The 142,910-nt window shown below is 41.9% G+C and overlaps 9 protein-coding genes across 18 annotated transcripts; 5 read left to right on the top strand and 4 right to left on the bottom strand.

Moving 5' to 3' along the window:
• Nucleotides 1-241: 241 nt before the first annotated feature.
• On the bottom strand, nt 242-12,463 carry wdr35 (WD repeat domain 35). 2 transcript variants are annotated; one of them, XM_076748713.1, is made up of 28 exons: nt 12,034-12,463; nt 11,804-11,921; nt 11,396-11,467; nt 11,147-11,239; nt 10,934-11,062; nt 10,620-10,753; nt 10,262-10,427; nt 10,036-10,181; nt 9,728-9,853; nt 8,483-8,668; nt 8,170-8,205; nt 8,003-8,063; nt 6,975-7,119; nt 6,429-6,498; nt 5,882-5,935; nt 5,668-5,777; nt 5,322-5,541; nt 5,139-5,219; nt 4,868-5,004; nt 4,209-4,412; nt 3,911-4,057; nt 3,422-3,554; nt 2,757-2,867; nt 2,319-2,483; nt 1,877-2,017; nt 1,529-1,685; nt 1,087-1,327; nt 242-781 (listed from the first exon to the last, which is right to left on the bottom strand). In XM_076748713.1, the coding sequence occupies exons 1-28, from the start codon at nt 12,055-12,057 to the stop codon at nt 631-633; spliced, it is 3,558 nt and encodes a 1,185-aa protein (XP_076604828.1). In that variant the 5' UTR covers nt 12,058-12,463; the 3' UTR covers nt 242-630. The 2 variants fall into 2 exon arrangements, with proteins under 2 accessions (XP_076604828.1, XP_076604829.1); XM_076748714.1 differs by lacking the exon at nt 8,170-8,205 and having other exon boundaries at nt 12,034-12,452.
• Nucleotides 12,464-12,883: 420 nt separating this feature from the next.
• LOC143332062 (uncharacterized) lies at nt 12,884-29,913 on the bottom strand. 8 transcript variants are annotated; one of them, XM_076749308.1, is made up of 10 exons: nt 29,522-29,868; nt 28,259-28,423; nt 27,473-28,048; nt 24,724-24,843; nt 21,455-21,595; nt 17,839-17,958; nt 17,622-17,747; nt 17,378-17,497; nt 14,981-15,082; nt 12,884-14,153 (listed from the first exon to the last, which is right to left on the bottom strand). In XM_076749308.1, exons 1-10 carry the CDS (start codon nt 29,850-29,852, stop codon nt 14,101-14,103), a joined length of 1,854 nt encoding a protein of 617 aa, XP_076605423.1. In that variant the 5' UTR covers nt 29,853-29,868; the 3' UTR covers nt 12,884-14,100. The 8 variants fall into 8 exon arrangements, with proteins under 8 accessions (XP_076605423.1, XP_076605421.1, XP_076605425.1 ...); XM_076749306.1 differs by having other exon boundaries at nt 27,350-28,048; XM_076749310.1 differs by lacking the exon at nt 28,259-28,423 and having other exon boundaries at nt 27,350-28,048; nt 29,522-29,899.
• Nucleotides 29,914-31,368: 1,455 nt separating this feature from the next.
• On the top strand, nt 31,369-36,167 carry LOC143332061 (G-protein coupled receptor family C group 6 member A-like). The gene is made up of 6 exons (XM_076749305.1): nt 31,369-31,538; nt 31,630-31,942; nt 32,180-32,992; nt 33,401-33,613; nt 33,699-33,816; nt 34,632-36,167. The coding sequence occupies exons 1-6, from the start codon at nt 31,369-31,371 to the stop codon at nt 35,555-35,557; spliced, it is 2,553 nt and encodes an 850-aa protein (XP_076605420.1). The 3' UTR covers nt 35,558-36,167.
• Nucleotides 36,168-36,539: 372 nt separating this feature from the next.
• odc1 (ornithine decarboxylase 1) lies at nt 36,540-41,841 on the bottom strand. The gene is made up of 11 exons (XM_076749435.1): nt 41,717-41,841; nt 40,586-40,734; nt 40,232-40,369; nt 39,800-39,973; nt 39,481-39,653; nt 39,155-39,371; nt 38,982-39,065; nt 38,691-38,853; nt 38,470-38,585; nt 38,137-38,351; nt 36,540-37,996 (listed from the first exon to the last, which is right to left on the bottom strand). The coding sequence occupies exons 3-11, from the start codon at nt 40,331-40,333 to the stop codon at nt 37,858-37,860; spliced, it is 1,383 nt and encodes a 460-aa protein (XP_076605550.1). The 5' UTR covers nt 40,334-40,369; nt 40,586-40,734; nt 41,717-41,841; the 3' UTR covers nt 36,540-37,857.
• Nucleotides 41,842-50,188: 8,347 nt separating this feature from the next.
• On the bottom strand, nt 50,189-61,668 carry nol10 (nucleolar protein 10). The gene is made up of 21 exons (XM_076749635.1): nt 61,498-61,668; nt 61,138-61,183; nt 60,943-61,041; nt 60,740-60,817; nt 60,615-60,652; nt 59,404-59,540; nt 59,238-59,303; nt 59,036-59,096; nt 58,830-58,915; nt 58,557-58,635; nt 57,963-58,112; nt 57,799-57,865; nt 57,274-57,326; nt 54,554-54,680; nt 53,284-53,363; nt 53,076-53,174; nt 52,589-52,681; nt 52,224-52,400; nt 51,544-51,848; nt 51,062-51,164; nt 50,189-50,760 (listed from the first exon to the last, which is right to left on the bottom strand). The coding sequence occupies exons 1-21, from the start codon at nt 61,561-61,563 to the stop codon at nt 50,611-50,613; spliced, it is 2,160 nt and encodes a 719-aa protein (XP_076605750.1). The 5' UTR covers nt 61,564-61,668; the 3' UTR covers nt 50,189-50,610.
• A 1,432-nt stretch (nt 61,669-63,100) lies between these two features.
• Nucleotides 63,101-74,540, top strand: atp6v1c2 (ATPase H+ transporting V1 subunit C2). The gene is made up of 12 exons (XM_076749149.1): nt 63,101-63,229; nt 63,776-63,843; nt 64,407-64,492; nt 65,104-65,198; nt 65,866-65,957; nt 66,043-66,138; nt 66,256-66,324; nt 71,264-71,356; nt 71,448-71,535; nt 71,627-71,724; nt 71,853-71,982; nt 74,375-74,540. The coding sequence occupies exons 1-12, from the start codon at nt 63,101-63,103 to the stop codon at nt 74,462-74,464; spliced, it is 1,134 nt and encodes a 377-aa protein (XP_076605264.1). The 3' UTR covers nt 74,465-74,540.
• A 1,809-nt stretch (nt 74,541-76,349) lies between these two features.
• Nucleotides 76,350-79,392, top strand: kcnf1b (potassium voltage-gated channel, subfamily F, member 1b). The gene has a single exon (XM_076747978.1). It carries the CDS (start codon nt 76,450-76,452, stop codon nt 77,797-77,799), a length of 1,350 nt encoding a protein of 449 aa, XP_076604093.1. The 5' UTR covers nt 76,350-76,449; the 3' UTR covers nt 77,800-79,392.
• Nucleotides 79,393-102,591: 23,199 nt separating this feature from the next.
• Nucleotides 102,592-111,971, top strand: mocs1 (molybdenum cofactor synthesis 1). 2 transcript variants are annotated; one of them, XM_076749509.1, is made up of 11 exons: nt 102,592-102,908; nt 103,729-103,840; nt 104,631-104,798; nt 106,158-106,322; nt 107,450-107,511; nt 107,700-107,811; nt 108,349-108,461; nt 108,654-108,764; nt 108,913-109,033; nt 109,126-109,188; nt 109,393-111,971. In XM_076749509.1, exons 1-10 carry the CDS (start codon nt 102,705-102,707, stop codon nt 109,179-109,181), a joined length of 1,224 nt encoding a protein of 407 aa, XP_076605624.1. In that variant the 5' UTR covers nt 102,592-102,704; the 3' UTR covers nt 109,182-109,188; nt 109,393-111,971. The 2 variants fall into 2 exon arrangements, with proteins under 2 accessions (XP_076605624.1, XP_076605623.1); XM_076749508.1 differs by having other exon boundaries at nt 102,612-102,908; nt 109,126-109,173; nt 109,393-111,953.
• A 1,561-nt stretch (nt 111,972-113,532) lies between these two features.
• Nucleotides 113,533-117,090, top strand: LOC143332267 (glucosamine-6-phosphate deaminase 2). Its single transcript, XM_076749608.1, has 7 exons — nt 113,533-113,606; nt 114,120-114,251; nt 114,361-114,462; nt 114,866-115,048; nt 115,152-115,336; nt 115,553-115,727; nt 115,947-117,090. Exons 2-7 carry the CDS (start codon nt 114,128-114,130, stop codon nt 116,006-116,008), a joined length of 831 nt encoding a protein of 276 aa, XP_076605723.1. The 5' UTR covers nt 113,533-113,606; nt 114,120-114,127; the 3' UTR covers nt 116,009-117,090.
• The last annotated feature ends 25,820 nt before the right edge of the window (nt 117,091-142,910 follow it).

Here is a 142,910-nt window from a genome sequence, read left to right on the forward strand (position 1 = left end):
CCAAAGAGAAAATGTTTCCCTTCTTCTTGCACAGACACTTATTTGTTCAGCATTATTCCAAAGTGCAGTGATACTGTCAGTAAACACGGTGGTATCGACTGCCAGTTTCAAACTGGACTTGTAGGTGGTAATTGTTTGGAAGCCATCTGTCCCTTGTGGAATAGTATTTTCCACATCATGTACAGTGACCAAGACTGCACCATAACTTTAAAAGGTCAGCAAAATGAAATCCAATCAAAATACATTTGAAAATCTATATGACGGTTTATTCACTGTTTACTTTCATATAAAAATAGTTAACAAAGCAGTTATATTCACTCATGTATTTTACAACATTTAAGGCAAAATAAACACATGTAACTGAATTATTAAAGACATATCAACTGAAACTGACTCATCATATATTTTGCTGTGTTTCAACTGCTGACGCCACATATGACAGTTTCAGTGCAGGTGCTTCGTCTGTTAGCATCTCCACAGCTGCCTATTCGACTATTAACCACAACAAGCAGAGCTGGTTCTGAACCATTAGCATTAAGTTGAAACCAACTCCTAAAACTCCTAAAAAAAACACATGTATGAAGGCTAAAGTACATCATAACGATTGAAGTTTTCTTCTGGGACTGAGCTTCATGCCACAGGGCTGTGACACAGCGGGCAGCAGTTATATTTACGGATCTCCTGCTCCAGAGCGCAGTGTTTACACACACTACACATCCAGAACTGGTACTCCTGGATTGGAAGGCCCGTCACAATGCATGTGGGTAATTTTCCCTCTGGCCTGAAAAGGGAAAAATAGAATTAGTTGACGTCAGGGAATACTGTAATGAACTGTTGTGTCGCTGCATACAAATCACCTAAATATCCGTTTTAGGGTGAACTGGAGGAATGAGCATTTTTCTTCTTCTTCACTTTTAAACTATTTGCAGAAGAAGAATGCCTTATAGAGCATATTTCACAGACCATGCACAGTATAACAGTGCTGATAAAGCAGGCTGCTGTTTACTTCCTGTCTTGCTCTGGCTGCACATACTAATGATTTAAAAACACTCCCCTCATGGTGTTTGGAGTCTTATCTGAACTCACCCCTCTGGTGATCTGTCCAGCTCCACCGTGCGGCTGTCTCTTGGGGTGTGTTTGGTGAAGATCTCTAGAGCCAGATCCTCGTAAAGCTGACGCTGTTCTGGGTCCAGACTCTCTAAGGACTCCAGCTTGATGAAGGCCTGTGAGCACGTGCCAAAGGCCCTGTTGGCTGCAGAGCAAATGGCGAGCAGAGAATAGATCTCCACCACTGGGATGATGTCCTCATACTCACGCAGGTGAAGGGCTTTAAAAATGGAGAGAAATAATGAAGTGCTAGACTTCCACTTTATTACAGGAAACTAACTTAACTTAATGCAGCTTAAATGACAGCATATGAATGTTTTATGGGGCAGTTCCCCTCCATGCATTCAGCTCAGCTAACTGTAAAAAGAAGGAAGGGACTGTGTGAAATGCTATCTACGGGGACGTGCATGTGCTCTGGCACCTGTGCGCATGGCGTTCTCCATGTAGCCTTCATAAAGCTGCCTCTGAGCGAGCAGGAAGAAGTGATATGCCTCCGCTCCACGCCAGGCGTTGTCCACAATACGGTTGTCAGAAGAGGTTGCATCTTCCTCAAGCAGCCCAGCAAGTGCGAATGTTGCCTAATTACACAAAGCGTATACTGTAAAGTACTATAGACAAGTAAATAATACACAGATGATGATGATCTATACATTTAAAATCCTTGTCCAGCACTAGAGTAGGCCATAAGCAATGTCTAAAAGCTTTTATTTACAAAGAAAAATATATTCATGGTATAAATGTATGTACAAAGCATACTGTAGTAAGTTACCTCAGACTTCTTCCCTTTGGCTTTGTTCTGCTGTGACGTCTTAACCTGCTCGTGATAGTTTTCAATGAGAAGTGCCGCCAACACGTAGAGCTTCTTCACCCGCAGTGGTCTTGTCCTTTTCTCCGCCTCCTTGTCTGCTACCTGCAGCAGTAAACACAAATTCCATGATATGTGCCCCAAACATATATGAACACATATGTATATATATTTACAATTTATTAGTATCTTTTTTTAATTAGCTGTTCCATAACTTAACATAAAAATGACTTGCAATGAGGTTTCAGCTGTGATTCACCTTTATTCAAATGATTAATCCTGTTAATAATAAACTTCATTTTAGCTCAGTTTAAATGACAGTTTTGTCATTTTGAAGCAGAAGAAACCACATATAAGTTTTTTTTTGAGCTACTCAAAAGTAACGAGCATGAAAACATAAGCTCACCTTAAACATGAGTTTGGCTGCATCAAGAAAATGGTGGGCTTTCCGATAAAGTTCCACCGCCTCTAAAGTTTTGTTCTTCTCAAGCAGATGTGAAGCATATTTGGACAGAAGAGATTTAATCTCCTTCATGTTGTGGGTCCTGGTGAGTTCCACTGCTTTGTTCCACTGTAAGAAAATGACAAAAACAAAAAAGCATTTTTATTTCAGATGAATTCAGAAAAGAGCCATATTTAAAAATAGAGGCTTAAGTAGTGATCATAAAAGTCAGTGCTATAAATAGTTAGTATGTAAAGAGCGCTGGCATTGGAAGAGCATGGTCTGAGAGCAGCGTTCACACACTGGAGCTAAATATCACTCAGGAAGAGGAGTCAAAGTTTGGATGTCTTCTGCGTGTCACTAAGAAAGCCTGGCGCCACAGCTTTCCAGTCTGTCTCTCACCTGGTTCAGATGGACACACGTGTCAACGGCAGCTTTGGGCTGGTTGCACTTAAGGTAGGCGTTCACAGCCTGTTCACACATGCCCACAGTGGCAAACATCTGTCCAATCTCCTGCAGCAGAGACAGAGACAGAGAAAGGCAAGACAGGAGATGCAGAGCAGTAGGTTTTACTTAAAGGCACAGACACAGAGTCACTGATGTTTGTCCCAAGGAAGTGAACTGCTGAGTCTGAAGTAGTTTGGATGACTGATGAATTATTGAAAATTATTCAATTTTGGCATAGCATTTCTATATTAACCTGTGCAGCTTTTATAGCTTGAGGCACTGCTTCAGGAGACTTACATATCAATTGCTGTTAGTCCAGTGATGAAGTAAATCCATGTCATAACATTTTAAGCTCAAAGTCAAGTACTTCAGTAAAAAATCTTATTACACAAACTATCAGTGCGAGGTTAGGAGTAAAGCTGCAGTCTGATGAATTTTGGGGGCCGCACAGAGGATGGATCAGAGGACAACACAATAACCAAGCAGGAGGTTGCTTACATTGCGTCTGTGTCCAACAGCAGACTGTTAAGCTTGGACTGTCTTGGATTGGGAGGTGCATCTTTATCATCTACCATGCAGGAAGCAGAAGCGAACAACAGCGAGGAAGACATTTGGCTCACCGGTAAAAGTTTATGATTCTCTGGCAGCACAGTGGTCAGCTTTTCAAGGCCTTCATAGTCCTCTAACATGTAGTAGCATTCTGCAAGCCTCTCCTGGTTACGACCTTGAAGGTAGTACTGCACTGCATTGACCCTTGAAACAGAACAGAGGATTTATATTCAACAGCCAGTGGGGCAGTGTTACCTTTTATCTTAAAGAGCAGGCCCATAAATACACTTTAAAGAGCTACTGGTCGCTGTATTAAATCCCACTGTCCGCACTGGCTGTGAGGAGGTGCCATCCTAAACCTATTCCAATGTAAGTGATTGAGGACAAAACCCACAGTCCTCATTCTGTGTATTAGCAGTTAGTAAAATCAAGTGGGTACGCATTATAGCACTTTTTTTTTATGTATAGCATGTTACGAATAAACTTCTAACACAGGTATACATTGGTTCTACACTAAATGCACTGGCCGGAGAAAGAAAGGGTAAACAAAGTTTCAGTACCACTTCTGCCTGTCAGCAAAGTAGTCTCCAACTGCATTGTAGGCCTGTTCCAGCAGAGCATCATCACAGTCCCCAGAGCCAGTTTTGAGCAGCTGGAGCACCCTGAACCAGTCTCCCAGCTTGATCCTAAGGCTGATGGCAAGGTCCCTACAAGAAAGGAAACATCCACTGGTCATCATGCTTAATGAACTGCAGGCAGGGGAAACACTGACACTAAAAACGACAGAGTGAGCACAAGCAAACAAGAACTGAATCAATTAGTGGAAAATCTGATACCATCAAATAAGGCCAAATGTACCTGCGATCCATATCCAGGTACATCCGCTCAGCTTCCTCGAAGCTGCCGAAGTAAGCTGCCACCTCTGCCTGTTTCATGGGCTCGCTCTGCAGGTTGCCCAAGCGCTTGACAAACTCAATGCCTTGGTAGTCTTTGCAGCGGACGAAGGCCTGTTCAGCTGTCTTCAGATCCAGTTTCTGGAGGGCTGCCTCAGCCAGCAGACGCCTGACAGGTTCATAACAGAGAGAGGGGTTGGTTAGCGACTATTACCAGAAGAGCTGCATGGCACGATGTGGCTGCATAAATCCTTAGACCCACTCTAATATGACGAATTCAGGTTCAGAGTTATTAAGCTGTATGAAGTTACTCATCAATCCATGACAAAGACTGCTACCTCTAATGGTAAATCAATCTGTAAGGACTGACTGATACTTTTCACTGACTCCTACAATAGGAGAGGATCATTCCTTGATGTTGCCAGCTTTTGAGGGATGCTGCAAAAACTGACACATCAGCCAGAGAACACACAAAAGCTACAGTGATCACGGTGCAGCTTCAAAAGACCTGCCATAAATCTCTCACACTCTGCTCTCCTCTTCCCACAGCAGCAGAAACTTTGTCTTTCTCTAGCCATGATGGCCATCTCTGCTCATTCAAACTGTTGGTGTTTTTCCATTTACCAGAGTCTTGGGTGTGGATTGTCTTCAATGAACTGTGAGGCATCTTCAATCCCCACTTTTTCAATCAAGGCACGACTGTCTCTCAGGGAGCGGATTTCAAAGTTGATGAGGTTGTCTTTGTTAGGCCTCTCTGGATCCTGTCAAGCAAGATCCCATTGCTGAGTGCTCAATGAAATCAACCAACAAACTGCAGCTTTGAGTTTCATGATATTAGCACAAGTGTTTATGTTTCAGACTGATTGTGATGGGACTTCTTTGGCCAAAGGTTTACCTTCATGATTTCATCAAGCAGGACAGATTTGATTTCCAGGTCTTCAAAGTTGCAAATGTATCCAGATGTTTGGATTGGTTCCTGTTTTGAAGATAGAAGACGTTACTGCAACGGTTGCTAAATGTTTGTTGAGTAACAGTAAGAGATTGAAGATGAGCATCATTCAAACACCTGAGCACTCACCTCTGGGTCTAGGTTCCTAAAGACGTACATCCGGGTCTTCTCCATCATGGCAAACAGATCAGGGTTGTCATTCGCCCACTTCATGTCCCAAACATCCTTGCGCTCAAACTTGGATGGATCTCCTGCAGACGCCTGGTTCCCTGTGCTGTCATCAGTGGAGGAACGAACTTCCAGGTCCAACAAAGTCAGCACACCCGCGATGTCGATTATGGCCAGACGACTACAGAAGACAATCATTACGCTTAATGTGACAGCACTGAAAATGTGAACAGCTTGAAATTGTGTCAAACTGTGATTAAGCTGGTAAACAATATACATCTGTACATCAACATCAGTCAGTGCTTGCCTGGAGTTGCAGTTCAATGACAGATAGTAGGCTCGGTTGTTCAAAGTGTATTTCTGGATGAGAACGACATTTGGGAGGCTGTATCTGTGGATGGTACCAGACTCACGGCCCTGTCAGCACACAGTCACCCAAACATTCAGTGTTTTGCTTTCAGTTCGCTTTTCATTTTATTGCATGGCTCACAACAGTGTACAACTGAAGCAGAGATACATACCACAATCATGGTCCTATCTGTTGCTGTAATACAACAAATGGCATCTCGAGTTGCCTGAAATACAACAGAAACATACATATGAACCATTAGAATTCATACAATGTACTTGTAGTTGAAGACTGCTTTCCTCTCGTTGAATTGAATTCCTTGGAGTGCTGACAATGTACTTGAAACTAAAATACCATTAGCAGTTTCTATATTTGTTTAGTTAAAGTAGCTACAAGGAACAGCCTTTCCTCAGGCTGTGATCTCTACATCCTCAACCCTCAGCTGTGGCAAGCAGTTTTAATTTGCAGCATTAAGAATAACTATATAGAAGCAGCCAATCTTCTCAATGATGGTCTCATTTGCTTAAAGGTCATATAGAGGCATCAGTATTAAGATGAGACGTTTTCATGAACAGCTAAACCAGTTACAAGTTTCAACTAGTTTGTTTCTTTGAGGCTTCACATAGAGTGGATGGAGAGATGAAATTCAAATGTAACATCCTCGTTTTACAGTTAGTAAAATGGCTCAGGAGTGATTTTTGTTTAAAAATGTCTCTTACTGGGAAGGCTTTTGCGAAATCTGCACCACTGTCACTGGGTCCAGATGGATTGCTGTCAATGTGATAGACCCTAGAAAGGCAGAAAGTCAGAAGAAATTTAAAAAAAAAAAAAAAAAAAAAAAAAGCCAGAGAGACAGCCAGACAGACAAACGGGTGTCCTTTCCACCGAGGTGAACTGTGGTCCAGGTGCTAGGATAGCCCTGGCAGAACATTAGGTCATGCCCGGCCTCTCTGAAACCTCAATGGCATTTGATTCAGATGAATGAATCCTTTTCATGACACTGGCAGTACCAACACCCTACAATGAAACAGTGAGCTAGTAAACCCGAGGTTTCATCTGCCGACTCACAGAATCCAGCCTTGTGGTTATCTGGCCTCCCTGTAATTTTCCATGATCTGCTTGATGTGTACTGCAAGTTCTGACATGGGTGTTCTAGTTTGTCCCCATCGACTACCTGGCTTCGTTTAACACAATCTTAATGACATCCCGTGAAGATGCAGCTCCATCATACTGGAAATGTTATTCCAATGCTGGAAAAAACTCACCTCTCTCTTCCCTCCTTCTTAGTTCTCGTGACTTGGTTGATCTCCAGAGCAGTTAATTTTTTCGCAACTCTGTACTGCCACAAGTAGAAAGCCTCTTTGGATGCCGCGATCACATGTGTCTTGGTCATGGTGACAAACAGCGGTTCTGATCAAGTAGACGAGTGGCAGATTTTATTACAAAGAGGAAAATCAGAGTGTAGAGGGTTAATAGTTTTTGTCATTCTGGAGTAATTTCATCAATACTATCCACTGCTTACGGTGTTTATGTCATTGAATGGATCAAACATTTTAACCAGTGTCACCAAATCATAATGATTTTTCATTTTTTTGTTCGTCCTTGTTGATCTCACACCATACAGTTTCAATACATAAACATACATAGCAATGGGGTGTTCACTTACAGTTCATCTCTTACAGGGAACTATAATAAACTACATTGAAAAACCTGGCAAATGAATGTTTGTAAATCACTGGAAACATTGTCTGGAACTTTGAACTAGGAAAACTTCTGTGCCTATTTCCTGTGTGGATATACACAAGAAGACAAAAGAAGAGGCCACAAGAGGAGACACCTCCACTTGAACTCAATCTCTTGTTATTTACCAAAGTGGGCTATCTGCAACCCATTCAGACCACTGAGGCTTTGAAATCTGCAGCCCTTGAAGTTTCCCGGCTTGAGCTTCTCAGCAAACATTCAGCCATGTCAAGCAGAGACAGAATGCTGAATACTTGTGAGATATGAGGATGCCCAGTGCTCACTGTCTATTTGCTATAGGATGATGTGGGCCCATGAAAAATGAATGGCAGGTGGCAGAACGCCAGTCGCTGTTTCTCTATACACACGGTGTGATCTCTCACACTGGCTTGAAGAAATACATCAATCTTAAGGTAAATTAGGATTCGGATCAACTCACTACATCAGAAGATTATTACCAGGTTCTCTATGCCCACTGTATGCCAGCATGCAGGGCGGAAGAAAATTCACTATTCAAGATTCTACTATTTCTCTATATACTGTACGAACTCACCAATGTCAATGTATTTGGAGTCCAGAGGAGTCCCAATGGAGTTGCACAGAATCAGCACATACTGAAAAACACACAGTAGTGCAACATTATTCTATAGATCAACTTAGGATTCTTTATCCAAGCAGAGAGTCGTCATTTTGAGTGTGTGGTTTCAATTTGTACGTTACCCTCGCATGACACCCAGACTCTAACTCAGCATCCTCCTGTGTGGCAATGAATTAGAAAAACGGGAGGCAAGACAGCAGAGAAATATTTGTGATCCTTGCTCTTATAGCTCACTCTGTATCTGTATATACTGCATCTCCCCCATTGTATGTCAGAGGTAGAATACATCTATCAAAAGCAATGGATGTGTTTGTCTATGAGTCATACAGCAACAACTAACATCAAGTCAACCTGCAGTGTTTTATAGACCATTACAAGTCCTGGTCCTTTTTCACGGTTGCCATGTTAGGACATATAACCCCGAGGTGTTTGTACCTGCGGCTGGGTGTCATCGGCCTTGCTGGCTAGGATGCAGAAGTCCCCTGAGGTAGTGATAGACATCAAGCTCTTGACATATTTGACAAACTTCTCGTTGTTTTTGGTGTCCCAGAACACCACGCAGTACTCCTGCCGCTCTGGCTTTGTGTAGGCGTACACCACTGTGCTGCAACAGTAGCCCCACTGTTAAGAGACAGAGAAGAGCTGCTGAGGTTCACCTTTTGTGTAGACTACAATAAAGAAATACGACCAAATAAAAGACAAACAACCCCTTTGTCAGAATAAGAACTCTGAGATGTAGTGCAGTAGCTTCGCCACCAAGTACTGGAGATATGTAATACTGTAAATTTGACTATATATAGAGTGGTGGATAATAGCCTTTGTACTACTATATGAGCCAGCTGACCATGTCTTATTACTGTACTATAACTATTTTAATGCTCTTGTTCAAAAAAGAAATACACTATGTGGTCAGTACAAACAAGGTGTTTTTGTTGCAGTAGGCCAGTTCCACAGGGCTTAAACAGCTGTTTCATTAAAGTGAGAAAATACCAAAAAGATGTTTAAAGTGTACTTTATGACGACACAAAACCTCCGGTCAAAAAAATCTATACAGGCTAACAGATGAATCTAAACACTGTCCCTAATACAATCTAAACATTCTATTGATTTATAGACATGTAGTCATTAATGTAATTAAATGGAACACGATTTGACTAAATCTGTTATTCTGTCTTTTGCCCTGATGAATACCCTGAGGCTGCAACTGACCAGTGTTTAAAACATACTCGTGCCAGATTAAACATAGGTTTTAGATAGTCAGTGCATGTTTTCAAGAACTGTTTCTTCCTTTAAAGGTCCAGTTTGAAGGGTTTAGTGACATCTAGCAGTGAGGTTGCAGATTGCAATTAACTGAATACCCCTCTCCTCACCCTCCCTCTCAAAGTGTGTAGGAACCTACAGCGGCCACAAAACTGATAAAAAACGCAAAACGTGCTCTCAAATGCCTGTTTCCTATGTCCATTCTGGGCTACTGTAGAAACATGGCAGTGCAACACGGTGGACTCCCAGTGGAAGGCCTGCTCCCTCTGTAGATATAAACAGCTCATACTAAGGTGACAAAAACACAATTCCTATTTTCAGGTGATTAAACACTAATGAAAACATAACTCTGAGTAGTCCTACCAAATTCTGCCAACAGATCCTTCTAAATCTTACACAGCCACAACCGTTAGCATTTACCTTATAGTCTGGTCTTATGTTGGCAAAGTAGATGTAGGAGTCCACAGCCAGGCCTATACGCAGCCCTCCTCCCTCCCAGGCAACTCCTGTCATCTGCTTCCCAGGAACTTTTAAAGTTCTCAGATGCTGTTTAAACACCAAAAAGCATTTTGAGTGCACATTTTCAAATTGTTTCTGTTTTACAAAACAAAACACATAAAACTTTGTGTTCTCTTAATCAATTCTCTGTAAATTCTTCTCTTTAGTCCCATATATGATAGCAACAGGAACACTCAATGTGAGTTAGGGCACAAAATCTTCATCCTCACCTCTCCAAATGGTGTGTAGAACTGCACAACATTGAATTCTTTGTCCAGGTTTGAGGCTCTGAGTGAACCCGCCACCGCCAGTACACTGCCACAATGATTCCACTGGATGCTGACCACATTCATCAGGGTGTCAATACACACTGGGTCTGAAGAACAGGGCAGCAGCAGTGTAAGTGCTGAAGTGTGACCTGGAGAATACACTCTTTACAGGTTTTTTTCTACTTACTTTCATCATTCTCATAGCGCATGATCTGGCATCTTCCATTGTCAAAGCAGATAGCAAGGCATGGACAGTCTGGTTCAATGTAGCCTCCATTTCCTGCATACCAGTGGATACCTGCTATGCTGATAGCTCCAGTTGCATTGGTGAGACAGCTGATGGTCATTTTTATCTGAAACATTAACATAGATCATAGAAAGTCAACATATGCTAATGTGTAACCAGTAATTGAGAGCATATGACAGATGACCGCCATGTTTATTCTTTCAATTAGCATCCTATGAGTCAAGAAGCCATCTAGCTCTAGATGGATACACACTGAGATGTACTGACATTTCTGTTTTACTTAAGCTTATGCACTCACTATGAAGTTTCCTTGATTGTCGTAGATTTGTACTTCCCCATTGGCCATGCCGAAGAGGAGAATCTTGCTGTCTGGCGACCATGCCACATGAGCAAGCTGATTTCCCTTTAGCTCCTTTCCCCAAATCCGGTTTCCTGCAAAAAATAAGGCGTTTATTCCACTGTACATGTTTATACTCATTCCCTCAGTCTGTGAACAAAGCAATCCTTGTCCAGGGAGCCTTAGTGGTTTTATGCTAAATGCTGGTTGGAAGCATATTGTGATTTTTTTTTTTTTTTTTTTGTTTAGCAATGACACTATGAATCTGTTTTTACCATCTACAGATCCAACAATGACTGCTCCATCTTCATACACAATGCAGATCTTCTGACCGTCAGCGTTCCAACTCATGCTTCTCACCACCGATTTGTTGCGGTTGTTGATCATCTCCTCGTACCACGCACCTTTGGGAGGGGCAAACACAAAAACTATAAAAGCCAAATCTATTACAAGACACTTTGTATTTCTAAATGGACGGCAGTAGTCACCTTTGTACAGCATCCATACAATGATGAGTCCATTCTGGTCACTGGTTGTCAGCTTTTCATACTGTTCATTCCACGTGACCACTTGCACCGCGCCTGCAAGTGTTGTAATCATGACGAGATCATTTTCCTATGGCTGGCTCTACATCCTTGCAACACTGGACTATGTGGACTATGTTTCATTTTGTGGTGTTGCCTGTTACTCACATAGCATAAAAACAACAGATTTTTCAAGTACTGAATATAACTTACCACTGTGTCCCTCAAGAGTCTGGTTCATTGACAGATTACTGGGTGCAGCAAGACCTTTAAGTTTGGCATCATCTGTTGCAAAGCAGCAAAGAGTTAAACATAACTGTGGGTCTGTCCAACAGATGGATTAGACCAGGTGGGACCATTTCTGCTTACAGCGACTGGACACTGAGGCACCAGAACGGAGCCAAAAAGCTTGTGAAAGTTTCCACACAATATACTGTAAGAGGCATCGTTTCAAAAATCCTCAAATCTCAATCACATGGGTATTACATAAGACTGTTACAGACAAACTTCCACACAACGCTGAATGTATGCAACATTATTTATCAGAGGTAGCTCGAAGTAGCCCGAAAATCGTGAAGGTGTACCAGAGCTGTACAGGCTGTATCCATCCCCTCGACTCACCTGTCTGAGTTTCAAGCTTGAGCACTCTGAGAAGACCATCGTCTCCTCCACAAGCAATGAAGCCTTGATCTTTGTTCCAGGAGACACATTTTAGATGTATATTGTTGGGGATAGCAATCTATAAAACACAGGGAATTGCAGCCACAGTTCACCAGTATTCTGTGTCTTCACAGGCGTATTGATGGGTGGTTTGGTAGGTAACAGAGCACAAGACGCTGTTAGGCACTCACCTTCTTGCTGAGGTAGATAAACATGGTGGTGGTGACGTTGCAGACCTCTATCAATTCGAAATCAATTTCTTACACCATAAACATACTAGTTAACAAAACAAGACCCTAACCTAACGTGAACTGGCAAACTAGATAGCTTAAGTGAGCTAACTTTTTCAACCTAACTAGCTACATCATGCGGCCTCGACACGTTAACGTTAGCCTGTACCGTTAGCTTTGCTAGTTAAGCTACTAAACTAAAGCGACGCAGTGACGTAGTTTATGTTTAATGTAGCTTCAGAAATTATGAAGCCGACCACGATTATAGTGAATAACGTTAGCAAATATATCGGAAGAACCGTTCAAATTCGACGTTTGCTTGTATTGGAGGACTCCAGTTCTCAGGGCTGTAGCTTCCCTCGGTCTCCCGTGGTAACCGTAAACCGGAAGAGTCGTGTTTGTGGTCTTTGTGGTAATTGTAGTTTTTCTTGTGCGCGACCTAGCGGCTGCTGTCCTTTTTGAGGAATCGTCCTGTGCCATTTGGGAGTCTTTGAGGAAAAGCTACCTTTCTTTATTAAGCTTTCCATAAATGTCTATTTGTTGTGGAAACCCATGAGGGACTTACTTCAGCCTAATGTAAAAATGTGGTAGGTCCACAACAGTTACTTACTATGAAAAAGCCCAATAAACCAGACCTACCATACATAAAATGTATTTTTATACAATTTTGCATTTAATTATGCTTGATCCAAAACAATAAAGAGTCCAAGCACTACCAAGTGTTTTGAGATACCAAAATTCCAGACCATACCTTTGTTAATGCTGACAGTGGCTCAGTAACTAAGAGTAAAAACACACAATACAAGATATATATATATATATATATGTATGATCCATTGTTTCAGAATATTTATTTTTCATGTGCAACTCTGCTCCAAATAGAAAATATACAGGCAAGTTATTATTATTATTATTTTTTTTTTATCACAAAAGCACCAAAATATGTCAAGCACAGAAGTGTCAGTTTACACAAAGAGCCCTGCACCACAAATACTCCTTTCAGTTTGTTTCACAAGTGTTCCATGGCAATGAAAAACCATAGTACATATGCGTATTGTATGACAAAAATTCTGTACAGTGAAATACTTCTTTAACCGGTTGCAGGTCTGAAATCAAAATCTAATGATTTCAAAACTTAGTGCATTGAAAATAGTCTTTAATGGCCAGGACTTTGGTCCAAGATTTGCCAAGTGTGCAAAGTACTGAAGCGGTCGAATCACTCCAAGAGTTTTCCCTCGCCCCCTAAAACAGTTGCACCTGTCACAAACAAAACAATAATTACCAATAAATGCTGTGCGATCCAGTTGTTGAAATATTTCAGGTATCAAAGGAAAGGATTATAGTAATTCACTGTGATGTAACACTGCCATGGGCCAGTTGGATCAGGCTTCATTTTGGTCTTTTCTCTGTCTAACAGTGCTGCAATCAGAGGGGCAACAACAATGATCTTATTGTATAAGAGATTAGTTGGTGTGTTATGGTTGTGGATGGAGGCTTTGTGTTCTACCAATAACACAACAGTGGCCAAGAAACGCTTTCACAGCAGTAAATACACAACAAGGATGTGGTACAACACTGTCTCCACCAGAAACATTCATTATGAAAGTAAACTTTTAACATGTTTAACAATTTTTCATATATATTTTTGAAACATTTTCACCTCTGTCTAGTCCATAACTTCCCTAATTATCTTACATAGTTTGAGTCTTAACTCAATGGCTTAACTGTTAGGAGGAAATCTGACATTTCTAACAAATAAAAAGGAATATGTAAACATTTACACCAGTCATACCTGACTTTACTGTAAGAAGTAATAACAGACAGTGTGGTGAATGCAAAATGCAGGTTTACAATGCAAAACAGTCATGCTAATAGTACATTGCATGAGAAGGCAATACCATGCAGACATCTACCAAATCATTTCACACATTAAGAACTTTGACAGGAGTACAGACGACTTCGGCTGGTCAAAAAAATTGATTACACTGCTATTCCTGAACATGTCTTCTGACCTGGTCATCGATGTTGTTAATACTGCTGTTGGCCCTCAATCAGGCTCACTTTGTCTGAAAGTTCATCAAGTGAACACACAGTCAAGGAAATAGAATTTCAAAAGTGTAGTTGCAATGTTCACAAATGCATCGGGGCAAATCGACAAACATTAGATTCAGATTCAACTTTTGGTAATTAAAAGTACAAATAGGACAAAAAAAAATTATAGCAGCCATCCAAGCTATTGAAAAAAACCTTTTTAGAGCCACAAATGTAAAGCAGACATTTCTTGCCAGTATTGTTCCCCTCGTGTTTCACTGCGTTTTCCCTCTCCTGCCATGTCCCCTGTTGGTCTCTTTGTGCTGTTTGTTTGTGTGTGTGTGTGTGTGTGTGTGTGTGTGTGTGTGTGTGTGTGTGTGTGTGTGTGTGTGTTGTTCCTATCCTGACTCCTGGATCCCTGTCTTGGCTCTTCTCCCACTCGTCACCAGATCATTTTCTCTACTACTGTGTCACATGCTTCAGGCTTCTCTTAGGTAGCTTTGTTGAGTACTATTCCTTGTATTAATTCTTAGTTGTTTATTTACAGTCTTTTCTCCATGTGCCTCAGGATCTCTTCATGCTTGCCTGCTAACATGCCTGATTGTTTTCCACCTCGTTCCTGCCCGGCCACGCTCTGCTACCTCCCATCACACTTCTGTTCTCGGCCCCTGTCAGACATAATCTCCTCTCCACCTCTCCTTCGTTCCCCAGTACCTTACAATAAATCTTCAAAACTTCACCTCACCTGAGTGTCTGTGTCCTGCGCTTAGAGTCCACCTTACAACAACATCATAACACTCACACAATAATCACAATTTTTAAGTTTTACATTAAATTCAAACTGGATCCTTCTGAGCCTTCTAAGCAAAAAGGATATGTTTTCTGCTTAGCTCCTGAATGGTTGACTGCACTTTTTTCTGGAACACAATCTGCGCTTCACACATGCAGGCATCTTGAATTATTTCACTTCTCATTTCCTCTGAAAGAATGAGAAAAACATATGAAGAAAGTCAAAGCATGTGAGTGGTGTTTCACCATGTTCAGGATAGCCTCTTTGTAACATTTGTTTGTAATACTACTACATATACGTTTGGCTGCTTTGTAGAAAAAAACAGCACAGCCCATCTCATGTTCCTCTTTTTGAATCAACGGATAAAACATTTTGAAGCACCCAGTCAATGTCAGTGTTCAATGTGAGACATTTTGGCGCTCAAAAAATCAAATACAAGTGACGTGTTTTTAAATCACAACATTAGCACAATGGATATTGATTTGACCAATATAGCAAAGATCAGGTATAATCATGATTTTTCTTTTGTGAGTAAGATTAGCAAATATGTTAAATATATCACTTATCAACTAGTTAATCACAAACTGTAAGTGCTTTGTTACTGAGGTCAGGTGTGCATAGCTTTAAAGAGGACACATCGTTTGAGCAACATACCCACATATACATACAATACCAATTCACTGAAAAAGAAAAAGCAAAAACAGACAGATAACAAGCAAACTATTATCAGTTACAACCATTATTTTGGGTCCTTTAGTTGGACCAAACTTGTTGGTGGGCTCACACCACACTTCCACTGCTTTAGCAGCACAGCACATGTTTATGTCCTATGAACAGTGCTGTAAATGGATGGATCAGTGGAAGTATTATCACTGGACACAGTAGCTTTGGTTGCAGTCAACTGCAGACTTCTCCACAACTAAAGAATGCAAAAAGACAGACGTGAAAGGTATGATAACTGAAGTTAATACATTGTAACCCTAAATCCATAGCCACAGGACAAGCAAAACATCGTATCAGTGCCACAGGCGTGAACAAATTCTCGGGGTGACAATCCTCAAACTTCATTCTGTTTCACATAAGCTATACCCTTAAGGTGAATTTGTGGTTGTCCATTGAAGATGTACCTTAACATGGATGCACAGTTTCTACATAAAAGGTCTGGCTGAAGACCATATGAACATCTTTAAAAAGGAGAAATGAAATGGCTTCACAACATGAGAAATGTTCTGCTTTTGCTGTCTGTGAAGATTCTCAGTCATCCCGGCGGGTTTGAATCAAGGGAAACTGGACTCAACAATAAATCAATTCATTCTTGCAAGTGCCACTGATTGTTTTGGGAGCACAGCCCAACATATGAATGATTTAGCACAACGTGGACTCTTCTTCTAGTTAATGGCAAACCCTAACCCGAACCTGATAAGGTATAGAATCAACTGAACTGTGTGAACACTCAGGGGGCCGGGCCATCACTCTGACATTGTCCATGTAGAATGTTGGCACCCTTCAAAGGAAGAAGCGGTTTCTCTACTGGTGCACGGTTATGTTGTAGCAAGCCTGGCACAGCCATGCCGCAACCTAAGGCTGTAACAAAAACTCAGGCAAGTAGATTATCCACTGACCTGGTAAGACACAAGGTAAATTCCTGGTGTTGCCTTTTGATCCAGAATATCAACATTGTCTTCCATTGTCTAGTTTGATCTCTTCAGCATGAAGACGTACAACCATTGTAATAAAAACATGCACTCGGCCTATCCGGACCGTCCATGTTGTCAGGAATAGCAAGATGGATTCTGGAACATGTGGCAGAAATGGTGCTACCATATGACCAGGGTAAGCGAGGTACCATCATCGGGAGACAGTGAATGGAGATGACATTGTCATTAACTAGCATTCTTCCTCAGTAGGTCTAGATTTGTGTTTTCAGATTCAAACAGTCAAACCAGCTTTCACACAAAAGATAAGGCTCATCCGGATTTGCAGACCACACAAATTCAAATTTCAGTACTGCTCTGCATAGGAAAATGGCCTATGGACCCTTTAAGGGGCAAAGTCTGGGTGATATATGAGATGATATAGAGGAAATCTAAATTGGACTGTGGATTAATAGTAAGATGAAACAGAGAACATTTAGAAAACTGGCATCTCACCTTAAATCATGTTAGTTTAGGATGGTTTGAGAATGGCTCTTGTCAAGTCAAGCACATGGTCCAACCTGTCTTTGAAAAAGCCTCTTCAAATATCATAGGGAAAGAGTATTCAAGGAGCCTGGGCCAGCTTTTGAAACTTCAACCCCTGACCAGCTAGACTCAATAAAACCATGTACATGTAGAGTATGCCGTACCTTGCAGAGTCCTCCAATACAAGCTCAACAGTTCTTGTACAAAACAGCTGAGAAGGAAACTGACAAACACTGAGGCTTGAACTGATTCAAAATATGGACAATGTGGTGATACACAGACACAAAAAAATCCAGATCCTTACGTGAGCATGTTTTCTGGTCTGCATTCAACACATATCCCACTCGACACTGGCAGTTGTATGAATCACCACTGTTGATACAAATATGCTGGCAGTCATTTCCCTGAGCACATGCATCTGAACCTGGAAAGAGAAGATACAAATGCCAAAGCAGCTTCTGGTGTACAAGTCTTTGGAGCTACTATAGAAAAACACAATACATTCAGATACTGCACCAATGTCAACTTCAAAGGAAGAACTTTCTTACGTGAGCACGTTTTCTGATCCATGTTCAGCATGTATCCCACTCGACACTTGCAGATGTAAGAGTTCCCATTGTTGGCACAGATGTGCTGGCAGTCATGTCCCTGGGCACATGCATCCAAACCTGACCCTGAAAAGAAAAGTTCACACTAGTGTGCATAAGCACCTAAAAAAAGGACAGTCACAAAAATCTGAGACACTAAGCACTTCCAGGTTCTTACGTGAGCATGTTTTCTTGTCTGGATTCAAAATGTATCCCACTTGACACCTGCAGATGTATGAGTCATCACTGTTTATACAAATGTGCTGGCAATCGTGTCCAAGAGCACATGGATCAACACCTGAAAAGAGACATGTCCACATGTGATATGACATCTCATCACATCATTCAAGCAGGGATTGGACTACTGGAGTCTCTGCCATTGCTGCTTTTACATTGATGCAACTATCTGTAACCCAAGTGGCTGACACAGATATCCCTGCCACAGGTATCCAATTTTGAAAAAAGAGATACAGGTAAGTGACTTCTAATTACCTCTGTCAAGGAACACTTGTGGAGAGTTTAATGGCCGCCAATGTCTGTACAATTTATCTAAATGATGACCATGTCAACCATACCAGATGTATCAGCCGCAGTGTCCCAATTTGCTGCCTGTTTAAACTACAGAACTACTGACAATCCTCAACTATTAAAAACAACCCACAAAAGCTGGTATGTCTTTCATCAGTTCTTGCTGTCCAAGTGAACTTTAGGGCCATATTGAGAAAGACCAAGACCATGCACCTACTTAGAAAGACTTAATTTGGAGGGAACACGTTGTACCATGGCATGTGCTTGAAACTCAGACTTTCAGTCTTACGTGAGCATGTCCTCTGGTCTGCATTCAACACATATCCCTCATGACACACACAAAGGTGAGAATCACCATGTTTGACACAAATATGCTGGCACTGATGTCCCAGGGCACATGTATCCAAACCTAGTGAAAAGAGACACTTCCACAGTTAACATCCATACTGAACATTTGTTTTCTGATGACATATTTCATTTGTTTTCCCAAAAAATAATGCACTATCCACTCATAGCGACTATAGCGTTATTAATTTTTTATGACTATGTTCAGGCATTGACAGCACTTGTAATGTTAGGGAAAGATCATGGTCTGTATTAATACAGAAAAGTCAGCAGCAACCATGAACTTTCTCTAACCTTAACCAAAGTGCTTTGGTGTCACAGTTCTGCACTTGATATGCTCTCCATCCACCTGTCCACAATCCAGTACTGTGCATAAAATATACTGCTTGATTCGTGCAAACATTGATTAAAAACATAATCCAGGCAGTAATAACGTTTGTCAGCCCAAAGTAATTATGAATGTAAATTAGCTGAATATAAATGGAATTTTGAGAGGACAAGGTTGGATGAGTAGGTACTCCCTACCTCTATGTGGATATCAGCCCCAGTTTCCCAACTTACTGCACATTTGAAATACATTAACTATTAACTGTGCATTACAGTGCCTCCTGATGCACTTGCTGCATTGACTTCAGTTGGTAATACTGCATTATTTTCACGTTTACTTTTGTTGCATCTCATCAAGTATATTACAGTATTATTAGACTTTGGTGGAACACTTGACTGTTTGAACAAGAGCATGCATACAAGTGTGTTAAAATCAAAGCTAAAAAGATTTAAATTAAGGTTCTTACGTGAACATGTTTTCTGGTCTGCATTCAACACATATCCCTCATGACACACGCAAAGGTAAGAATCACCATTATTGGTACAAATATGTTGGCAGTCATGTCTCTGGGCACATGCATCTGAACCTGAAAAGAGACACTTCCACAGCTAAAATCCACAGCTAACATCCTTGGTGAAGATTATGATTGGCCAAAATGTATTAAAAATGTATAAAGGTCCCTCTTTCTGCATTCAGTCAAGTAGATACAATAATAACAATAAAGATTGTACAACTAGTTAACTACAGACAGTGTACTCGGACATGCATATCAAATCAAATGATAATGCCCAAATTCTTACGTGAGCATGTTTTCTGGTCTGCATTCAACACGTATCCCTCTTGACATTTGCAGATGTACGAGTCATCACTGCTGACACAAATATGTTGGCAGTCATGTCCCTGAGCACATGTATCTGAACCTGAAGAGACATTCACACTGGTAATTGACTGCACCAATCGAGTTACAGTTGAAGTCATGACCATGTGCTTCGTACCCCAGGATGCATCAGTCCCAGTCTCCCAACTTCCAGCTCATTCAAAACGAATTCAAATCTAACTTTCTCATAATTTAGAGCAACCAACAAGAGCTGATGTATGTATGTCCATGACACAATACTTGTCCAAATTAAGCATTTGGAGCAGCAAACACCAATACCAAGCATGTTCAATGCTCCAGAGTAAAGGTTCTCTGATATTTACTCAAGTGAATAACAGACTTTGAGGGAGACACAAGACACTGCACCCTAACATGCATATAAGATACTCTATATCGGTAAAATTTAAGTTCTTACGTGTGCATGTTCTCTGGTCTGCATTCAAGATATATCCCTCATGGCACTTACAAAGGTAAGAATCAGCATTTGTGACACAAATATGCTGGCAGTCATGTCCTTGGTCACATGTATCCAAACCTGAAAAGAGACACTTCCACAGCTGCACCATCAGGATAGCCCAGCACTAACTGAAATAAATATATGATGGCCTCGCCATTAAACCTTTTTCCTGCCTTTATCCAAGCACATGCATTTTAATTTTTTTAATCCACAATGAGCCTGCACTAGGATATGTACATTGTAAGGCCCAAGTTCTTACGTGAGCATGTTTTTAGGTCTGCCCCTAACTTATATCCCACTCGACACTTGCAGATGTACGAGTCATTACTGCTTTCACAAAAGTGCTGGCAATCATGTCCAAGGGTACATGGATCAGAACCTGAAAAGAGACATGTCCACATGTAACTGACATCTCATCACATCAATCAAGGACATCCTGGATTGTTGGAGTCTCTGACTGGCCATTGTTCCTTTTACTACTGTTAACTGTGGTCACATGGTCCATTCCTCTTTCTGTATCAATCAGTCTCCAAAGCTTCTGAGTTGCTCAGGCTGAGTTCAACAACTGACTGTGTGAAAATGCTAGAAGGAAGGTGCAAAATTTGTCACAAGAGGCATGAAGACAGTCGGTCTGATCAAAGCACCTCAACAATTCTTGGTCATTCACAATTACAGCATGTCTTTATGCAGAAAAACCCACAAATCCAAATTACAGTGTGCCTGTCCACCAGCAAAGGCTTGGTGGTTTTTTGTATTTAATCAAACACTAAATTGTTGTAAACCACATCAAATCTCATAAGGCAATGTATGCAGATGCACTCATGACAAAATCAAACTATCAAAATGTACTAAAATGATAATGTGTACTATGTTCTCTGGTCGGCATTCAACATGTATCTCAAATATCACTTGCAGATCTAAGTGGTAAAACACAATACGCTGGCTGTCATGTCCCTGGACAGATGTCCAAATCTGCATAACACTGACTATAGCTGAGTTCAACACCCATTTGTGGTACACTACTCAGGACAACCCAAAAGCAATAGTAACAAGAGCTGATCTGTGTCTGACCCTGTACGAATTCACGCTGGACTGAGCATTCACTTCCCACTTTTCAGAATAACCCAAATCCAAGTAGCAACCACTAAGCCAGTGTGGAAGTGCATTATTCACTTCAACCGTTCCAAAAGACTATTTCTGCAGATTTTGTTTCATCAAAAAAAGAAAAAAATACGCCGGGATACAAGCATTAAGTCTACCTGAAAATTCCATGTTCGTAGACGAGCATGTTTTCTGGTCTGCATTCAACACATATCCCATTCGACATTTGCAGATGTAAGAATCATCAGTGCTGACACAAAAATGCTGGCAGTCATGCCCCTGGGAACATGAATCCAAACCTGAAAAGAAAAAAATCCCTTATCGAACATGAAGCCCTTATTGTGGAACTTATGGTAGTGTCTCACCAGCTCCTGCTTTGGACAGTAAATGGAGGATAAATGTCAGTCATTCAAAACACAGGAACCAATCAAAAGACATACAATAAACCTATGAAAAATATGCTGGTTCTTACATAAGCATGTTTTTTTGGTCTGCATTCGACAGATATCCCTCTTGACATTTGCAGATGTATAAGTTTTCATTGCTGACACAAATATGTTGGCAGTCACGTCCATGTTTGTGATCCTGAAAAGAAAGATCTGACCAACTAAGTCTAACCGCATAAGTCAAGAAGTCATTTCTATTTCAAACATGAGCACATCACCCTTTAAATGGGCTTGAACACATATGGGGCTTGTCGCAGTGTCCTCCATAACACCCTAATAAGTCTTCACTGACAACTCGAGATGTTGGACCAAGCAGTTGTGGTACAGAACTGGAGTTGTTGCCTTCGCAGGTGTGTGCTTTAGACAACAGCGTACATGGCTTAGTTTGGCTCTAAAGTACACAACTGGAACTTGGCAGCGAGCAATAAACCCAGATCCAGACAAACACCCAAGGGCCATTGGGATGCAGCAATAACTCTAGCTGACTTACTCTACAATCATAGTTAAGCCTGTGACTTAGAGAGAGGTTCTATAGCACTGTACTTGTCCTTTTTCCATATATATATGAAAGGTGACAGCTTGGTCCAGGGCCAGTTTAGAAACTTTTGAATGGGGGGCCAAAGCTAGGGGACAGACTCAGACAAGTGGGGCACATTTGGGAAAATGTTGTCAGATTCATATTTAAAGAACTAGTTCTTTGCAATAATTAACTGTACTAACAGTTATCAAATGTACTTGTATTCAGTGTTAAAAATAAATGCCAAATAGACTCCTTTAAAGGTTCAATGTTTGGATTTTAGGGAGGTCAATTGGCAGAAATGGAACAGAATAGTCATTGTAATGTTTTCATTAGTGTATAATGACCTGAAAATAAGAACCTGTGTGTTTTTGTTACCTCAGGGTGAACTCTTTATATCTACAGAGGGAGCAGGTCCTCTTGCAAGGAGTCTGCCATGTTGCAACACCACAGGAGGGATTAACCAAAACTGGCTCCACAGAGAGCCTGTTGCATTTTTCGCATTAGAGGCCACCGTAGGTTTTCCTACACATTTGGTAATGGGGGAATGAGGGCAGGGGTATTCAGTTGGTTGGAATCCACAACCAGCCGCTAGATGGCACTAGATTATACAGACTGGAGCTTTAAATATTCTAACGTAAAATAATAATAAATAGCTGCAATTAGTAACTCCAAAATAGCCTAGACTTTGTCACAAATAGACACAGATCTACTTGCATGTCTTTGTGGTCATTTTGGTCTATTTGTAAAGTTTTTCATCTCTTTATGATCATTTTTTTGTATCATTACGTGGCCATTCAGTGTCTCTTTGTAGTTGTTAAGCATTGTTTTGTGTTCATTTTGTGTGCCTCTGTGGTTGTAATCTTTGTGTTTAGCATACACTTTGGGTTGCTTTGTTTCTTTTTGTGGTTATTTTGCATCTCTTTCTCATATTTTTGAGTCTCTTTTTGGTTGTTATGCATCTCTTTGTGCTTCTTACCCTATTTTTGTCACTGCTTTACATCATGTTGGAGTCATTTTGCATCTCTGGTCATATTGCATCTCTTTGTAGTCATATGCATTTGCTTTGTGGTTCTTCTGTGTCTCTATTAGATGTTTTGCATCATTTTGCTGTCTTTTTGTGATTGTTTGGCATCTCTTTGTGGTTGTTTGATTGACTTTCTTGCAGCCAATATTAACAGACACTTCATACAGAGGTTATGATGCTAACAAGCCAACTACCTGCCACCCTCTTACTCTGGAATCTGGAATCTGATTGGCCAGCCCTAGACAACTAGGATTGGTCCCAATCTGTCCCAGATGGGCATCCATCCCAGTTTTTCAAGTCTTGCCCTGTTCTAATGTATTCATGACAACCAGCCTATTTATCTCAAAAGCTAGAAATAAAATCTGTTGAGAAATGATCTTACGTGAACATGTTTTCTGGTCTGCATTCAACACATATCCGACTCAACACTTGCAGGTGTATGAGTCAGTGTATTTGTTAATACAAATACACTGGCAGTCATGTCCCTGGGCACATGCATTGAACTTGAAAAGTGACACTCCCACATCTGACTGACAGTTTTGGGTTCAGCTGAGAGTCAGGGCTTTCAGAAACTGACTCCAAGTCACATTCTGGAGTTCTAAGTATATCCTTTTTGCCAATATTTAAATATTTATACTCTGTTTATAATGTACATCGCCTACTATAGAATTTCACTGCTGTAGGATCAGTAAAGTCTTATTTTATCATATTTCAAACGTATCTTTTCTGTGATATTGAAAATAAGGATATCTTTGGGAAGTGTGTGCCACACTGAATCTAGTTGAATTATTACTCCAACAAAAAGTAGAATGTTTGATGTGACCATCTGTCCCTTTCACCGAACACAATATCTTCCATGACCCCCCCCCGCCCCCCCGCCCCCAAACTCCTCACAGCCCTCTGAGGAGGCTTGCCTCACAGCTTGAAAACATCAGAGGGTCCACAAAATCCTCCTTAACTGAGGATTTTTGTGGACCCACTGAGTCATTACTTTTAGAATGTGTGCCCCTCAGCACTCCAGGCGTTCATCATGTCCTGCTCATTTAATTTGTGCTAAATAGTCTCTGCCCTAATCTATTTATGGCAACCCAAAACATTAATAACAAGAGATGGCATGCAGTGTGCCCACAGCACAAAATGCCTAGTTAACTGATGTCCAAAGGGGCCTTCAAAAGCTTATGAACTTGGAATTCCAAGGCTCTGTCAAAGTTCTTACATTAAATATTTCAAAAGTTAACATTCTTTCACTCCAGTAAAGCTTTTCCCATCCAATCCCAAACCAGTGTCTAAGCAAGATTCAATCAAAATATAACTTTGCGCCAAGTTCCGCCTTCTTCAGCAGCAGTTTTCAGATAGAGATTCATGCAGAAACACGTGGGATTTTTGTGACACTAACACACTGAACAAAAATATTAAGACAAAGATAAAGATTCTCACGTGAGCATGTTTTCTTGTCCGGGTTCAGGACATAGCCTGCGCGACAGTCGCAGTTGTATGAGTTGCCACTGTTGACACAAATGTGCTGGCAATTGTGTCCCTGAGCACATGCATCCAAACCTGAAAAGAAACACTATGTCTGATTGGCACATGCCTTGTGAAATCAATCACTTTGTGTTAATGTTCTGTTAGTAAGATGTAAGTATGTCTTCATTAATTGTGTAATTTTGTAATTCTACAGAGCCATAAGCAGATTGGTTAACTTGATCTCTGTGCTTCAACTGTGATGTTATGGTGAATTCATTGTGTTGTTTCAAATCCTGTGTTATCTGTGAAGGAAGAGACGTAGTCATTTGAAGACACCTGAATAAGTATCCATCCTAATTTTCCAACAGAATAGTCCATGCAGTTCAGACCATGTAAACACAAAATTTACACTCTGTCACAATCGTTGCATGTCTTTGGTCGTGACGTCATTGTGGTGGGTGGAGGTAGCTCTCTGTGAAACACAGAGGTTGGTTGAACTCATTCCTCAGGTTCAAGCTGTCACTCAAAAACAAGATTTTGAATTTGTGTGACTGGAAGTGAGTCAGAATTTTAAGCACAGTGTACAATAAGTTCAACACCAGAGAGAAAATTGCATGAATAGCATGGTTAACCTTAGCAGTTACCTTGCTAGTTTGGGTGATACCAAAAGTTGAAAAGAGAAATGAGGTGACATTTTTAAATCCATTTCTACTTGTGGACACATACTCAAAGGCACTGAGCCGTTGAGAGGTCAGGGTTAGAGATGTTTTTTTTGAATGAAATACTTCTGTGTTATCTGGCTATTAGTTTTGTATTACCTTACAATAACTTTGCATTCCTCTTGAAGATCATAGCTGTAGCTGCATGCATGGCAGTGGGTTGAGCTACAGTTGCAGCTGTGGCTGGGGCTGCCTTGCCAGGGCTGTGGCAGGAGAATTAACCTAACAAACATGTTGTTGGATGGCAGGGAAAACCGGAGCACCTGGGGGAACATGCAAACTTCACAAAGAACGGCCCGGCACTGGCACCTTCTTGCTGTGCTAACCACAGAGCCACTGTGCTGCCAGATGCTGCTGCTCTGCTAACTTGCTGCTCATGCTATGCCTCCTCAGCTCAGTAAACACAGTGTTACTGATACGGTTATGGTCTCAGCTGCACTGTTGCCAGACTTTACAGCGCCTAATTTGTTAACATTAGCAGAGAAATCATTGTAAAGCAGACGCTTAAGATGTGAACCCTGTGTTTCATCAGATATGACAGATGCGTTACCAAATCTACCACAGAAGTTCAGCTTGACCGCAATGCTCAGCCAGCCTTGTTCTTCAGATCAGAGGGAATACAAAATACATTGTGATATAGCGCATCACATTGCAAAGCAATGCAAAACAACTGGGAATGAACGTAAAGCTTTTTCCAAGAAAAACGCATAACTTATTGTGAGGAAATGCAAACACAATTCAGAAAAAAATGCCACTGTTTGAGAGTTACACAGCTCTCCTAGTTCTTAGTTTCCAAGTTCTGATATCACCCAAATGTATCATGGCAATGAGCAGTTGCATTCCTGTAGCCTACAAGCATTATGTAAACATGTAAAAATGTGAAGGTTCTTACTCTTTAAGCGAATTGTTATTGTTGAACAGTTTGACATTTTTTTGTTCCTGGAATCATGTCATCACTGTGAGATTGCAGAGGCACCAGAAAGTCACTGCACTCATCCAAGAAATAGTCTCCAAATAGACGTAGCCCCCTGTGAGACCACAACTTGCTTTTGCGAGTTAGTTTTTTGTACAGCTTTTTAAAATTACATACAGCAAATGATAATTAAGCTATAGAGGTGCTACAAGGCACCATTTTCACCTGACAGAGCTAGGCTAACTGTTTCCCTCTGTTTCCATTACTTATGCAAAGCTAAGTTAAGCAGTGCGTATGTAAACAGAAAGATATGAGAGTGGTTTAAATCTTCTCATCTATCTGAAAGCAAGTATATTTCCCAAAATGTCAACCTATTAATTTAAAAGGGCCTGTTGTCTTTTTATTAGAATTAGAATGTTTATGTGAAATTCATGCGTTCACAGACCAATTTAAGCAATTGTAAAATATCAGTGGCAAAATGAGTGGCTGTTAATGTTCTGTCAATGATTGCAAAAGCCCAAATTGTGGACCTGGGCATCTTAGCGCGTCTTCAGCTAACTGAGCAGGGCACGCGGCATAAAGCACAAGATGCAGCACAGGGTGCAAAGAGCAGTGTGCTCCCTGTGAAGAGTAAAGGCAGCATCATATTAGGATTCAACCATTTTAAAGTGTTCAAGGTTGTAGAATTTGCTCTGGATTGGCAAATCAACCAGTGAGGTTTGTCCTCTTAGAGTTGGTTAGTGCATTATTGGATATTTACCCTTTAACTTACTGTCACCATCTGCATGGCAACAGTTAGTAAAGACCTTTCTGAGGGGAATCCAAACACAAGTGCGGTAAATCACTGGTTACCTTGCCCTTGTTCTTCAGATGGAAAGAAGAGGACTGATGACTTTAGAATGGAGATTCCCTCTATGGTGCTGCCCATATGATCACAGGTGAAATTAAAAGGATGGACCTGACATACCGTTGTTTCCTTTATCATCACTTTCATTATTTATTCCGTCTTTTCTGCCATCTAGGCCTAGTCCATAATCATCAATTCCACCACCTAATGGAGTAGCCGCACTCCCGTTATCATCATCCTTACCACACAAGGTTTCCCTAAATTTGGAAGTCAGCTTCTCTATGACACCATAGGTCTCCACATAGAAGACATGGTCATCATGTGGGTGGCTGGCCATGAGGCGGAGGGACATCATATCAGCTCTGTCCACTCCCACTGCGTAGATCTCGATCCCAGATGCCCGAGCTGCTGCTGATACATCCTCTACCTTATCCTGGGGCCTCCCGTCTGTCACTATGATGGCAACTTTGGCAATATTCACAGAGCTAGCTCGGGCCCCTGCCTCCGCGGTGAAAGCTTTCTCCATGGCAGTCTTGATGGCCATGCCTGTCATGGTGCCTGAAGCAAGGGGCTCAACACGAGCCAGTGCCTGCTTCAGGGACGACTTGTCAAAATACGTCTTCAGCAGAAACTCAATCTGCACTGTGCTGGCGTAATTGACGAGGCCGACTCGTGTGGCGTCTGAGCCGATCTCCAAGCTGTCCACCATGTCTTGCAGGAACTCCTTGGCCTTCTCAAACTCAGCAGGGCGCACACTGCGGGAGCTGTCTATGATGAAGACCAAATCTATGGGACGATTTCTGCAGTTGGACCTTGTTGCTGTAAAAAAAAGAGTATGTTTTGTCCTTAGAGATATTTTTAAATCAAGCGAAAAAGCAAAAAAGCTACCAGATGCTAATAGTGCTCATAACATTTGAGTTAGGAGTTATGACCCCTTTAAATTTGCACACACAAAAGACTGTCCACAACTCCACATCAGTCTTTTGGGAGCTACATGAAAACATGTTAGTTATGGCTGAAGTGAAGTACCTGTGACAGCTCTGATGGATGCAGGAGAGCCACTCAAATCTTGAGCAGGCTGCCAAGACACAAATGGTGCACCTTTGTTTTGCAACTGTGAGAGCGGCTGGCTCTTCCTTGGCAGCTGGTGATGGGAGGGCTGATAGCGATGAAACCTGGAATTAGTGCCACCAGCTTTGCCAAGGGAGATGGAAAAGGCAGAGGGGAAAGCATTAGAGCGATGGTTATTTTGGTTTAACTCAAGCAAAATGAGAAGCAACGTGAGGGACATGCATGCATGATTATTAGCTTAGCAACACATTTTCAATGTGAGGATCACAGAGGGGAAAGGAGTATGTGTTACTGAAGATATATACAGTGTACCTAATGTATGCTGGAAAGCCTGGTCAAACTAATAGCATCGAGATAAATAGAATGTAATATAGGCATGAGTATAGCACAAAATTGCTAGTAATATTTCAATTATGACGGGAGAATAATGAAGCAAATTTGAACTAAGCATCAGTTTGCGCCTCTCATTCACATTGAAAGTTAAGCATCTGATTTTCTGAAGAAAGAAATACCCAGCCATCTTTGAAAAACCCAGAAGGTCGTTTAACAACTCTTCCTGCTGCTCTGAAAGTATTTCCACAATCCTGAAAGAGTCTTATAACTGTCTGCATGAGGAAATAGTCAATATTGCACCTTGTTTTCTTATTCAGAACAAAGCCAGAAAGGTCATATCTCCTCACTCAATTTGTACATGAACCAAATCTAACATTTTCCTACCACTTATGTTGGTGTATATAGACGTTTCTTTCCAAAATTTTACATTTTCACACAAAAATGATAACAAAACATTCATATTTCTCTTGTTCTCTTCTGTGACAAACAGGACAAAGACATGATATCATGTCCAGCTATATAGATGGGGAAAATAGTGGCAATTTGGGAAATGGGACAGTCATCTATTCATCTTATTTTTTAAATCCATATTATCAGAATAGCCTTTGAGGGTTCTGCAAACACCTCCAGAACAACAGAAAGTGACACGAGGGCCAAAACCATAAGGATGCCTGGTATTATGATCTTAAATAGAATTAATGTAAAGATGCTTCAGATCACAATGATAATAGCTGCAGTCAGACATGTTGCGCCATAATCCACTAATGTGTGCAAACTATGACTAACGCATGGAAAACAAAATGACGTTAGAGGGTTAGTGCGCGCATCCAGAGTATCAGCAACAGGTGAAGGGCTGCTGTCAGCGAGCTTACAGGAGAATAAACCAACCTCCACTGACAGCTCTCCGTCTCTCCTGCGTCAGGTGGTTGTTGGCCCCTTGTTGGACACCCTGTCTCTGCGGTGCGCCTCGGGGTGTGTAATCACCTTGCTGGACTTCTTGGAAGGTATCAGCCCTTGGTACATCGTCAGAGGTTTGTTCAATTGGTGTGACATCTTCAAAGCGCTGATAGACCCTTGGAGGGATTTGCGGGGACACTCGTGGGACAAAAGGACTTGAGTGAATCTTCCGGCTGTATGACCCAGACTGTGAGGAAGTTCCCAGAGCTCCCGGTGCCAGGATGCCAATGAAACAGAGCAGTGCCCTCACTGGTGAAGTCATGTTGCCTGCGCACACTTGTTTTCCGCCCGCCCTTCGGTCCTCCACCACTGACTATTTATATGATGCCGTCCACGGCCCACAAGGCGTGGGGAACCAGAGGTCCAATCCAGAGACACGTGGAGGAGGTGAGGGAAGGAGCGCACAAGTGAGGGTGGTGTCAGAGCAGCAGCACGGGCTGCTCCTTCTCTACAGGTCTGGAGTATAATTGACTTCATTTGTCCTGCATTTCAAGGACTTCATTACATTCAGTCATTTTTATTTTACAGCATGTATGTGGTTTATTTTCTATTTAACAAACAACATAGTCAGCATTTCTATATGGCTGTTAGTAGACTGCAGAAGAAGTAAAAGTAATAGACTATTCTTACATCAGGAAACAGTGGGACTCTTTGATCAGTGGTGAAATGTAACTATTTAGTCAAGTACTGTACTTAAATACAGCTTTACGGTAGGCCTGCTTGTGTTTTACTTGAGTATTTCCATTTTGTACTGCACAACATATTTTGCAGCTATAGTTATCGGTCAGTTGCAAGATCAAGATCTTTAATTTAAAAACATATAATCATCTGATAAGCATTGGTCTGAATCAAACTACCAAGATAGAATCAAGTTAAGTAAGTAAAACTAGATCCACCTCAGCCTGGTAAAACGTTTCAATGCTGCTTACACCTTAATGGATTAGTCATAATAATCCAATAATGTAACACAACTATTAAGAGAGAGAGAATTAAGAGTTAATGAATGCAACTTTTACTTTATACTTTTTTTCTTTTTCTTTTATTTTATAGTGTGGCATTGCTTTTTAAAAGGTCTCAGTAATGTCTCAAATGTCCACACACACACTGTTATAATTTGTAATAAGTTTTACAATTGTGACCCCTGCTGACATAAGCTATAACATTGCAAGAAATGGCCAGATGACCAGAATTCCTTCTATTCTAAGGTCTTTTAGGACTTGCCGTCCAATAAAGACCTGTTTATGAGGGCCTGAATTGATTTGCAAAATACAGTATATCTATAATATTAACTGCATATTACTCTAACTGAATATATATGCAGTAAAACATAAGCCCTCTATTTCAAGGTACAAGGTGGCCGGTGAACATCACACATGTGTCATGCTGCCCTCTCATGGACAATAGTGCAAACCATGCCACAGTGTTTCTTTTTGGGGTCACTGACATAAATAGCAGAGCCATTGCTCGATTCAAAAGCAAATCTCTGCCTTGTCTGAAGATAGGAAATCATAAAGACTGATAATAAATAACATACAACTGTGAATGAATCCTCGTATATGAGCAACACAAATTGTCTTGGAGTTCTAGTGCCAAACGAATATTTGGAAAATAGCAACAGCAAGTGTTTTGCATCAAAATGCAGGTTCTGTCTGACAATGCAAATCATACCTGACATCCACAAAGGGAAGTTATATGAGGTCTGTTTTCCTGGAGCCAGTTCAGACTCTAGAGAGAGGATCGATTGCATACATACATGTGTTTAGACCTGCGTATCCACAATGTTCTTGTTATGGTTCTTTGTCAGCATCGTGAGCGTACTCTGTCCTTGTTCAGGAGAGAATGGTCTTCTGCATGCTTACTCTCCTGGGGACATCATCATTGGAGGACTTTTCCCTCTTCATATGAAAACCAATAGGAGCACAATACATGGACCGCTCTCCTGTCATGCGTAAGTATGGCCTCATTGAAATGAATTAATCAAATTTCTGAAATATATAAGCATCTCAGAAATTTCATCTGCCCTCTGTCAATTTTTGAAGGTATGATTTGCAAATGTTCCTTCACATTCAAATGATGATATACGCCATCAGAGAAATAAACCAACGCAAGCCAAGTGATCTACACAACCTCACCATCGGATATGACATCTATGACACTTGTGGTGATGTCAGTTTTGCTATCAGAGCAGCACTCCAGCTGCTGAAGAACCAGTCAGACCCTCAGAGGTGTTTAATACCTGACAACTCTCAAGCTGTGTTACCTGAACCCAAAACAAAGGCAGTGATTGGTGAAAGGTATTCTGAAGTATCAATAGCTGTTGCACAAGTTTTTGCTCTGTCATCAGTTGCCCAGGTTTGTCTTCTCTGTACTTGATATTGTCCCATTAGCTACAGTTCAAGATGCAAAAGATATTGAATGCCTTTGTATAGTTTGATGAAACTGATGAGATTATGACAGATTTCAAATCTAAATCTAAGATGCTGTAACATATTCAAGAATGATGATAGATATACGTCTTTGTCTCTAGATTTAAATACATCACTGTTGCATACAGAATAATTTCATCATGATTATTCCTGTTTGTTACAGATTAGCTATGCTTCAACTAGTGAGCTGCTCAGCAGGAAGTTTAAGTTCCCCACTTTTCTGAGAACAATATCTAGTGACGAACATCAGACAAAGGCCATTGCTCAGCTGGTGGTGCGGTTTAACTGGAAAACAGTGGCCATTGTAGGAAGTGATGATGAATATGGGAAGTACGGCAGTGACAAACTTGCACACATCTTCAATGATATGAATGACCTGTGCATTGAATTCATTGACATTCTGCCTGGTAACTTTTCTAAGAACAATTCCCAAACCCATGTGAGGCTGGCTGAGCTGGTGAACAATATCAATGAATCCTCCGCCGAGGCCGTCATCATGTTCACCAAAAACACCAACGTTGATATAATCATGGAAGCAGCAATTAAACACAACCTCAACAGAACTTGGATTGCAAGCGATTCATGGTCCACCTCAACAAAGGTCTCTGCACTGCCAGGCATGGAGAGGGCCGGGGAGGTTTACGGATTCATCTCGAAGAGGAATGAAGTGCCTAGTTTTAAAGACTACGTCCTCTCGGTGTTCAACGGAACCACTGACGCCATTCTCGAACATTACCTGAGTCATCATCCACTTTGTTCTAATCGGTCTGATGAGAAGAGAGAAAGTAACTGCTCACTACTGAGCAGCCAAGAGGGGTCCAAGCAATGTCTGGACATAAGCTGCTTGGCTGAGTGCATTGACCAGCATGGATCATACAATGTCTACTTGGCTGTTCAAGTCATTGTTGAGGGTCTCAGGCGCTTACTTAAGCGTGACGATCAGCGTAAACACAGCAGCAAGTTCACAGCCTCAGAGGTACAGTAAAGTTATCATACTGACATATGTTTCATTGCTAATGTATGTCTTTAAAGCAATAGTTTGATGTTTTAGAAATATGCTTATTTGCTGTCTTGCAGAGTTTGGTGAGAAAATGGTTACCTCTCTTGATATCTGTCTGATAATATAAGGCTGCAGTCAGCAGCTTGTTAGCTTAGCCTAGCGTAAAGACTGGAAATGGGAGCAAGCTTGGATCTCTTAAACATGTGAGGTATCATGTGTTAATAAGTGAGCTTGAGAGGTGCTGGTAGCCTCAAAGTTTGTGGACAGTTGTGTGAGTGGTATCAATCTTCCCATCAGAAACTCTGCAAGAATGCGAATAAGCATATTTCCCCCAAATAATCAAGCTCTTCTTTTGATATAGTTTCATGCAATTTGTCTCCACAGCTTCTTGTGGAAATCAAGAAAATCAACTTCACCGTGGACACCACACAGATATTCTTTAACCCTGATGGAGACCCCAATTTTGGATATGATATTGTGTATTGGAACATGACTGAATCCAGACAGCGCGTACACATCAAAACCATTGGAGAGTATTGGCCAGAGGGAAAAATCAAAATCCCAGATGATCTTGTTAGAGAAAAGCGCAGCGTGGTGGTGAGGTCAAGTTTTCATTGCATATTTCTTTCTTGAAGTAATTCATGAAGATCGAGTCATACCGATTCCATTTTGTCTTTCAAAGGTGACTGTTTACAACTGCTCAAAAACATGTACATCAGGACAGGAGTTGAAAAAGCAAAACAAACAGTGCTGCACCGGTTGTGTCCCATGTGCAGATGGAGAGTTTTCTGCTGAAAATGGTAAGTGTTTGATTATTCATCTCAAGCAAGAAGACCATGTGCAGGCAGCCCAACAGTTTCCTTCTCCTATGAAATATTCACCACCTCAAATAGTAAAAATCCAAACATCTAAGAGGAGCTCTACCATGGTTGCATAAGTGAGAATATCATCACAGTTATAGGACTGATGATTCAAATGGTGATTCACTGGAATCATACATGTCAATATAGTGAGAACTTCCTTTTCACCAAAAAGACGCTTAACACATTTTAGACAATTCCTTCAAGGTCTTCACCACATTTGTTATATGAGTCTGGACACACATGGATGTTAACTGCAACTTGATTGGTTAGAAGAGACATACAACCATGAAGCAGTAATTATAGTTTCTGTAATGCACGTTGTAAGTGTGTTAAGAAAAATGCTGTATAAAAAAGTTTCTTCTTCTCCTTCCTCTTATTGTTATTATTGTTACATAATGAATTCAAAAAAGTTTACATTGTAAAAGTTTAAAAATGAACTCTTTCATGAGTAGTATGCCAAATGTGATGTTTTGATGATTTATGTTCAGTTTCAAATTAATTTGCAAACATTACATAACTACCTGTACTGTACTGCACTGCACTGTACTGTACTGTACTGTACTGTACTGTACTGTACTGTACTGTAAGGGTGATCCGATGCTGTGGCTTGGTACTTCCCCATTTATGCAAAACAAAATATTCCACATGTGTAAGGAAAGAAAAAGAACGTATTCTTCCTGATGTTTATGCAAAAATATTCTTACTTTCAATGTACAGTTAAATTTGCATTGCTTTTGCATTTACTTCCACAGGTGAGACGTGTCAGCGCTGCAGTGTAGAGATGTATTCCTCTCCACAGAGGGATAAGTGTCTGAACAAAACTATTCAGTTCCTTCGCTGGTCAGATCCCTTCGTTATCATTTTGAGTTGCTTGGATGTCTTTGGGATAATTGTCACCATTGTGTTTGCCATTTTGTTTGCAATCCATCGTAGCACTCCCATTGTGAAGGCCGTTGGGGGTTACTTGTGCTTCCTGGAGCTTTTTTCCTTGCTGGTCTGCTTCTGCCTAACGTTTAGCTTCACAGGGTTACCCACTGCAGGTTCCTGCATGGCAGGCCTGCCCGTCTTCGGCTTGGCTTTCTCCCTCTGCATCTCCTGCATTCTGGCCAACCTGCTCCAAATCCTAGTGGGCTTTGACTTTGACACTAGGTTAGGGTCCTGGATGAAGAAGCTCAATCAGCCGGTGGCTGTGGTGATCATCGTCTTTGGGATCCAGCTGGCCTTGTGTGTGCCATGGCTGTATTTTTACCCCCCATTTCCTGATCGAAAGATATTTGACATGGCCATCCTGCTGCGGTGTGACAAAGGCTCGAAAAAGTTCTTTATAGCCACGTTGGCCTACAATGCTTTCTTGGCCCTGAGTTGTTTCCTGTTTGCATTCAAAGGTAAACAGTTGCCAGATTTGTATAAAAATGCAAGTTTAATCACCACCAGTATGTTGCTGTTTTTAATCATTTGGATCCTCTTCATCCCCATTTATATCAATTTGTTCGGGGTGTACAAACGAGCTATTGAAAGTGCAGCAGTTACCATTTCAAGCTACAGCATCCTCGGATGTCACTTGGCCCCAAAGTGTTATATTATGGTGTTCAGGAAAGAGATTAATAACCAGCAGGCCATTACAGAGTACATCAGGAAGCATTATGAGCGGAACAACATGGCTGTGGTGAGATCATAACCTCACATGCACATCCACAAGTTTTTTTGTTGCTGGGTCACAATCATCCGCACCAAAACACACTTCCCTTTGGTGAATCACTGTGTGTCGCTCAGGCTACAATGTACTACACTGGTTATCTTTACTGCCACTGCTTCATTGTCATTGTATCATTATTATATTTTTGACCATACTGTCTGTCAGATATGATTCAGATCCACTGTTTGACACATGAAATTAGATTGTTTTGCTCTTTTTGCTGCTGTAAACTTTGCTTCATTTTGCATTGTGATTGTAAAGAGGCAGATGAAGGCTTGTATACTGTGAATAAATCAGCTTCCATTTTCTTTGTGAATACTGCAGTACAGCACCCCCTGTTGGTCAATTGTAGACAATTCATCTGCTCCAAAATAGGACGCAAGGGGGTGTGAAGATACAGCTCAAACTTTTCACTGAATATTACCAGATATAACATCTACATAAAGCACATACCAAAATGCCGGTTGGATCTAAGTCTCCATTTGTCATATTGTAGTATTAGTCTAAACTTAATGTGTTGATTAAATTAACCCTGAACTGTAAAGTAGTAGAAAGAAATGTCAAATGATAGAAAAAGTGCATTTATATACAAAAAAAGAAAGTCAATTTCATGGCAAAGAACTGTTATATTACAGTTGTGGATGAATGAGTGCTATTTTCAGCTGATTTTAAACTGACATGCAAAATCAATTAACTTGTGTGTCTGAAACTCAGTTGTGAGTGGAAAAGCAGAGAACCGTGAAAGGAAGAAAAAAAGCATCTGTAACACAGATGCTTTTTTTCCTTTTCAGCTGTTATACAACTGTATGTGAAATTGAGAATGTCACACTGTGGCAACATCTGGCTTCAACCATTTCCTTCTGTAAACACTAGATGGGACTCTGGAAACGTCCTGTGAATGGCTCTCTGAGGGTTACTGCTACACATGCCCTATGGAACAACATTAAAAACACAACATCCATAATTCGGCTCTGCACCTAATGTTTTATTTATTAAAAAAATACAAAACTTCAAAGTTTCCATAGGAAAGCATTACGAATTTGCAATCCCGTCTCTTTCGTATCCATTTCAAATGTATGGTTAAGCACGGCTTCTTATTAATATCATGAATACACTTCTTGCCTTCTACAAGTTACAAAAACTAAAAGATAAAATAAGGAGGAGAAGAGGAGAGGTGCAATCTGCTTCTTGAGTCCCTGTGTTTTACGTGTTAATCTTGAAGGTCGATTTTTGGTGGCACCTGCAGCAACTGTGACCCGGACAAGCACAAGGCTCACACGCTACAGGGGTACCTGAAATGTCTGTTTCGTGCATGTATCTATATTACTGTCTGAGCAGTTGTTTCAAATGGCGCTGCCATAACCAGCACAGAGGCAAATGATGTAGAGTTCTGACATGCACAATGTGGTGCATGCCTTTTCTGTTTCTGTGCACCTATACATATTCAGATTTTGTATGGGGAAGACTGGCTGTGGCCAGAATCAGTCATGAAGCTACATTATGAATGCAAGTTTAAGAAAAACATTTTGAGGCGTAACACTCAACAGGTTCTGTACAGAAGTGGAGATCATGGAAAATATAAACATAGCAGCCATTTTTTGAGAATTAAATCACCCTTCCAACCACCTCTTTGCGAGTTTCTAGCTAGGGATGTGACTTCAGCTGTTACCAGGGCTTTGAATGGACAGTTTAATAGCAAACTAACCCCCTTTACCTTTTGCAGGTCAGTTAGCGCTGGTGATTGCCTGAGCTAGAAGCAATCTGCTAGTGGGCTTTTGGATATTAAGTTAATAGCACTCGTAACCCTTCACCTCTTGGACTACTGCTACAGTGCTGTGAATCATATGGTGATGGGAAACCAATGAAGTAGTTTTGTGATTTATTTTGCAAAGCAACAGTTTATCTCCCTACACTATTCCAGTTCAGTAAATAGGTTCTTCATGTACTACAGTAAACCTTACAGTCATCCCCCAAAATTAGTGCAGGAAGACTGCAGCAACAAGTTCATGTACAGAGTTGCCCTGTCACACTTCCTGGAACACACAAAGACACTCAGAGTGTGATTCAGCCTCATTTCATTGAGGGTTGATCCCCAGCTTCCATACAGAACGCAGAAATTTGTGCAACATGTCCCTCTCATTCTCCTGTCAAGTAACTGGCCTTGAAATTTCATGTACATTTGGGGAAGAGGGAGGGGAAAAAAACAAGACAAATAGCACCTTCTCAAATAATTAATAAACAAAAAAGGATGCTAGAACATCGCTGTGATGTATCGCATGTGTTTAAACCACATGGGCATGGCAGGGCTTAGTGGACACCTCCAAGCTGCTCTCTCGACCACAGCAGGCTGGCACTTCAAACAGGCTAGATCCCTCTGCTGGAGAGGGAATGCCCTGCGAACAGATCTGCTGCACATGTTGCCTGAAGAAGACAATGCAGACAGAAGTTAGATTGTCAAAGAACGCAAGATGCACTTAAACTGAAAAATTTCCTCATTGTCAGACTTTGAGAAAGTGATCCATTGCAAACTACCACTTTGGGCTTCTGTGACGCTTACTCACCAGGCGAGGCGGGACATGACATAGTGTATGTCAGGTCTTTGGAAGCCGTTAAAGGTGGAGGAGGCAGCCACGGTGTAGGCACCCATGTTCTCAAAGACCAGCCAGTCACCCACCTGCAGGTCAGGCAGGTTACACTGCTCAACAATGCGATCGAGGCCATCACATGTGGGACCCCAGATACTGCAGGGGTAAAAGACCTCGTCTGGCTTTGGCTTCTATTAGTGTTAAGAGCGGACACACACAGACACACAGGTTAACATTGCCATTTACTTCACCTTCCACTGACTCATTTGATGAGAAACTTTGTTATTTCAATCCTTGAATTTCACTTACCTTATGTAGTGTTGGCAAACAGTGAGCATGGTCATAGAGTATACAGTTGAAGGATCCATACACTCCATCGTTGACATAGTACATCAGAGTCCTATCATTGGTCCCTTCGTCTTCCTCTGAAGGAAGCATAATTATCTTGTTACTGAGAAATGTTTCAAATCTGCTTTCAGAATAAACTATTTTTCTAAATCATAACATTTTTTCTAAATTAAGGCTGTTACCGTCAGAGGCAGACTCGTCGTCCATGATGACCTTCTTGGCAATGATGTTGACAACCAGTGTGTAAGCAGAGGCCACATAAAAGCGCCCTGGCTCAGCAATGATCTTAATACCAGTGTCAACAGGGAAATACTTGTCCAGTGCTGGATTAATTACTGCTGTGATCTAGCAAAGAATGAGAGGAAGAGTCCACAGGTAAGTATCAGTCAAAAATATATACGTTAAAAAGTCCAAAAGATATAATGTTTAGTCTACAAAACATCACATAAAGTCGACATAGAGTTGCATTATACCTCTTCAAACTGGAGTTCAGCATCGTCTGAACCAGGGAAACCACCTCCAATGTCCAAAAGGTCCATGTTGAAGCCCAGCTCATCCTAGAGGTCACAAAATTAAGAGTCTAAGTTTACTTTGCTGGGTGAAAACCTGCATGTCACAGTTGCATATGCCGTTTATCTCAACTCACCCCCATATCAAAGACACAGCGTGCATCAGCGATAGCCTGGGTGTAGGTCTCAGCATCAGTGCAGCCACTGCCAACATGGAAGCTCACACCGATCACATCCAGTCCCAGCTCTTTAGCCCGCTCCAGGAGGCCTCGACAAGCTTTGAGTGGGGCCCCAAATTTCACACTCAGGCGACACACTGCCTTTGAGTCATCTGTGGCAATACGCAGCACCAGCCTGGGCACAAAGCAGAAACAGAGTTAGTGAAAAGAGCAAAAATGGAGAAAAGGCAGATAAATCAAAATACCACTAAAGCCTTCATATTATGGATGGAAAAGCATCTCACTTGGCATTGTCATGACAGCGGGCCACTTTCATGAGCTCCACCTCGCTATCAAAGGTCATCATCTGGACCCCATGGGCAGAGGCATACTTGATCTGAGAAACTTGCTTGCAGGGGTTGGCATAGATGATTCTACTTGGATCCACTCCCAGAGACTGAACCAGCTGAATCTCAGTCTAGAGAGGGACAATGCAACAGTCAGCAAAAAAAAGTGCTAATTTAAAAACACGAGCTGCCAATGCAATTTCAGCTAGCCATCAAGGGAGCTTTGTATTGTGCTATTCTGAGAACATCCAGGGCTAGGGAAATTTCCAACATGCACCTTGCTTGCACAGTCAAAGCCAGTTCCCAGGGATGCTAACGTCGTCACGACAGCCCGGCTGTCGTTGCATTTGACAGCATAGAAAGGAGTGATGCGAGGCAGGGCCCTGACCCAGCGCAGATGCTTCTTTAGCACATCTCCCAAGTCACAGACATAGAAGGCATCCCTGTCATCCTGTGATAGAGTGGATGGGAAAAGAGACATACGAGTTGAATAAAAGCAGTCCTGTAACAAAAACATTTCCCAATATAGAATAGTACATGATACCCTGCAAATAATAAACAACACTGTGTGTAATAATAAAACTGACAAAGACATAGTGTAGGATTACAGTTGAGCAGCTTGCATTCAGTTGCACCCTGGTGACATTAAGTACATAACAAATGGGCTCATCTGTGTATTCACTAAACAATGTCTCAACAGGTCACTTACTGTCATGGATGACTCATTGATCTTCTGCTCAACAGTATCTCGGGCAGAGAAACCCTCCTCCAGGAAAGAGAATTCAAACTCAGCGGGAGTGGCAGTGTTCATGGTCAATAGAAGTCCTTTTGATTGGTCACTAGTAAACTGTAAGAGGGAGGGAAGGACATATTGAGACTGCATTCAGCCTTGAGAACAGTATCTTTTGTGTCCTTGACTACTGAAGTGCATTTTATTCTCCATTCAAGGGAAAGAATTCCACAGTGCAAGTGACTGAATGACAATTGTGATACAGTATTATCTGTATAAAACGACAATGTGGTATTGAATCAAGTTAGAAACAAGAGACAATGAGACACTTACTTGAATATGAAAGAGATGGAATTTAGTGTTGCTGTAACTCAGGTGCAGAGAAGCCAAGGTGGCTCACCAGTGAAGTTGAATCCTTTCAAATAAGACTCAAGGCCAGGGCCTGCTGAGTAGCCAGTGTGCGTTTTCCTAGAGCGAGGATTCTACAAACAAGAGCAGTTGACAGTATTTTAACATGAAAAACGGAATTTCCTCAGGAGTAAAGGCTGAGTCAGCAAATAAGTAACAGAATTATCTACAGACTCGTTTTTAATGTACTTGAAGCTCAAGAACAAACTAAATATATAAATTAAACTTACAACATAAATTTCGGAACTATTATGCATTCGGAAATATATATGTTTTCATTTATTTAAACACAAAGTTAAGGATTATTCTATGAAAACCATTGTAATCAACTTAAAACTCCATGACTTGAGGCATGCGCAAGACATACACATCCAGTTTCTGATAGCGTTCAGTTTTATAATGACATGACAACTTGACACCATCTGCACAGAAACCGTCATAGAAAGGCCGAAGCGTTGAAGGCCCGCCCAGTGCACATTTAATCCAATTAAAAAGAAGACCCGCCTTTAACTTACGGCAATGGTATTAAAATGGACCAATCAGTGACTAAGACATGACGCACACGTCAATATGCCGGTTCCGTTTAGAGCTCTTCATGCCATGAGGCGATTCAATTTTTAAGTTACCATTACAGTGGTTTGTCCCCGTTTATACAGCCAGCTCTACAACTTCTTCAGCAAAACGTCAACTCACCAAAGTCTGTGGCCCAGAAAAGTTGTCAACACAAGCAAACGTTATGGCGGTTTGTAGGCAAGTTTTAACACGAGAATAGCTAATCGCTAGCTAACGTTAACTAGCCGTCTCACACACCGGTCACGTAACGTGCTAACTTTAAAGTAAGATACGCTCTGGAGCGATTGAATTTAGAATTAAATTGATGTTCCGGTGAAATAGCAGGAATTTCCTACCTGGTGACTCCCCTTTTCATTGTCATTTTAAAGCCGGCATAGCAGAATCAGCCTGCTAGCTAACGTTTGCTAACCTTAGTTTATAAGAATTTAGCAAAGTTTAAGTGTGACGTTCTTAGTAAAACGAGTTCGAAAAGTCCTTCCTTACCTTAAAAAGCATTTACAAAGAGTTTGTCCATTAGACCAGGATCCTGGGATTAAAAAAAAGCAGTTCGCTTCACAATGAAGTCCGCTGCTGGAGGTTACGCCTCTCTCACAAGACTGAAACAGAGTGGAAGCCGTAAAGGAGCCCGACAGTATTTATAGAGAGCTCGTTACTGTGGCAACGCAGCCAGCTGAAACCGGCCTCCCATCCACGTATGAACCGGTTTGGCCTTGTCATTTCATCCACGTGGTGGGAAAGGGACCGCTAGACAAGTACCGCACACACAAAATCACAAAAGATGGCACAAACAAAGCAAACCAAACAGGCCTTTTTAGGTATTTAAAAAAAAAAAAAAAAAAACTGGTCTTGCCAGGTAGCTGGTTTGGTAGCCCTCACAGGAATGTGGAGCCTCCATGAAAGAAGTTTGCCCTCAGGTATCTCAGCTGGGACTGTGTGCTCAGGCAGTCCTTGCCAGGCTGCAGGGCTCATGAGAAACGTGTCATAATAAATTGTAGGAGTTAAAATTAATCAACTAATTTTTACGTACATGTTTCAGTACATTTTTAAGGAAATGCCAAATAATCTCTGGTCCCAGATTCTCCAATGTGGCAATTTCTTTATTGTAAATTAAATATCTTTGGAGTTTTGACTGTTTCAATAAAACAAGCAGTGAGAAATCATACTGGCCATTTCCATTTTATGGAGAAACCTATCAGTTAAAAAAGTAATAATTCACAGATTAAGTCTACCTGACATCATGATGATGCACTACAGGCACAGGTGATGATCAGTACAGGTTCCCCATGGCCAGCTGCGATGGAAGAAACCTGCACTGCCTTCGTGTTCATCCCAGATATGCCCACTCACACGGCAGCAGGCTGCTGGCTCTGACTGCCTGCAACCTCTCAGTGATGTGACCTGCCTTGACGGCCGTCTGCTCTGTCTCTCTTGGAGTTCTTGACCTGTCTGATGAGATTAAGGGAGATCAAAAGATGACTCAGAGATGGCAAGGTGGCAATACAGCTGTGACAGGTATGTCACAACAGCTCTGGAAAGATGTACAGATGCAGATATGCAATTAATGGAGTCATGAGTATTAGCAAGGAAGTGGTGCATTTTATCATATCTATATCCTTACTATATCTATATACTGTCAGCCATTGAAAATGGTCTGCAGGATTCTTAAAAAATCTCTAATTAGCGGCAAAATTCTTTTTCAGAGAACCCTAAAATTCCTGTCCCCAAGACATTTCCCCCTGACTGCACAGTCTAATTAGTTCAAAGGTTGCTTTCATAGACATTTGGTTTGCAAGCAGACATTACCAAATGGAGAAAAATGAAGAATTTGGTTAGTGTGACCCAACAGTACATGTGGAAATGTTGCACAGGCAATGGTTCCAGGACACTAACAGGAAACCTTAGGGCTCCATGAAGGCCATATATCTGTGGGCTTTACTTAATATCTTTTCCAGGTCTTGAGGGCACAATCAAGATGGCATTCTACTCTTCGCACAACAGGGTTTCCATTCAAATTTTCTGCGCGGTTGGTGAATGAAGTAATTGTTTCCAAGCGGTTTGATTATCAAAAAATAAAAAGCGCAGCCCTTTTTGAAATGGTCAAAAAGTTAGAATGAGGTTAAGTGGCAACATTGTATGATGACATCATCACTTTCATACACTTCAGTTTTCCTTCCAGTCCTGCCCTGAATCTGAACTTCTTCGAGCAGGCCTCACCTCCATCACAGAACCATGCTTGTCGGGCAGGAAGTGGGCCCACACTTGCGGGCTAATTCATTTTCAACAGATGTTTATCGGCTTGTTCAAAATCACAAGATCACAAAACACAACGTATTATGCAGCAAGTCCGGGTTACATTGTTTCTCATCATTTCCTTTTGTTTCTGTTTTTGTCCCTCTTCCACCAAATGTCTGTCTTTCTACCCTCTCCTTCACCCTCCTTTTGTAATGTCTATCTCTCACTCTGTGTGGACTTTCTGTAATCATTTCTGTGGACCATTGTGACCTAACCCCCACATTTTCAAGGCCTCACAAAAGACAAGGATGATGATTGTTATTGGCCACCCACAAGATAGTGCAGTGTACGGGCCTTGGGGACTGTGTGTCATGTGTGTCACTGCTTTTGAATTTCTCTTCACTTTTTTTGCACGATGAAATGTCAGTTTTATTGTTTCATCAGCTTGTGATCCTGTGCTGACCAGCTCTGTGTGCATAATATGCCTTGTGACAATAATCAGATGAAACGTACCACAACTTTCCCTCACATTTTGCAAGAGACTCAACTGTACTCTACCTCATTTGGAGCAAATAACACCACTCAAGTGAGATCTCCTAAACAATGTCCCAACACCAAAGATCAGCTTGTGGCATCATGGGGTACAAAGTTAGAATCTCCCTTTTTGCACAACAGTGGTTATCTGCTCAGTGTCTGGTCTGTGTCTCTGTTTAAAAAGCCAGATCTGATGTTGTCTTCTTCACCTAGACTGAAATGACTTACCTGTTCATGCCGCAAGCATACTGTGTATATACTGTGCTGTATATTAGTGCTATGAGCATGTACAGCACATATCATCATATTTTGTCTGTATGCCATTCAAAGTGTGCGTTTGCTCGATGTACTAGCAATGAAAAGATTATATCAGATTACACCATCAGCGAGTTGAGATGATGAAATGTGTTTAATTTTTTTGTATTTCACTGTAATATGTACTGTTTCTAATGGTGTGCAACACCGATCATAACTAAGCATGTCACAGCTGTCTGTTGCATATTCCCAGCAGAACACTGCTTTAGCCTGTTCTCTGTGACCCCTTAATGCAAAACATCTGCCTGCAATCCCTCATCACAAGACTTCTCCCTTTATTTCAATACTTTTTTGAGGAGGATTTATAACCATGCAGTTACACAAGGAAAAAGGACGGGTTAGATAAAAGCTTGTGGGAGTAACGTAACTGGATGTAGAAGAATTTGGTTTTCTTATTTTCCTATTGCAGTATCTCATTGTGGTCCTGATCCCCTGGTTGGGAGCCACTGGTTTAGATCACTAAATGTGGATTTTTGAAGATATTTCATTTGTGGAAGTAACACAGTGTTTCCCATTCACGCAATGTTTTGGTCAAACATCGAGTTTGAAATGTTTGCATTTATTGAGCTAAGACCAGCATTCCGTAAGCATCTATTAATTATCATATGACAGTAAACACAGCCTATAAAAGGTGCCAAGTAGTTACATGATCATAACCGTGTTTTCACATAGATACTCTGCATGAACTTGTCACCAATAGAAGCAACTGAGTCATTCATTATTCTGAACGCATGAATTCAAATAGCTGTGGGGTCTGAGGTCAAGGACTGGAGCTGTTTACACTTCATAAGACGTTAACAGAACAAAATCCATGAAGGCTTGACCTCAATATACCTGAGTATTTTCGGCTGGCCCAGACAGCTACTTATGAGACCGGAAATCTTACTGTTTCTCTGCATGGCTCCTGGCCCATTCAAGCAGATGGTACCTGTGGTGTTTCTTTACTATTCTGACTCTGACTGATCTATTTGTCATCTCAGATTAGACAGAGTGACTTTGAAGGGGCGAGCCCCCAGCAGCATGTGACACACAGGCAGCTTAATCAATTTAAAGCTCTGATGACAGACTCCACCCAGACAGCTGGGTAGACTTAAAACAAGTGCACCGCACAGCCGCTGATCCATGACCAGCCAGCCACAGAGAGGAAGAGCATCTCTGCGAACTGTATTGCAGTCTCTCAATTTAGACACAAACCCGAGGTCGGTTTTGTTACGTCAGTGCAGCTTGGCCTAAAAGAAGCAGGGGATGCAATGCGTCAAACAAAGGTATTCCAAGGAAGGAATGGAGTTAAATGTATTTTCATAAAATAGACAGATAATGGGTGGTTTGTACTGTAGGTCCTGCTGTAGTGTCTGGCATGTTACCGCAACACCTTAAAATAGTAAATTGAAAGTTTAGTCTGAGCTCAACCATGGTCGGTCCATTCACACACAACCCCTGCCTTCTGGACATCTTGTCCAGGTACTGTATGTTTAGATGCATGTCCTTGCTCTCTGGACCATGTACGTACAGAAATTACAGAAAGAAATCTTAAGAGTTTTTAAAAAGACACTATTTGAATTATATCGCATTGCACAATGCTGGAATTTATAAAAGGTTCACCAGCAACAATAAAGGAAACATTCCTGCATTCCCTCTGCCTTGTTAAAGCAAGCCTTTAGTTGAACAGTGGCCACTGTCTTTGGCATTTATGGGATAATAATAAACACAGAAACATAGTGTACTATGTACACTATGCCCAGGTAGAACAGAGCTATGGAGTTAGCAAAATGACTCAGCAGCTTTTATTACAGAGCGATACCTGCCTACAGTTTGCTGTAGCTCGAGTGTCTTGGATTGAGCAAAGTTGTCACATCTCCACCCAGCTCCTCACATTCATTCTGTCGCTTGCTCTCTCTGTTGTGCCGTTTCAATTTAGTTTGTATCTGCCTTATCTCCACTACATTTTCGCGGGTTAGCCACAGGGGCACTGACCCCCAGGCCTCCACCCAAAACTGCCACAGATTCTTCTACTATAAAATCTTTTAAAGGTGTGTATGTGACACATTTCTTATGAGATTTTGTACAAACATTTATGATCCATAGGGGATGAAGGTCCTGTCTTCTCCTCTATAGCCAACGTGAGGTTGTTATATACATTTCTGGTTTCTAGTGAAATGTCTCTACATCTACGTAGATTCACTGCCACAGCATCTTATTCAGACATTAATTTCCCAGAGAGGATGAATTTTTGGTGCCTTGATAACTATTGAATGGACCAGCCATTTGGATTTTGGCACAAACACCAATCTCCCCCTCAGGATGAATTGTAATAACTTGGGAAATCATTTCATTTAATTTGCACAATGCAAAACTAATGACATTATCAGCCTCAGCTGTGCTTTGCAAATGCTGGCATGCTGCTTGAGGATTCTGATTCTGTGCATGCTGTCTCACAGTCTCACTGTCATTGCTTACTGCGAAACTTGAACAGAAACACAAGCTATTAGCGTGCTTTTTTTTTTTTTTTTTGGTAACAAGTCAAAATGTCTGCTGTGAAAAAGGCCTCTTGGTAGCTGTGAGTATGTTAGCATGCTGACTTTAGCATTTAGCTCAAAGCACTACTGTGCTACAGTACAGTACATCCTCACATAGCCATCAGTGTGGCTGTAGACTCTCAGTCTTATTAAACAAAGACCCATGGACCCATGCACAGCATCCCTCCACCATGCAACAGGGACATACTGCCACTTAGGAGGAACTATGTGACTGCAAATGAAAATTAACACTTCTATAAATGATTGTGTGCCTTGAATCTGAAGGTCAGAATATCTCCACACTTCCAGCATCATTCCAGTACAGGCCTGAGCTCCTCAGGCAGCACCCTTCAAACTGTTCCCACGGCCCTCCTCATTACGAGTTTTTATTACAGGCTGCACAGTGTTTTATGTGTGTTCTTATGTTCTGTGTTTTACATTATGTAGTTTACATCTTGACTGGATGTATTTTATGCATTTATTCTTTTTGTATTGACTCTGTATAGCAATTTCTATGGTGTGAAAAGCGATATACAAATAAAGTTTATTAGAATCATTATTATTTGTACTTACAAACTACTTTACAAAGTCAAAGAGCAGAGATGATAAAACGGTCCTAAAATGTATTTTCACTGCACTCACTATTGTCAACTTGTTGACCTGCTCACTGTGGTGGATCAGGGAGAAGAACCCTCTGTTTTTTGTTGTCTGGCGGAGCGCTGCTGCTGACACATCTGGGCCACATCTTCAACAGCCTGGGAAAGCTTTCTGTGACAGTGCCCTGAATTTATTTTGTGTCTGTGTACATACACCTGTCTTTGTACAAGAGTCAGTTTGAATACAAATCACTATATTTGAGGTGCGGTAACATCAGATTTCTGAATGTAACAAAATGTTCAAATATGTGTCATTTGTGTATCTAAACACTGCATGAAATTAAAAAATGATTCAGCCTGATTAAGTCAGCCCGATTACAAATCATATCAGCAAGCTGTTATGATGAAATCAGCGTCTGACCATGCAACAGGCCAACTTGCCCACTTGTCAGCTCTGGAGTGATGAGGGGAGAGTTGTTTAATCTGGCTCTCTGCTGACTCATCATTTCTTCTTCTTTCAAGTTTGAGTTGCCCAGAGTTGGTTTGCTCGGCAGTGTGGAGACCAAGTGATCGTATTTTCACTGGAACATCTTTTATGCTTTCCTGGGTTGGCCTGAATCTCAGCGAACAGGCTGCATCAGCACATTTCACTCCTTTGATCCTTTTGGGGGAAAAGGCGTTGGCCCACGCTTCACATTTTGGGTGTCATGGATCTGCCATTAACGGTTATATTTGATCTGTGAAATTTACGATGAAAGGAGCAGAAGCAAAAGAGCAAGCCACTGTGTATATCTTAGACCACCTCCAGAGGCAACTGTGATAAAATTTAAAGTCCTTGCAATGTAAGATGGCCTAACCAACGTTCAAGAGTTAGATGGCGTCTGAGCAGGCACTGTTTCAGCTGAGCAGCTCTGCATTTGATAATATGAAGCCTCTGTCTTACTGGAAGACGATGAGGTGGCTGTATGTTACAGCTTCATTGAAGCATCTCATAGGAGGATGCAAGAGTGGAGTTTATAGCTACTTGTACAACCACATTCCTACTGTGTGACACAAAATGTACTCGCCTACTTCGTCAAAAGTATCATTAAATGACTAAACTCTCAGTCAGCAGACGCAGACTTCTCGCTCTAGTGTATTGAGGCACACCTGTGCTTCAAGCTCATTTATCATCAGCATATTGCAGTTGCTTGCAGTGACAGTGCTAATAGGTTTACCATATTCACAATCTTAGTTTAGCCTGTTAGCATGTTTACTAATTAGTGTTAAAAAGTACAGCTGTTACTTGGCCAGAAAGTATTGGACGGAAATGATTTGTTTCCAGAAACAACGTGCTGGCTGCTGTGCAGAACCCACAGACCTCAACCAGCTTCAACGGTGCTGCTTTCTGAACAGTCCCTATTGCTATCACAATGCAGGCACAAACCTTTATGGTGGTTTAATTAGGTCACATTTAAAGGAACCCTGGTTTTTGCTTCTTTGAGCTTGTAATAAAACTGGAAACACACCATAGTTTTCTGTTCCACCCAATGTCCTTTTGCAGGAGCTCTGATTGGAGTAAGTATTGTATTTGATCATTACAAGTGAGAACATCTCTGGAAAAACTCCACCTGACAGGAATCATATACCACGAGGAACACTGCGGGTCTACGTGATGGTTTGGCTTACAGGGTACAGTATATAACATAGCACTTCCTCGCTGCTGTGGAAACCTTCCTTATTCTTTGTACTAGCTTTGGTTGACCCACTTCCTGTGGCCTGGTTGCTAGTTGTCATGGTGAGGCCAAAGCATCCTGAAAAAAAAAAAGGGGGCCACTTGCCTGGAACCCAGATTAAAGAACTATACCAGATGGCACTTTGCTAAATTATGTTTATTTGTTCCCTAACACAAAGGAGCGAGCTCGGCTGGAGCTATGCGGCCTGGCCTCAGGAACATACTCTCCACTGATGGTAATCTCTCAACAAGTACCTGGATAAAAAGCCTCCTGTTCATCGTTGACAGGCTTTGTACCAATGATATTCTGTTTTTAAGTATGTTAAACCCTGACCCTGATCCATGCAGCTGCATACTGTACACAGAGACAGAAAGGTATCGTTTGACCTTTTCTGGCTGGAAATTAGATGAGAAGACTGATAGCACTCAGATGTCTGTACACTAAATACTGTATGCAGCTGGAGCCAGCAGCCTTTCAGCTAGGCTTAGCAGGAAGACAGGGGGACGCAGCTTGAATGGCTGTCAAAACATAAATTTGCCTACTAGCAACTCTAAAGCTCCCTAATTAAAATATCTTCTTTGTGTAATCTATAAAAAAAAAAAGAAGAGGCAACCAGCAGAGACAACAGAAAGTTACAGGTCCCATTCAAGGAATAGTCTGGCACACAAAACACTCTTGTAGGCAGATGGGCCCTGGTGAAAAAGCATGGTGACATCAAATGAGTTCAAATGAGCCTGGGGGCCAGTGTTGGCATGCTGAGAGCTTAAATGTACCTCCCTCACATTTGAAATGGGCCAGTGCTGGAGCAGAGGGGGTTCACGCCATCAGCGCATTTGGGGGGGATGGGAAGGACACCCAGGCAGTCCGTCTATTTCCAAGAACTGCAGTTGTTGGCGGGGGAAAAGAAAAAAAAAAAAAAACTTTCCTCATTCACTGTCCTCCTCCCCTCTTCTGACGCATGCCGTGAAGCGCTGCAGAGGAAGCATGTGGAGGAAGCTCTAGCATATCTAGACTTTCAGAAAGAAAAAAGAACGTGGACAAGCAAGTGTTGTACCAAATATAATTTATAGTACAAGTGTTGTCTTAACAATATACAGTAGTAAAAAAAAGCATTAAGAAATCCTAAACTTTTTACACATACCCCCCCCCGCCCCTTCATTTACTGAGATAGTCGGCTCCACTCAGAGGACAAAAAAAAAGCACGCAGTCACTGTAGTTTTGGATAATGGCATAAGCATTATATGCAGGCAGCGACATAGGTAATCTTTTTTAATATGCTCTGAATTTCCAGAGAGCAGCTAAACACATGGCGCAGACCACCCAGGAGCAGGAGGCAGGCTGCTCTGTTCAGAGATGAGTTAATGGAAGACACCACAAAAACTTCTGACATGACTGTGGACTGTGTCGGTAATGCCTCTGCAGTCCATCCAGGACAAAGGCCCAGGGCGGAGACCAACCCTCCACCCTCATCAGTACCGGCCTCTCCCTCCTCCTCTTCCCCTGCCGCCGCCCCAGCCTCTCCCGCGGCCGCTGCTCAGGTGTCCGGCCGAGCGCCTCAGCTTCTTCCTCTCCTCGTGGTGTTCCCGCTCGGCCTGCTGCTGCCTCCTCTGCTGCTCCGACTGCAAACGAGGACAGAATAACGCATGTGTTTCCACCGCCTGTACATTGCACCTGTGCAGTCATACTAAGGGGGACTGTTGCCATTTGTTATATGTAATGCCTGACCACGGTTACTTTACCGAAATGTAGCTTTACAATCAATTGTGTGTGAAACTGTATGATGTTAAACCATCTTCAGATCACCTTGGTGCCTCCTCTCCACCGCTTGGTTTACAGTAGGTAGTGTTTTCTATTTGGTCTTCATTGCTTTCAACAGTGCAGTGATAGGAGCGAGTACAGCACACCACGTCGACAGGTTACCTTTTTCAGTGTGAAGGTCAGCTGTTTGCTGCCCACTGCAGTATCGTCCATGTTGCTGGTTCCAGAGTGCTCCTCTAGCTTCAGACGCTCCTCCAAAGAAGCCCTGGAAGAACGCACACACACTTGTCAGACACAATATACCAACCAGCGCACATGGAGCACAGCAGTTGCTGTTTCGGCTCTGAGCTGCAGTGTTGTAGCGTTGTTTATTGACCATGGTCATAATTTGAATTAATGTTATCATTTATTGATTGATGTTTGTAAACCTGTTAAAAATGCCTTGTTAAAAGCTGCAAACCCTACAGCAATCTGAACAATAAATTGGGTTTCAAAGTGTCTCAGGATCTGCCATTCTCCCAGTTTTTTTTCTTTCTCTCCCCCCCGGCCTACAAGCAAAACAAGACTTGATAGTCTAACAGCAGCACAGCAGTCAGTGCTGAAAAACCCACAGCCCTAAACACCTCCATTCAATGCAGACATACTTCTGTAGTCTCTGCTTGCGGGCCATGTCGTTGAAACTTCTGAACTCCTCTCCGGCTTTGATCTGATAAAACTGAGGCTGACTCGTCTTCTTGCTTCCAGCCATTTTCTCTCCGGCGTTCTCTTCCCTCTCCAGCAGGACGGTGTTGCGGTCCGCGTCCTTCCTCTCCTGCCGCCGCCGGTCTCGGCCCTCCTGCCGCAGCAGCCTCCGCTGCTCCCTCACCTCCTCCACCCAGCTCTTGTCATCATCCGAGCTCTCCTCTTCAGAGCTGCCTCGTCCCTCGGGCTCCTCCTCATCTTCATCCACCTGGACAGAGGAGTAACAGAGATATTGAAGTGATATTCTGCCTTGGCACTGAGGACAGGCCTGATCCCTCACACGAAACGATCTTATAATACGATGTTAATACAGTTTGTACAAAAAGCTCTCAGGTGAATGAGAAGATGACTGTGTTCAGGGGGATTATGGAGCGCTGCAAGCTAATATCCCACTTAACCGTATTTCCAGTCCAAGAACTGAACGTGGAAAGCCACTATTTAGTCACGCTACTCCCCTTTTGGCTCAAACCCAGGCCTGCGAAGACCTGTCTTCCTTCTCACACTGCATTTCTAAATGCCTGGAGACTGCAAAGGTTTTCAGGCCTGTCTGGGAAATGTAAGTGGCAGCTGAGTATAGCGTTACCTTTTGGGAAGCAGCCGCCTGCTGAGCCAGCAGACGCAGCTTCTTCTTCCTCTTCTGTCCGACCTTGGACACGATAGGGTTGAGGAGACGGAACTCCTCGCTCTGCTCGTCCACCTGGTAGTCTGGGTTTTCAAACATCACCTTGAAGCGGTCGTCTCCCAGGATGCTGGGGAGAGCCTGCAGTTTGGAAACGGTAAGATGGGGGAAACGATTAGGGTGATGGATTTCTCTTGCTTCCAGATGTGATGTGGGGACGACATCCAGCTCAAGAACTTTAAACTTTTATTTTAATTTCAACTGAACTGAGCCTGCTGTCAGATGATGAGTTCTGAGTATCTTCAGAGGGAATGAATTCAGATTCCTACCTTGCCCTTCTTTTTCCTCAAGGCCAGCTCTGCTTCATCGTCACCCTCCTCCATCAGCTTAAGAGCCAGATCCTTGTTCACCTTGGGCAGCTTCTGTCTCAGCCACAGCACATTGTCCAGTTGGTTACACGCACAGGACACAGGAAATATGATCCAATCAGTTTCATTTGTGAAGCAACACGCACATTTTCACTCCATCAATGCATGTACTTCTTGCAAAAATGCAATTATTTGTGTCCGCTAAGTAACCCTTCAGCAAGTGGTAGATTTCTGATGTGTTTATAAAGGATTCTGAGTTGTAAACTTTTTTTTATCAAGTCTAACAATCTCTAAAGGATTGCATTCAGGCATTGAACAGCAGCTTCACACGCTGGAATCAGGGCAACGTAAAGAAAGAGAAGATGTCCTCTGATGGTCAGAGCTTTGAGCAGTCTGCTTTGCCAATGAGGTGAAGCTGTAACCACTGGTGGAAAGAAGGATGTCTCACCTTAACCTGCACTCTTTGAGTCCTGGACTCCTCAATCTTCTGGCGGATCTTATCCTTGCGATACTCCTCATATGCAAAAGGATTTGCCATGGTTTTGACCTGCGGCCAAAGCAAACAGCCAAACTGTTAAACTCGCCTCTTTGAGAACACTTTTACCATCATCAGTCCAGACTGCTACACTACCACAACGTTCAGCTGGACGCCTCACCTTGTGATAAAGCCTGATGTCCATGAAAAAGCCGTGCATGTAGGCTCTCAGGAGAGATGATCCCACCAGGTGAGACAAACCTGAAACAAATCGAAAAACTCACAATGAGGTCAGGCATTTGCTAAACAAATGAATTAAAAACCCTACAAATTTAATCCAGACATTTATGAGAAAAAAAAACAGAAAGACTCTGAAATTACGGGCAGAATAGAGATTTTAGATACAATTCCACACATTCCAATCTTGTGTCATGGCATTGCTGCAATAGATGGGTCAAGGGAGAGTCAGGCAGACGGCGATAATGCATTACTTATGGACGCTAGCCACCATAAGACTCAGCAGAAGAAGAATGTATGTGTACACGTGGAAGACATCTCTAATTATTTTCAGGAACATGGCGGGTGAGGAGCTGTTTTCTTTCTGATTAATGTATTTAATATTCAAAAAGTTTGTGAGACAAGGGAGAGGGGCTTTAATCTTACTGTTTTCACGACTGACCTGAGAAAAAAGTTGCTGACAGAAAAAAATGTTTTGTGAGATTTCAGTCTGAAACATATGAAAATAAGATGTGTCGTTAAAGCAGAGGGTCTGCACTGGGATCCCTGTCTCTGGGGTGTGAATGGGAGCAGCAGCGTGCACAGGTTGTGCTGATTGCTAAAAAACGTGTCTGCTGCGGCTGATAAGTGAAAGCGTGGAGCTCCAGGGGTGCAGGGAATGTGGAGTAAGAGCTCTTCCCGGGAACATCGACAGCGTGTTCCACCCATGCCGCCTCATGATTACATAACAGGGCCACATTACCCGGCTCCTGTAAGTCAACACCGCGGTCCCCCTGCCTGCCCCCTCCTCTCCTTTTATTCCGCAGCAGCCAACCGCCTTCCTGTTTCTTGTCATTTGATCTCTTTACTGCTGAGCCTGCATTCCAATGTTCATTCAACCCTTCCAGTGTCCACTCCCCCAACCCTCCTTCCTCCCATACCCACACACTACTTTTCTTACCTAAATCCTCTCAGTCGTTCCCCAGGCCTCTAGTTAGGTAGTCTAGCCACCCAAGCTAACCCCCAAGGCGGCAAAGTGGCTCAGATTGACTCCTAGTTTTGGGTGTAACTTTCAAGGCTGGGATTAGATTCCCTCTTTGAACAGTGGTCTCTTTAATCTTCTGTACTTTCTAACTGCTTTCTAATCTTTTCTGCGAAATGGGTTGTTTAACTTTGAGATCCGTTTCCATACGCAGTGACGTCTGAGAGGAAAAATGAAGGCGGCGACGTCTCACCGAGATTTTCCAGGTCCTTCCGGGTGACAAACTTGTAGTCATCATACACCGTGCTCTCCGGGCTCTCCTCCAGCTCCTCTGTCAGGTTGTCAAGGAAGGAGCACCAGCGAGGCGCAGGGCCCAGAGCCTAAACACACACACACACACACACACACACACACTCCTGGTTCACATTTAGACTGAGTAAATACGAAAGCCATCATGCATTTGTTGAAACAAAAATAGATTCACTGTCCGAGCTCATGTTTCCATTCCAGTTAGACATTACTGAGCTTGTCCTTTTTCCTACAGCAGCACCAAAGCGTCACTGCTGCTCAGGCCGACTGATCACTTTCACAGTGTGCACCTCAGGCGATGCATTCTCTGTGCTCACAGAAAGCAAAAACTGTTACACCTCACGATCCTGATGGTGTTGGCGCTGACTGCACACTTGAACTTCTCACGCTGGCACGTGCTCATGTTTAGAGACAAGTAACAGTGCCAAACCAGGAAATCCAGTTATGTTCCCGTCAATATCTTGTTAGGAAATTAAAAGCAGCACCTGGTTAGCACTTTCTAAGTGCATTTGTGGGACATCTGTCACATCTGTTTTTAGCAGCTGGACTCAGTGAAGAAACAGGCTTGACTTCTCCCGACCACGTAGCAGAGGGTTCCTTTTTATCTTAAAAACTGAGTGAGCTAACAGTGAGACTGAAGACTCCAGCTGTTTTTGCTGATATAAGAAAGACGGGCTGGACTTTGAAGTGCTCCATCTGCCCGGAGTGCTCAACCTCATCTCATTCATGTCCCCCAGTGGAGGTTGGAGCATTGTGAAGCACTATTTACTTCATATGTCATGTTCAAAACTTTGATACAGATATAGTTTTGATCATTTAAAATACAGTATGTTTATTGAATTCCTCGCTCGAAGGCTGAACTGACTGGATCTTGCCATGATTACAGGTCAAAGCACTTTAATAAAAGACTACTGATCGTTAACACGTTTATTAACAGCTTCTCTAGTCGCTGTTATCACCCTGCTCTCCTCCTCTCTACTGTAACTGATGGGGGACTGACGGGGTGGAAATCAACGATCCTTGCTCTGTGTAAAAATCTGTTCTAAAGTTCAGCTTCTGTGATGCTTCAGTAGTCTGAGTCAGCCGAGTCAAGATGTTCATTCCAGCAGCAAACCTACATGCTACTGGCATGAAGTAACCCTCCTTCATGGCTCACTGAGGAAACACTGGACAGGGAGAAACCGCTGAACTTTAGAATGCATTTCTGCGCAGAGCGGAGACATTTTGGGCATTTTGCCCCCCATGATTACATCAACCCACAACTCTTTCAATGGACAGATGGCATGTGAAGACAGACTTGAAAAAAATCTTATCCTTTAAGGATACCATTACTGTCTTAGAGGCTATTTTTACATCGAGATGCACAGCAGAACACAGTAAGGGTTAACCAGTGTGCAGTCAGGCAGGTCACAGATCCGCTCACGCTGTGACGTCTGGCTGAGTTGGAATCAATGGATGGGTGGAAGTCTTATGGAATAAGCTAAACACAGTGTTTCTGCCTGCTTTGTGGAATGTGTCCACGCAGGCGATGACGTCTCGTGGAATCACACACTGAGGCCAAAGTCGACAGACTCCGGCGTTCAGTGCCCGTTCATTCATCAGTTACATCACTGCTGAGCTGATAGCTGAGAAAGATTCAAGCTGTCCTGCAGAGATAATCAGAGCCGTGTGACGAGCTGAGGGCTGAGACAAGATGTGTGGACGCAGAAACATTTCAGAAGCATAAATGGCAGGTTGCTCAGACAAGTCTCAACGTACATCCTGACTTTCTAAGAAGCCTGCTTGATGAGACAATAAGGACAGGAGACATCAAAACGTGCTGTTTGAACTTGCCTTAGAGCTGCACTTCTTAGAAAATGACAATGAAGAATCTGGCTTAAAGTGGAGCCAACTGTCAATCAACTGGGCCAACTGCGAAAACATTTCGTTGTATAAAGCTTATATTTTCATGTCCATACTGACTATGAATTCAGCACACAACACTTATTCCCACAGGATTTTATGGAGAAGCATCAGACAGACTTCAGAACTCAAAGCATCAAAGCTCCCTTTAGGTCATGATAATAACACGTTCGTGCAATGTGATGAACCCGAGCTTCCCATCAAGACAGCGATTAGCCAAATTTCTGTTTCAGCTATTCAACATGTAGTCCAACAGCCATTCACCTGCAGGACAGAGGGACCCAAGTTCACCACATCCATGTTCATCATGGCTGGAATTCACCCACTTACACAAAGCACAAAGTCTAGTTAAATGTACACATACACAGTCAAACAAATGCACAGCATCTCCAGAACAACACATGCTGTCAGATAATATCAGAGTCACAGGACAGACTGCTGATGACAAGCTTTCAGCAGCTTCACTCATTATGCAGTGGCCTTGTGAGAACCAGATTAATGCAAGAGAAAATAAATGGCTCACACACTCTCACTATTGCTTGCTTCCTCCCACACATCCTGTAACAGTCACCTGAGTGAGTGAGGCTTGTACACACAGCTGCTCTGTAACGTCAAATAAAACACCTTTACTGCACCATAAAGTATTTTATGATCCGTCCGTGCTGTCAGCCCAGCTCCTGGTGGACAGGAAGCGAACATGACCCCTCTGCTACACGCTGGCACCAAGCCAGCAGGAAGGAAAGCTCAGGCCTCTGCACTCACCGGGATGTAGAAGGTGTTCATCTTGGGATCCTCATTGGCAGTGAAGAGCATACCTGTCAATGAGACACGGGGCGATTTAACATTGGCTTTAGCTGCAGTCATGGATATTTGAAGGTCTGTGACACAGTGAACGTGGCTGGTTCAGATTTGCATATAAGGGCATGATGAATTTCTGTCCAAAAGACTTAGAAAACTGCTTTTAAACGCTGTTAGGCAGAATTTGAGAGCTGAATGATGTATGAAAGTGTCTTTAACTTACTGCTCTATCAAAGACCCTCATTGAAAAAGTTCAAAGGAAAAAAACTCTGATTAAAAATCTGATCTTCAATGTGAAAGTTCAAATTCAGCTTTGCTCCTTGTGCGAACTGATTGGCAGTGACAGACAGGACAAAGCTGCAAACTCAGTGTGTGACTCGGCTGTTAGATGGCGCCACCCGGAGGTGAAAGACGTCTGCATGAGTGCTACAGGTTGTGACAAGGGTTCGCTTTTGAAAATGTTTTTGGTGTAGGAGAAGTTGTTCTCACCTGAATTAGGGTAGATACAAACATCATTGATGTTGGTCTGAGGCTGTATGGAGGAGAACACCTTGCCCTGTGATAAACAGATAGAATAGACAAAAGACAAACAACATCAGAAAGAGTCCAGGCAGACAAAGACAGACAGGAAAATCAGGCTGTTACAGTCTTACAGTGTCTTTGTTCCAGAATTTTATAATCTTGGAGTCGGCAGACACAACGAGGTCCAGTTGATCGTGGAAGTTGAGTGACTTGATTGGCAGGTTGTAGAAGTGGTCTTTGACCAGGAGCGGTTGGTTGGAACGCAGGTCATAGAGCAGCACCTTCAGGACAAAGCAAAGGGTGAAAACACCACAACATCAAGGAGGCTTCCAAATGCTAGAGCAGTGCTAAAAAATGCTCAGGGTGTGTTCAAGATTATATTATTCCAGACTGCATCTTTCACTTTAACATTAAGATGAAGAGCAAACAGCCACAGAGCATCAAACCAAAAGAGGCAACATCACAGGAGCGCCGGCTGCACAGTGGAACTTTTTTTTAGAGGAGAACTCGTGATCGGCCACTTCTTTGTGAGTCAACCAGTCTCAGGAAGAAGAGGCTGAATTTCACACCATGTGGCCAGCTGAGCTTACAACAACACCAAACAGAGTGCAAGTGGAGAACCAAGCCAGTGTTACAGAGACACGCCAAGAGAAGCGACGTCCAGCTGCTGCAGACAGACATCACCAAAACACTGTGTGCCTCAAAACATGATGCTTTTGATTCACCTGTCCGGTGCTGGTCCCTACTGCCATGTTGAGGGAGCTGTTGAACTTCAGCGCACTGACTGATGGCAAACCCTGAACTCTGTCGACAAAGACACAAAGAAGAATAACATCAACAGAATGTTAAGGGAATAAAGGGCAAAGGTTCTACAGTGTGTCATAATGACGCACAGCTTGCAGGTGGTTGTTCATGCAGCAGAGTTAGAGGCAGCAGAGAAAAGCCATGTTCTGTATATGCATTGTTTGGCTGACACCAGCTGACACCTCGGTACATACTCTGTTCCTTCAGTGAGGCTGCTCAGGGCACAGTCCAGCATGCCCACTCTGTTCCGGACACGAGGGTCCCAGCATTCCACCCTTCCCTGGCAATTAAAGGGAAGAGACGTCAAACTCTTGAGAGAGATTACAACTTGTGACTTTGGTGAGTTTTCGCTTGTGTCTTCTAATACCTAGTCTCACACACAGCCTGCTCTGGCACTCACCTCAGAGGTTCCTGTGGCCAACAAGTGATGGACAGGATTGATGTCACACACGTTGTTCTCTCTGGTCAAGAAAAAGAAGCATCATGAACATCAGCTGAGAGCAATGATGGCACAGAGCCATGCCAAAGACTTCTGAGGTGCAGCAGTTTGAATATTTTCACCCGGCTGTGAACAGTTCTGGAAAACACTTTGTTCTACTTACACGGCATCAGTCTGAAGTGAGTTGAGGAAGCGCCCTTGTTCCAGGTTCAGTCTGAACACCTCTGAACTGCAAATGAAAGCAAAAGCATCAACAGCTGTCTCATTCCTGCCTCATGAACAGGACAGATTTAAACTTGACAGAATAACCGAGTGTCTCATCCTCTCACCTTGTCCCCACAAAATAGAGGTCACAGGAGGGGTAGTGGTAAGAGAAGTCCCGTCCAAACTTTGGAATACGAGTCTTGTAGTAGTGTCCATGCTGAGAGTGGAACTCTACGTAGCGGTCACAGTGTAAAAACACCAGCTGTACAGACAGACAGAAAAACAACAACGGAACGTTTGCTGGGATGGTGATAGAAAAGCTTTGCTGTGTTTCCTGTCTTGGCTGTCACTGATCAACATGCTTTGCAGACCGCCTCAATCTGCGCTTTGTTGTTGCTTTTGAGATATCCAACCCACTTCCTTATCATTGACTTCATGTTACCTTTTTCTAAACTTTTTTTTTCTTCAGCTTTGGAGGATAACCTGAGCTCACGTTCAGCACTTCAGCAGAAAGTATGTCTGCACAGACAATATGGATTAAATGGATTAAGAAGAGGCGGCAAGTTACTGAGGGCAGAGTCGCCGAAGACGTCACATTTCTGCAAGTCTGTTCTTACAGGTGTTTGATAAAGAGATCATACTGTCTCCCTTTCGTTGGGCTTATTGATAATCTGCTATGAGCATTGTCGTTGTTGAACCTAGAAAATTATCCTAATGATCCTGAATCTGTTTCATTCCCTCCGCTGTGGACTCTGCTCTGAAGTTACGCTGCTGTCCACTGACTATGTGTCAGGAGTTCAGCCCTGGCCTCCAGCAGCGTCAGAGATTTGATTTTTCTTCTTTCTGACGTCTACATTGCTATCGTTTTATAGATAAAGTTAAACAAAGTGTCATTGCCAGTTTCTGATAACCTCACAGATCCTTTCAGTGACAGCATGATTGTCGTACGCATTTATAGAAGATATATTTAGTGTTTGACCTCATCAGCTTCAGTGATTTTTGTAAGTATCTGCTTATTCTGAATTTGATGCAGCAACACATTTCAGAGAAGTTGGGACAGGAGCAACTAAAGACTGGGACAGATGTGGAATGCTCCAAAAACACCTGTTTGGAACATTCCACAGGTAAACAAGTTCATTGGTAACAGGTGATAGTATCATGTGTGGGTATGACAGGAGCATCCTGGAAAGGCTCAGTCGTTCACAAGCTAGGATGGAGCGAGGGTCACCACTTTGTGAACACATGACTGGATAAAGGATAAAGGTTGCATTAAATCATATCAATGCATAACAAAAACAAACAAAGTGTTGGGGCGAGAGGGCCCTGAATATCTTACCTTTGAGTAGTCATCAGACAGGATGTCAAAAGCCACAACTTTAAGAGAAACAAAGGAAATGAATCAAATATTACTCAAACATGCCATTGGTGCCAGACAGAAAGTGGGTGTGCCTGCTGACTTACCATCTGAATCCAGACAACGCTCAAACTTCAGGGACAACTGGTAAGTGTCATAGCAGCGAATCCTGGGTTTGTAAGTGCCTGAAATGAATGGAAAATAGAAGCAGATGAGAAATGCAGTGAGCACCTGAACCTTCTCGGAGGCCTGGTCCGACTGCTACCACTTTCACTGTTCCCGAAAGGTTCGGCGCACAGCTCGTCTTCACCTGCTGCCAGGACGAACTGACCATCCCTCGACACTTTGATGGAGGTGCACACTGTGGGCATCTCAAAGTCCTGGATGAGCTCAATCCTGCGCTGGATGTCTGGGGAAAGATAATGAATGGGAAAGTCAGAATAATGACACACATTGAAAAGATAATTAACCAGTCTGTGAGCTGAAACTGCAGCGGTCAACTCACCAACATCTTTCTTTTGCAGCTGTCTCTTCTTCCGATCTGACAGCCACTACATGAAAGACACAGAGTTGGTCAGAACACATAATGGTAACTAATGACAACTCCTTACAGCAATTCTTTCAAATCTTACAGCTTTGTTTCCTATTACTCACTACCGACCTTTATGTGTGGTGTAATGATGTTCTACTACAGCTAGGCGTGTTCCTTCATTTATATGAAGGTTTACATTAAGGTGGTGCATTACAGTCAAACTGTACAACTAGCAGTGTTAGCTAGCTAGGTTAGCTACGCTTCAGGTAAGCAGTACCGTTTTGTAGCTTTGTAGCTTAAATGTCACGGGGCGGAAGACGTCGCACTTCTTACCTCTGGAAGAGACTTTCCATGGCTTAAGTTGTAAATTTTCACATCATTCACGCTGGATATCTGCATTGTAGAGAGCCAACAAGACTCGGGTCACACATTACACTGTTACTACGCCGGTGAAGTGCACGGAACCCACGTTGTTGCCTCAGAGCAAAAACAGGAAGTGAAGATGAGTTTTCCGAAATAGGTCCGACTGGAAACTTACCTCACGGTGGCACGTTTCCCCCCCCTCCAAGATAAAAATGTAAAACAAAAACAACAACAGCAACAAAACACTTCTGAAACTCATTATTACCAGGTCTTGTTTACAAACACATCTTTAGTTCTCATAATACTCCCATTTGAAATATTAGATGATTTCCAATGACAAAACGTTTAAGTGTACTTCATCTCTTGGCTGCTGTTACTTGGACAAAATGATATTTAAATTTGCAGGATTGTGTTTATTAATATGGACTCTTGATGGTGTAATTCTGGCAGTTCTTCTTTTGATCCTCATTATCAAACAGTCGCTGTCGTTTAGGTTTCTAGTTCCTGTATTATAACATGTGGACATCTATAATCATAGTGACAGACAATGTAATGCCAAGTTCATTAGAGCTGCTCTCACTGTGGGATCTTGCACATGTCTAATGAGAACAAAAAATGTGTAAAACCGATATTGTTAAAATTATCACAATATATTAATAAAAAGAAATTAACAGGGAATTATCTTTAGCCAATCAGATGGCTCCTTTTCTTTCAGTCAGTTAGGTCAGCATTGATTGGAGGTTATCATTTAATGGAGGATTTAAAAATAATAATAATTTAAAAAAACACTCATAAAAGGTCACCCATGACAAGCAGTTTGCAAATACAGGTTCAACAGCTTGTATAGAAATGTCACCAAATATCCAAGTATCCAAGTATGTCCAGATATGTTCTGACGAAAATGGCAAACACTTTTGAATAAATATTTTTTGTTGATTTCTATTACATTTATTTAAAACAAAGAGTATTTGTGGGATTTGTTTTACACGTGTATGCAACAATAACACAATTTGTGTGCATAGAGAAATATTTATGTTGAGTGAGCCATTTATCTATAGACTCTTTGAGAACCCTTGTGTGTGGATTCATTAATACTGAGACTTATCTGACTCCATACAGCATGCACTTGCTCAAAGCACCTGGAGTGATGTCAGCTGCCTGTGATCCTGGAAGACAGTGGGCTGTCAGTCAGTCAGTCAGGCTCAGGTGGAGCTGCTGCTCAGACTTTCCCAACACTCACAGCAGGACTGACACAGGACAGACATGAAAATGACTTGACGGTAAGAATCCCTGCTTTTGAAGACTAGTTCTTTTCATTTCTTAGTTTCTTTTATTTATTCTTTAATTTAGTTTATAGTTATAGCCAAGGGAAATTGTCAATACCACAATAGGACACTCAACGAACTAGAACCTAAATGTAATTTTCCAAAGCTCAACATGAAAGCTTATATGGAGTAAGCCTTTGATGATTTAATTCATCTCACTGTGTTTGTTTGCCCAGGATCACAGTGCCAAAGCTTGTTCTTGTTCGGAGGATTTTGACTGGAGGTCTCCATGTGAAGCACTGGGAGTCATGACGGACTTGTTGTTGATTTCCGTCCCTCTGGACAAGACCAGTTTAACCAGTGTAGAAAAACTCAAGCACACCATTGCCAAAACCAACCTGGCCTCCTGCTGCAAGTTCTCCATTCCAGAGCTCAAGGTGAGGTTGCATATATCATCTACCCAGGTGAACGGAGCAAAGTGAAGTATACAGACTAAATATACACAAATATGGAAGAGTCTCTCTTCTTGACCTGTGAGAGCATCACTGTCAAAACAAAGAGCGAGAAGAGCCGTATGTGTATGTTAGCTCTGTGTATTTCCCGGTACAGTAGAGTGTGGTTGAGGAGGGTGATGGTGTTTGGTATCCTTCTCTGGTGAAGGGATAAAGGCTCAGGTTGCTCTCTACAGTTTGAGACAAAATTTCCATCTGACCCATTTCACTCAACGTGATCAATGTTCACATGAGTCACATCTTAGCAGCAGGTTTTGCAGTTCTCTTTAGAGTTCAGACATAAAAAACCTTTAAACGGTCTATTGAATGTGAGATGTGGACGTCTCTGAATCTTAAAAGCCAGTAAGTTCACAAATCATAATACGAGCAGAACTGTTGCCTGAGTTTAAGGATTTGGGCTCAGTATAATGTCAAATGGAGGATACATTAGCCACAGTCACACTAACTGTGCCGTCTATGCTGTGACCTCAGGTGGGAATACTGGACAGTCTGCTCAGCGTGTCGGATGACCTCTCCAAGCTCGACACACTGACTGAAAGGTGAAAAAGTCCAAGTTAGATGAATTAAACTGAATCTGTTGCCCATGCTCTGTTGCTCTGTTGTTGCTCTGTCTGTGTTGACGCACATCAGAACCTGTTTGTCTCACTGGTCATTGCACGCGTGGAGCTTAATGTGCAGCTTTGCCCTTGTAACTCAGAGCTTGTGTGCAGGCTACACCATGATTAATTGATGGTCAGGAGCAGCTTCCCTCCTGATTTTAAATTCATTGTTGGTGTATTCGAGCTGACGGTGTGAATGTGGATGTTTAAAGCTTATTTGCACATCAAAATGTGGCCTAAGGGGATCAAACTAGACAGATTTTGTTTTGTAATTTAGTCCAGATGCTAGTTTTTATTTAGTTTGAGTCATTGTTTTCTGAATTTCTCTTCAGCTGCAGGGCTTTGCTTGAAAAAATAAATTCAAATTAATACAGTGATTAACTGTGGGCCTCAGTGTCCAGATTTCCAGGAAAACTGTTTTTAAATGATAAAAATTGCAAATGTCAGAATAAACAAAATCAAGGCACCTGTGATAATGATATTTTTTCCTGTTGCCTGGTCAGTGTGATTAAAAAAATGTATCAGTGTATGAGGGAGGTGATGGAGCAGTCCAGTGACAAAGTGCTGGAAAAAGCCTTAGCCAATGGAGGTGAGTCACACACAAACACACACACACACACACACACACATACATGCTGAGGGTGTTAATTACATTGTATAGAAACTCATTAAGTAAGTGCATAGAAGCCCCAGGCTACATGCACATTGCAAATGAGACTAATAGCTACTTAAACCAAGCTCCTTATGCATGTTCACACACAAACATCCATTCCCACACACACACACACACACACACACACACACACACACACACACACACACACACACGTTCAGAGAGAACACAGCCTACACTGATCCCTTGACCTTGTATTTGGGACAGATCAACAGCTACCCAACACAAACCAGCCTAACCTTTGTCTGTGATCACTCTCTACCACCAGACCATGCCAGGAATCAGAAAGCTGTCCTCTCACCCCTGAAAGCTTACTTCAAGTCTCTGACAGGTACTTTATCTGCTGGCAATTTGCTCTTTGAACTGGAGTGCAATGCTGTGTGGCTCCTTTTACAAAGCATTGTTACACTACTTTTGCCCTCATGTTGTCTGCATTACACTCGATTCCACTGTGTGGTGGTGTGTGTTTACAATTCTACAATTTGTGGTTTCTAGTCATGCTGTGTCATCCTGTGTGTGTTTCTCAGTGGACCTGATGAGCTACGTGACCAAGTTTCAGTGGGACAAAGCCAAGTATCCCACAGCTCTGCCTCTCTCCAGCCTGGCAGACATCATCAACAAGGTAAAAACCAATGAAAATAGGGATCAATGTGAGCAGAATTATTATAGTCCCAATTATCTTAAAGCTGTTCTCCAGCAATTTATTATTGCCCTTTTGCAAAAATGGGAGACAAATGAAAGTATTGCGACGCACAGTGTTTCGGAGTGAGGCTGTAAAAGAGGGATTTAAACGACCGTTGAGTTCGGCAGGTGAGACTCTGAAACCATGGCCCCATCCCTTAATCAATACTGCACAGATTATGGCTCCAAATGATGCCACCAGTGCAGGTTAGTCAGGGGATATTATGAGATATCTTGACTTCATCTTTGTTCCGCGGGAGGACGTAGAGGCGCATTCTGCTTCCTACATTTCCCAGAATGTAACAGCACCTTTCATTCGGCCCTCTTCGCCTGATAAACACCCACATAGGTCCTCTCCCCCTGCATGTAGCTTGCTCTGTGAGATAAGTTGAGATAACCCTGATGACATCATGTGTGTTGGTTTTTCACACTCTGGAAAGCTCCTTCCAGATCCATAAGCATTATAAATTGAGTTTGAAATTATCTTTCCAATATCCATTATCTTGTATGTGCATGCATGCTGCATAGATACTTAATCATTACGTTATTAAGGATATTCAGTTTATGAGCTCTTGATGCTAATGTGTGAACACCTGCATGTGTGCCAGGAAGTTTCCCAGATGGAGACGGAATTAAAATCCCGAGCTGCAACGTACAACAGTGTGAAAACAAGCTTGCAAAGCCTTGAGCACAAACTACAGTGAGTGACCTCAGTAACAAATCAAGAAAAAAATACATGATTATATCAACTATGAAATGTTGAACTGGGATGTCTGTGTTTCCAGAGGGACTTTGCAAACTCGCAGTCTGAATGACATAGTAAGGAAGGAAGACCTGGTGGTCTCAGAGTACCTCACCACTCTACTGGTAATAGTGACCAGGTCGGTGACACACGTGCAGTTTCTGCTATTCTACCTTCATTTTATGGTATAACATGAGTGTTTGTGTATGCATATTCATGTGTTGTTCTTCATGTGTGAATGTGCTTCCCGTCACAGAGGGAGCTACTTGCAGTGGGAGAGGACCTATGAAACCTTGTCACAGTTTGTGGTTCCACGGTCCAGCAGGTGAGCTGCCTTTAAGCACCCTCAGCTGTAAGACAAGCCATCCCACTTAATCCAAGGGCAAGTGCAAACTCCAAATACCTGTTCTCAGCATCCGAAAGGTCAGGTTAAGTAACCTGACCGCCATCCGAGGGAAGACAGAAGAATAGGTCAAAAACTTATATAAAAATATACACAGAAAATATGCTTTACTCACTGTAGTTTTGTCACCTCTGCCATTGCAGCATTGAACAAACTGCCTCACTGACAATGTTGCGTACTGGGATATATGTATTTATGGAGACTCTATGTATTGTCCTCAACTATATGCTTTTGTGTTTATATCTGTGTGTCTCTGTGTTGAACTGACTGTGAAAACAAATCTCCTCTGGCACGATGGAGTCGATGTCTAAATCTAACGTAATCCAACCACTGGTGTTCCATTACTAGCAGAAAGTAAGAGTCCACGTGGCCTGGATCAGTAGCACGGAAGGAATGACTTTTTCTTCAAAGGAAAAAAAGAGTATTCATTTGAAGTTTTGAATATAATTTGAATGCTTTATGACATCATTCCAGAGCTTGAAGTGTAGAGTGCAGAGTAAGAATACCTAAAACCTTTAAAAGTGCTTTGTAGACTCACAACGAGACCACACCAAAACTAAAAAGTGCTGTCAAATCCAAGTCTGTCATGGATGAATTGTAAAAGGGTTATTTTATTTTCGTGCAGGTAAAATCTCCTTGTAAGTCAGCCCTCCAGCTTTTAGCAACAGATCACTTCCTGGCTTCATACACATGGCATCACAGATTAGACTCCGTGTTGTGGATGAAATGAAATAGTGGTTAGTGTCAGTGACGATGAGAATAACTTCACTCCTCATTGATGCCTATACAATAATAAACGCCCAAACGTAGTACTGGCAGCTAAAAGAGACAAGGTGACCACACCATGGAAATGGAATTTCTCCTTCGGGAGACTAATAAAGGCATTCTGATTCATCAGTTTAAGTGGCAATTCTGGAGGGCATAACCACTTTTAATGTCTTGCTTGATTAGACCTTTTCTCGTCCTGAGGACCATGCAGTGGTGCATGATTTGGGTTAGTGAGTTAACTTCAGGTTTGACTCTGGGTTTTCAGGGGTAGGACTGTGGTTCACTTCTTACCAGGGTGCAATGCCACTTAACCTACTCTGGAACAGGTTATGTTTGAGATAAGACATATTTTGAATGACAACACTTACAACACGCAGGGCTAGTGTCTACTCTACAGGCCACCTGTCAGTACTGTACACACCTGCCTGTGGAGGAGCTCCAGCTGTGACCGGATGCCTTCATGGTGCTCCAGGTGCAGGGTGGTAGTGATGGATACAGGCCTGACCACGGCGACTCTCTTCACCAACAACTTCCCAGACTTCCAGGACTTGCCAGGAAACTGCAGAACAACCTGAACCTGCATGTGGCCTCTTAGACGGAGGACATTTATAATCAGGAGCCACCGGTCAAATGAGCTCCAATCCTTCAGGGAGGCTGTGTTGTCTTAGCCTGGAACACCGAAAATGCCGGTTTCCAGGTACAAGCTTTTCAGCAATGTTCACAAGACACAAACAAGGTTTTTCTGTCTGCCCCACCATCAAAGCAGAGCTGAGCTACCATGCTTATTTCCAAGGAGACCTTCCTCACTGTCCACACCAGTGTGCTGTTCAGATAGCTGCAGGCTTAGAACAACATGCTGTTGTCCCCAGCTGTCTCTACTATGGCCGCTAAACCCAGTGCTCTGTCTCTGGATCTAACAAATTACTCTATTATGACTATTACTCTGTCACGGCAACAACAGTGGCTGCATCCAGGATTATGGTATGGCAGACTATGGTGCAGAGAAAAATGTGGCTGTCTCAGCTTATCAGATGGAGTTGGTGGATGGTCTTGTGTCCACGGAAGGGCTGTTTGGACCACTCCTCCAAAGCACCACAGCTCACCTGCATGAAGGAGCCATGGAGGCAGAGGGGATGAAGAAGTGCACTTCCTTGGGCACGGCCATACCTCAGCCTCATCAGCAGCGCTGAGATGCTCATGCTTGTGGAAGAAATGCCCTGCAACTGTGGTGCGTGCACACGCTGCAGCTCAACGTCCTCCCGGCACTATCCTGTGACAGCCCGGCAGCCTGGTGTCAGCAGGCTCAGCTTATGCTCCCACTGAGCGTTTTTGGGCTTCTTTCACACAGACACACACACTCCCTACACAAAACAGAGGTTCGCCACCATACACACACAGGCGCAGCCTAGTCGCATTTTCATGAGTAATAAATCCTCACTTAAAATGTGCATTACTGACCGTAAAGAATTATCAACAACCTCCCACTTTTCACGGCAAGTTGGTGGTGAAACCTCAGCGTGACCTCATTACAGACTCAAGGTTTAAACACATGATGCTGGACGGCCAGGGGAACATGAGAGAATCCTTTGTCTCTCTACATACTGTAAACTGTCTGGAACTGTCCACGGAACTGAACGTGTTAAAATTATATGATCCACTGTTGACATGTCATGGTAACAACACAACATAATGGCAGCGTTGGTGTCCTGATGTCATCCTAGATTCAGATCTTAGCTTCAAGTGCAAGCAACAACATGATTAAAACTCCATTTTCCCACCTTGTAATCATAGTTAAAGTATGACCATTTCTAAATCAGAAAGACAATGAAAAACTGATTAAAAAATCTGGAAATTCCTGAAAAAAACACTGAGAGACTTCAGCTAATTCAAAACTCTGCAGCTCGGCTATTAACCAGAACCAAGAGGAGAGAGCACATCAGTCCAGTTTTAACTGCTCTTCACTGGCTTCCTGTAACATTCAGAATTGATTTTAAGGTCCTCCTCTTGCACAAAGACATTAATTGACTGCGACCAAGATACATTGCTCCCTTGTTCACTATTTGTCTTCAAGAACACTGTGATAATCTGCCGCTGGTTTATTGGAGGCTTCCAGCAACAGCTGAAAGAAAATCAGGGATGCAGCCGTTGTCCATTATGCCCCAGAGCTCTGGAACACACGACAGATATCAGGGAAGCAGCTCACTGAATATTAGAAGCTAAAAACTGATCTCTTCACTTTAGCCTTTAACTAGCCATGACTTCCTGATACAAGTCTGACACTTCTCTGCTTTTCCTCGTACTTATGCTCTGCTGAACTTCTTTTATACTGTTGCATTTTACTTGATCTTGTGCATTCTGTGTACTCTATTTGTACCTTTATTTTATTATTCTAGTCTGTGGTTTTATGCATTGTTTTTAATTTTCCTCCTTATTCTATCTTATTTTACTATCATTATCAAGTGGGTTTTATCTTATTTTGCATAAATTCATTCTTTTTTTTTTCTAAGTGAGGCACTCACTTGGTGTTAATGATTTCTTTGTTGTAAAACACTTTGAGCTGCAATTCCTGTATAAAAGATTATTATTATTATTATTATCATCCACAGTGCCAGACATGTACACAGCGGTGTCTTGGGCTTCTCTGTGCCCTTTTATCCATGTCTATCTGCATGATGTGTCTGAGTCCAAACTCATTCAGTTTTAAACATGCCTGACGGAAGATTATGTGTTGGATAAGTGGGCTGGCTGGGAACTATTACAGTACATAATCAACATGCCACCCTTCTACAGTACTCTTACGAGGGCCCCTTTTTTTCCACACAGGGTTGACATGGTGTTTTCCACTGCACAGCTGCAGCACTTCCCTGTCTTATTGCGCTTCATGTTTATGAGGTTCTGAACCGATATATGTTTGATTGAAACCTTGGTGTCACACTGGGTACTGACCTGTGACCACTGACCACATCAGCTTTGCCCTTAATCCAATAGCAACAGCTCTTACAGGGCAATGCCTATATTCACAGAATCTGGAGTTACTCTACATAACTAACGTTTTAATGGTACATTGAGTTTGGTGACTTCATAAAATTTTGCAGTATAGCTCAACTGTTGATGACTAGAGGTCTAACCAGCCAGGGTAATTGAAAACACAAGTATAGATGTACAGATAAGATAAAACTAGAGAAAGAAAATCAAGTTGTTACAGCAAAACAAAGTAAAAACATCCGGCAAGACAGTAGCTTAGAAGGATCAAAGATAAAAAGGATACAGGATAGAAAATAAAAAATCAGCCATGTATATGTACATTATGTACAAACTGTAAAAAGACAGTTGCTATTTTTATGAATAATCTACCAATGTTGAATTGCGCTTGAGAAGTACTGCTGCATAAAAAAGAACACTGAATTGCATGAGTGGATGGATAATAAATACAGTGTTTGTACAATTGCACAGTAAAAGATTGCACAAGATGTAATGGATGTGAGCATTTACTAGCATAACTAACAGTAGCATAAAAACAGTAGGTTTCTAATGTTGAAATAGGAAACCACATCAACACAGTGCTACATTATATGATGCTGGAGTTAAAGAGTCTGACAGCTGTTGGAATGAAGGACCTGCGGTAGTGTTACTTCTTAAACACTGGATGCAGCAGTCTGTTTCTGAAGGAGCTGCTTAAGCCCCCCCACCATAAAACAGAAATTCCAGTTGGAATTAAAGTAGAGGTGATTGTTGGTCTAAATATACATTTTGACTGATGATGAACATAAATGTCTGGACCAGCTTTTTAACCAGCTAACATGGATAAACAAGCTGCAGCCTTACCACTAGATGCCACTAAATCCTACACACTGGTCCTTTAATAGTAATATGACGATCCTTCATTTAACTATTAGAGTAAACCATTAATGCTTCACAAAGCATGATATGAAGTCTACCATCACAATGCAGTATCACAGTATGTCAGCATGACCCAGCTTTCACTGGCTTAACCGTGGTCTTTATTTTCTCTTCCATTCTTTCAGCTTGACCTGTTGCTGCATGCTATCATCTGTCCCTCTAATTTTCTATTGTTACTGTGTCTGACCATCAGGAAGCTGTATGAGGATGGAGAGGGAGGCGTTTTCTCAGTTACGCTTTTCAAAAGAGCTGTGTGCGAATTCAAAGCCAAAGCCCAGGAGAGCAAGTAAGCAGGGCGGATTGGCAGAAAATACCCCATCAAGTTAAAGCTGTGTTGTCTGTGTCAATTACCATAGTGTAGCCTATGATCCACACAGGTTCACCGTGCGCGAGTACAGCTTTGATCTGGAGGAAAAGAGGCATCAAGAGATGAAGGAGCTCAGTGTTAACAAGAAGGAACAAAATGTAAGTCATACGTCATGTATGCTCACCGTAGAGTGTTTTGGATTTGTGTATGTGTAGTAGTATATTATAAACCTCCATGTCTCCTCCACAGGGAATCTTTGTGCGCTGGCTGAAGGTGAATTTCAGTGAGGTGTTTGTTGCCTGGATTCATTTGAAAGCATTGAGGGTGTTTGTGGAATCCGTTCTCAGGTCAGTGCTGATAACATTTTCTCTCATTTTCTCTCAACATTAATGAAAAATGAACCATGATTTACTTTCTTGTGATGATTCATTTTTTCTTTGTATATGTATAGACTCATAATGATGTCTCCTGCTAGGTATGGATTACCAGTGAACTATCAGGCTCTTCTGCTGCAGACGGACAGGAAGCGTTCAAAGAAACTGAGAGAAAAGCTCTCCTCACTCTTCATGCATCTAGACCCCACTGCCACTGCCAGCAAGACAGATGTAAGAGGCCAAGTCCACTCTCCACTCTTATGATTATGTCATATTTCATCTAAAGCACAGGAGAAAATGCATGAAGACACATACAACATATTCTTGAACATGAATGTTTACTCTTGACCTCAGGACCTCAGATTAATCTCAACCACTTACTATCTTATGATAATACGATGTACAGTATATTAGTATAACACTGACAGGGTGCAGTCTGCTTAATTATGAGTACTTTTACTTTTAATACATTAGCTGATAATACTTCATTATTTTTACTAAAATGTACCCTGTAGAATTTTCGACCTGTAATCCGCTATGCAGAATTTTTTTATGAGTCTTGAGCACAATGATGCACATGCATGGACGACACAATACACATAATGGTTTCAACCTATCCCAGTGATCTACAGGCAGCGGCAATGCACCAGGAAAAACTGGTAAATGGAGTTTATTCATACAGTATTTGTCTAGTTTTACTGACCATTTGAAGCTAAACATCACAAGCCAGCATTCACCCATACATTAGATATGCAGGTATCAGTTGCTCATAATAATCATTCACACACACACACACACACACACGCACGCACGCACGCACAGTAGCGGCATCGCTATCTGTAGACAGCAGGGGCCAGGGATTGGTGGACTACCGCTCCACTTCCTAGTCTACATCAAAGGCAGGGAAAATCAGGACTGTTAGCAAGTGAATATGGATGTAAACCATATGGTTTCAAAACGTGAAAAAAGTATGGCCTTGTTTTGCTTTGTTAGACCTCAAAAATGCATTTTGGTGAGTAACAATGAATGTAAACATAACATCTGTTTGTGTACAAGAAAACTCCACAGGGCACCTTTAAACCTTGGTTAGTTTAGATTTTATGGCCACTTGGGGGAAGCACAATGAGCTGTAATCACTGACACACCATCACCTTAGAAATTTACTCTGGTGAATGCATAGCAAACAGTTCACACAACATATTTCCAGCACACACACAGAGTTACATTAACATTCATCTTAAGGCCTCTTTCTGCCAAACTCTCCTTTTTTCTCCATTTCATTCATCACTGACTCCTGATGGAAATATCTGGATCTTTAGGTGCCACGATGTCCACAGCTAGCTGTTGACTTTATCTGCTGTTTGGTGTCTGACATAGTGTGTCTGTTCAAGATTCTTAAAACACCACCTGCTGAGTGTTGAAACAAATTTGATGGGAGTGTTGACAGTGAACCGAAGCAATAATGAGCTGACTGCTGTTGAGCTGAGGGGAAATGCAGAGTTTGGATTATTCTTTGTCGGGTTATCACGTCAAGCAGCCCCTTTCACATTATATGTAGTCATTTCATCCATTGTTAATATATAAAAATGCATGAGACCTTTAAGTAACATTCTAAATGCACTGCCTCTGATTTTAATGGAGAATTTTTAAGTTGTGATATTGCTACTTCTACTGAAAGGTTATGAATACATCTTTCACAACTGCCTATAGAAAGTTCATTGAAGCTTTTTCATTTAGCTTGTTGCTTACCACAGTGTTCAAAAGGTTAAAACATACTGAAGCCGTCAGTATCAAAATACAGGTCTTTGACATCGATTCTATTCAGAGACAAACTGATGAATAGTTTAAGAGAATTTAACAATGCCTCCGGAACAGTTCCCTTGTTTGTGAGTTTCAAAAGACCAACTGCAGCCAGTAAGTAAGTAAGTAAGAGAATTTGTTCAGTCAGATTTCATGTTGATGTCTGAGCGATGGAGAGCACCATCAACCATCTGCCGTCCAGCCTACTTGAAATGACATCTGTCACATGCAAATTCATCCATGGCCTTGCCAGACCGCAGTGAGAAAGATGAAATTGTGTCCATTTGTGTTAGGGTACTGCATGTACTGCACGCAAAGACCAAGGTAGTTAAGCAAGCAAAGCTTTATCTATATAGCACATTTCATTCCAGGTGGACGCACAATGCAAACAGTAAAACACTAGACATACATAAACCCAATTAAAGCAAACATATAAGTAATACATGTGAGCTAAAACCATTAAAGTGAGAACATGAGTGGGTGGGATGTTCCACGGTAAAGGCAGTTTCACCGGTTTTCATGGAGATCCAGGGAATAAACAGACAGCCTGCTGTAGATGATCTGAGTGGTCTAGCTGATTCAAAGCTCATAAGCATGTCAGAGAGATATTGGGATGCCAGGATACTATAAAAATGAGCATTAAATTTTAAAATCATTTTGAAAATTTACTGGAAGTCGGTGCATAATCGAAGACAGAACTTCCTGGAGAAAGAACTTTGAAATAGTGCAAAGCACTCCTGCAGTACAATGATTGGTTTCAACCTGTACGAGGTGTGTGTGACACTCTGTTTTCTGTCTTTTTCCATCTGCCTCTGCCAAGCAGGTAAGCAGTGACATCCCAGGCCTTGGTCAGCAAGAGTACTTCTCCTACATCTGCTTCCATGTCAACACCAATCTGCTGGAGATCAGCTAGCCGTCAGCAAAGAGAACCCACTCAATGACCCAGCAATGAGGGCTCTGCCACTCCTGTGGCGGATGGTTCCAAACCAGTCGGAGCCAAGAACAAAAAGGCCCTCAACTCTAAAAATAAAACACATTTCGTGAAGCACATGTCCTTGAATATCATAGTTTTCAACATTTCTCTTGAGTGAGAAAAGCTTCCTTTGGGCAGCAGTGTAAATAACGTGGACTCACCACAGTGTCAGCTGCACATGGACTACACTTTGTGATGTGCTGCACATGCAACTGTGGAACCATTTAGATATGTTTAATAGCTCAAAATATGTTCCTTATTGTTTTCTTTTGAAAAAACATGTACTGTTAATATCAGTGTACAGCTTCAAGCATTTTAAGTGAGCCTGGTCTTCCAAGAAATCTTCGAGCCATCACAGTGCAATAAAACGTCTCTCTTCATGTATGATTGCACATTGTTCAATAGTCAATGTTTGGATTGGATTACACAGTACATTCTGTACAGAAATCACATCACGACGTTTGACTGTCATGAATAACTTTTCTTTGAACTCATATTTGCTCATAATGTTTTGAAATGTAATGGATGGTGCATCATTCCTGCACCTGTGGTTACCACCAGTAGTAACTACTGCTGCACATTAGAAAATAAGTTGCATAAAGTCTTTTGTGGCTCCAGTAGAAATTGTGTGAAGTCTGATGAATTGCCTCAAGTGATGTCACCTGAGTCTAGGCTAACGCTGAAGACTACAAGTTGTCTTCTTGCAAAAAAGTGGAAAGAATGTGGATGTGGAGTTAAAAAGAAGGGAGCTTATCAGCCCGTTCCCCATCTCTGCTTGAGGCTCCAGGCTACATTAGCCATTCCTAGCATAACACACCTGAATGTCAGCAGTCAAGTTGCATTGTGGGTAATGAAGGCACCAGGTTTTGACAAGGACAAAGAATGTCTGAAATAAACAGACGATTCTTCTGATTCTGTTGCATCAAGTTTTTTAACTGTCCATTGTGGGAGTGACAGTAATACAGAGGTGTAATGTTAACTCAGTGGAGTACTCTTTGAACTACTATGTTATTTAGTTTAGTCCAGTGGTTCCCGACCTGGTCACTGAGCCCCCTCCAATATATCTGAGGGGTTGTGAGATGATTAATGAGGTAGGAAAGAAGAAAACACACAATGTGTTTTTGTTTGTGAACAATTTTCCTCGTGGGTCTGAAAAACAAATCTGTCTTTGGTGGAACTGCTAACAGCTCATAAACATCCGAAATGTGTCATCAGACCCCAACAACACAGTCTCTTGTGAAAAATGTAAAAGCTAAAAACTAACCAGTACCTTCAGCTGTCTAAAATGTATGTTGCTATCCTGTTAAATATAGTGGAAGTCTAAGTATTAAGTAGCATAAAATAGAAATAGTTAAAGTACCAGTGCTACAAAATAGTAATCAAATAGGCTACTTGAGTAAATGTACTGTTTCTTCCCCCCACTGAATGCTATACAGTCCATGATCACCAGAGAGAGCACTATCTCTGTTCTGTGCAGCATCAGTGTTCAAAGCATTTATCTCTAACATCATAAATGATATTTCACCAATTAGTGAAGAAGATTCCCTTCAGGTATACTGGACATTCCAAAAGCCTTTAAGTTTCAATTACAGATTCCTTACAGCCACACAAGCTACATATTGGACTGGAAAAACACGAGGAGAAAGACCTGCAAGTGCTTGGTGTGTGTGTGTGTGTGTGTGTGTGTGTGTGTGTGTGTGTGTGTGTGTGTGTGACAGAGAGAGAGAGAGAGAGAGAGAGAGAGAGAGAGAGAGAGAGAGGTGGGAAGTGTTAGGAAAAGCTGGCCGCTCAAGCTGTGCCATTCAGTGCATGAAACAGTCTTGAGAGGGAACATTTAGCGCAGACATAATGGACATTAATTCTGGTTAGTACGCTTTCATTTTACGTTACAGGACAAACATTGACTCATTCCAACACTCTGTAAAATGTGGACAATTCCGAAGCCAAATTATAGAACTGGTTTGTGCGCAGAGGGGGAGATTGCTGTGAACATTGGCGGGGTCCGAGTGGTGCTTTTCGGGGATGTTTTGAACCGTTATCCGGAGAGCAGACTGGCGGAGTTGTTGAATTGCTCCACTCAGAATTCAGAAGTTATCTCGTCTCTTTGTGATGACTTCGATCCGGGGAGAAAAGAGTTTTACTTTGACCGGGATCCCGACGTCTTCAAGTGCATCATCGATGTTTACTACTTCGATGAAATCCACATCAAACGCGGCATTTGCCCCATCTGTTTCATCAAGGAGATGGAGTTCTGGAAAATAGACCAAGGTGTTTTAGATGAATGCTGCAAAAGCTACCTAGGTGAGAAGGAGGAGGAGTTGAATGAGATTGCAAACAAAGTAAAAGTCATTCTGGAGGATCTGGAGGTGGATCAGTGCATTACGCGCACCCAGCAGTGCCAGAGGTTCCTGTGGAAACTGATGGAGAAGCCGGGTTCCTCCCTGCCGGCGCGCATCATCGCCATCGCATCATTTCTCTCTGTCCTGGTCTCGGCGGTGGTGATGTGCGTGGGTACCATCCCGGAGTTCCAGGTAACGGACGCCGAGGGGAAGCTGGTGGAGCACCCGACCCTGGAGATGATCGAGACCGTCTGCATGTCATGGTTCACCGCGGAGTACCTGCTGCGTCTCGCCTCCTCTCCGAACAAGCTGCACTTCGCGCTCTCCTTCATGAACGTCATAGACTTCTTGGCCATCATGCCTTTTTACGTGGTCCTGTCCCTCACTTACCTCGGCACTACATCCATGATGGAGCTGGCTAACGCTCAACAGGCTGTCCAGGCGCTCCGCATCATGCGCATCGCGCGTATTTTCAAGCTGGCGCGCCACTCCTCGGGGCTGCAGACCCTGACCTACGCGCTCAAGAAGAGCCTCAAAGAGCTGGGGTTGCTCCTCATGTACATGGGCGTGGGGATCTTTGTGTTCTCAGCGCTGGCCTACACCATGGAGCAAAGCCACCCGGAGACCCTCTTCAGGAGCATCCCGCAGTCTTTCTGGTGGGCCATCATCACCATGACCACGGTGGGCTACGGAGACATCTACCCCAAAACCACTCTCGGCAAGTGCAACGCAGCCGTGAGCTTTCTGTGTGGGGTCATAGCCATCGCCTTGCCCATCCACCCCATCATAAATAACTTTGTGGTCTTCTACAATAAACAGAAAGTATTGGAGACGGCCGCGAAGCACGAAGTGGAGCTGATGGAGCTGAAGTCTGGCAGGGAGGCGCGCCGGAAAAGCAGGAATTACGATGAGACTGTGGACGCACCGACAGTTTGAACAAGCAAAGACTTTTCCAAGACATTTTATTCAGACTGAATCATAAGGGCAGTGTCATTCCTGAAGTAATGCAACAAAAAACAATTAATGCAACAAAAAAACAATTAAAAAAAATATATATATATCAAAAGTTAATTTACAAAATCCAGTATGTCAGGGCATTTGCGGACACACTGGGACATGCTCATGCTTCATGCCTGTACATAGCTGCATAGCAGAGATGCTGTCAGCTGCTCTGGCTTCTGTCGCTGCTTTGACTGTGACACCTGCTGCTTATTCCATGGTGCCGCTATTTCGTCCATAACTTCGTTATTGTGAAGGCTGTAGCAAATTAAAAGTTGTGCATGAAAAAAGACTCGTACATATGCCTACATTTGTACAAAGAGAATCATTAAAGCATCATCACTTAGATACTCGACTCCAAATTTCCAGACTAACGATGGTAATAATTAAAACTAGAATTTCGTTTAGAGGACAGGTAAATCAAATTTAAGCCAGTTAATATGTAATGTAATTAGGGTTCAATGTTTTTTTGTGGCAAATGTATCAAATTGAGACTAGGTTATGGTCAACGTGGTGGATTTATAGCTTCTATCATTTTACGGAATGCCTTCAATTGGAAAATTACATAAACTGAAATATGGCTAAAAGTGAATCTTAAATTGCAGGCCACAGAAAACAGCTGGGATTCATCTCTCTTAATGAGATTACAGCTGATTGAGGAATATTTTGCTTTAAGACAGCTGTCAAACTGATGTGCCTGTGTGTGTCTCACCCCGCTGGCCGGTGGGTACATGTGACTGTCCCAGTGGGACAGACAGTGAAAAGATGGTGTGAACTAACAGAAAATCAAGCTTTTAAGAATCTAAGGCCTCAAAGAGCACATTTTGTGATTTTGTGACAATTTCTCAAATACAATTTGTTCTCATTTGTTAATCTCTACTGCAGGATACATATCACCCACCCAGATATTAACCACAAGTGACTGCTGACGGTGCCAACCACGCCTCCACAGATGTGAACAAATATTCAGTGTCAATGTTCTTGTGCATGTGTGTGTGTGTGTCATTTGAATTTTCCACTTATGCCAGCATCCTCATGTCCACTTCAACGTAGTATGAAAACCAAAAATCTGTCTTTTTTGGATTTTCCTTTGGAGGATCAATAAAGGCTTATCTTAGCTTTTTTTACATGCCAAAAGATAGAGTTAAACAGCGGTGAACGAACTCAGATTCTCAAAATAAATAATACTGCTATATAGAAATACTCCAATACAATAAAAGTGTGTGATTGAAAATGCAAGAAAAACAAGCATTATAAGCAAAATATATTAAAGTATCATCAGTGAAAGCAGAAAAATGGCCCTGTGAATATTATAGTATTCCATATTACTTAATTATTCCTACTGACACATTCATGTGTAAGCAGCATTTTACTGTTGTACTTGATTGAGGTGGAGTTCATTTGAACTATACTGTTGGGCCACATAATCCGTACAAGTGTATTATAATTTCCCTCATGCTTTGTGTGTACAATGCTAACTTGTAAAGTAACCAGAAACTAAAAGTGTCAAATAAATGTAGTGGAGTGAGACGTGCAATATTTCCCTCTGACATGTGGACCAGAAATATAAAGAAGGTACAGATCATGTCCAGGTAACTTAAATTTGTACTGAAACTGAGAATGAAAACTGAAAATAATATTCATAATGACGTATCATGACCTGAATGTAACACCTGAACATAAGAGTATTCACTTCACTCACCGCTAGATGCCACTAAATCATACACACTGGCTCTTTAAGCACAGGTCTTGATTAAATGTATGTAGCTACATACCACCAGCACAGTTAATTAATTAATTAAATTTACAAAAGTGGGCCACCGTGGCTCAGGAAGGAGAGCAGGTCACCCGCAGATCACATGGTTGGTGGTTTGATCCTCATCTCCTCCTGTCCACGTGTCCCTGGACAAGACACTGGGCCTCCAGTTGCTCTCCAGCCACTGGGAGTACGTGAGACAGTGTATTCCTAATGGCTGGTCCCACGCCTACATAAATGAGGAAGGTTGATTCAGGAAGTGCATCTGGCATAAAAGCCTACGGCAAATCAAGACGTGGATCGTCAAAATCAGTTTTCCACGCTGGATCAGTCGAGGCCCAGTTTACAGACGACGTGGAAACGGATGATCTGCTGCGGCGAATCCAAGCAGGGAGCAGCTGAAAGCAGTTTGAATGCACAGAAGTGAGTCTGTCTGTGTTCAGCCCTGCACAGTGTGTTCCTTCTCCAAGGTGCCGCAGTCAGCGTCTCTTCCTGCAGCCATCTTGTATAGAAACGACACACAGAGGATGACAGAAAATGTTATTCCACCAAGACAAAGTTATTTCATAGACCGGGCATGTGTCAGTGTTTGCTGTATACTGCAGGTGAATACCAGTGTTGATTCAGTGAGATGTGTGTGTGTGTGTGTGTGTGTTTATACACATTCATCAGTCTGTCTGTCGTCTGCATGTTAACATGTAAGTTTCTGTGTTTATCTGCATCGCATGTGATATGATCCAAGGCAGTGGTCTGTGAGAAACTGCCATCCCCAGCGGGAAAGCACTTCAAAGTAAGGCTATACACCCACACACCGAACACTCAAAAACAACCCCCCCCCCCCCCCCTTCCTCCACCACCACCCCGCCCGCTGCTTCTCTCTGTCTCCTTCTCACTTCTTCGTCCTGCCTCCACCTCCTCGTCCTCCGTCTCGGATGATGATCTGTCAGCTTCAGAGGCTCAGAGAGCAGCGATCAGACTCAGTGATATGCAGAGATTTCGTGCTGACATATATTTTGAGGGCGTGCAACGATGCAAAACTTTGCTCTTATAGCTTCAAATTTGAAAAGAGAAGCGCATTTCACTCTGAAGCTAAAAATAGAAGGAAATGATTGTTCATCGACATTAAGGGATGACAGATTTCTGTGGGGATGAAGGGAAATCGAGACATTAACTGACATTGACTTTAACCAAATATAGCACTTCATATGTTATGCATCAGCAGCCACTACAGATGACTCAGTCTCTCTCCTTCTGTGTGACACGGATGCACACAGGTCGAAATTATATGTTGCTGACCACAGTGTGCAACGACCCTTAAAAACAGAAGACGCAAACTGATCTTCACTCAGCTGCTGTATGTGCATCCATGTTACTTCTGTGGCTCTTCTACAATGTTTGATTCATGGCAACCTGCAAACAAAGGCGGTAGGAGCTCCTTGTCAATGCCTGGCTTCCCCCAGCGTGCTTTGATGCTTTACAGGAGAGGTCTCCCATGATCCGTATAGTCCCAGAGTGCACGTGTGTCTGGAGGAGGATTTAATGGTAAATAGCTTTTGACTGAAGGATGGTTTACTGCTGATAATTAGCCATTTGTAATGAGCTCCCACTGGTCATACTAATGTGGTAGCGTAGGCGGGGGGCAAAGGTGGGTTAATGTTTAAGTAGCCAAAGTTTCACACTCTGCAGCTTTTTTTCTGCAGGAGCTCAGATGTAATTACAGTGGAAAGCAAAAAAAACATGAATATTCATCAATCCCGATGTCAGAGACTGCTTAGAAAAGAATTAGCTGAATAAAATTGACTAAAATGATTAAGTTTTCTAATTGAATCTGATTATGAGGACCATGCTGTGATGGTGGAGGTTTTACAGAACAAAGAACAAAGCCTCTTCAGCAATCTACTAGTGTCAATCAGAGATGGATGACTTTACCAGACATGAAAATGACGCATCGCAAAGGAAACATTACAAACTGCAACACAAGCAGTAAATCATAAGATCATCATTGTTCTCACTGATATCAATGAATGCCTCCACAATCTTCAGGCCTTACTTAATGTCCGTTTTTATTCAAATTCAGTGCAAAACCATCCATTAAACCCCAACAAATCTGTGAAAATGTAACAAAATGAAATATGAGTTTAACAGGCGTATTTATTTGAACTCACATGTTGTCTCTGTTCAGCTCTCAGTCAGTTCTTGACTGACAGGCTTAAAGGAAGTGGGTTTTATTTTTACCTCCTGGCTGTGTAGCCAGTAGTGACAGTCTATATAAACATTTGGGTGTGTAATTAGACACAAACTCAAGCTGTTGAAGACATCATGTTTCACACATGATTTCTGGATTCGGAGTTTGAGCGCTTGACTCCTGGAAATCTGACGACACCAAAGGTTGTGTACTTGCAGTGCGCTCGATGTGGCATTCATCTGTGATGTAGCTTGTCTGTGCAGTTGTGTCATTTTCTTACAACTAAAAGTTATGGATAGATGAGTTTATTGATCTAAAAATAAATGGTTTAGTTCCACATGTACAAGACAAAACAAATAGGTTTGGTTTTACTCTCTTTGTGTTTCAGTTTTATGGCTTTTGGTTGATTTTGTTATTCTCTTTGAGTTGTACAGAGGTTCTGTTTTACTTGTAAAGCACTATGTAATTGTGTTTTTAAGGACACTATATAATAATTATTATTAATAATAAGAACGTGTGTCTATAGTGTTTTTCTCTGGCGGCAGAGTGCTGGCAGGGTTCTGGGATGAAGTGCTTGTGTGGTGAGAGAGAAAAACGCTCTGCGGACACAAGCCTTCAAGATACTGGCTCAAAATAAATGAGTACATTTCCTAATCAGAGCACTCACATAAGAACGTAGCACTAGCAGAGTGCTATGTATGAACAGTTCTTGTGAAAATCAGGGGGAGGCGTGTAGAAACAGCTGTCACAGATAGATAACTTCATCACACAGGCAAATGTTTGCGGCCCTCTCAGCGCTGTCCATGGTTCTGAAACAGCAGCAGCACTGACTGCTCGCTCCAAAGATAATGCCACTGAGCTGGCTCAAATATCGGCAGGGACAGTTCTGTCCTCACAAAATATCTGCAGAGACATGTCCCAGCGGTCCATATGCACACCTACACCTTTGATTTAAGCTTAGAACCCAAACTGTTACGATCCAGTGACCGAATACAAAGGCTACAAAATAAATTGTGTATATCAAAATGACAAGTGTGCATAAGCACAAATGTAAGCACCAAATGAATACACACGGAGCGGTTTTAGTGCTGGAACCGTCAGCTACGTTACATGGCACTCAGAAGACAATCTTCAACTTGAAAAGCTGCAATAATAGTTTTGCTGGTGTATAATTTGCCGCTCAGGTTCCATTTTATAACAAAAGACTGAGTGAATGTTGGAGTATATTTCAAAAGTTACCACGAATTAAACAATTAAAACAAGATAAACAGAACAAGGTTATGATGAGAATGAAGCCAGTGGAAGAACAGTAAAACTAAAGCTCAAGTAAAATGAGACTTTAAGGCGTATTAAAGCTGCGCCAACAAATATCTTTACACTAACAATGGAAACATGACTACAGGCAATGTGAAAGGACTCAGCAGTTCCCCTCATCTCTACAGAGCATCTTTTAGTCATCAGTTGTGGTGGAAAGAATCTTTGCATATGGAGAAATGTAGTTGTCGAGGTTAAGTAACCATGGCCCTTCACACTTGTCGTATGTTACATACTGAGGAGGCTCAGGCTGTGTGGTACATAAGCTGAAGACCATGCAGATGCTTCTTCATAATAAGCATGGATGAGAGCTGCTCTTGGTATTAGTCACAGACGCTGTGTCTACCCCTCCCTCATGGTGTGATATCTTCAAGGCTTAGGTACCATATCAAGCTGAGCTTGTGTGTATCCATGTGTGCGCTCTGTAGTAACAGCAGATATCAGATTTGTGTTGTTGAAATAAAAAAAATAAATATTGCTGTCAGGACATCTGAGGGCCCTGCAATTGGGTGGTGACCGATTCAGGGTGTACCCCGCCTCTCGCCCATTGCCAGCTGGGATAGGCTCCAGCCCCCCGCAACCCCGAAAGGGATACGCGGGTATAGAAGATGAATGAATGAATGAATGAATGACATCTGAGGCTGATTGAGTTATCCTCCATTGTTCATCAAATTGAAGGTTGACCGCACAGTACAAATTTTCATCATCATCAGCTGACCAGAAACATGACTTCAAATGAGTGACGATGCTCCGTGTCTGCTGGATGTGTAACTAGACAACTGTTTGATCACACCTGTTGCAATGCCATCAAGTGGCAATCCAGGGCGTAACAAACTGAGAGGCTGGTCACCAGGGGGTGGTCACCAGGGGGTCCCAGAACAACCTTTCCTTTGGGCCCCATAAAGGCTCAGTCCAGCCCTGAACAGCTCAGCTGATCGAACCTGCACGTGTTTTAGTAAGAAGCAGCTAAGCACTAGTATTACGTGCTCATGTATCTTTACAGCTAGCGAGACAACTCATCACAACTAGTGACTGTAAGAATTCAAATATTAAAATTCTTGTCAGGCTCTACAGCGTCCATGTTCTTCTGGATTCTGTTTTCTGACAAGTAAAAGCACTTGAACACTGCTCGGCAGCAGACTCTTACATCCCAGATGTCAGGCCCTCTCACCAGTATGGGAATATGCAGAGTGCTCTCTGTCTTTGGGCCAATAAAACTCCAAACTGTCATGGAGTATTGTGTGATTTCAACATGTAGCCTATGCATTTTGTGTACCTGTGAGAAGTGGCAGCGCAGGCAGCTTATCCCTCTGCGTAAATCACCTGTCAGTCAAACCCACTGCACTCAACACAGAGGCAAACCTTATATCCTCTGTTTGATGTCATGTATGACATTATAGCAACACATCCCCCTCCGCTTTTCTTTCCCTCTCAAAAAAAAAAAAAGCACAACAAATTTCCCTCACCAGCAGTGGTCTTCTGTTGTCATGGCGCCAGTCTTTAAATAACAGACTCGCTCTCATTATTCTGCCTCAACGAAGCCTTTTGCTTTTAGACTGGACTCCCACATTGAATGTGCTCTGTGGTTCATTGTAAAAGATTTAATAGAGCAACACAGCAGGCCTTTAAAGAAAAAAAAAAAAAAAAAAATCATACACGTCAGAAGAATGAATCATTCCAGATATTTTGAGATGTTGCTGAGGTGGACATGAGATTTTTTACTTGAAATGTGATCAAGTCCCTATGTGATAAGATTCTGTCCACTTGGTCACAGTCAGGATAAATTACCATTTTTGCTTGTATTCAAATTCTTATTTGTAATGAATTTACTGGTTTTATTTATCTGTTAAAGTGACAGACTCTTGTCATTCAGACATGTCTTTAATGTTAATGTTCCTCACAGTTTTATTCAGTTTTGACAGAGGAGGAGATATATTACTCTTGAAAAAAAGAGGGTGGGTTTAAAAGGAGGGATATGATGGAGGACTGTCCTCAGTTGTCTCACAGCCTGTGTCACTAATGGTTTTTAAAACTTATGTTTCTGTTGAAACCTTAATTAACGACCATTGTGAGCGTGTCAGACACTCGCTCCCTCAACTCACGAGCGAAAAATGTTCTCATTGGTTTCATTTATCAGCCAACTGCACATTAAGTTGGGAGTCTCATTTAAATTTGCTCACATGCTGTATTTGAAGTGTTTTGTTGCATATTCATATATTAATCAATGCAGCTGGCATGGACGGAGGTTTAAAGGAAGGTAGGCAGCTGGTCTGTTACTGTTGAGTTTGTCTTTTTACACTCAAAAAAGTTACTCTGAACATGACATGACACCATGTAAAGCCTGTGTGTGAAAAAGCACAGCATTCTCATTCATTTGAATGAGGGCGCTCCTCCAGGGGTTCCAAGGCAGAGAGCTCTGCAACAAAACAGACACAGTTAAGTTTACATTCATTGTTTCTCACCAAAACACATTGTGTGTCCTCGAGGTCTCATAAACATGGTGAATTTCAGACCTGCACATTTGCTAGCTCCTTGATGTCTCCTTCTTCCCTTCATTTTACGGTGCACTGCTACTGTTCTTGACACATTAGTAACGTTACGATTGCCTGCAGATCAGTGGAATAGTGTGAAACCATTGGCAGGAGTGTGTCTCGACTCATCTGTCTGTTTGTGATTGTACATACTGTATGCAGCCTTGTGCATGTGCACAAGATACAAACATGCAAATGGGGACCCACTCATCAAAACAATGCCTAATAATATTACAAGCTACAAACTCCACAGGTTGGCTTTGCGTTTAAGCTACCAAGTTTGTTAAGAAACTGGAGACCATGTTGTGATGGGATCACACCGGCAAAAGCACAATGTGCAAGACCTGGCTGCCTGTCAAAGCTTCCTCCAAACAGACTGGGGCCAACACTGCTGCTCACTAAACTATTTGCTGTAGCCAATTTTGGCTGTAGCAGTAGATTGGTCAGCTGAGTTAGCCATGCAGCTAGTGGCCCTATTAGCTCACTGAGTCTGGCCAGAGCACCAGGGGATTGTTTGTGTTCACACTGAGGACAGCTGACACACCACCACACAGGACCGGATTGAGACCAAAGGAGGCCAGTTTGAAGACAGGGATTCCAGTACCAAAGTGATTCACAGTGTCTCTGGTCAGTGGCGTTGTCAGGGTCTCTTGGGGCTCCAAGCAAGAAATCCCTGGGGCCCCCAACCCACCTGTGCATGGTGCAAAAATTTGGTTTTTGCACTCATAAATGCACAATTTCTGGGACATTTGAGATGAATACTGAAAAAATAGATTAGTGGTTCTTAAAGTGAGGTCCAAGGACCAACAGAGGTCCCTGAAAGCCCAGGCCTATCAATTATTGTTGTTGTAAAATAAGTGGCCGGGGCCCCCCTAGTGGCCGGGGGCTCCAAGCAACTGCCTGGCTCGCCTGCACACAAGCCCCGCCCCTGGCTCTGGTGAGGACTCAGGACTGCGGGGACGATGAAGACTCAGCAGTTTGGGACAGGAGAGGAGGGAGAGCTGGAATCACATCTAACCTGTATATTTTGACCAAGCTGGTGATTGTCAGAATGGAGGAGAGTTTGATTTTGTTTCTGTCGAATTTAAAAGTTTTGCAATCAGTTAACCTGGTAATTAAGATAAAATTGAATTCAGAAGCTGAAATTAGTGCAAGAACAGTTTGTTTCTTAACATTTTGTGAGTACGTTTTGTTCATTTATTGGAGTAAAAAAGCAAGGAGGACTTGTGAGCCATAGCAAACTTGCGACTTTTATCGTCAGCATGCTAACTTCAGTAGATACCTCTGCAACAGTGTACACAGACGTCATGATGTCAGAACTGTTACTTTGTCACATTCTAGCTGATAATGTCAGTTCACTTTTCAAATGTTTTCATCTAAAATTCTGAGCATATCTAACATATTGCACCTTTAAAAGTCACTTTTTTTGCCGGGTGTGTTTTGTTTTTCAGGCTCTTTATATCAGTCAGTATCTGGTGTCAAAAACAGCTCTCACACTGGTGCCACCAGGGACAACAGCTAGATGTGATTTCAAGGTAACAGTGAGAGACTCAGCCGTGTTGGTTTACTTGTAAAGTGACTTAAGCCATAAACAGCAAACAGTAGCAATTTTTTTTTCTTTTTTTTTTGTAGTTTTTGTGTCCTGAAAAGCACTTTTTCACAGAAATGTCTGACTTGAGGTATGTACACTGGTACAGTGCACTTCTTTTACTGCGATCTTTCCCTTTCTGACTCTGACACTGAATCCCTTGTGCAGCACTCAGGGTGAGTTTCACTTCACTGTTGTGAAGAAATGCTTCAGTGTAGGTCTCGACTGGGAAGTGGGAGAAAGAAACACTTCATGAATAAAGTGCAAAACAGTTCAGTATCCGTACTTCAACAGTCCCTTTGACAGCTAAATTATTGATCTTTCGAATTAATCTGTAAAAGCAGCAGGATGGTGACCTTTCAGACATCCGTTTTTTGTTTTTTTTTTCAGTCCGCTGGTCTGATGCAGTGCGAGCACTCAGCCTTGCTCGCTCAATGATTACTTTGCACTCCTCCTCAGGCCCTGCTCGCTCACAGCTGGTCACTCTGTCTAGTTTTTAGGGCAGCTCGCCTCTTTCACAGAATGGGTTTTCAAGTGCACACGCTGGAGACTCTTTATGTCTCACTCTTTTAGTTTTGCAAAGTCCTTCTTGGTCAATAATGCATGTTCCTCGTGTAAAGGCCACTGCTGGCAGGGGATGAAGAGTTCGTCCTGTTTGACGTGCTGTGTGAACATGAACGGACCTACGAACGTGTGGCAGACTCTAAACTACATGAACTTAGTTGAAGTAATGTGACCACAGCTTAAGGCATGCATAAAAATAAAGCGAAGTAAAGCATCAATATGTTTGAATTATTATACAGACATACTGAGCGGCTGGTGGCTGCATGACATTAAGGGCCCTTTCACACCTAACTTGTTTGGTTCAGACTTTTCAGTTTGATCCAAACCAGAATTAAAACGGTTGAACCTTGGTCCGAGGAAAAGAGGTGGCCTCGGTGTGGATCAAACAGACTTTCAGACCAATCACAGCAAGTTAGGACAGGCTTTCATCAGAACTGGAAAATGGAAAAATGAGTCGTGGTAGCAAATGCGGAGAGGAGGAGAGCAAGACTTTTATTGAAATATAGTCTGACAATTCAACTGGAAAAAAATGGTGATATTTTCCAGGTATTTTTGGCGAGGATGAGTCAGAGAGAACGAGAACATTCATTTGGTGAATTCAAACTAGAGTACCGCATTTGAAGTTGGTGCTGCTGGCAGTATTGCCATATTACTGTTATTATGCCGTCAATGAAATGAAATGAATCTTTTCATTTATTTCTCTCCATTAATTCAAACAGTGATTGAAGGTCACGAGCTGTATCGACAATGAGCTGACGTCAGATGTGAGCCAATCTACAAACCCGTCAGTGTCAGGTACAAGAAGACGCAGCCCCGCACAAGTGATGACGACAGGACGGAGGTATGTCGCTCGAATAACTGCAACGTGAAATGAAAACTAGCTGCATCAAATGCACCTTGGTTCAGACGTTCACATGTAAAAAAGGCTAAATGTCAATCTTTCAACTGTAACTACCTTAACACAAGTTAGCAATCAAGCTAAGTTGAGCTGCTTTAGTCATATTTCATAATTCATATCTATAGTGACGTTATCTCTTTTGTAGGGTCAGGGACATGATGGGTGAGGAAGAACTACTGTTGACATATTACATAAGCATCAACTGAGCATTGTGTTCCATGCTTTTAGTAAATGTTAGCATGCTAAACTAAGATGATGAACATGGCAAACACTACAACTATTAAGCATCAGCATGTTAGAATTGTCATTGTGAGCACTTGCATACTGTTTTAGGACATTTTTTGCCACTTTAATCTGTGCACCATCATCTCAATTGAGTTGGTATCAGAACATCACGTGTGAGCTCAATGTCCTCCTGTGCATCATCTCCTTGCATCTTGTCTTGAATTAACTACTGCAGGACAGAGGATCCATATTCTGATATGCATATTCAGTGTTACATATTGGATGCAGTCAGTTCCCTGCTTCATCTCAATTATCCATCTGCTCTTATTATTTGGGTTGTATTATCTAATCAATGATTTAAAGATTTTATAGAAACAAAATAATTGCACTTGATTAATAAACTTGATAGTTGAGCAGTCATTAGGCTGGGGGGATGCAATGCATCACTCAGTGCCGACACACTCAAACAGGTTATTCATATGATCAGTTTGACAGACATGAATGCATCTTGTTAGGATCATGAGAGATATCCAGAATCTCCTCATCCGTCCACGACACGGAAGTGCTACCCGCTACACCCTCAGCTGTGTTAGGCTAAAAATTGTTCGAATTTCTTTATTGTTACTATAGGAATAAACCTTCTACTGGACACATCTGGATGGTGTGCATTCGTTAGTTTTCACACTGACAAAATCAGAGGGTACCAGAGCGATGCACATGCTTTCCATTGTGTTAATTGGGCAGCCTACTGTCTTGTATCAACTGATGGTGATGGTATGAATGTTTCTGGTTCACCTTTTGATAACAAAGATGATCTCAAAGCAATCCCGTTTTGCATTTTGTGCTCGACTCACTATATGGAAAAACTGTAATAAGGAACAAAAACAAAACTTGGTTTTGAGGACAAATTAGATGGAAAACAACTCTATTTCCATTTTTCAGATGTGGAAAAAAAAGTTCAGTTTTTTATTTTCCAATTTTTGTTTGAGGAAAACTTACTGAAACAAAGGTACATTGATTCTTTGCTTGAATTAATTTATTAGATAGTATTGAGTAGCGAGGCCGGCAGGAGGTTGGTGCAGAGTAACCAACCAATCTGCATTCAAGATTCCTGCCATGATCAAGGCAGATCACAGTCTCAAAACATGGACAAATGAGAAAATCACACAATATAGCACAAGAGTTAGAGAAAAAAGCTGAATACGTCCTCTGCACAGTCTTTTCTCGATCATTTGCATATGTCCCCTACACCAGATGCAGCATTATGTTTCCCCTTGTCTGTTTGCATGGTACGATCATTACGTTGACTGATAATCCGCAGATAGATGCTACAGCAGTTTACAAGCTGGGGGAGCTATCATCACGCTTTGCATTTTGTCAAACATAGTACGACAAATCAAATAAGACTGTTTATTATCCCGTAAGAAATTAGTAGCCCCTCAACCATAACAAACACATAACTCTGTGACTCTTAAGAAAGCCCAGCTGAGGATAATGTGTTCACAGCTGAAATGTTCTGGGCTGTTCGCCTTTCTAAATATCGTTGAGGACATGAGGGAAACTCAATCATATGGTTGAGCTAGCTTCCCATTCACATCCATTTCTTGCAAATTGCTCTTTAAAATGTCACTGACTGCAGAGCCGCTGCGAGCATGCAAAATCTTTCCTTGAGGGAAGGATGGGAATATTTTATGGTCCACAGTGCACTTTTGGCCATATGTACATAGCTGCAGTTCCAACACTGAATGCTTGGGGACAAGAAACTAAAAGTGAAACTGATTAGCAAGGAAACTTGTTCTTTGCTTGGAGGCAGATGAAAGACTTTTTTTTTTTTTTTTTTTTTTGACTGAGATACACTGGCTTTATATTCATATTTCACATTAACATATTTCTATTCCACATTCCTGTGCTAAAATAGGCAGAAGAAAGAGAGGCTGCATGTAAAGGTGAAAGTCAGCATATTTTTTTAATATCTAATGTGAAAACATGTTCTGCTTTATAGAAGAACAAGCTCAGGTGGAAATAGTAAAATCCATTCATTCAGCTGCTTCAGGTTCAGGCTCCCAGTATCGAGCATGCTGGGTCACAGCCACACTGTCATGTCACACATGAATTCAGCCCCTGGAAAGGCGTGGGGAGGAAGGGTCTCCACTACTATCCGACCCGCCGACAGCCCTTCTGAATAAGTATCTTGATGTGTTATCAAACAGCGTTTTATTAGCACATTCAGCAGCCACAGAGCAACATTAGCCCTCAGCAGGGGGCTGCCATGGACACGTGCATGTGCACAGCAGCTTGCATACAGGTGCATATTAATGCTTAGAATAAACAGCTGAGAGAAGTAGCAGACCTATTTAGTTAAATCTGACCCTTGTGTGAAAATAATTTCATGGCCAGATTCACACTAAGATGAAAGATATTAATATGAGATCATAAGCTGGTCACTCAATCAAAACAGCAAACCTGGAAAGGAAAAAAAATCACAAACATGCAGGCTTAACATGCATGGACTGATTACACCTACTTTGTGGTGTTTTATTCAACATCCAATCAATAATGCATCATGTTTCCAGTGGTGGAATGTAACTAGGTACATTTACTCTGGTACAGTGGGTAAAGCTGGGCTGGGTAACACGGGACAAACCAGCAAGAGTTAGCTGGATTTAGAAAGCATGCGACTTAAAAAAGCCGGATCCCCTGAATACTGCTGGAGGACGAGTTAATGACTCCACCATTGGAGTCACTGGAGTCATCGCTAACCAGGTTCAACTACCTCATGTCTCACTAACATGTAAGAGCTAACAGCTAACATTATCATAATGAACAAACATGGCACAAACAACGAACATGGCAAATTCATCCAAAAGCAAAACAAACTGGACAATCACCAGTCCAGCAGAAATACAGCAAGCATGGCGTCACTTTTCAGGCCCTTCAACCCCCTCAGGTCTCGCTTTTGTTGAAAGGCCATGCTGCTGTTGACTCTGGTCTGGCCTCCTCTATTCAACCTCTTTCCAGTTGTAGCCTTCTGTCTTTCTTTTCTTGCTTTGTTTAGCAGCTTCAGCTTTGGATCTGCGGATATCTTGTGGAAGACTCCGGTCATGCAGTGAGTGCACAGGCAGAGTGCATGTGGGCAGGCAGGTATGTAGGTAGACAGGCTGGTTCCTCATCCAATCATTTCATTCAGCCTCTGTGAAATTACTTATTACAAGCCTGAAGCAGCAGCCTGGGTTTTTTTTTTCTTTTGTAAGAGCGTTTGATTGATTTTGCTTTACTTCTGCACATTTAAAGGGTAAACATACATTTACTGTTTACTTGTATTAGATGGAGATCAAAAGGAAGCCAGTGATGAATTATGTGTACTGCATGGCTGATCTGGCCTGTCAGCAAAGACAATGTAAAATAGATTTTTGTGTCTCTTTTCATAACAAAATCTTTCAGAAGTAAAAAGTAATTTATTTTCTCATTATAAATATTTTACAATAATTTATTATGCTTCCTGACTGAATTAAGCTTTGTAGCTGCTGGGGGAGCTATACTGGTATCTAATGCACAGTGGTTTTTTAGAGGTTATTCAGTGAAAACATCTGTCTGCTGCATCTGGAAACAACACTGATGAGAACATAAAGCCACAACAGTATAGCCCCAAAACAATGTGCTGAAAGACACTGGAAAGGTCTTGGGGAGCTGAGGGGAGCTGCAGCATCAGGTGATTCAATCATTTGATACAGAATAATACAAAATATTAATTAAAACAATTACTGCAAAACTGGGGATATTGGGGAACACATGGGAAATGTTCCATCCAGCTGGACTGTCACTGAGACATCATGCAGGTTACCTGTGAAAATACTTTGAAAATACTGAGGATACCACAAGTTCTAAAGAGAATTATATCTCAGATTATTCACTGTCTCCCTTTTTGGAGCAGATTTCACAGATCTGCTAACATTACTGAACTCTGAGACTGCTGAGAAAACTTGCAAGAAAAGTTCTTCAGCTATTTAAAACCTAGCGCAGACGAAGCCAACGTCAAAATAACTCATTTTCCTCTTGTTCTTTTCATGACTAAATGACTCAACTTCCCCAGGCTGCTGTGTGTGTTGGTATCAACAACTATAAGTTGATGTTGCCATAGAGATTGAAACTGAGATTAAAGTAACAGCTCAGGTTGCCATTGAGACACAGCTCTCAGGTGGTTCGGCTCTGTGTGTGATTTTAACGCGTTCCTCTCTGAATAACACCTGTTGCACTTCTGCTGTGGTTAGACTTGATGCCAGCCTCAGTGCTGCTTGGGAGGCTGCATGCAGACCGGCTGCAACGGCTCTCAGCGGGAAGACTCTGTGGGAACTGATGACTGTACTGTAAACTTTCTGACAAGCTATGCTAAAGATACCTTCCAGTTCACTGCAGCGTTTCACTGAACCCACTGCCCTGGGTCTTGGTGAAATATGTATTTGAAACTAGCTGAAAAAGCTTATAAATATTTCCATAATTGCATTTTAAGCAGTTCTATAAATTCTGTTAAGTTATGGTCTGAGGAAACACGCAGGCAAATGTCAGATGAGCTGCTAAGGCTTGGCTCTTTGAAATTCATGTCTCTCACAGCATTTTCAGTCCTCTCACGTTATCATAGGCCTCTGTTTTTACTCATAAGTTATTCATACCTTCATAATTTAGCAACAAACACAGCAGTCCTGCAAACTGGTCAATCGTGCGCTGAGAGTTCCTGCAGAGTTTTCGGCCGAAGGGAGAGAACAGTGTGGGGATAAGTAGGTATCAGTCCAATTGGAGCTCAGCAATGAATGAAGAGGACAGACCTAAATTATTCACACGCTGACTACCTTTTCATTAATCTCTGAGAACTAGAAAGTGCTTCACCTCCGCAGGAGTTAATAATAGCTCCTTTAAAGAAGTGAAAGGATGGAAGAGAGGCTAAACTGCTGAGGCTCCGAGTAATTGAAATCAGTGAGTCTACCCTTAACCTTAAGGCACTGGACATGCTGGTGTGTTTCAAATGATGTGTGTGTGTGTGTGTGTGTGTGTGTGTGTGTGTGTGTGTGTGTGTGTGTGTGTGTGGCGACTGGGATGTTTACTTTGCAGGCATTCAAAGCAACTGCGCTGAGGATAAAGTTCAAGATCAAGACGATCAAAATGACATTTTTCTGTTTAAATGGTCTGAAGATAAAATGAAAAATGTCACATCATTGGATTCCGTAGCAGTGCTATGATCTTTTTTTGTCCTGGGCCTCTCATTGAGATTGAATCTAATGTTTAATACATCACATATGGAAAATTGTATCGTTGGGTTCAGTCTTGACACTCTGGTCCACTCAGTTTATGGGCGTTGGAAGACGTTTTCTTTTGAAGCATCTCAGGAAATGCAATTTATAATTCACGTTGTGGGACTGCATTTCCCTCACTTTCTTAAAAAGTTGAAGGAATTTATGTACATTTGCAGGGCAAAAATTGTAACTTCAATGCTCAGCTGGTGTGCTCACATTAACCTCTCCCCTGCCTGGGAAACCGTATACTGTGATTATAGAATCAATGGTGAGAATCGATGTGCATTTGCAGCTTTGCATCATTAGGAAAATCCTTTGTCCCAATCCACAGAGGTTCCTCTTATCAGTTGGTGTTCAAAGTTATTTTGCAGCTGTCCTCCGCTCGTTTCTGAACATCTTTTTGTCCCTGTGTTTTCTGAGCCGTCTCTTGTGGCTAACACCCACTCTGGCGGAGAATTGATAACGGCTTGAGGATTAACTTCAGAGACGCACCACGTGTCCTGGGAGTCCCCGTGTCCCTGAGCTAGAGCATGAAGTCAACAAAGGACAATGTGTTGTCCTCACATAAGGCTGGATGTCAAAGAAGCACAGCTCTGGAGGATATTGATTATTGTTAGTGTTTATCCGTGGTGGATTGGAAGCTACGACAATCCCGCCAGTAGTCGTGAAGCTATTAATCCCGAGGAGAGATTCATTTTGCAACTCGACCGTGCGCGGGTCAAGAGCATAGGCTGCAGAGACAGACCATCAGGAGACAAAAGGGCGATGCAGCTCAGAACGCTGGCAATAGTTAGCTGCTGGAAACATTTAGGCTTCAGTACAAAGCCTCTATTTGATGGTCATCCAATGACTCGAGGATGAACGGATCAGATTTTGAGAGTCAAAGGTCACTGTGACAACACAAAACACTTGTGTAGTCATAATTGAAGAGTTCATACACTAATTATTACACATTTTCACACAAATGTCTTACAGGATAAAATGTAATGATGTTTCATATCCAAAAGGTCAAAGGTCACCTTCACTGTCATAATGTTCTGTAAAAACACTTTTCTGTCCATTATTCAGCACCATAACTCAGGAACAGAAAGGCAGATTGTGACCATATTTCACATATGTTCAGATACTGAATTGGTAACACTAATCTTGGTGTTCGCCTTGAAACTGTGCTGATTGTGTGGATCTTCTGTGCTGTCGGGTTTAAGATGAGTGTGAAGCTTCCATGCTTTGCAGCAACATCCATATTTGAAGCATTGTAGTCCAGCACAAGCTCATTGGTTCTGCTGACATTAATCTTCAGGTGATTGTTGTTGCACCATGTGATGAAACTCTCTGTCAGTCCTCTGGACTCTGTAACAACAGTCTCCAAGTGAAGACAGCATGTTTCTCACTGGAAGTTATTCATTGGAATCACCAGCTGAGCCCACTAACAAACAGTGTATATAGCTACTTCTCAAATAGCTGAATCAAATAAATTAAAGTTACTATTGGATTTCCTGAATATATCTGTGCAGCTGTGCAGCCATTTGGCCACCCGTTATTACCACCAAACAGGAGATATCATAGCTGTCAAAATCCTGATGTCTCCTACTCAAAATTAAATTTAGGAGGCCAATTACTTTTTTGTTTTTCTTCCCCCACTTGGTAGCTTATTAAGTCTAAACATGTATGATTTAACATGGCAGTGAGGCTAGTTAGCTACAGCAAGTACATGTTCAGAGTTTTTTTTGAAGCTGACTGTAGAATGAGGTATCCAATCTGTAGCGGTGCAGAAACCATCCAATTAACGTGTTTTATCTCAGAGCAGCTGTTGTTCCTGAGACATTACTGGCCTAGTGGCTTACGGGCATGAACATGAAAGTCACCTTCTAACCATTCTGTGGCAGTAAGTCTCTAAACAGGCGGTCATATCATGTAATTACACACATGATTATAGTTGTTGTATCTCTCCTTTTATATATCAGTAGCCGCTGCTGATGTGTCCCCATCAGTGGACGTCCCAGTGACCTTGGCATGTACAGCAGGGGGTTGCTGCATTGGTAATAGAATAATGACACATTCTTTTGTCCTCCCTGCCTCTAAATTAAATAGAATGACAAGACAAGCTGGATACATAACTCCCACTACACTGTGTTCTGGCAAATGGTGAATGTCATTGCTCTCAATGCTAAAAAACACCACCTCAATAATTCAGGACTCTGTGTCAGTCTCTCTATTCTGTTGTGGTTAACTAATCTGGACCCAAAAAGCAGGACTCTGACACACAGCTTGTGATAGTTTAAAAGCAGATTTATTGACCAGAAGTTAAGATGGCGGTTTGGTAAATTGGACCAAGCAGAGCAGCAGACTGCCGGCAAGACTGAGTGAAGCAAGCAGACAGGGAGCACAGAGGGCCGATGAACCAGAGGCACAGGGGAACACAGGATTAAACAGGACACTGCAGGAGTGCTGTGTCGTGGATGACTGGATGGGTTGCAGGTTGATTGGCAGCTGGTGGGAAAATGAAGCATCACACACAGGCAAACACACACATGCAGAGAGAGAGAGAACAAACAGGGACCAGCAAGAAACACAAGGGAGGGATAAACAGAAACACTAAGGAGGAGGGAGAGGTGCCGTCAGACCGTGACACATTCATCATCCAGACAATCTCAGTCACTGCTGCTCGAGCATCTTAAATTCATCCTCCTTGTGTTTTCGTCAGTCACAGACATCCATATGTTGTTTCTTTATTGTTACCTCAGTTGCCAGAGATTTGATTTGAGCTCTAGTCTGAACACTTGAATAACTGAAATGCTCATCTTCCCACAATCTTCCACAAAATTCTTCCCTCACTGAAACAACTCAGGAAGCGAATTTTTGGCATGTGTAGCGTGTGTGTCTAGGAATTCCTCTGATAAAGTTCACTGAAGTTGACTTGAGGAGAAGTGAATGTGAAAGTATGAGCTTGCTTTGAGATTCTAAAAGCGCCTCATTCCACCAAAACACAACTACTGTCATTGTCATGTCTTTTAACCTGCGTGAAAGAATGGGAATATCATCCTAATCGTCTCTCATTTACTGTTTGCACAGTTAAATAACTCATTCTTCACATCTTGGGGCAGCGTTCAGTGTGATGAATGCATCAAAACTACAAAGCTGCCAGGTTTTGATTAGAGGAGAACACGAGGAAGACCAACTTCCTCCACCATAGAAGCAGGAAAGGAGGAGGCTCAATGCATCCCAAATGCCGTGACAAATGCTGATGACTAATGACCAAATAGCCTCATAGACCTGCACCACCTGCTTACTGGGTGAGGCTCACTGATGCCAGCATCACAATGAGTTCCTGATTGAGGGCAGAAATGATCTCAACTAGCACACCGTGGCTAGTCAACGGAAATGACCCTGATCTGTAGACGATGAATGTCATGGATAACTGTCAGCACGGCCGTGTCAAAGAACAAATCCACAATATGATTTCATCAGTAACAAGAACAAAGTGACACTTTAGTCATTTTTTCTATTTTACTAGATTTAATTTTCAACTTATTGGTCACTTTTTTTTCCTGTAAATAAGCCACCGTTATTCATGTTACATGTATCTGAAAACTGCACTGCTGTTGGAGAAGATAACTTAGTTGGCGAATTCAGTGAAAAGATTCTTTAGAGTAACCCAAATATGGGTGTTCATATTATTTATGACTCAAATCTAAGACCATTTTTCCAACAACGAGGGAGAAATGGCTTAATTTTACATGCTTGCATGAAAATCTCTCCTATCTTTCTTACTTATCGTTGTATATGATATGTGGAACTCAAAAAATGGGCACACTGACAAAGAGGATATGTGTAAATGATGCGTGACACATCAAATTTAATTAAAAGTTGTTTTCTTTCCCCCCTTGTTTGGTTCACCATTAAATTGAAGGACAAGATGAACATATTTAATCCATCATTACACAGTGCTCAGAAAAACAACTCCAGAGATTAGCTGTTACAGTGTGACACCACTTGGTGTTAGCCATATGCAAATTCATGTTCCCTCTTTTTCAATAGTAAATCACACCCACACAGAATAGGAGAGAATACTGCTGGACAAGAGTGGGGAGTGAGGCTATCATTTCTCTTTCACAGTCGGCACTGGCTTTAAATACCTCTGTTTAATTGCTGTGTCATGACAGGATAATTACCACTGTCATTCCAACCATTCACGAGGACTAACAGGCGCGCACACTACCTAACACTTTTTGCCTGCTGGCATGGTTCTGCGGGGAATTGTGGTTGCTGGTTGGCAGCAAAATTATGGTAAAATAGAATGAGCAGTCAGTACTGCGTTTAGAGATGAGTATGAACGAACATGAAGAGGGAGCGGTCCACTGCTTCAAAGCTCTTTGATTCCAGCTTTGGTTGACACTTGTTCATTTGTGCTAATGTACTCCTCACACCTTCAGCACAGCAACACCATCCATGTGTCAGACGTGTAATGGTTTTAACAAGGTTCAAATCCAGGCTGGATAGGACTGCATTCAGATCAGATAATGCGACTGTGCATTTCACAGCATTGTGTGATAGCTGCCATATTGTAAAATGACGGTAATAATTGCTCGCAGACAGCCAGTCCAACTCTTTTGTGTTCTCTTCAGTTACGTGTCAGATAAATACACTAATGCAGTTGTCATGGGGCTTTGTCTGAAACATCTGCGCACTTCATAAATGCAATGTGTAAAACCTACAGTTTAAACGTGATCGCTAAGGCATGGTGACACTCTGCATGAGCTGTTCTCACATGGTTGACAACACCCAAAATGCAGAGACAAAAAGACATGAAGCACGCAGGATGCCCAGTTTGATGGAGAAAGAGGTTTAAAAAAAAACGTACAAAAAAGTGAAAGAAAGGTAGATTGTTGTCAGAAATCAGCATGTTTCACAGACTTCTTGTCTGGCAGCGATTTCATGCTCCGCTGCTCAGCCAAAGCTGTCCGTCGAACTGGATGTACTTCAGGTGCTAAAAGGAGAGCGGCGAAAGGCAAAAGAAACATGCATAAGCCATCATTGATGGAGAGGGCTTTGGGGATGTGCTTTACGGTGCAGCATGGAAACAAAAGTTGATCAATAACTATGTAATCAATTACCTCTATGATCAATAAAATGTCCACCGACACAAAGGACATAACATGTTCCACAGTGTTGCATTTTTTTCCTTCACAAGGCAGTGTTGAGCCTGAAAAACAACGCCGTGTTTTTCCATATTCATTAAGAAAAGTCGGCAGTCATTTACTGGGAAAGACCACATTTTAGCTTTGCAGCAAATTGTCTAAAGAATGTGACATTCTCCCCTCAGATCAGAGACGCATGTTTCCTAGGGAGAGCAGTTGAAGCTTTGATTCATCCCATGTGCTGCCACTCTTACCTGTAATACACCATAAACTGCCTTTTAGCTGCACACATGGTTTAGCAGTTTATCTTAACTATAGTTCCTGGATTGTTTCAATTGTATCAGTGCTTTCAAAAGAACAATGTGTGATATGGCCAGATTTGTTATTTAAAACATTCAAAAAATGAACTTTTATCAAGAGAACATGAAGAAGCGACGGTTCTGATGGCAGGATGTCAAAAGACATTTATGTTGCACAGATATCTGCTGAAGCAATTTACTCAGTGCTGGCAATTGTCTGGGATTTTAACTGTTATCTTATTGGCTGTAAGTATGGTACAAAATGCAGCCTTGCATTCAAGTGGAGGGCATGTTTCAGCGTCAATAAGTCAATTCAGCTTCAAATGTAAAAACCTGTGGTGGTGTGGTGATGCATGGAATAACACGTCTGTTCATTGTTCAGCCCTGCGGCCTGTGAGGGCCTTCTGCCACCCACCGCTGGACCTTTTCAGCCTGTGTGCTGACCCAAGGAATGAACTTCTGAATGATTCCTCAACGGTCGCCTCTGATTACCTCAATGGGTTCACTGCCATGTGCACTAAGTCAGTTTGAATATGGTTCACCTCACCGCTGAGAGAGGAGAAAATCATTGGTACGACCAGGAAAAAAAAAAGTTTTTTATATATATTTATTTATTTTCACTCATGAGTGCATCTGATCCTTCCTGCCCATGATTTCAGCAAAACAGGACTCTGCACATCATCTATTTGTGGTACATACTTTTGATTTTGCAGATTATACGTGCAGCATGGTACAGCATGGTTCAGACAAACAACACTCTGTGTAACTGGGTTTTATGAGCTCAGCGCACACACACATATTTTCACACTTAATTGTGGTGCAGATGTAAAAAAGGTTGATTTGCGCAGGGTGCTGGGATAGAAATGGAGCTACAGTGTTTACTGGCAGGGCTGAACTCAGCAGGGCTACTGCAAAAAATATATGGTACAGACAAAAAGCTTTTCAGTGCACATGAGGTGTGTTGATTATGATACAATACCCCTCATCAGGGATCAGAAACACGCAGCAGATCCAGCAGTTGGTTCTCTATTTATAACTTTGGGACAGAATTGTTTCTTTTCACAAATATGCACTGGATTGAAATATCAAAAAACTGAAATGAAGAGCGATTTTACTGCCAGAACATTCACCTTCATACCCTCCTCCATGTAATATTTGTTTTACACAGAGTTCTCTCATTTTCCATCATCTTGTGTATGAGATGTCGATTATGCTGAGAGTTCCTCCAAAACATTACTCCAATAACAAAATGTTCTCTGTGATTCTATTTATTTGATAAGCCAGTCTGTAGATTTTGCCTCAGCGGTTTAAATGTTTAAGTGTGGTGCACTCTCTAAAAAACAAATTCAGCATTGTACTGCTATCTAGTGGATACACCACACATTGCAAACAGCATCCTCCCAAAGTCAAGGCAGAGCGCTGATGAACATGGCACAGTATATACAATTACGCCTAATCGGTATACAAACCTACAGCTAGCTGACCTTTGTCTGCTATATATATTTTTTTTTTATATTTTAAAGTTGAGTATCTGTAATTCCAAGTCTGATGTGATCTATTTTTAGATTTAATGGAGTGGGTTATCACAGTCAGGGTACATGTGTGTACCAAGAGGCATATCAGTCTCCTAATCCATCTGATCCACTCACTAAATATTTCTGCTGGATTGCTTCTATAGAATTAAGTGGCTAAGTGAATATGACTTTCTTGTTTGTGTCAAACATCTTTTGAAATATATTTTCACAGTATGCTTGAGTACATCTGCACATTCTGTAGTGTTCACGCAGTGCTTTTAAAACGTGCTGTCACACTGAGCACGGAGTTTCCTTATTGAGCTTGGACAGCTTGAGAAAACATTCTCAGCACGCGCTTCAATTCCTTTAAATTTTCCTCTGCTCTCCACCACATCTCTTGGCCTTCATCGGTGAATGGAGTTTGCTCTGTAGTCATGGAGATGTTTCAGTCATTCTCATGTTATCTAAGTATGAAATTTCAGTCACATGATATGAGGATCACATCATCACTTTTGCGTGTGGGCAAATGGTACAAAAAGTAAATGGGGCTCTGAAAAAATGCACATGGAACATATCTACAGACGTCTGTGTGAGTGAGTTAGAATAGAACTGGCTCAAGTGTGATCATGTGACCGAAGGACATTTTCACATATTTATCACAACTTCTCTGTCTCTCTGTGTGTATGTATGCATGTTCTTAATGAGTGTGCATGCTGTGTCTCATTTCCAGTAGGTATTGCTTCGGATGTGTAAATGAAATGCTAGGCTCTCCTTTTCCTGGTGATGTCAGGGTCACCACACAAAGCGCAGTATGGCAGCCTGTGATTGCCACAGGGACTGATGAACAACATATTAGGCAGATGAAAACTGTAAAAGAGACTGGGAAGAATCTTTCAATTTTTTATTTTATTTCTTTATTATTATTTAAATGGAAATGATTTCTTTCAGCGACGATAAAGCCAAAACTCAGCCAGTCATAACAATTGCATACACAACACAGGTTCACGGAGATCATTAATTTAAAGAGCTTTTGGGGCTCCATTTACCTTTACTGTCTACAGTCTCTCACCACTTTGAATGGATCATTTCTATGACTTCTTCTCTTAAAGCCCTTGATGTGAAAAGAGGACCAACATAAAATTTGTCCCAGAACATACTACTGCTTGTGTGCAAAGTGCATGCAACGGCACACAAGATATACCAGCTCTGTGCAGGATTGGTTTAGAAAATGAGTAAACCTGGCAGCTATCGCACAACACTTGGACATGGATGACAGATTCAACAAAGAAAAATGAATGAAATATAATACACACAACTGACATGAAAGAAAGAGTCAATAGTCAGAGAGGGTTTCTGTGTCACTGATAATCCCCGGACTACACTACCCAGCGTGCACCGGGGTTTATGTACGTTGCGTTTGGCTGACCCCTCTGTACGCCCCTCCTGGTCCTCGGGTAAACTGACAGCTTTTACTGCAGTGCAACTCGGACCAAGAGACCCGTGAACAACTGAAGGAGAAGCCGAAGCTGTCAGGAAAGAAAACCAATGGCTACTCACGCTAGCACGCGCTGCCGCCTCCTCTATAGACACAACAGTTTAAGAAACGTCAGAAAACTCGTGCAGTGCGTAAACCGGGACATTGAACGACTGTACTCCAGCGCTACGCACAAGGAAAATAAACTTGAACTTGGAGACTCGACTGTGTCCGCTGCCAACTTCGCCTTACCTCTGAAAAGCAGACCGAGAGAGGTAATGCTGCCCACAGGTCACACACGGTGCTGAGGTTTTCACCGTGAAGGTCTCATCTCAGGCTAGCTGCTGGGATTATTAGCTAACGTAACGTTGTCATGTTAGGTGACAACGTGTGTCAGTGTGTAACGGAGCTGCAACCTCTGTCTAGTTAAGGGCCTGATAAAAGCTAGACGAGCTAACACTGTTATGCACTAAACATTAAACCAGCAAGTTAATGCTACGACAGGGTTAGAAAGGACGCCAGCAATTTTACACCACTGTATTAGATACTTTGTGTGTCTGCTTGGTCGGTACTTGAACTCACCACTGACAGGGTGAATGAACTAGGAAACATGTTTCCAAAGCATTGCAAGGGCTTTCTGAGAAGTAGTGATGGCTGTTGTTGAGGGAGGACCACTGAGTTGAACAAATAAGCAGATGCAGAAATGTTCAGTTGGGTCTTTGGCTGAGTTCTGTGATTACCTTCAGTGTGTTTAATCTGCTGCTGAGTCACGTGTTTGCTGATAACTTCTGACCCAGCAGCTGCCAGCAATGGACAAGGTTCAGGAGCTACAAGGCAGCATGCCTGCTTTCAAAGAACTCTGTTTTGTAACTTGCAAAAAAAACCCCCAAACTGTTCACTGGTTTAGGGGCACAGATCCAGCCTCAGACTGATATAAATATAATAAACATACAGAGGAACCAAGCCGTCATGTCACGTTTGATGTAAAATAAGATTGTAAAACAAGACATGCCAGATCTACTGCACCCTCTTTATCAGGTGTGTCCACATGTCATATCAGTGCTACAATGTCTGTCCTTTTTTCTTTATCCCCAGGAGAGGTTAAGAGATGGTGGCATATTGCCCTTTTCTGCATTCTTGACTGACAGCTTTGGCCGGAGACACAGCTACCTGCGCATCTCCCTGACTGAGAAATGCAACCTGCGGTGTGAGTAGATGTTCCCACTGTGCCACATTATCCAGCTAATTGAGGAAACCACATTCAGTAGTAGTGATTCTACTGCTGCCACTATTACAACCACCACCACAGCTCTAGCTGATAATACTAGATTACACTGATCCTCGTGGGAATGTAGTTTTCCCTCTCTTATAGAGGTCAGGGTCAACTGTAGGAAAGCACCTGGAACTGGTTTGGAGTCAAAGATGCTTTAGCAGTGGGAAGTTTGTGCAGGGTGCAAAACGATGTTGTTTAAAAATATTTGGGAATTGGCTCAAATCAACTTGAAAACCATATGTAGGGTTACAGGTTACAGGTTACAAAGCTCATGCTGGGTCAGATGGGTGCAGGTCAGAGAAAGCGGTTCATCACTCGCGGCAGTGTAATCTTGAGAATAAGGAACACCTGCTGACCTGATGACACGTCAACGGAAGAAGATGCAGATCTGATTTTATATCTAAAATCCAACGTACTGAAAAAGTTCAATAACTCAGAAAAAGAAATATCTGGCAAGAGGATCAGAACAACAGCACAGCGATCTTATTTGAGTTATTGTATTACAAGTGTATTGATACCTTAACATCTGCATCTGGGATTCAGTTTTTTACAAGTGTGTTGCTGAGTAGATCCACCTCTGTGGCACTTTCACCTTGAATGTTTCAATCCCAACTGAACCCCAGCAGCAAATAAAAACTTTGATAATGTCGGATAAAAGCGTCTGTTGAATGCCACATCACATCTTTGGTGTCCTGTTACCATTTTACCTTCTTCCCATCTTCAGGTCAGTACTGCATGCCAGAGGAGGGGGTGAAGCTTACGCCACGGGCCCAGCTGCTGTCCACCTCGGAGGTTCTGACCCTGGCTCGTCTCTTTGTGCAGGAGGGGGTGGAGAAAATCCGCCTGACCGGAGGAGAGCCCCTCATCAGACCTGATGTGCTGGATATCATCTGTAAGGAACCAGTAAAAACTGGGTAGATAAGGCCTGCTTATCTCAGCTGGTGTTGAGGTGGATTAAGGTGTGCTGCCAGTCTGTCACATTAGTTCACTACTATTTATGTCGAAATACAGGTGTGTCCTCTGCTCTTAAATCACAAATCCAGGAAACTGTTTTGTGTTGTTTCAACACCGTGTTTGGCATCCAAGGCTGTCAATGGTTCATGTGCTGCCGACGAGAACTTTTCTAAGTGACATGAGGAGAGAAAAGGAGAGAGACAAGAGGAGCAGGACGAATTCTCCATGCGTGCCTTGTGGAAGGGAAAAGTATGCACACCGCTGTGTGCTTAGTCAAATGACAAATCATCACACCACTTTCATTTTACAGCCTAATTCGTTGATTAGCTGTTGCGGCCTTTGCCACTGAGGATCATGCTTTGAGACCAGTGCTCGTGGGAACAATGTCAAAGCATGACATGAATGAGTGAAGCAACGTGGTGTGACTGATTGGTAATGTCTTTGTGACAAGAGGAGCGTATGTTTCCAGCGGCCCCATAAAGATCACAGGTTATCAGTGTGTCATGTGACAGGCCACCACTGTGACCTCACAGGACCCTCATTAAAGCAGATCATTTGAATGAAGTCAAAACAGGAACTAGACTTCTGATCTTCTGTATTTGTTGTTGTTGTTTTCTGAGAATGGGAAACAATGAGTAGTTTTTTAGCTTTCTATTAACTATTGGCTAGTTTGAAACTAGTGATTGGCTAAATTGAGTTGTGCCAATAAAATGTAAGAAATGTCTTTGCTAGTAAAGACTTAATGTGTAAATCATCTTTAGAGTCATCCATTCACAAGCAGTCACCTGTGTAAACCTGAAGTCACTGTAGCATCACAAGCTGCAGCTGATAAGTGCTACAACCAGCAGGTTTTGGGGACTTAGTAACTACCAGTCTTTTGTAAATGCAGGTGGCGCTTTGTCCTATTTGTTTATGCTGTCAGAGTCGGTAGAATTCATGCAGATCAAAGTGGGTAATATCCACTAAAGCTGACCTAGCTAATGCTATTAAGTCATTTAGTCTGACATTATTAACATAACACTTTATAATTTGAGGCGTGTTTTGTTAATGCAGCACTAAATCAGTGGAGTACCCTTAAAAAGTCGCCCCAGTTTCCATCATTATTAGGCATTTTCATATTCCCACTTACTTTTCAGTCTTTCATGCATAGGTAGACAAAGTCTTGTCAGTTAGCTCAGTTAGCTATGGAACAGTTACACACGACAGAAACTTGTGTAAATATTTGTCACCACAGTTTTGTCTCACTCACTCCCTTCTTTCTTTCTCTTTTGTTCCCATGTTTGCTCTCCCTCTACAGCAGAACTAAGGAAACTGGAGGGCCTGAAAACCATCGCAGTGACGACCAACGGCATGAACTTGGCCAGGCTTCTGCCTAAGCTGAAAGACGCTGGCCTTGACCTGATTAATATAAGCCTGGATTCACTGGTACCTGCCAAGTTTGAGTTCATTGTCAGGCGGAAAGGTACGGAAAAGTGTTTGACACACAATGTCACCTGCAAGACTTGAAGGAAGGTTAAGGGACTGAAGCTTAAATGTACTAGGAAATGTAATAGTTTGACAGATTAGTACAAGAACAGCTGTCGCAAAACACAAGTTTCTGATGCCCTGCTGCTGTTATCTTACGATGAGACTGTATATGATCCCTGTTGCTGTACTCTTTGTCCAAGTAGCAGTGAACAGGCTAAATCACTGTTGTATATATGTGCCTATAGCTGTGGCTCGATCCCTGTAGGTAAGTGAAGGAGGCTGTAGGCTCTAACAGACATGGAGCAGAGAGGACAGCAGGGCAGAGCTCTGGGTGGTTGGCGTATGGAAGGTAGACACAGATGGACCGACTGAGATCAGGAAATGAAGGAGAGAAAAAGGAGCAGTGGCCATACTGGGAGGTGGAAAAAAGGGTCGTCTGAGCCAGTCCTCTTCCACAACACCTGATTTTTATGCCTCTGCGCCGTAGCTGGACGCACCATATATTATATGATCCTGGACACACACTGTAAACTGCAACTTGATTGGTCGGTGGAGGCAAACAACCTTGAGGCGGTAATTGTAGTTTTGTTCTTCAGTCAGTAGTAGCAGACATTGGATCTGTAGCTATAGCTGAAAGAAACCGTGCGTCTTAGTCCCCAATGAGCTTATCTAGGATTTTAAGAACATTTAAGTGCATTTAATTGCTACTACGGGAATTCAAGATGACTTAACATAAGCCTCAGCTCCTGCAGAGACGCTGAGCAGCCGGTGCAGGTCTGTCTGGATTTGTGGGTTTTGTGCAGATGAAAATAAATGATGAGTCTGACATCGGCAATTTGCTGTTGAAACATTCAGGCTGCTGCTGAGGGATTAGCTGGAGATGTTGACATATCAGGGACTTGTGGCTCATTGTGGGCTTAGTCAGATGGTAAAAGGCAGTGAACAGAGAAAGTGGAACTTATGTTGTGACGGCCTGTGAAGCTGAAGCAGACGCATATTGTGTCATACATTATGAAACAAAACAAAATTCAAAGATATCAAGGTGAGATTAAGGTGTTACAAAATGTTGTTAACTACTCCAAGTTTGAGCATTTCAGCATCAGTTTCTATCTGTTTTTCCAGGGTTCCACAAGGTCATGGAGGGCATTGATAAAGCCATCGAAATGGGCTACAACCCTGTCAAGGTATTTAACCTGGAAATGTTTACTATATTTTAATTCATTTTTTTTTAACTCTCTTTTGTTTATCTCTTTTTTTTAACAATTGGTTATCCTAAAGATAACAACCCAGCAGACTTCAGTCTCCTTCTGCGGATGCGATGGATATTCAGTGTTGTAATCAGTGGCCTGTTGTTGTGTGCTGTCCTCTGTAGGTCAACTGTGTGGTGATGCGAGGCCTCAACGAGGATGAGCTGCTGGATTTTGTGGCGCTGACAGAGAAGAAGCCTCTGGAGGTGCGCTTCATCGAATACATGCCCTTCGATGGTGAGTGCTGACTTCCTGCCGTGTCTCATCACCCAGATCAGGAAAGGTATCTGGAGAGTGACGTTATATTACAGGGCCATTATTTAGACATTTGAAGACATTTAAATATGACTTAAATTGACCTTATTGTAAATAGTTTTAAAACATGCTTATGCTACAATGCATATTGCTGGTGCAGCAGGTCTTAAATCAAACAATATTTAATATACAGTGTTCATATAAGTCTTTAGGAATCAAATAAGACCAATGAAATGGTATGACTCAAATAATTTCGGTGTTATATAATGGTATAAAGTGTTTTTGGCCACTCTGCACAGCTTGTTTTTATGCAAATTCTAAGCTTTTAACGTTCCTTTTTCCTTCCTTTCCCTCTGAAGAAAATGTGGTCTGTTCAGTTTTGCTTGCAGAAATGTGTCTGATGTTTCTACTGCACACGCAAGTCACAGCTGGTTAAATGATCAGTGAGCTGAAAGATGCTGTAGCTTATGATTTGCTACACAGTACACTGACCCACGGTGTCTCTTCTCCTCTGTGCAGGCAACAAGTGGAACTTTAAGAAGATGGTGAGTTACCAGGAGATGCTGGACCACATTAGGCAGCAGTGGCCCAACCTGGAAATGCTTCAGACTGGACACACAGAGACTGCCAAGGTCAGTGTCTCCATCTGTGCGACATTATTATTCATTTGCTGGCAGAGATGATCAATTTAGCCTCCTCATTTCTCTGACATATACATCAGGATGATGCTAGCACTATTCTTTCTTGTTTAGGCTCGTGTACATGTTTTAGATCAAGCACTTTGTCACTGGTTTGACTTCTTCTCTTCTTCTGTCTTGGAACAGACATTTAAAGTCCCAGGCTTCAAAGGTCAGGTGGGCTTCATCACCTCCATGTCTGACCATTTCTGTGGCTCCTGCAACCGCTTACGCATCACTGCAGACGGCAGCCTCAAGGTAAAGCTGCAGCGGTTCTGTGTTAGGCTCTTAATGACTTCTGTTTTTGACTTAATGCTGCACTGTGTACACACATAGGTCTACATAATCAATAATCTCATCCCTTCTTTGGTTTGGCACCATCCATGATGGGTCGGTCTTCCTTCAGGTGTGTTTGTTTGGGAACTCTGAGGTGTCTTTGAGAGATGTCTTGCGCTCCGGAGCATCACATGAAGAGCTACTGCAAATCATTGGAGCTGCCGTGGGAAGGAAGAAGAAACAACACGCAGGTAGAGTGTGTGCAGTTAGTTCATATACAACACAGTATTTGTACTAAACCAAGTTCTAGTGGAACGTAATATCTTCCTGTTTGTGTCTTCAGGCATGTTCAGTATCTCCCAGATGAAGAACAGGCCCATGATCCTCATTGGTGGGTGACATTGCTGTACGTACAAATCTCTGACACTCAGTATGTTCCATCACTGATACTATACTTTTTTTCTACATTCACATTTTATTCATCATGAGCTATGCAGCTTCAACACGCATTTACATTGAACTTTTAGCCAATTTTTGAAGATGCATCTTCATGTCAATATGAAAGATACTTGTTAAAGTCTCCTTGACTAATGTTCTCTTTTTCCAACAGGCACCACATCCCAAAAGCCATTGTCTTTGCCAAAGTCACAAAACAGCCAGAGAGCTTTCCCCATTGTTTGCCAGCTTACGAACCACACATCCCTCTCTCCAGCAGCAGCTCCTTTCCATCGAGGCAGCGGGAGAGTCCCGAACAGAGGTGGTTCTTTGTGCCTTCCAGACTCTACTCCTTCAGCACAGCCAGCCAATGTTAGCTGCTCTGAAACCTTAACGAGTGGGGGTACCCACGTTCGATCACATATCAACAAAGGAAAACCTAATGCGACGGACAGCCTCGGCAGTGCAGCGCCCCCTCACTCCTCTGAGTCTGGGAATGGGCTCACTCTCACCAGCTGTCACATGAAGACTTCAACTTTTACTACACGCACAAATGTCATTAATGAAGACTGTCTCAGGTACGCACAAGCCAGTGTTCCTAATGCTTTGAGGAGCCACTTACTCAGGACCCCAGCAACACCTATTTTTATGAATGCCAAAATACATCTTAAACACTACAGTGTTAGACTGTGCCACAATCAGAGTTCCAGCGATTCCAGTGATCAGACTGAGTCAGACAACAGTCACCTGGATGACACCACCGAAGCACAGCTAACGCATACCGACGCCCAGGGCCGAGCCACAATGGTGGACGTTGGGGGGAAAGCTCCCACACGTCGCACGGCCACAGCCCGCGCCACCGTCATGTTAGGCTCCACTGCGTTCCGGCTGCTTCAGGATAACCAGCTGACCAAGGGCGACGCCTTGGCTGTGGCGCAGTTGGCTGGCATCATGGCTTCCAAGCAGACTTCAGCCCTCATCCCGCTGTGTCACACGCTCCCGTTAGACCACGCCTCTGTCACCTTTGACCTGGATGAGCTGCAGAACACTGCGGTCATCACAGCAACATGTCGCACCACGGGCCGGACAGGAGTTGAGATGGAGGCTTTGACAGCTGTCTCTGTTGCGGCGCTGACCATCTATGACATGTGCAAGGCAGTGAGCCATGACATCATCATCACCGATGTTAAACTGGTCAGTAAGACAGGCGGGAAGAGGAACTTTCATCGCCACCTCCTCCCTCACTGATGAATGCTGCCCCGGCGAAGGGAGAATGACTGACATAAAGCAGCACCAGTTTTCACCAGAATTGTCATATTTTTCTGCAAACTAACATTTATGCCATCAGAATAATGTGAATTATAGTATGTATGTTTTGTAATGACTTGATCTTTCACTTATCCCACACAATATGAATCATGTTATGTCTTCATGTTAACTTTAATTATGCTTTGCAAGTCATTCAGTGTCATACCTGAGACAGTTTGTCCTCTAATACATGCAGTATTTGACAGGAGTGCAACAAGTGATGAGTACTAACAGATGTGAGGCTGCAGTGTTTGTTTTTGTCTCTAGAGGGCACCCAAGTCCCACATTAAAAGCCTCTCTGGTGCTCTCTGCAAAGAACAAATTGAGGGTGACGTCAACACTATGGACAGGTTGAATGCATTTACTTTTTTTTTGGCTTACATGAACTTTGAAGATAATTCCATTTGGGATGAAGCCCAGGTGCCTGAGCTGAAACATCACATACTTTATACGCTCCTCTGCTTACCTGCTCTGAATTGCTGTAATTAACAGTACTATGAATGTTTTTACATCATTTTTCATCATCAGTGATAATTGGCCAAGAATTCAATTACTGAATTTCATTGTATTTATTTTTCTTTCCCTTCTACCTCTATAGTACACGAGATGCACTGGATAATTGTACTCACACTACATTACAGTGGACGACGATAGTAAGGTGACTTTTTTTAGCTCTTGCTCTGAAATATCTGAAGGTACAGCTCTCTCTGGTCTGTTCTCACTTGTTGGAGAACTGAATATTGCTGTTTTTGTATCATATCAAATACAACCCTGATTCCAAAAAAGTTGGGATGAGTGTTGAACCTCACTCCACCCTGGCTTGTGAACAACTGAGCCTTTCGAGGATGTTCCTTTCATACCCAATCACGATACTATCACCTGTTACCAATGAACCTGTTTACCTGTGGAATGTTCCAAACAGGTGTTTTTGGAACATTCCACATCTTTCCCAGTCTTTAGTTGCTCCTGTCCCAACCTGTTTGAAACATGTTGCCGCATCAAATTCAGAATAAGCAAATATTTACAAAAATCAATGAAGCTGATGAGGCCAAACATTAATATATTGCCCATGTTCTGTTTTCAGTCGAGTATATGTCAAAAAGCATTAGCAAGTGATCACATTCGGCCTTATTTGTTTTACACAGCATCCCAACTTTTTTGGAATCGGGCTCGTAGTAGATTGTATTCACTCTGCATCCGGCTCATTTTTTAAAGAAGTAAATGCAAACAGTGAGTTGATAGAGGTTTGTGTAGCAGTTATTTTCCCTTTTAAAAATTAAAATATTCTGCAGTCTCTTTCCTGTGATGTCTTAATGTGTCTGAAAGTTGAGTACTGTGTTATTCCACAAGGTGCTTTCTGTCACTTACAGCATACAGTATGTTCTGTGGTGTCTAATCTGCTAATTAAAGAAAACAGTAAAATGACAGGGGTTCATCCCAAAGGACAATCAGAATGTTTTTTCAGCTCATAGGTCTTTTATTTCAGATGAATTGCTTTCTTTTCTAAATGTATTTCTGTTACCAACCAAAAACCAAATGCATTGTGAATCATTTAGAGTCTACATTTTGTCAGTATAGGTGGAGTCATCTGGCTGGAGGAGGTCCAAACTGCAGCAGCTGACATGAAAAACAGGCTTGTGATCATCATAAACACAATAACATACTTATTTGACACACTCTGGCTTTGTTGTGTCAGTGGAGCTAGTCTATACAGGAACATGTATGATGTAATGAAAAAAAGAGTAAGCTTTCTGAAGAGGGAACTTACACCTCCTCTAGACTACTATCAAGGATGCAGTTAAAATTACCACCAAAAACAAACACAGGCCAGACAAACAGCCGCCCAACTCACCTAACAAGTTATGACCACTCCACCCCTTAACTAAACCCAGCTGATGTGAAATGGGTTTATCAGTGGGATCAGCTCCTTGGTCCACAGTGTGGTTTTGTTGGTCACGTAGGTAAAGTTCGGCCTCCTCTGGGAGGTGTCTCTTCCCAGGCTGTTTCCTAGTTTCCTTAGTTTCAGTTTAATGCATTTCCTGACAAAACCGCTTTTGCTGAAAGCAGCTGACTTGCAACTGTGAAGCATGTCACAATGCACCAGCTGTCTGCCAAGTTTCACTTCTGTAGCCTTTACAGTTTGTGAGATACTAGTGATTTTTTGCACAATGAATTCACAAGTTATAGCAGTTTAAATGACAGTTATTTGATCATACCCATAAACTTATGGACTGTGTTTGGGAATCATTGGAATCGTTGGAATCATGTTTCTAGCTGTAAGCATGTAGGACAGGTTCCACATCAAAAAATGGATGGAAAAAAACAAATAAAGAGCGAAGACAACAAAATCACACTAATGATCAGTTAACAGAATATAATCTGCGGCTTGGATGTTGCCACAAAGAGAAAAAGAAACGCTAAACTGTGAAAAACAGGTTTGTAAATGAAACTGTAAATGTAGATTAAATTTTCTTATATTTTCATTTTGTTTTTATTTAGTCACCTGTATGCTTGGGTTAAATGTTTGTTAAGAATATTGAACATGAAGATTTGTTTTTCATTATTGGAACTCGTTGTTATAAATGACTGTAAGTAAAGTATTTTTGTTTCTTTCATGTAAATGGACAAAACATAACCTCTGTGGCGGAAGTAATTAGGCTACATATAATAAATGAAAAACAAAGAAGTAGCCCAGACCATGCTTGCTTAGTCACATCCTAAAACAGATTTAGGGCTACTGACCTTTCATGACATGATTTTTAGTTTATTTTCTTTTACAATGGTTATTGATATACACCAAAATACCAGCCAATATCATTGTGAAAACTTACTTGTGAATAAATCTGACTCTTATTCTTAGCATTTAAATGTTGAAACAAAAGTTATTGACCTGAATTTTCTCGTTATACATTTATTTTGTATTTTTATAGTCATGTTATTTATTTTATAATTATTTTGGCTCACGTGGATTTCCATACGTTCATGGTCCAATCACCTGACCGGTAGTTGATAGATCATGTGACAAAGCAGGCGTCTTTCCGTACTTCACTTCCTTTTCTGACAAACAGCGTATTTTAGCAGGTAAAGAAACGCATTTTTCAACCGTGTAGTTCATTTTAGCAGCTAATTAGTAACGTTACTTTCACATTAGCTGAGTGACAGGAAGTGACTGCAGTAAATGTACATTCAGCTGAACTTGGCAGAATCCGCTTCCGTTCAAGTTGCTTGGCTTGCTAACATTAGCCACCGTCTCGCCAAACTCAATTCAAAATGTTTGCAATTTACCATGAACCAGCTTGCATAATGCTAACTGTTTACTGCTGACCGTTTATATCTAACGCGATAGTAGTCAACAGTCAGCCCTTCGTGAGACAAACCTGTGTTTTAGAATTTTTTCTTTCTTTTTTCTGTTTTCTTTCTTTTCCTCTCTTTTTGTGTAGGTTAGGAACATTGTACAACTTCGACAGTCCTTTAGCAAATCACATATCCAGTTGTCAGTGTTTGAATGGAGATCTGCGTGATGTTTTCTCATACTGTGTCTCCTTCAGATTACCATGGCGCTGTAACATGATAACATGTCTCTTCTTGTTTAAGACAACATAATGAGGCTGGTCATTCTGGACGACTATGACCTGGCCAGTGAGTGGGCAGCAAAATACATCCGCAACAGAATCATCCAGTTCAATCCCTCTGCAGAGAGATACTTCACGCTGGGCTTGCCTACAGGTGAGCACCTCTCACACAAACTATGCTATTCTGCTAGCATCAGTGATCAAAGTGTTTCTGTATCTTTGTCCATATGACACTGTTTATTAATGTGTGTCATCTCTCTCAGGGAGCACTCCGTTTGGCTGTTACCAGAAGTTAATTGAATACTACAAAAGTGGAGATCTTTCATTCAAATATGTGAAAACCTTCAACATGGATGAATACGTAGGTGAGTTGTAGGCTGACTAATTCAACTCTCAGCTTTTCCCTTGCTGTTAGACCTCCTTCAACTTCACAGTTAAGTCTTTGTGAGCAGCTTTGAAGTGCTCTAGCATTAAATTGGACATCATGAGGCATGTTGTTGTACTTCAGTTTGTTTCATTCCAGGAAGTCTCAGGGCAAGTGCAACCTTGTACTCATGTTCATGCAGAGAGTAACAGAATGTCAAGTGCAGTCCCTCAGGAGCAGCACTTGACTGTGCAATGATGGAAGGCCCCTGCACACTGAGTGATAACAACAATCTTACAGGCTTATTTCATGTCACACATGGCCCTTAAGATAGTACAAAAAGCCAGAGGCTGGATTCATGGCACTGCAGCCCTTCAATAAGAAGTGCCGCTCTTTTTCTCCAGGTTTACCTCGTGCTCATCCAGAGAGCTATCACTCCTACATGTGGAACAACTTCTTCAAGCACATCAACATTGATCCAGCCAACGCTCACATTCTGGATGGAAACGCAGAGGACCTGGAGGCCGAGTGTCAGGCTTATGAGCAGAAGATTGCAGAGGCTGGAGGGATCGACTTGTTTGTAGGAGGTCAGACTTCTCTCGTCAGTCAAACAGAGCCCGGTGGAGATCTCATTGGGTTCATTTCATGTCTTGTGTGATGCTCAGTCTCAGTCCTGTTCTCTCTCTGTAGGTATTGGCCCTGATGGTCACATAGCATTCAATGAGCCGGGTTCCAGCCTTGTTTCCAGGACCAGAGTGAAGACCCTGGCTAAGGACACCATTGTGGCCAATGCTCGATTCTTTGGCAACGACCTCTCCAAGGTTCCCACCATGGCTCTGACTGTGGGCGTAGGAACTGTCATGGATGCCAAGGAGGTCAGACTAAAAGGCAGCTGTCATGCAAAAACATTATCTAGTGAACCATGCCAAAATCTTCTGTGTTATACACAGTATGTGCTGTTTGTGCATGCCTTAAAACTGGTAGTTTGAATACAATCATATATTTAAAGATGTACATACGTTGCCCAAATCTTACTTTTCTGGGTCCACAGCAAGTCGTGGAGTGTAACACTGTTGTTGTCCTCTGCTCAGGTGATGATTCTCATCACGGGAGCACACAAAGCCTTTGCTCTGTATAAAGCCATAGAGGAGGGAGTGAACCACATGTGGACGGTTTCAGCCTTCCAGCAGCACCCACGCACCATCTTTGTGTGTGATGAAGACGCCACCCTGGAGCTACGAGTCAAAACGGTCAAATACTTCAAAGGTACCAACACCAGCACCACCATGATTATTCTGTTTATTATATGTACAGTTTTTTTTTTTTTAAACTGGACATGTAGAAATAATTCTGAGAATCGTAAGTTGAAATATACACTTTTATCAGTCAACTGCAACACGCGCACTGAAAGTCAGTCCTTTACTGAGAGTCGTAACATAGAGATGTAATTCTGTCTATTTTTTTTTTTACCCATTTCCATTGTAGGTTTAATGCACGTCCATAATAAACTGGTGGACCCAGTGCTCAGCATAAAGCCAGACCAGTAAAACGGAGATCACCAAGGAAGAGAAGTGAAGATGTGAAGATGTCAAAGATCCCTGGATCCTCCATGAATGAACAGCCTTCTTGTTCTGGTGCTGTTCTATACCTGAGGAACTGTTGAACCAGTGTTTGAGTAACTGTCCTGACGTGCGTATTGTTCATCCATAGACTTGAACTGCCTTTGGATAATGTCAGCTTCAGATTGGTCAGATCTTCAGTGGGAGGTGAACGATCAGATATCTTGCATTTAGATGTAATCATGTGAAGTGAGTGAAGACTGTCCTTCTGGCTTTCTCTTTGCATTTAAAAGATTTGATCAATGATTCATTGCCCAGTGAATGATTGCCCAGAGGAAGCAAATGCTACATGTTTATGGATATCTATTACACCAATAAGCAGTTATGGAACTTACTTAAATGAATGTAATGTAAAGTGACCATTGACTCGCTTTTGTACCATCTAGTTCAGCAGCTTCTGCTTCACTAAAAGTCGACCGCCAAGCACAGCCGCAGTGCACCGCAGGACCCTGAAGTCCAAGCACTGAATTTCCTTGAACTGAAGCACATTTAATGAGGGCTTTAATGTCACAAAATGATCTTTTAACATGAAGGGCAAAGCAACCTCTGTCTCTGCTCAGAGATGCTCTCTGGTGTCATGACACTTGGCAGTGTTCGCAGACTCGCTGCTAGCTCCTCTACAGCAGTGGCCAGTCCCTCCTGTCGCGTGCTGTTCAGTGCATGCACAGTAAATGGTTAACTACTGTCAGCACAGCTGTAGTATCAGACAAAGTGTAAAGTAGACCTTGATGACACTATGTACCCCAGTGACTAACAAAGGTTTCCTGTCAAATGCAACAACGTCCGGATTCCTGATGCATCTGTTCAACACTTCACTTGTATAGTCGGTATCCTTTTCCAGCCTTTTGCTTATTTTCTGTGCATTGTGTTGTTTGGTTACAACATTCCTTCCTTGGTTTTCTTTCATTCTTATGTATCTTCTTCTGTCAATCAGGCTGTTACACACTTGTCTTGCACATATACTGCAGTTTTTAATTCTTTATTTTCTAATGACAATAAAAATCTTTGCTAAGAATCCTTTGCTTCATATTTCTGAAATACATTTAGGGGTGAAATGGATAATAATGTCCTGTTCTTGACGTGTCAGAAAGCACTTTTATTTTCTTTGTTGTGATGCAGTTCCATTGTTCTCCACCGCGGGGCAGTCATTCCTAAGATTTGATACCGGTGGCGACCCACGTGTACCCCCCTGAGATGCAGTGTGATAGAAATCCGTGCCCAAACCACTGAAGCAAGTTTTATTTGCCAGCAGATCTTCATTTTTTGACGCAAACAAAACAATATTGACAAAACAGTCCACAGTTGATCTGAATTTTTTATTTTTTTTTAAGTGTCACATTCTCATAACAGCTCTGCTAATTAAAGGAAATGGAAGTAAATGGTTGGTAAAGTGCACTGTGTCTGCAGATAGCAGTGTTAGCAACGAGAAAAACAGTTATTACTCACATAGCACCAAGTTTAGAAGTGTAGATGGTGATCAGTTGCATAGTTTAATCAGTCTGTTGAAATCACTGCTGAGTGATGAGTGACAGCAGCAGGGACTAAGGACTGAAAGAGCTCCCCACTGAACTCCCACTTCTATGTAAGGGTCGGCAGGAGTCTTCCATGTGGAGTTTGGGCAGCATCATTGTAGCTGTGGAATTTAAGTGACTGCAGGGCTTTGTTCACAGGATGTGATTGCCAGAATATTATATGCATTGAAGTTATTACTGTATTACTGGAAGAGGTTTTATTAGGAGTGATAATAAAGGGGAAACAGCATGAAATAGTATTTGAATCAGCATTTTTTAAATCAACTCAAGCACTCTCCTTAATGTTCTAGTTATCACCAAAGCAGCTCGTGTGTTTCTCTCAACACTGGTGCTCAGCCAGTGTTGTTCATGACTGCACTGCCTGATGCATTCTGCTCTGTGGGAAGCACATAAAATGAGGGGATCTGTGGATATGAATTGAATTCAGGAAGTACAAAGTGCTGCAGTTGTGATGCAAGTCTCATTTCTGTATATAATTAACATCTCCGTCAGATCTAATTTCACTCTCTCCAGAGGAGGTGACAGGTGTGTAGAGTAATATTTTATCTATGACCAATGAACTCACTGAAATCAGTGTATTTACATCACATTTACATCATCAGCATTGAGGGCGTCATGCATGCCACTGTCCTCCAAAGCATGAAATGGCTCACCTGAAGCCGACACACCACATGCGTACACTGTAAAGGCTTTGTAACCCAGCAGTACCCAGCAGGTAGATGCAAGAACAGTGAACACCACATGCTGACGTCACCTTCCACACACACACCGTCCTGCTGCTTTAAATAAGAGGACTGTCTAAGTACTGCCTGAATGCCAAGACAGAGTGGTGGTACAGTTGTGTGTGGACCATGAGGAAAGAGGTGCTGGTACCTGCGTTGAACTGTCATGTCTGAAGATCAAAGCTTCATCCCTGAAACGACTGAAGCACGTTACCACTGGGAGTGTTCCTCACATCAGCCGTGCACTCTTTCTCCTGCAGCACTGTTTGAAATTTGAGGGGTGGAGCTAATATTCATATTCTTTACTTAAGTAAAAGTACACATAAGCAAAATATATAAAGCGGTTCAATACAGAAAACTGACCAATGAAGAGTGCTGCACTATTTAAAAACAACACGCAAACAGACAGCATACACACACACACACACACACACACACACACACACACACACACACACACAGTCTCACATCAAAGTGTTTAATAGCTACGGTGGTCCACGACATGAAACGTATCATTTTTCTATGTCTTTTCTATTGTCCTGCGTCCACATCAAACGACTGTTTGCCTTTGGAAACAGAAAAATCACATCAACACACATTCCTTTCATTCTCAGTGGGAAATGCAATATTTTCACATAGCTTCTGCATTAAAAGTTGTTTTGACTGCACAATAGAGTTTTCAGCTCTTGGTCGAAAACAGTTTTAATGCCACGTTTTCTGTTGTCGCTGTGGTGGCTGCTGAACTCTGCTGTCAGTCATTTCGTGTTGCTTGAATCGCTCTCTTTGCATGTGAACATACACTGTGCCACACCTGGAAGCTCGATGCAGCTGGTGTAGTGACGAATGGGCGGACCACTCCTTGTCCCCCCCCCCCCCCGCGCCCCTCAGTTATCAGTCTTGGTGATGGAGGCACCAGTATTTTGATAAGTTGTTATTCGGCTAATATTTCATGTATTTTCAAGGTACATTTCATTTGTATGTTAATTCGATAACTTATTTGCATGCAAGTTGCATTAATGTTATGTTAGATTAATAATAGACTGGAACCTCTTATGCATATGTGATTAAGGTAATGTTAACCCAATGTGAGGGGCTGGTAAGTAAATTAAAGTGCAATACTAATATAACTGAATTAAGTCTCAGCCCGCTAGCCAGCGTTATTTAATGTAATCTAGCTTTAGATGTTAGGTGGGACATCAGGCAGATGGGATTACAGCCCAGGTGTTTATTTATTTATTCCCATAACATTAGCTATTATTAGCTCTGTCAATCATCGTGAAGCAGGCTCTGGATCCAAATAAAAGGAAGAATTGTCCTTGATAATTCAACAATACAAGAAATAAAGTTTCTCTTGTCAATTTTAGACAGCGGAAGGCTAAATTGCCCATGCTCCTCAACTACTGTTGCTATGGAGACAAAGCCCCTCATTCAACCATATTATCAAAATTAACTGGATTAAATGATCTCTAAAATACCCAGAGAGCATATGGAATATTATCCTTAAGGTGGTGTTATTTTTTTCTATCGATGTGCCCTCATGCTGTCAGTAAACTGCCAAAACACCAACAGGTTTCATAGACTGGTCCCTTCTACAAGCACAAGCATTCTCCCAACAAACGTTTCTCATGGAATATCATCAATATCACACACAGATCATTATTTTTTTAAAACCGGTTTAAAAACACCATTTTAATTGCAAAACAGCCTCTCAGCTGTGAAGAGCTTCTGTATTCATATGAAGATTTTATAGAGATTCCTGACTCCCAGCATAAACCCAGTAAATAATGAATGTACTGTCAACTGTCATTATATGGCACGCTTATCACATTGCAGCTAATATATATATGTGTATATATATACATTGTGTGTGTGTGTGTGTGTGTGTGTGTGTGTGTTGCTTAACAAAATCAAAGAACTGTAATTTAAAATCATACATTACCTGATAAATTCAGTTATTTCTAAATATATTCCTAATATAGAAGGCAAACGCTGTTTTTGTAATTATATGGTGGAAACACTGGAGCGTGCGTTTACTCAGTGTGTGCATGTGACAGCGGTTAATACACAATTTGATATGGATATTTTACATCAAGATTCTGATTTATTATTAATATTCAGCAATTCTAATATCTACAGCAATAAACAATTTGTCTCCAGAGTCTCCAGAGGGTCCCCATGCTGTGGAAGGCGTCGTTCCTCGTCCCTGTACCAAAGACACCACGGCTCAGGTCCTCCAAGGACTACAGACCTGTGGCACTGACCTCCCACATTATGAAGACCCTGGAGAGACTCGTCAAGCCACTCTTGGACCCCCTCCAGTTCGCCTAACAGCCCCGACTTGGAGTTGAGGATGCCATCATCTACCTGCTCAACCGTGTCAATGCCCACCTGGACAAGCCAGTGAGCACTGTGAGGGTTATGTTTTTTGACTTCTCCAGTGCATTTAACACCGTTCATCCAGCTCTACTGGGTGACAAGCTGACAGCAATGCAGGTGGACGCCCCTCTAGTGTCCTGGATAGTGGACTGCCTGACTGGCAGACTGCAAAACTGTGCGTCAGACAGAGTGGTCAGCAACACTGGGGCCCTGCAGGGGACTGTCCTCTCTACCTTCCTCTTCACCCTCTACACCACGGACTTCAACTATTGCACAGAGACCTGCCATCTTCAGAAGTTTTCTGATGTCTCTGTGATAGTTGGATGTATCAGTAAGGGTGATGAGGATGAGTACAGGGCTGCTGTGGACAACTTTGTCACATGTTGTGAGCAGAACCATCTGTAACTAAACGTGGCAAAGACTAAGGAACTGGTAGTGGACCTGAGGAGAACCGAGGCACCGGTGACCCCTGTTTCCATCCAGGGGGTCGGAGTGGACATTGTGGAGGATTACAAGTACCTGGAGGTACATACTGACAATAAACTGGACTGGGCAAAGAACACTGACACTCTCTACAGGAAGGGCCAGAGTCGTCTCTATTTTCTGAGGCGACTGAGGTCCTTCAACATCTGTGCTCAGCTGTGACTCTGCTCAGAATCTTCTATGAGTCTCTGGTAGTAAAACTAGTGCTATTCTCTATGCTGTTGCGTGCTTAGGCAGCAGGCTGAGGATGGCGGACGCCAACAGACTCAACAAACTGATCCGCAAGTCCAGTGACGTTGGGGAGTGGAGTGTGACTCTCTGATGGTGGTGTCAGAGAGGAGGATGCTGACTAAGCTACGTACTATCTTGGACGTCTCACACCCACTTCATGATGTGCTGGTCAGACACAAGAGTACTTTCAGTGAGAGACTCGTCCCACCACTGAACGCCACAGGAAATCATTCCTGCCTGTGGCCATCAAACTGTACAACTCCTCCCTCTGAATGGCCCTTGGACTTTTTCACTCCCTGTCAGATCATTCATATTTATACTGTAGTTCACTATTGACTTAATACAGTAATCATGTGCAATAACCAACAGTGCAATTACTCTGTGCAATAATTCAACTTGTGTAATATCCACTGTCATACATTTATTTATTTTTTACAGTTTCCCCTCAGGGATCAATAAAGTATTTCTGATTCTGATATACAGTAATAAGAGTATATATTCTTTTTATTATCTATTTTTTTTATATTTTTATGTGTGTGTGTGTGTGTGTGTGTGTGTATTCTCTTCTAATTGCATCTACATGTTAATCTCTTCTATCTCTATCTCTATTCTTGTAAAGAGCACCTGTAACGAAAACAATTTCCCCTCGGGAATCAATAAAGTATTTCTGATACTGATTCTGAATATTATTACATTATATTATTACATAGCACTTAGCACATAGCTTAGAGTAGCACAGAAGGATTCCTGACACGACGCTCAAATGGACTTTTAATGGTGTTTTTCCAAGTAAGAACAGGTAAAAATCTGCAGGCACACATCATAAGGAGGTTACATTTACTGTAAAATTACCTCTAAAAACATCTGTTTCAATTACAGCCGTCAGATGGCATCAATATAACATCACACCACATTATATTTTTGCTTTAGTTGGATCTGACTATTAAGTTATGGGTGGAATGGAAACGGGTTCGCACTGGTTCCATGTCAGACCTGTTGGAGATAAAATGAAATGATCTGATTCTTATAGTGAATAAATTGTTCCATTCATAGTGACCTGAGCGTTGTCAGTCTCTGGAGTGAGAAACACTTTACCTCTGAGTGGATTTTCATTGGACATGCTGCTTCCTGTATTCAAACAGCACCCCGTCCACTGTTGTGCTGCCTGCTTGAATCAGGTTCATGAGTTCAGTGTGGCTCGCCGCAGCAGGCTGACAGCGTAAACAGTGCTGCATTTGCATTTCAGCACCTCTAAAATTCATACTGCTGATTAAATATGACATATATAAATACTGAGTAATTACTTTATTATGATGCAGTGAGGCCTGATTAAACAGGCAGCAGGATGAGAAGAGCCCACCCTCCTCTGTGTTTTATTTTCCTCCCTGATGATCAGATTTGCTGCTTTTTGACTCTCTCATCTGAAATAAAGCAAATAGAATGCAGATCCTTATGGTGGTGATCTACAGTAATACAGTACACCACCATACAACACAGCCTAAAGACAATATACTTAATGTTCACAATTAATTTTTTATTTTCCCTGGATTCTCTGAATATTTTGATGATATTATGGATTGTAGATAGTGAAATCTACTTTGTTTTCTTTATAGACTTTGTTATACAGGCTCATAGATGGCAATCATGTTCAAACATCTGTGATTATGACACTTGAGGTTTGCATAAAATCACCACTACCATATATATCAGTGTTTCTATATATACATGCACCACCACCACCAAATGAATAGCAATATCAATTCAATTCAATTCAATTCAGGTTTATTTATTCCCGACCTTCAATTCTGGATCTGGATTTGACTGCAGCAAATCATATAGTATCTGAGGTATAGGGCAATATAATGAATATATCAGCCAATTTAGCTCACTAAGAATTAGTGTCTTTACATTTCTGGCTTATTAGTAGTGACATCATGCGTGCCACAGAAAAGGTATGTCTAATAGTACAATTTGTTCCACATCAGGGACGACATTTACTGATGGTCTGAGGCTGCTTTGTCCTGCGTAATGTGAAACAGCTCTCCTACAGCTCTACTGTGGCTCTTCCAGAGACCCCACATGGACTTACTGTATGCTCTACACAATGGCTGGATAATCTAGCAGTGTACTTCAGGTCTGTAGATGTGACTAACATATATTAGCCTATGTGCTGCGTTGAACCCTCCTCAATAGTGTTTCAGTGGCTTCAATGGAAAATACATTTGCACAAGCATCAAATATTAGGCTGCCAGATCTCATTGTCAGCTGTTCATAGAATTAAATTATAAAATTAGCACAAAAAATAAGAACGTCTTCAGCTTTAATCATGTTACGTTACGACTTGGCTCTTGAAGTTTGCAGATGCTGTCAGGTACGTAGCCACATTTCACCTCCGTGTCCCTCAGGAGCTCCTGTGCGAGCTGCTCTCCACCCGGGCGTGGCTGAACCCTCCATCCTAGCTGATGTGATTGATTCTGAGTTTCACTTCTGAGAGCTGTTTCGTAGGCTTGCAAAGGGTCTGTAATTTTACACCTGCAAAAGGTTTTCAGCTGCTGCTTTGTTGGTCTTTCATCTCTTCCTCCTCTGACACCAGCAGCTTTGTGACAAATCTGAATCAGAAAGGAACAACTATTCGATTGCAGTCTCTAGAGGCCTCTAAGGGGCCAGAGGTTTAGTCTTATTGACATGAAACAGTGGTAGGTGATGACTTTGACAACAAGCCTCAGTTCATTTCCAGGAAACTGCTCACTTGACTGAACCTGAAAGAGTGAATATTTCCTCACCCTGTGTGATGGGGAGCTTGCTGTAGAAATTGATCTGTGGCAGCCGTAGGAGGCTGCAGGTGAAGAGCGGCGGTCAGATGAGTTTTATTGGCGTGTCAGATACTGTCAGCATCCTCTCTGATCACTGGTGCAGGAGGACACTGCTCCATCCCAGTAGTGCTGCTGAAAACACATTGTGTTCCTTTACCGTATGCACACTCAAAGGGTTCAGTTAGCTTCATTTGCTCACTATGTGGAAAACTGCCTTTTGGCTCCACCACAATCAACATGGATTACAATTAAGATAATAATAAAAAACATTAGGAGTTCAAACAGAGGCAATCAAATGCAGTTCACTAGGCCTATTACAAAAAGTACAAAGTGCCAAATTCTGCAAACATAATAAAGTTATTCAAATGTATTGAGGGGTGAGGTAAGAGAGAGGCCCTGTATGATGAACTCTATGTAATAATTCAACAATTTAATGATGCTTGGGACAATTGATCTCTTGTAGACATGTTTTTTGGCTCGTGGCTGTCTGAAGCTTCCTCCTGAGGGAGTCAGTTCAGTTGTAGACGCAAAGGATGGAACGGATCACTTGTCATGTCAACGTATTTCTTTTTGGTTTTCAGTTCATGCCTGCTGCACAGCTGCATCTGTGATCACCATGGTTTTGGTGGCTGACCACTCGTGACAGTTTACCTTTGACATCCAAGTGTCTGTACCAAATTTAAGAGGGCTAAGATGACAGGGCTCAGATGATGTGAGGTACTTGGACAGAACCTTTTCCATACATTTGCAAATCATAGAGGTAAGTGTTGTTCATCTGAAATCATTTTAAAGCCCAGCTCCTGATTTCTTGGGCACAGGAGTTGGATATGACTTCTAGAAAATACATAAGAACATATAAATCAGATTCCATAGCGAGGAATATTGCAGCACCATACCAGAAAGCCCAGTATGCTTGATGCAGATGGAAAATCAGATCAGGATATTAAAGAACAATAACTATAAATAATGACTGTACTAAGCTGAATTTAATATCACATGCCAGGAAAAAGTGCAGCAGAAACACCAAAGTACATTTTTATGATACATGTTTTGCACGGATGAGCTGTTTATATGGAAAGCTGCAGTTAATTCCATTCTGCAGGAAAGCTTTGCAATCACAAAGAACCACAGGAGTTTAAAAAAATTATAGCTGCAAGCAGCAATAAGGCGGCTGGGCTTCACTTCAGAAATGTAGTCATGGGGGGGGGGGGGGGGGGGGGGCACGACGACACTATTTCTGCTTCTGCTGAGCAACGATTTAAACTTATTAGCAAACCTCAACACTGTATTTGGCTTAAAGCATACGTATGTTACAGCAATGCATCATATTCTATTCTTTGTTTGTAGCCTCTCTAAAAAGTCAACTTGTCATGAGCTCAGAGAGCAGCTGCTTTCAGTTTTGTCACACTGCATTTCCCAGCGACTCCAAAAGGGTTTTAAATTAGTTTATTGAGAAATAGGAAGATTTCATCACAAACATTTCCATTCAGAATCATCCAGTTAATTTAGAGATTCACTGGACAGGTATGAAGAGTCGAAGTATAAAGTTGCATTTGACCATAGCTTTTTATTTATTTTTTTAACTTGCAATGACTGTGTTGATATCCTTCCCACGTTCACAGATCAAAGATTGTTTTAGAAAAAAATAAACTAACTCAACTCTTCATTCTCCTGACAACAGCTCTGCACATTGAGGGAAAGGTTCGCTCAGAAAACAGATGATACCTCAGATGATCACATTCAGATGCAAAGACTGTGCGAAACATGCAAAATTGTCCAAACAGAATAACACACCAAGACAAACCTGCTCATTTTGATATCATGAAGCTTATTTGGAGTTGTTTATTCCTTATATGAGCTTTTACTAAAAAAATTAAACAGCATTACATTTGGTGAAGGCTCGTAATGACGTGTTTCGAACTCAGAGTTTAAATTATGGTGAATATACAATTAGCTGCAGCTGTACTGTTTGGTAAAACGAATTTCCACTCTACACTTGAAACAAAAACATTTTCCATGGTGGTTTTTAAGCTATCATGTGTGTACATTAATGTTGGGAAAAACAGCTTAAAAACCAGAAAGAGCACCTCTTCACTTTGATATAGATGTCAAACACTCATTTTATATCATTTACAGGCAATATGGACAAAACATATTTAATATACTGTATTTAGAACATATTTCATAGGAATCCATTTCATTGAATCTATCTGTGCCGGAGTTGTGAAAAGCCCTGCGCTCGACAAAATGGAACTTCAGGTTTTCCAGTGTCGTATACTGTCAGTTCCTATCAATTCACAAGTGAAACGTGACCTTTAACAAAATGAAATCATAGCATAAAACAGTGCTGTTAGAGGAAACATTGGCTTGCTAGGGTTATGTGCTCACTCCAAAAAAATGAAAAGAAAAAATAAGAAAAATCATCAGGTGAGAATCATTTAATCAAAACATATATTCAATCAAATCAAGTGAAGCGCGTCTGTCTTGATTGCGTTATCTGAACACCAAATATATTTGTGAGAAAACTTAATGTTGTTTAATGAATTAATTACATTTGCATTCATTCTTCATTCTTTACCCTGCCGTATAATCTATTGCAGGTTTGATCTGTTTTAATCATCAGCTTTGCTGAATGAACTAATGTGATTTTGATACCTTTACTCATTGTCTCATTGCCTCATTGCCAGTTTTAATAAGCTTTTGTTCACATGAATGACCTCAGGTCCACTAACATAATGCTAAACTATTTCACATTCGGCGCATCCAGATTCCTGTTCGTTTGAGCTTTCTTTGGAACACAGAACATGTAACTCGACATGCTTTGCAATGCATGAACATTAAACTCATTGTCTAGTTTATCATGGCCATGTAGCTAAATCCAATGTAGTCTAATATAACAGCAATAAGCCACAACTGCATTAAAATGTTCAGTTTTTGTTGACACTGTTCAGATCACCACTGCTACTTCAATTTTCAACATAAACCTGAAAGATGAGCTCCATGGGGAGTCTTAATTTGTCTGTCAGCTGTCCCGTCTATGGTACTGGTACTGCAGCTGCACTACACACCAAGGAGCAGATCGAGGACTCTTCTAAATTAGGAGCAAGAAAGAGGCCATGCTAAGCTTGTGCACTTGACACTTCATGTCCTCATACTGTATATCCTTATTATAACCACAAAACCTTTTGAACTCAAAATTCAGGCACCAGAAAACAATGTTACGTTCTGTGGAAGACAAATACAAATCCCTCCAAGCTACATCTCTGGACACAACACACAGACTTAAATAAAGCATTTCATTGTATTGTATTGTTAAGTGTAATGTACACATACTTGTCTATACAAAATTCAAATGTCTAAATTCAGCGAATGATGTGTTCTGAAGTAAACAGAGGTGGTTCTGGGGCCAAACAGGTTTTTGGCTGGGGCCAATACCCCTGTGGCCCTGCCCCTGGATATGCCCATCAGATCTCATCACAATATAAAGTAATGGCAGGGGGGACGTTAAAGTGAAAGTCAGTATCTGAAAAGACCACACACTCATGGTTTCCCAATTCACTGACCACACATCACACACTTGACATTACTGGAAGAACAGTTGGAAGACAAACAGCACGATTAGCCCTTATAATACAGCTGTCGAGGGCAGCCTTCAATAAAATTAGCAAAGCAATTTCACTTCAGTTCACAGACAGCTTTCCTTTGAAGGTTCCCTATAATATTTTGGAGAGTGCTCTCAGACATTCTGTATCTGTTCTTCATATCTGTTGGGAGAGCAGTGTCTCATGTTACCATCTGGTTTTTTAGGCTAGCTCTCAACTGGTTCAGAGTTTTAATTCTCTGTGGCTGTAGTATATAGTAGCTTGATAATTTCTTTTGGATGATTTATGTGATTCACGCTTTATATTTGACGGAATTTTCGATTGAGTTAGTTTTAACATATTCGTGTTTTATTCATGGAGAAGAGAAGAGTGCTGGTGGACATCCTGTGCAGGTATTGACCTCAGCAGGCTTGTATCCCAGCATTGAGAAACATTCTCAGTGTGTGTAGATCTGAAGTACCAGCTGTAGTTGCAGCCATGGTAAAATACATGCTGATTGATGGTTAATGTTTAGTCAGCCATAGATGTCTCTAGAATCATAGCTCAACAGTTATCAGTGGCCCTGTGTGTTGTGTTTAACACTAACGCCCACAAAGAGGTATACAGCTGCGCAAGGCAATGAGTCATTGATGTACTCAGACTTCAATAATTCATGTTTTGATCACTGATTTTGTCCTGAATCTGATCTGGATAAAGCAGCAAACGAGTCTGGTGGGTTGAATCAGGATCTCCATGCTGGCTGTGACTGTGGATTCAGCCAGACCTTTCTCCAGTGCTGACACAGCGATGTGGAGACAGGTCTGGCTATGCGAGACTACCATGCTGGTGACAGTGACGCACACGGACACACCAGTCATAGAGGTGAGGGAGATGACGGTGTTGGCACTGAAATTTCTCATCCATATCACGCATGGACCAGGGGTTGACAGATAACCTGTGGGCTTGGGCGAAGATGAAGTGAATATTTAATATCTCGTCTTTGTGAATAGGCCAAGCTTTTAACATGGAAGCATTCCACTTGTAATAAACCTTATTGATTCTGTCAGACAGATACTGGAACAGAGAGAAAATTGGCACAGTTAGACTTCGGGTGTGAGGAGCAGTGAAGTTTTGTTCTGTTCACAAAGGACACCACCACTGCTTTCTACTGCAAACTCTACATGACGAGCAAGCTGAGCTTCTGGGCTCCTTCTCATCTCGTCTTCTCCTGGGTTCAGTCTCTGGACTTCAAAGCTTGGCCCATTTGTCTGGAGACCAGCTTGACTCTCCAGAGCAGAACTCAGCTGTATCCCTGAGCCACACCAAACACACCGAAGGCAGCCATCCAGCCAACTTTGAGAACAAGAACTTTCTACACGAAAACCTCCTCCAGTCTGCTTGATGGCTGCATTTCTAACATGGCCAAAGTTAGGAAAATCAGAGCTCTGACAGACTCTTAAGTGGGGTGTGTGTGAAGCTGTTACCACCCTGCTGTCCGCTGAGCAACACAGCAGACTCAAGCTGAAGTCGCCACGTGGGATCGAGAATGCCCAAAAATGCCAGAGAGCTCAGAAAGTTCCACATGAGAGAAAAAGACACATCAGCTAAAACCTCTCTCAGCTGCTGAACGGTGCATTGAGGTGATTTCACTGGTTAATGCTGGTCTTCCACTTGGTTTTTCCAGTGTTGTCCACAAATTGATCGCAACAACAATTTAGGAACATGGATTTGAGTGTGTAATGCAGGTAAGTCTGCAAGATAACTTGCTGGTTAGCCTTAGCTTTGGTGCTGCTTTGACGAGGTGTCTGATGTCAGATGGTAGTGATGATGATGATGATGATGATGATGATGATGATGATGCATCTCACAGCTGGTTTTCCAGGTTTGGGTCAGTCAGTCTTGAGAGGAACTGAGTCTTAGCAAGAGTCAGTTTTGAAAAGAGCTGCTCACAGTAGCAGGTTGTTGCTTTGCAGCTCAATGATTTCATGTTGTTAGTTGTTAGACATACACAGCTGGCTCCACATGAAATGTCTCTTTGTTTCCTTGTCCTGAGGAGTTTTCACACTCAAATGTCACAGCAGGCTTTTGTCCTTGCAGAGTAGGAAAATGCACAGTGTTTCCTCTTTTCACTTGCACTGTCTCAGCTTTGATTTCACTTCAAATGATCTCACGTTGGAAAGCAGAGAGCTGAGAAGCTGCTGGAGCTTGAGGTTCAGCTCTGAGAGGTACTTGGTCCACCATGACAGACATTTGCTATCACTGACTTTCCACGACAGGTTTTCTTTCATCTCCATGAATTATTCCAGACAAACAGACACTTTGGAACAAATTTACTACTGCTAGCAGCTCCAAGAACAACTCCTTCACAAATTCTCCGTCTGAATGAGGTTTCAGCTTCTTATCTATTAGCTCACTTTCCACAAAACTTGCCTGCATAACACTGTTCCCTGTCTGAATGTGCTCTTGGGAAAACTGCTTGTTGGGCTTGTTTGTCCTTGCAGCTCCTCCAGTTTAGCTTGTTTGGAGCTATAATGACTCTTGAAATTAGCCTCTCGAACTCATCCAACAGACTAACTTCAACACTCTGACTTGCCTTTTACTTCAGCAACAACAACAACAAAAACAATTGTTTGTCCATTTCTCTTGGAAAGCGCGGCACTGTCGTCTACTTTAGTTGACAGGCAGCATGATGCATTGATGGGATATCAACTGAAATGTGTGTGTTGCTTTCAGAGACGGTTTGAAAAAAAAAAAAAAAAGCATTACTCCGTTATACTATGTTATTTTCTTCATCATTGAAAACAGGTAATTGCGATCAAACAGTCTTGCTGGAGGGCAGAGGTTCCCCACCCCTGCTATACTCTACCCCCTCATGTCCTTATTTAGTAACATTCTGTGTAAAGGAGCCCCTCTGATAACATAGTGTGCAAAGAGGGACTTTTGGAGGTGAGGGTACGAAAGGAGTCATATGTACTGTAAGATATAAGTCAGACATGTAGAGAATATCCATCATGTTCTCCAGCTGAGATCAAACTTGTAAGGTGAAATATTCCTGCAAGTGAATGGAACAGCCCCTCCATTATGGGTGGACCTGCTCATTTGGCAGTTCCATCTCTTTAGCAGGTGCACTCAGCTCTAGATAAACCTCTTCTTAACATATTTTCCACCTTGTTGACTTTAAATATTAGCTCTTCGAGGAATGGTTAAACAATTAGGGTTATATTTGTTTATTTCAGGCCTGAGTGTAAGTACAGACCTGGATTCAGGATGTGGTAAGCCTAGCAGACTGGAAGCAGGGCAAAACAGCTGCCTGGCTCTGTTCAAAGTTAAAATTAGACACTTCTCAAGCTCACTTTATCTCACTGGAGCTCGTCTGTTTAATGTATACTCAAACAGAAATGTTAAAATGACAATTTGTGATTTTATGGGGAGTTAGAGGGAGGGAGCTAAAACTCTTTCTGGGTGCAGTGACTGTGTGTCGTGACCAGAAATATCTGAACCTTATTAAATGTTTAATCCCATTGTTTATATTCATACTGTTGCTGCAGAAGGACTGTTTTGTTGTTCTGAGTGACACATTATGTCATCAGTGTGCGTGTGGCTCTGACGCAGTTATCGAGTTGAGTCTGTGCTGTTCATCTGTGGTACACGAGTACTGACTGCTGCCTGGACACAACATAGTATGATCACAGTGACGCTGTCAAGTTTGAAGAAATAGTCAATAAATAGGACACATAATTCCTTCTAAAACAACTGTTTTAATATTTCATTACATTGAAATGAAAATTACATTTATGTGTGTGTGTCCATACAGTAATTATTATATATGGACACAGCATTAACCACCCAGCAGTTCACGTATTTTGTCTGTGTGATCAGCTGCCGTGGGGTTACAAAGGTGCCATGTACTGTATATAGCTCACCCATGACGCCCCTTCAGCCAACGCAGGTCGGGACAAAGTCCAAATGCTGCACCAGAGGCTTCGCCATCATTGTAACAGGAACCAATGGGAACTTTGTGCTACAACGGAGGGTCAGGTTGTGGGTATAAATATCAAAATGTGATGGGATGTGTCTGATATGAATAGACCAGTGAATAGAGAGCCATCAGCAGCATCTTAACTCCTCACGTATCGCTGCTGGTGCACTCAGTCTGTCATTCACATCCTCCTCTCTCTGCATCTGACTCGGTGATTGTGGATGATTAGGATTCCCTTTGGATGTGAGTTTGGACATCCCCTGGACAGAGTGTGGGTGCTGTCACCATGGCAACTGCCAGCCTCAGTGATTGGGTAAGCCTCTGCCAGTCAGGGAAGTGGTTTCACACACCCCGAGGGTCTGTGGAATCCCACATCTCATATCAGCTGGAGAATATTCAATGCAGATCTGTGAGTGAATACTGTCATAGCCAAGATTCACCTCAGTATGTGCATGGCCTCAAAATTAAAAAAAAAAAGGAAAATAATTAAACATTTTATTACAAAACTAAGCTTTATGTGTGTGGAGTGAGTCTTATTTATTTATTCAGGCTGGGCTAATTAAGAGCACATTTGCAGAAAGGCTCATTTCACTCCCACATTTACAGCTGTAGCTGCCCACTATGACCCCAGTGTGATGTGATGGCCACTGCGCAGCTCCAGTCCTCAAAAAGTGGGGAATTGCCTTGCTTAATGGCACCTCTGTGGTGGTAATGAGAGAAAGACAACTGTTCTTGTTTTACTTTCTCCAGCTGATTTGTCCTGCTGGTCCTGGTGGTGACCTTTTGTGAAACAGCCCCCTCTCTTTATATCACTGCCCATATGTGACATCACACAGTCTAACTAAATGCATTTACACTGACAGCGATCATTATCACATGAATCTGCAGATCCCGTCAGCTTTATGGAGCTCCACAGTGAGTTTCTGATGATTGCTTAGCTGTTTGGTCCACAACGTTAGTGATTTTAGTTCACGCTCACCACTCTCAAAGCATTGTTTTATGGTTACAAAGGCTCTTAAAACCCACGGTACACTGCCTGCTCAGAACCATAGCAAGAAAATCAATGATAGTCAGATTACAGCACAATAATGCCAGTTTTTTTTTTTTTTTTACTTCTGCCTATAACCTATTTTCATCTAGAGCAGGGGTTCTCAAACTTGTTACTCGATGTCTTGCATCTGATTTTTATTCAAGGTCAGTGGTCTGGAATGACCAGTGATGACAAAATAACATTTAATGAATTAAGTAACATCATATCTCTTGTGATTAGGTCGGCACGAAACCGAGGCAGACAAGGCTCAGACAGTTAGTCCATATTTATTTCTGAGTCACTGTCCTTGAGGAAAGGAGACACATTCTGCATCTGATAGCAAATTCTCTGGTGTGACGTTAATGTGGGAACTCAGCAGCTGCCATGACAACACCGTCAACCATAGGGAAATAAGCCGCATTAAAACCACATTCATCTGGGGACAGGATCTCCGGCTACACTGTGTATTCAGCGTCACTAACAGTTTATTGATCAATAGATAATGGATTTCTAAATAGAAAACGTTGCACTTCATAACATATTTTAGCCTATTTATCACACAAGTAAACCCAAGTGATGCCTCTTGTATCTAATAGACAAACTTCTCTCTGAGTTAACCTGCAGTTGTCGGTCCACTGGGCTGCCATTGGCTCCAGGGAATGGCCAACCTGGGAGGTGAGTGGTTTGATGGTGGGTCCACGAGTAGCTAGCCTGGAGTCCTTCAATTCTTGTTTCTGGGATTTTTCGACATTTTTCCTTTCAGAAGGCTTTTTGTTGTGGGGCCATCTGTCATGCGCTGCTCAATTGAGGTCTATCCACGGAGTTTTGATGATCTTTTTGTCTGGGGACTGTGAAGGTCCTTCAGCTTGAGCCCCTTGAAGTAGTCCGTTGTGGATTTTAAGGTGTGTTTAATATCATTATTCTGTTGTAGAAGCCATCCTCTTTTCATTTCCAGTTATTTTACAGACAGTGTCATGGTTGATTACAGAATTGACTGGTATTTCATTGAATCCATTCTTCTCTCTATCAGTGAAAGTTTTCTTCTGATGAAGGTCAAATTTGTTCAGGTGTTGCTGCACACTAAGAACACTGCACTACCCCCTTCAGAGTCTGCTACATCTTCATGAATGTCTTTTTGAGTCAAACAGAGGGTTAGATTTGCCTTTCTAGCAATGAAATGAGCAGTTCTCTATGAAAGCCTTCTTGGTCTTCCAGACCTCAGCTTGCCCTCCACTGTTCCTGCTAACTGCCATTTTTTAATTACATTACAAACTGAGGAAACAACTACTTTAAAACACTTTGCTATCTTTGAGCCTTTGTGGGCATCATTTATTCAAATTTTCAGAGTGACTGTGGGGACAAGGTTTGCGAGTCAGTGTGTTTTTAATATTTAAAATTTTGCATCACCTGGCCTTTCCTAACAATGTCAATGTGTCATCTTTAACTTTGCCTATTGGAGATCAGTGCTTCTCATACTCACTTAACTTCACAGTTCCTTTTCTGCCAATAGATGCCCCTTAATCCTACACACTGGACCATTAGGGGACCCCTAAAACACAACAGTAACAGCTGTATTCATGTCTTGAGTGATAATTATGTACGGTGACATGACACTTCTATCCTATCAATATTCGCTCCATCTCCCATTCTCTTCTAGTGAGGCCTGTTGGGTATGAGTTTCATGTTTCAGTGCACTGTCTTGAGTCAGCTCCAGCAGACTCGCAGTTCAGAGCTCAGCTTTGACAGTACAGAGGTGCCAGCGGAGGCACTGATGTGTTCTGTGCTTCAAAATTAAGCAATGATCAATATTTACTTATTACCCACATCAGAATTGTAGCATCACATCAGGAATTTGTCCACACTCAAATCAAATCTCAGGCTTAGATTTCACTGCACGTTTGTAACAGCAAACACATTCCAGTGCCTCAGGTGGATTGCTCCATTGGCCAAACCTATTTGGTGGTGAGTGTGATGCATTAATCCCAGCAAATACTTCCTCACCTCATGTCACCCTGGTCATGATTGATCAGTACCGCAGCTATGAGTCATGATAGCTTCTCTCTAGTGCATGTGTACAGGCTCTGACCTGATGCTCAGCACACTAGTATGCTATTCATGGTCATTGTGGCTGTCTCGTCTGCTTCCATGGAAACTGAGCTGCTGTGATGAGGAATGGAGAATGAAGGTTACAAGAAGTAATCCAGCACATCCGACAGGCCAGCAGGTTCACTGCAGGACAGACAGGCAGCACTGTATCCAGGGCTGTTCACCTCACACTATGGATTTGTTATTACAGATTTATTCAGCAGAGGAACTATATTGCATCATTTCATCCTCATTCGCATATCACTGAATGTTTCCCTACCCATCAACAACAAGCTAACATGGTGCCAGAGTCTATTGTGTTTCATCATAGATCCGTGATAACCTGCTGGGCCTCCTTTCACTCAGCTTCCACCATTGTTGTGAAGAATTGTAGCTTCTTGCTGAACAGCATTTGGAATTAATGTGTATTTGCTCAATCATAATGTTTCCATGGTATAAACAAGTAGTCTGACTGAGTACTATAGTATCATACCCAAATATAGACAGACAGTAAACACTTGAATGACAAGATCAACATTTTGGGGAAATGTTCTTATAGTGGAAGATCAGTCTCATGTCAGTATGGAATTGGAATGGAATAAGTAGAATGTGCAGTTGTATTTATGACTTTCCTAAACAGAGTTTCAGTGGTAGGGTTGTATACTGTAAGGAGTTCCATGCATATTTAAAGTGACATCTGTCCTTACATGATCTTTACTGACAGTGACACTTTGAGTGGAGTGACTGCAGATACATCAGTGACATGAGTCTGACACATCAGGGGTGAAAGTGGCACTGGGGAGACAAACCAACAGGGACTGCATAATCAAGCATTGAAAGGAGTGAGGAAAGAAAGCCCAGCTGAGGCCTTTCTGCTGCACGGAAACCAAAACACAATGTGCCTGACCCACTGAGACATGTTTACCTCCCCTGACATCTGGCTAGCACACCGAGACCAACATAGGCTGATTTAACAGGAGGCCACAAAGGTGAAGACGAACCACATTCACTCTGTCAGGACACTTGAAAAATGAGAACACTGCAGCTTTGATGAAGCTCAGTAAACATATCAGCCTCTAGGAGCTGCTAAGCTAAGCTTTAATAATAGCTTACATGAAATTATAGGCTACTGATTTCAGGTTGTTACCTGAAAAAACATCATATATATTGTCAGATTTTTTGTGTGTCAGATGTAAAGGATCAAACCGCATCAGACTGCTGAGAGGAAGCATTATGTGTTGAAATGATTTGATTTACTACTAACCTGTCAATCGCAGATGTCTGCTATGCACCTTACAATTGAGAAAATGAAAGGCCCACTGACTGGCAAGATCTTCCAGCACAGTGAAAAGATTCATATTTACATGGTATTGGTGTTACATGGGACCTTGGAGCAGACCTGATCAGCAGCATGAGCTTCTTCTTGAATATCCTCTTGGTCTACATCTGTGCCACAGGGTCTGCATATGACAAGAAATTCAGTTAACTAATAAACAGCATGCCTCAGCTACACGTCACATCACCTGTCAAGCCTATTTACACCAGGTCAGACTGTCCTGTCCTGTTTGTCTGTTTTCTCAATTATACACTGTGTTTCGTGCTTAATTGCGCACTTGCATAAATCTAAAAAGTAAGACTCACGTAACCTCCAATTACACCAAATTATCTGCTCATCATGCTCCTCGAACTGCACATCAATTCATTTGATTCAGGTGAAGGTTTGTTTTAAAGATAAAAAAAACAATTAAAAGAAATGACTCAGCCTCCGGCGACAACAAACATCAGACCTTCAGCACTTCTGACATCCATCTCTCCAGGTAAATGAGAGCCATCCACTTCCAGTATCATCACATGATGCCACTGTGTTTCCAAAGGCACAGCCAGTATCATCAGCACCCAATGGTGGGGGCCAAATTATATCTTCCCATGTGCCACTAATGTGAAGGTTCCTGTCCAACCTCCTAACCAAGGCAGCAACCATCCTCTCTCACCATTATAAACTTATACTGGATGACACATGTAAAATGGAAATGTGTGGTAACACTTCTTGTCATCTTGGAATGGAGTGTCCTGCTTCTATATCAACTACATCACTCAACCCAAAGACAAGCAACTACACTGATGCAGCTGCTTCCATAGGTTTTGGCAACTACAAGGAGGAAGATGGTTCACTTCCACTTGGCCTCCACAGTTCAAATCTTGGGACTCAAGAGTCTCCATAAGCTGAATCCCATCTTTGGGGCCACTAATTGTCTAGTTCATGCTCATACATTCTGATAACATGGTAGTTGTAAAAATCCGAAACAAAGGTATCATTCTCCAGTCCTCATGCAGTTCATGTATCTGCCCAACAACCATCCATTCTCTATGCATGTCATATTTGTAGGTACCACAACTGCAATGCTTATCCCTCTCATTTCCGAAATTCAGGCTCCAGAATTGGATATTCAACCCATACCAGTCACACTTTTTTTTAGACACAATATTCTCATCTTCTTTTCAGTCCTACACAGTTACGACACGTGGAGCACGTCATCTCCTCTCTCTTGGTGCAGCTTCCACAGCAGACAGACAAAACATCTCAAATCAAACTATGTTAAGGTGTAGCCTTTAAATGTTTTACTGGACTCAATAATGCAGACCGGTAGGCAGGAATGAAAGGAACAGAGGAAATTTATTTTAACAAAACTCTTAACAGAAAACAAGCTCTACCAGAGCGGAAATGTAACAAAATTGAAGAGCTGAGGCAGAGCAAGACTCTGGACATGGCTGGATGGCAGCAGAGAATAGATGTATAACACTGAAGAGATCAGGACAAACTGGCAGCCAGCAGAAAGCCAAACTTAAATACTGCTGGTCTGATGAGCCTGATGCGCAGCAGGTGTGCAGGTGATTAGGTGGAAGCCAGCAGAGAGTGTAGGCCACGCCCAGTCTCAGACAGGGGAACAGACAGTCCTGCTATGCAAACTGAATTTTCCCTTTCAGGAATCAAGCAAGTCTTATTGTATGTGTTCACAGCAAAAGGCAACTCCCTGGACTCCAGTTAAACTGTCAGCCTTTCAGCACGTCCATTGAAACTGGACAAAATGAGAAGGTTAAAGTCCAGATTTAGGAGCCATTACAAATGTTCACTGTCAGCAATCAATGCTCATTAGGGAAAATTCCTGCCAATATTGGTGTCTGCAGAGGGTTTTGCTAAGTGTGTATCTCCCTGAAGACACATCAATCCCACATCGCTCCCATGATTCACTGCGACACCATTTCTGACGGTTATTTATAATGCCCAAACCCAAGAGCTCAGCTTCCATTACATCAGGAGTGAGGGAGCAGTGCTACACATTGTGTTCTTTAAATAATGAGCCCATATGCCTTGTTACATTAATAAGTCATGGACCAGCTGCCTGTGAAAGTGGGGGAGTGGGGATTGATATGCCATTTGTGCAGCTGCAGAACAATATATTAATTGATCAATGTAACCATATATCAGCTAAAAAAAGAAATCGAGCATCTCTGGAGCTACTGTATTCTCATGAGGATAATGTGGGATAATGAAGCCATGTCCTCATTAACCTGTACATGCACAAGAATGCATGCAGACCATTAACTGCATGCCTGAAAGGAGGCATACAAATAATCAATTAACTTTTGCTCCTCCTGACTGAAATGTTTGCATTGATTACAGACGTCACTGCCTGAGGGGTCAAAAGGAAGCAGAGCTTACAGGCTTCAATCTCAGTCCACCATGCAGTGTAAACACTGCCAACAGATGACGCTCACATTCACTTATTTTTTGGTGAGCAGTTCGTGTTGTGGATAACCACTATTCAATCTATATGATTACAACTTGAAAATGAATTTCAATTTCTAGTCTAGATCTCAAAGTTTCCAAAAAAAAAAAAACAGATCAACCAATGTCAGGTGATTTTGGGGGGAAATAAAGAAATGCACACGATATCTGAATCATTGCATGTTATGTAAAAAAAAAATAAAAATTAAATATGTATGTGGATACAATATCTGGATAAGGACCATGGGGCCAGATGAAGGGCTTGTCTGCAGCTTTTTGACAAGCAGCTTGAAATAGCAAAAATAGGCAGTCAATTTTTTTCTCAAAGCAGTGCACATTGCCAGTAGTGTTAATTCTTTCCGCTATCTTTATTTATTTATTTAGTTAATTATTTAGTCTTAATGTCTTAGTGTTTAGTCTTAGTTCTGTGTTACTATATCACTACTATTGACCCAATTTCACTATGTTGTTGCCATTAGGGTCCAAAATCACAGATAATATTATAGCAGAATTCCTATATTCCCCTCCATGTTAATTAAGCCATCTGAAGAGCCCTGTTAATATATACTCTCCTTAAATATGAAGGTGCTCCCAGCAGGCAGTTACCTTAGCTTAGCATACATACTCAAAAAACAGGAAAACAGGTGGCCTCACTCTCTCCAACAGACATAAAGTCAACCTAACAACACATCTAAAGCTCACTAATCAAGGCTTTATATCTTGTTAAAACAAGTGTAAAACTGGAAGTTCTTCCTTTTACATGGAGTTATAAGCCACACTGACATTTGCAATAATGTAAATAACAAAAATGAAATACAGCTGTGGAACATAACCTTTATTCAACAGTATATCAAGTGATTCACGGGAACTGCCCATTGTTCTGACAGCCCAGTACTCCAAAACCCCAAGAGTCCCTAAAATGTCCGAAATCACCCGCCCAAGAATGCATGTAAAGAAGCATCTAATGTCATTTCAGTTTTTTAGTGGCCTTTACAAATACCATTTCCCATAAGCCCAAGACCATCATCAGTTAAATGTCAGCAGTTTCACATAGGAGGGGGTCCATAATGAGCCCAAAGGTTGCTACAGGAGACCTTCCCAGAAAGGAAGGAACAGCAGATGTTAGCCCTAAAAAGTAGAAAAATCAAATCAGTTTAGAAGAGAGTGAATGTCATGGATGTGGACAAAACCTGTGGAGAAATAACAAAGATTTCAACTTTTAATGGAAAGATGCCAACTGTCTTAGAAAAAGGAGAGTAAACCCTAGTAACACACCTTTTCTGAAAGACAGATCAAAGAAATAATTGGAGAATGATGAATGATGAGTGATGAGAGAATGTATTGACTGTTATTTGAAGAGAGGCTACACAGGAAGTGATGTCAGGATTTCCACTCTCTGTAGCCTTCTGAATTGAATGCATTTTATTGTCTGTGTTGTGTCTGATCCAGATAATATCCAGATACAGCTCACACGTGAATAACAGCTGGTTGTGGGGTCATGGGGTTTGAATATTAATCTGAAATGAATTGCTGGGAATAAGCAGATATGGAATGTATCATATTGTCATACAATGAGAAAAAAATATGCTTTGTCAAAATTAGAAGCAACTCAGGAGAAAAATGTGTCAAGAGATGAAGTGCAGCATGAGTTTGAAGCTGGTGATGTTAACAGGTTTGTGTATTCTGAGGCTCTACGGAAGGTGGAAACAATTTTCCTTCCAGAGGGACAAATAAATCGAAATCTTAAACTATTTTGCATATTCTTCCATGTTATTCAGCAGGTTTTGTTTATACTATATTGCATCACTTGAATTTATTTTTCCAAATGGATTTCCATTCATATAACAACGTAAAATGCTGCCAATACTTGGGATTAGTGTTGCAGGTGTTATTATTCATATGTTTTTGCATTGGTAATCTAAGATACTGTATATCTACCTAAAAATAGCCAGAGATGATTATCTGTGCACATCTTGTAGAGCAAGACTGCAAGTGATCATGGATTTTGTCAAAAATCAAAGATCATTCTTTATCCAGTCTGGCCCTGTTCCGTGTGTACTAACAGCTGCTGAAACATGTTGGTAATATGGCTCAAACATCGTACGTGCCACCCCCACACTCCTGTTACATATTCTATCCCCTCCAAAGTGCTGGGTCTAAATGCTGCAGAGCTGCGATAGATGGGACATTTCTCCTTAAAGCTTTAAAAAAGGAAAGGGCATCTGAGAGAGCGCTTCCACTGACATATATGTGCCATGCATTGTTTATGAGGCATTTCACTAAAAGAAAGGCTCGCTATACTTTCCCTCTGGGTGGCACATAGATTAGGACCGGAAGAGTGAGATTGCTGTTGAAATCTTCAGATGGCTAGATAGGCTGCTAAGATTAGCTTTATCATTTATTAAAGCTGGTAGATTCTAAATGTCTTCATAAAAATGCCAGAATCTATCTTTATCTGTGTGTGCGTGCATGTGCAGTTCTTATACTGCTGGCCTTGCGAGGAGCAGATGAGTTTTAGACATTCTTTGCAAAGAAGAGTCATTTTAGACTTTAAACTATGGTGGCCCTGTGGTGCAAAGTTCACAAACCAAGTGACATTCAGTAAACTCTAATTAATTGGACAAAGAAATAATGAGATCTCTCATTATTTCAGAGACAGTTGGCAGTTTTTTTTTTTAATTCTTGAAACAGGGAACAGACTGTTAGAGGTATCATTTCAAACTTGTAGGTGAATATTTCAGCTTTAACAGTATATTACAGCTTCTTTGGCTTAATATTCACAATCTGGCTGCTGATAAAGTGTTGTGCTCTCTAACGGCACTCGGATTACTGTGGTAGAGGAATCAAACTGAATGCATTTGCTGAGAGTGAGAGCAGAGATGTTTGGGTTGGATCACAGTCCTTAATCATCCCCTCCAGAAGTCTCACAGATGAAATTACCCCAGCTAAATGTCTCAAATCACTAGTTTGAAATTGGTAGTGACAGCGTTAGGGACTAAAGGCTGGATCTGAAAATTGTGTAGTAATTACTGTAAACCCACCTGGTGTGACCTGATAGTTTATAATTATAACTCAATAAACTTGCAATTAATGATTTCTTACATTGTAATTGCACAAAATAAATAACTTCACAAAACTCAGAAACAAATAAACTGTAAAAGTGTACATTTGTTCAGGAAATCTATGTAGAGAGAACCTAGACCAGCAAGCAAGAAATCAGCAGCAGTGTTTAGCAGTGCCTGGTTGGTCCTTTATTAGTACGCCATTCAGAGGATTTAAGGGAAATGAATTACAGTGAAATTAATTTCATGTAGCATATGCTTCCAGATTTCCATCCTAGTAAATGTGACTTGGTGATTTGCCAGTGAAAGATGTCTATTAAAACCAAGCCCCCAAGAAGTGGACTGTTAAGTGATTTTGGCCTTGTGGTCACACACAGTATTGCAATTTCTGCTCCCATCACGAGGTGAACTCTGGCCTCAAAAGCATTTTTCCTACAGACAATCTTTGGAAAAGGAGTGAAGATGAAGTGACTCTTTTTATTTTGAGAATCTGACCTGTTCAATCCAATAATATTTGGAAAGTCTGAAAGACCCATATGATTAAATTTAAACCCTTTCATGCAAGAAGACAGCCAGCTTGGATGTGCATGCTCTAAACTGGTTCTGTGGGAAAAGGACTGTAGTGTGCATGCTCTACGGGTCCAAAAAACCCATGGTGGCTCAGAGAGCGAGCTTCAAATGTGCTTGTTTGTGTACCATCCTCTTCCTGTTAATATCACTCCTAATTGCTGAATTACTGAGCTATTAATCAGCTTTTCCATGACAGACCACATTGACACAGTGTCACCTAGACTGTTCATGGATACTGTGGATACACTTTGCCGAGAAATTAGAGTGAGAACAAGAGGACGGCTCTTTTACTAAGATCCAGCTGAGAATCTGTGCAGCAGTAGAAGGAACGAACAGCCCCGTCGAGGTGAGAAGGTAGACTGTCATACTGCAAACTGTCATACTGATGATCAGTCTTTCAGGCATACTCCTTTAAGTCTCCATTGTGATCTCACACATGGTTGATCATGGATGTGTTAAATATGTAACACCTCATTAATATGATCATTTTCATTGGCCTTTATCTGGGACACAGCTGATCCTGAGACTCCCACATCTGACCCGATGATGTCTGAAGGCAGAACATTTTCTGTTGCCAAA

The sequence above is a fragment of the Chaetodon auriga genome, chromosome 14 (genome assembly GCF_051107435.1).
Source record: "Chaetodon auriga isolate fChaAug3 chromosome 14, fChaAug3.hap1, whole genome shotgun sequence".
Lineage (NCBI taxonomy): Eukaryota > Metazoa > Chordata > Actinopteri > Chaetodontiformes > Chaetodontidae > Chaetodon > Chaetodon auriga.

Coding starts and splice junctions, on each gene's coding strand:
- wdr35 (XM_076748713.1), bottom strand. CDS start 12,057: ATGTTTATCTACCTCAGCAAGAAG. Junction 11,468..11,803: donor CAAGCTTGAAACTCAGACAG/GTGAGTCGAGGG, acceptor GCTTTGCAACAG/ATGATGCCAAACTTAAAGGT. Junction 11,240..11,395: donor GACTCTTGAGGGACACAGTG/GTAAGTTATATT, acceptor CAACACTTGCAG/GCGCGGTGCAAGTGGTCACG.
- LOC143332062 (XM_076749306.1), bottom strand. CDS start 29,852: ATGACTTCACCAGTGAGGGCACTGCTCTGTTTCATTGGCATCCTGGCA. Junction 28,424..29,521: donor ACGGAGAGCTGTCAGTGGAG/GTTGGTTTATTC, acceptor CCCTTGGCAAAG/CTGGTGGCACTAATTCCAGG. Junction 24,844..27,349: donor TGATGATAAAGGAAACAACG/GTATGTCAGGTC, acceptor GTTTCTTTTCAG/GTTTGGATGCATGTGCTCAG.
- LOC143332061 (XM_076749305.1), top strand. CDS start 31,369: ATGTTCTTGTTATGGTTCTTTGTCAGCATCGTGAGCGTACTCTGTCCT. Junction 31,539..31,629: donor GGACCGCTCTCCTGTCATGC/GTAAGTATGGCC, acceptor CAATTTTTGAAG/GTATGATTTGCAAATGTTCC. Junction 33,817..34,631: donor AGAGTTTTCTGCTGAAAATG/GTAAGTGTTTGA, acceptor TTACTTCCACAG/GTGAGACGTGTCAGCGCTGC.
- odc1 (XM_076749435.1), bottom strand. CDS start 40,333: ATGAACACTGCCACTCCCGCTGAGTTTGAATTCTCTTTCCTGGAGGAG. Junction 39,974..40,231: donor TCAATGAGTCATCCATGACA/GTAAGTGACCTG, acceptor ACTCTATCACAG/GATGACAGGGATGCCTTCTA. Junction 39,372..39,480: donor CGCTGTCATGACAATGCCAA/GTGAGATGCTTT, acceptor CTTTGTGCCCAG/GCTGGTGCTGCGTATTGCCA.
- nol10 (XM_076749635.1), bottom strand. CDS start 61,563: ATGCAGATATCCAGCGTGAATGATGTGAAAATTTACAACTTAAGCCAT. Junction 59,304..59,403: donor CTCTATTTTGTGGGGACAAG/GTGAGAGGATGA, acceptor TTTCATTTGCAG/TTCAGAGGTGTTCAGACTGA. Junction 54,681..57,273: donor TGAACACCTTCTACATCCCG/GTGAGTGCAGAG, acceptor GTGTGTGTTTAG/GCTCTGGGCCCTGCGCCTCG.
- atp6v1c2 (XM_076749149.1), top strand. CDS start 63,101: ATGACGGACTTGTTGTTGATTTCCGTCCCTCTGGACAAGACCAGTTTA. Junction 66,139..66,255: donor CTACTGGTAATAGTGACCAG/GTCGGTGACACA, acceptor TTCCCGTCACAG/AGGGAGCTACTTGCAGTGGG. Junction 66,325..71,263: donor GTGGTTCCACGGTCCAGCAG/GTGAGCTGCCTT, acceptor TCTGACCATCAG/GAAGCTGTATGAGGATGGAG.
- kcnf1b (XM_076747978.1), top strand. CDS start 76,450: ATGTGGACAATTCCGAAGCCAAATTATAGAACTGGTTTGTGCGCAGAG.
- mocs1 (XM_076749508.1), top strand. CDS start 102,705: ATGGCTACTCACGCTAGCACGCGCTGCCGCCTCCTCTATAGACACAAC. Junction 104,799..106,157: donor TGATGTGCTGGATATCATCT/GTAAGGAACCAG, acceptor CTCCCTCTACAG/CAGAACTAAGGAAACTGGAG. Junction 107,512..107,699: donor TGGGCTACAACCCTGTCAAG/GTATTTAACCTG, acceptor TGTCCTCTGTAG/GTCAACTGTGTGGTGATGCG.
- LOC143332267 (XM_076749608.1), top strand. CDS start 114,128: ATGAGGCTGGTCATTCTGGACGACTATGACCTGGCCAGTGAGTGGGCA. Junction 114,463..114,865: donor CAACATGGATGAATACGTAG/GTGAGTTGTAGG, acceptor CTTTTTCTCCAG/GTTTACCTCGTGCTCATCCA. Junction 115,049..115,151: donor GATCGACTTGTTTGTAGGAG/GTCAGACTTCTC, acceptor CTCTCTCTGTAG/GTATTGGCCCTGATGGTCAC.